Raw genomic sequence first — 144,179 nt, 5'->3', positions numbered from 1 at the left:
TATGATCTGGGCGTTAATAGATTTATTCCCTAACCGGCACTACATGGTGAATTCGGATACAGACACTATAAACTTTATGATTCTGGAATCAAATAGGATTTTCAAAAAATCCAGGACATCAGACCATTTATTTGTAGTTAAATGTTTAATTGACAAATACATTAACACTGGCAATAAATGACTCTATGCATGTTTTGTAGACTTTCACAAGGCATTTGATACCGTCATTCATGAAGGCATTAAACTAAAACTCCTACAATTAAATATCAATGGTTTATTCTACAACATATTATGTAGTATGTATAGGCACAACAATATTTTCATAAAAGTAGGGAACAAGTTAACCCTTCCATATACACCAGAGATAGGAGTCCGACAAGGTGAAGTCCAAATATTTTAAAACTATTTTTGAACGATTTTTCTAAATTACTGGATGAAGAAACCATTGGCTCTGTCAATCTTTCTGGAAAGAAAATCACCTCTTCTCTATATGCGGACAATCTTGTACTGCTTTCAGAAAACCAGAATGGACTACAAAACAAACTAAACTTACTTGAAAAATATTGCAACGATTAGTGCTTAGAAATTAATACCAATAAGACAAAAGTAGTCATTTTTAATAAAAGCGGACACCTAATTAAAGAAAATTTTGTGTTCGGTAACTTATGTATGAATGCATCTTGCGTCTTTGGAGTGTGTCGACCAAAAAGTAGGTCACTGGGGCCTTCTTTTGGAATTTGACGGCTATATTTGAATACTATTTGACTTGTCAGTTGATGCATCTTGAGTCTTCAGGGTGTCGACCAAAAGTAGGTCACCGAGACCTATTTTTGGACAGTTACATTTAATTTTTCAGGTACTATTTGACTTAACATCATCAAACTTTGTTAATTGATGAATCTTGGTTAGTGAGAATTTTGAATTTTTGCCTGTTCTGCAATGTATCAGAAGAGCCTCTTGTATGATTTTACTTCCACTTTTCATAAAGCAGTTTACTATATAAGAAAAAAATCATGCATGAAAAAAATGTATAAATGTATATCAAATTTTACAAATTCAGTACAGGAATCCTTGCTTATCATGATATATAATACACAGTATAATTAATTGGCTTGATGTTCCCAAGTAAGGAAGATTTTTAAAGATTGCATCATTATAAAAGGTTTTGATCTCAGGCCCCAAGGGTACAGTGACCATGAAATTCACGTTCCATACAAAATTAGACGAAAAATTGCCATGTACTTTCAGAATTGAAGTCAATTAATTCAATACTCTAAATTCCTTATTTTATGCGAGTACTAAATATTGCGAAAGGACTTGTAGACATCAAATTGCAAAAACGTAAATTCACGAGTGCTCTGTTGATCAAGAGTTTTTACATGTATTTTAGCAATATAAAAATAAAAGCGAAATATGATTTTATTTCATGAGTGATTCTTCTCACAAAATTACAGGATAATAAATTTCACTTGTATATTTAGGAATTTACAGTACTGTAGTTAACACCTGACTGGACAACTACTGATCACAATTGGTCACCTACATAAAACAATTATTTACATGCAATTTATAGTCTACCAGTACCCTACAAGAAGTTACGGATCACTCAATATTCTCTTTATGGTATGAAGGCCAATATATTAGTATTGAGGTACCGTTTTCAAAACATGCATAACAAACTTACCATATCCATAGCATACAATCTTCATCAAATAAATTTCCAAAATGGTTTACAAAATTACAAAAAACTTCTTTATAACAATTACATCCTTAGGGTATTTGCCCTACGAAATGAATTCCCCAGTATCATAATCCTTTATTCTTAACCTTGCATCTACATTGTACAATACATGTCAAAATGATTTCACAGTCTTCACTCAAGCATTCACTTCCTGTAAGACTAACACAGGAAAGCTATTATGTGGGATTATTAAAAATGGAGGGTTTGATAACTTTAAGCACTCTTTTACTGCATCGCAGGTACTAACCATGACTTAATGCTAGTTAAACCAGATTGAATTTTTGTGTAGGTGACACGCCCCCTTAATTCTAATATCTAAAACTGCTGCTTGGCATCTACTAGTATTCATTACTATCTACCAACCAAATGGACCCAATACTTCTCTGTAGCAATGTGTAGAAGATAACATTTATTCTTCACTGCAGTGTAGCAGCCTTGATGATGCAAGAATGCTATTTCTGTGGTAAGGTTGAATGACAATCTCAATGCACCTTTACATTGGAGCAATAACGTGGGACTGGCCATCTTCCCTAGACGAGGGTTTACGATTCCCTCCACTTCTCTACAAACAGAGACTGGCAGAAAACTATACATCCATCAAGGGACAAACAGACTCTAGATAACATAAGAGGAACACATATATTAGTTTCACCTTCCATGTAGTTAAACCATTCTAAACATTAAAAATGAGAAAATAAAATTTGAAACTTTTCAGCTCAAATTGTGTCCATGCCCCTTTAAAACCATCTTACCAGATATTCTGTACCCATAGTCAAAATTTGAGATCCCTAAAGGAAAAGGTACAAAGGAGTATATTTCTGTGTCATTACATTACATTTTTAACAGAGGGTCACCTGAGTACCAAATGACACCAGGAGGCAATGCTTGAAATGATTTGACATTAAAATTTAAAAAAGAAAAACTTTGAAAATTACGTTTAAATTGCAAGAGATATATTCATTATTTCTTTTTTCATGTTCAGTGGATATGCAAAAATATCTTAAATTCATTTACAATTTTACAATGCTTGACCAATTTTCACAATAATCATTTTGGTCTACCCTGGAACCAAAACTAATTCCTGGGATACTGAAATTTACAATTTTAGTGATAGACTACCTGCTCCTTAATTTTAGTATAGTGTCAATAGCACTAAAGAAGATTCAAGATGTTATCCAAATGTTTTGCACATAAACACAATATGTCAAGTTTGGCCCTGGAGTCAGAACCCCTACTCCTGGGATCATAAAATTTACAGTTTGTAGAGGCCTTCCTGCTCTACAAGACCATATGCATTTATTTTTTTCTTGCAGTTTTGCAGTTGTAGAGAACATTTTGAAAATTGGTCAGGTTTTTTTTCTTGATTTTTTTTTTTTTTAAAATACAGTTTTTGCCCCAACCCTAAGGCTCCAGGGGTGCAGGAACCCTGAAATTTACAATTTATTTTTTTCTTACAGTTTTGCAGTTGTAGAGAACATTTTGAATATTGGTCAATTTTTCAGTTTTTGCCCAAACCCCAAGTCCCTGAGGGTGCAGGAGCCCTGACATTTACAACTTATGCCTCCTCTTCCCTGTCCCAAACATGCTTCATACCAAATTTGAACAGAATTGGAAAAGTACTTTTCAAGAAGTTAAAAAAATTTCAATTATTAAATTAATGCACACATCTAATACCTATGACCATTTTGGCCCCACCCTGGTACCAAAATCCCTACCCTGAACAATGGGATCATGAAATTTGCTATCTTGGTAAAGAAATAGCATTATAAACAACATTAAAGAAGTCCCAATCTCTACCCCGTGGATCATGAAATTTACTATTTTAATGTAAGCCTTCCTATTCTACATGACTATGCATTTAGTTTTACTTTCAGATGTGCAGTTGTAGAGAATAAGATTTTTGAAAATTGGACAATTTTTGCCCTGCCCTTGAAGTACAGCTGGAGTCCTGAAATTTACAATTTATGTTCCCATTGTCCCAAAGATGCTTCATACCAAACATGAAAAAAAAATTGGGATGTTATCATATTAAGTTATCAAGATGTTAAAAATGTTCAATTGTTAATGCTTGATGAACAACGATGGATGAAGATCAATAGCAATAGGTCACCTGAGTGACTTAGGTGACCTAAAAATGCAGGACACTGCTGCAATTTACTACAATCGTTAAAAAGTTTAACAGATCTTAGTAAGGCCAAGTAAAATTAATTTGTAGATTATCATTCAAACCTCACCAAAAAATGGGGCGGATGGGAGGATTTTATTTTTTATTTTTCGGCATGGTATTCTTGACCTCGAAAATGCCTTCTCTCATTGAGAAAAGGCTTTATAAATCATAATTACATGTGTATTTGGGTTTCTAAAAGGCAAAGTGAAACAAAGTACGTTTACGATACCGGACCGGACATAAAAATATCTGGAAATCGTAATTTTGAAAAATAAAAAAAAATCGGGGCAGGGCGATTTTCGAGGGGCGGGCGGGAATGATAACCTACTAATTAATTTTACTTGGCCTAAACTTGGGTGTTACTAAAATTGACATCATCAGCAAAGGAGGATAAGCTGGGTAGCTCTAAATCCTATTTTAAAAGTACTCTTGCTCTCTGTGTAGGAAAAATACATTCATTATGTATGTGCTTGTTTTATTTAAATGTTGTATATCCCCTGAAGTTAGCCTGAACACACAATCAATTCAACACAATCTCTTTTAAACACCACACTGCAGTCTGTGCATCCGGTGAGGTCCAGAGTGGAGCGTAAAACACTCTTAATTAACCCAATAGTGGGTATATTCTGTCCAATTTGGGGTGTTTTTTTTGTATGTATAAAGTACATATTGGCCAAGTTCAGGGTGATTATGTTTACTTCTATCTGTATTTACATTATTGAGAGTTGTTTTCAACCACCATACATTTACCTGTTTAAAGATATGTATTGGGAAAATAGTGTTCGAAAATATTTTACTTCTATGCTATTGAACTTCATTGACACAATAAATGATTGGACTTTAGAAATGTTTGTACAATTTGTATGTTATTTAATTCACGTTATTTGGCAGGGGATGACGGAGTTTATGTAAATTGATGCATCTATGGTAGAGCTGCTAACAGTCATATTCAGGACAGTTGTGGGACTACTGGACACACATTCACCAAATTTAACATTTATTTCTGCTGTGTGGGGTGATGTGTGTTTGTGATATCTGAGAAAAATTATGATAATGTCCTTTTTATTGGTGTCAACCTGGGGGCTCTACCATATAGCAAAGGACAAAAGTATCTGGAGGTCTTAAAAATCATACAACCAAGTGGAAATTAAGGTAAAGTTTTCACTGAAATTGGTTGTTTGGTTGGTTTACATCCCTTTGAGAATTTTTAACTCATATTGTGATGTCACCAACTGTCAGTGAAGTACCACAAATTTAGACCTAAGTGTATATCCTAGCGCTCGGGGTAGTAGCAGTGAGGGTTCTTTAAAGTGTTCATGCCTGCTGTGACATGGGACCTCCGTTTTTAAGGTCGTATCTGAAAGATCCGTGATTCTAACTTCTAAATACAGAGTGTTTGACAAAGGAGAAATCACTATCTATGTTCATGTCTTGGGTTAACACAGCCATGGTACGAGCGGGACTCAAACTCATGGCCCCCTGGTTATGAAGCAAACTCTCTACCACTAAGCTACCACAGTGACATGGTTACTGAAATAGAATTTGATTTCAAATTGTACATATTTTTAGTGAAGTTATTGACAAGTGCTACTCTGAAATGTTATATTTTTCTCTAGTAAGTATTGTAATATGTTTCATTTATAGGTCAGACTCAACTAGGAAAGTTTTTCAATTATTTTTGTCTTCTTGTTTTCTATTTTGTAAATATTCTTTCTCATAATTAAATTTGGGGGGGGGGGGGGAGGAGTCATCAGTGTTTTGTTGTTTCTTATTAGTCTGGCAAACTGACAGATGCCAGTAAGCAGGTTGTAGCACTTAAAAATGACTAAGTAAAATGTAACAATCTGAGCAAAGGTATGAACATTTTCATTCAGTTTTAAAAGTAAAAGAAGACATCATTTTTCTGTGACATGCAGTAGAGGAAATTCCAGCATAGGAGTTATTGCCCTTGACAACATTTTTAAAATTATAAATAATTGATTATCTATGGAAAATAAAACCTTTTTAAGAATCAAAAGTTTACCTTTTTTTTTTTAATTTATTCAGTGAATAAAATTCCTCTGAGAGATATATTTCTATCATGCACAAAATTTAATTAAATAAAGATTTTGCAAAAACCTATGACATCATATGAGGATTGATCAACCTTTAAGTGAAGAGACACAAATATTTACCTGTGCGTGGCATTTACAGCCATATTTAACAGTATAAACTGCTCTTTACAAAAAATACTAGTGAAAATGATGAGAAATTAGAAACATTGATTAATAGCTGATGTCCATACTGGGCTTCAGAAATTTCTAGAAAATGTGTAAGAGCTTATAAGTTCCGAACAAGGTAATTATGTACCAGGGAAAGTACATCATCAATGGACTATTAACTAAATAGAGTGGAAGGAGACCTGTCCAAGCAGTAATGGATAGGTTATACATTGCTCTAATGTAGTTTACATATACACTATATAAAAAAGAAACACTCTGATGGCATGTACTGTATAGATCTGCATTTTACCATGATAGCTACTAGTAAGTAACCAAAAAATTTAGTTCATTCTCTGTACAATATTATAAGATAACGAAGGTTGCATACATCTACAATGCAATCGACATTATATAAATATTGCATGTAGTTGAGGGTAACATTGAAAATTTTCACCCTGAGAAAACCATTGTCAACCGAGGCATAGCCTCGGTTGACAATTGGTTTCTCGAGGGGTGAAAATTTCAATGTTACCCTCAACTACATGCAATATTTGTCTTATTATACTGAATGTTAAGTAAACAGGAAAGCAGAAAAAGTTACATCTGTTGACAAGCTTTGATCAATCACTGTCGTGCGATATTTCGTATATCGATGCGGGTATTCCCATTTATTACAAACGCTCAAATGACGTCGTCTAACAATCTACGGTGAACCGTATGCGCATAAATTTGACGCATGTGATAATTTTTTATAATATCAACCGTTGTCAAGTACTGTTACCCGTTGCTAGATATTATCACCCTGGGGCGCGTGCTTTCTGTTCTCAGAGGGTAACAATGTTTTTTCAAATGCTTCTCGACCAATCAGATTTGAGTATTTTAAATAAAAGTATAATAATATAAAATATCAACTACATGTAATTACAATTAATGTAACAATTGTAAAAAGCATGTAACTCAGGTCTATTAGCTTAATGTGGCAATTGAGATACATGTAGCTAGTTTGAATCCCTATGTGGTCACTTATGTTGCATGTTGTTGTGTCATTGGAACATTGTACTGTATTCACATTGTCATAAGTCTACTCAAACTGGAGGCTCTCATCCTCTTAATAACACTAGGTACTGGGTAATTTCACCAGGGAAGGATTTAACATCAACTTTATATTGCATAATAGCAATACTTCAGCTCAAGATCAAAACGAAAGGCCTCTTCTTTATTTGCATATTGTATCTCGAAAGTTGGGGTTTTGACAGAGAGTCACAGCATCATAATAGCAAACTCTTCTACTTTAAGTGGATAAAAACTTAGTTCACTTAATCTCCTGCCCAACTTGCAAGAATACACTCTTAGCCTAGGATATTAGATACACAAAGATTACGGATAAGTGTTAATCCTCCAGTACTTACCACCTCCTCCTCTACTAGATTATAGATACACAAAGATTACGGATGAGTGTTAATCCTCCAGTACTATAGATACACAAAGATTACGGATGAGTGTTAATCCTCCAGTACTTACCACCTCCTCCTCTGCTAGGATGCGGACTTTATCTTCATTCCTGTTGACACTGCCATATCCATCATAAGCCCTTACCACTCCATTCAATCCTTTTGTCTCACTCATGATGCATGAAGTCTCAGAGTCATCCTACTGCACAAAGAAATCAATGTGTCACAAATTCAGAGAGAATTTGCCAGAAAACAATGAAGAGACAATTCAGTATTCATGAATTTCTGTATCTTGTAGGTCTAATTATTACCAAATAAAATGGATTGGTCCTGCTACTAGTTCATATACAGATGACATTCACAGATGAGATATTACTATAATCTCGGAGCAAGTAATTGTTGCTGTATAGGTTTGCACTAATCATGTTAGCTGAATGTTAAACTGAATACAATTACTCCATTGTGTACATATGTAGACTGAATGCATTAAAGTATTCAGCTGCTGAACAATCAACGTCATTTTTAAACCTCACATGCACACTCCCGTTGTAGATAAGATACATTCTCTCAATAAAAAATATATGAGGAAGCATTTGCCATGAATATATCCTCCATAAAGTAAATATCCAATCGGAAGCACATACTGTTACATCTCTTTAAATTAACAGCGCTCAATCAATTTTTAATAACAGATGTACTATTCATTGATTCAAAGCTGATATTCAGGCATTACAGCCATGTTATAATCTTCATCTTTCCAACACATTCAGCATTTCCATGCTTAGAAAAATTGTCCAAAATGCAAACTTTCCAATTAAATACATGTATTATATATAATACTTTAAGCAACATCCTGTCCACTACCATTTCTTTTTCCCTATCCTGAATTTTACCCTAAATTTCATAAACAGACTTATAATATGAATAATATATCCATAGAAAATAGTGATTATATAGTTGTTTTGGGAGTCCAGCACTGCCTGTAACCAAAATTATTGGCTATCAGTTATGTGCATGGTTTCCACCTGAGCTTTTTTAGTCAGTAATGAGTATGATCTGATAATTATGCATAATGTGCAGACAATTTTTCTACTTTATGAATTATTAATTTAATACAGATGTAATAAACTAATATGTTGTTACAGCACATACTTTAAAATTGTTAAAAGGGAATGAACTTCAATAAAATAAATTATATACTTGTTCAAACTATTTTGTACAATTTACAGGATCGAAATCTGAAAGCAAAAACAATTTGAGTATTACTTCAGCAGTTGGAAAAACATGATCAAAATGAATAGTTCTTTTGATAGTCAACCATATGCTGCCCATAGTTCTCTGCATTTCCGCACACACACTTTGTAATGTCTATATGATATATACAAACTTCTGTAATACATGAGAGCCGATTTTACAAGCAAACTCTGGTGGTAGTTTGGGGAGTCCACCTAAAAATGTAATATACCACAAAGCACCAAGTACTTAGTTTACTTTATATCTGGAAAATGATGCAGGGATTAAAGTAGAAAAATTCTATATATAAATAAATGTTTGTTTCCTGTTACCAAGGCAAAAAATCCAGGTAGGCAAGTTTTTTTCAATTTATTATTTTCAGGGGGTTGCAGTTTACCTAACTTCAAGAAATTAACATACACTAAGAACTAAATTACAAGAGTTGATTACGCATTAAGTCGCAGTGTCATACCTAAATTTAAGAAATCGGACCCTGCACCTCAGGTGTATAGTATCCTTGCAGTTGATAGACTGCAGGGTTTGCTTCTTAACTGGGAGGTTGTGCGTTTGAGCCCTGCTTGTGCCACGGCCACGCAAGTCCCAAGATGTAAACACAAGCAGTGACCGCTCGACCTTCTCGAAATGCTTGGCATTAGATGTAAGAATCATGGGTGTTTTGGAATATATGACCTTAAAAAACGGAGGTCCAGCTTTGTGCTGTTGGCCATGAGTACATGTATCTAACTCTAAGACAAAGGGGCTAAGCCCGTTTGGGCCCAAACTCTGTGATACTCTGTGATACCATAAATATATATTTATGGTATCACTGAGTTCGGGCCCAAGCGGGCTTAGCCCCTGTGATCTAAGAGAGTACTCGAGTTACAAAATCATATAATCACGATGATCTCACTGTGATAACTGCATTCTTTGAATACCAGGCTGGCTCCCATGCCACTGGGAGCTACCATTTTGTTTTATATACTTGGATCGGATTTATCTAAAACAAATTCTGATCAGACTCTGGAAATGATTTTTTATTTTTGGAAATTTGGTTAGAAAATCCAGGTCGGCAGCTGTTCAAGAGTATATAGGTAGGTCGGGTAACAGGAAACGAACATTTTTTATGGCCTTACCCAAGTCCAAGGACCACTTCTAAGTGCTGACTTTCTTACCCAAGTCCAAGGACCACTTCTAAGTGCTGACTTTACATTTTTACTTACAACAACCAGGAACTGTCAAAAATATGCTATCTCTAAAACAAACTGGGTGAGATTTTTTGTAGAAATGATTGATTGATTGTATATTGTTTAACATCCACCTTGAATTTTTTTCATTCATATGGAGACGTCACGATTGTCAGTAAAAGGCCTGCAAAACTTAAGCCTATGCTCGGTGCTTAAATGGCCTTTGAACAGGGAGGGATCTTAAATTCTTTATCATGCCACACATGCGATCTCATCCAAAGGATAAGTACACATGTATGGGGTATTGAGAACTTATTCCAACCCGGATCCACACAGGTATAAATGAGATAGAATGCAAGTGAATTATATGCGAAATGTCAAAGTTAAAAATTATACATTATTGAGAAATGTTGCGTCCATTCCTACTGGTTTGACAGATTTTGATGCTTATAATTAATAATAATTAGCTATGCTGCTCCAATAACATCAGTTCTGGAACTTTGGATCACCATATTTCCAATCCCTATAATAAGATTATTTAGCTGCAGAGTAAGCTAATTACCACTACGTTTCTGTGTGAATAATTCTATCTACATACATTTCCATATCCTAAAAGGTCATTTGGTACTTAAATCAGATTTTTCCCAATAAGCATGCACTGGTTAAATTAGAGGGGAGAATCTTAATTGCAATTTTATGTTGCATTCATCATTCCTTACATCAAACTCGGCAATATTCAGTAACTGTAAAATGTCAATCCCTACATGTACACTATATTGTAATGCTCGTTAGTGATCTTGTCCTGTCTGACAAATCTGTATAGGCTACTGCAGTACAGAGTTCCCAAGTATAATCAAGTAAATGTGCAAGCATCACAGTAATCAGAATTAAAATCAAATCTACTAGTAACTATAAACACCTAATACCAGTATACCATTTCTTAACATATGAGTGTATCATCCTATATATATCATATTCTTAAGGTCGACCTGGCCTGTAGGTTATAAAACTTCTTGACCAGTAGGTTTTCATACTCAAATTCAAAACTCTGTGTTCTAAATCGTACTCATAATTAAAAGTGAAGGTTATAAAACTTTCATAAAATCATATTCTTACACTCAAATGCTCAAGATTTTCCGAGTATGTTTGGAGTTTATATACTCAGCGTTGTACCCAAAACAAACATGGCCGAGTTTGAGTATGAGTACGGTAAAAATGTTATAACCTTCAGGCCTGGTTCCATCTCAATGCCAAGATAGCTCAGTAGGCAGATATTTGGGGGTGGGTTCCAATTATATCCCAGTCCGGGTTGTGAATCTTTTACAGCAAAGGGAAGATCATAAATGTTTAGGTTGTAATCATGCAGCCAGGTTTGATTTAGTGGCCAAATAGCTCATGTAGTGCAGCATCTTACAAGAGATTCAGGACAACCAAATCCCTGTCTAATACTGGTAATGCATTTTCTCCCTTACAAGGAGAAATTTGTTGGAAAACAAAATCATATATATGTTAGTGACCCCTCTAGAATTCATGCCTCAAGCCTAAATTAAATGAGCTGCGAATACCTATTTGAGTTCCAACTACGGTAAGTGCCTTAACCCTATTATTCACAATGAATACCAACATCATCACATGTAGTGCATTTTGACATATTTGGTAAAAAAAAAAGAAAAAAAGAAAGATCTAACACATATGGTATAACACACCAAAGAAAACTTTAAGTATATATTGGATGAAAATTGGAAGATATCCAGAGTTATATTTCGAAATAGAAGAATTTAAAATCAGCCTTATCTATTGAAAATGTGTTTATAGTTTTGATCAAATCACAGACCTGGGAAAATATTAAAACCCCAGTGAGACTCAAACTCGATGTACAGATCAACAGCAATGTGTTAACCTACTGAGCTATAACTCTTCTGACAAAGGACATATGATATATCAGTCATATTTATGCAATTGTGTTTCCAAAAAGCTAGCCATTATGACATGTTATTCATCCTGTAATAGCACTAGCTATCTTTCTCATCGTAGCTCTAGAGCATGCAACACATTCCTTAATAATGATTCTGACACTGATGCTTTATAATTCCTGTGACACCAGCATTGATGGCAATTTATAGAAATCAAATCAATAGACTTTCTTGTAATCATTCTAATCTATCTTTAGTGCCACCATCCAGAGTTTGGGGCACCTCTACCACTCTGTTATTCAATTATCTCACAAGTGTCATGCATCTTTTTTGTGTGTTTTTCAAATTATTAATATTTCTTCTCTCATTTTTTAAGTTCATGATAGTGTACATAATGTTTAGCTCAATTTGTTATGGCCCTTGGGGAGTTTAAGATCATTAAAACCTTTACAGCTGGGGCCCTTTTATAATAACACCCCCCCCCCCCCCTTCCCTGACTGCAGAACAGTTCAAGTACAGTATTGTCATATTTTCTATTAGGCTTGTTGAATGTGGATTTCACATATCACTAATGATAATTGTAATAATATCAATTAAATTTCATAGATCCATGGCCACGACCACAACATAGCAATATTTCATGCAGCCTTCTGAATGATTTTAAAAATGAACTTACCTTACAGTTTTAGTGTCGAATTATTAATTCCATACTCTGACTTGATAAGTATCTCGTTTTCATTATCAAAGTTATCCTAACAAAGTCTGAGTGACAAAGAATTTAAAGGTTTACACGTAAACTAAGCCGAGGACTCCATTTTTTTCCACAAAACGTCTGCTAAGAGATTCCGAATGGCATATCATTCGGGTGGCAATTTCACATAAAGTGTACCCCACGAAAAAGCGCCAATGGCCAATGAAGAAGAATGACAGTCAGTAAACTAGGGCCTACCTGAAATAAGCAATGCAGATTAATCGATAAGCTTGCGACGAATATACTGTATGAAAATCGATCGAGGTATAGACAGGGATGAAATAATTCATTTCATCCTGCTTCGCCATGGATAATCCGATCGTTTGATGGCACATGTGGCGGATCTACCTGTATTTAATAAATATATTGTCTCGTTTAGCTTCAAGCACGCTATTGGATAGATCTACAGGGGAAATCCTGTTAAATACAATATTAAGAGATTCTTAAGTGCTGTCCCCTGGTGCCCTATGCAGTTTTGTGATTATTATTTTTCTTCTTAGTGCTTGATTTTTTTCATATTTATTTTATAAAATTATAGCTTTCAAATACATAGGCCTATATATTACTATTTTTTTCTTAATGTTTTTAATGATATTTTCTTACTTTTGATGAGCATGCTAGTTTAAGTTACTCTATACATCTATGCAGCTTTTAATTATGTTTTAAATTTGCAGCTAAAAGTAATATTTATTTGACATTGCTTTAATTAGTCCTTCTGTTTTCTGATTATATATATTTTGTTAGCATGAACTTCTTATCGTTACATATCTCCTTTATTTTGTGTTGTATAAATTTGTGTCTCAGATTAGTTATGTTGGCATGCACTGTACTTGTAGTTTTCGTGTCTGTAATATGTAATAAGCCTAGTCCTCAATCTGATTAAAATTAAGATCGGTAAAGTTGGCTACTAGTAACCAGCTACTAGTAACTGGCTACTTAAAAAGAGAAAAGTTGGCTACTAGTAGCCAGCTACTTGAACCAGGAAAAGTTAGCTACTAGTAGCCAGTTACTAGTAGCCAGCTACTAAAAGTATGAAAAGTTAGCTACTCGTAGCCAGCTACTACAAAATATAAAAGTTATAATTACTGAGTGATAGCTCGCTACCAGATAAAAGTTAATGAGTTTGAAAATTATTATCTATCAGATTTATTTCTAAAGAGGACGAGGAGTCGTATGAAATTTCATGCTCAGTTATCCCCAATTACATAACATTGCAATGCAAAATACGAATAAACTTTTTCAACTGAGTGTTTACTTTAAAAGTGATACGGATTGAATTCAGACATTCAATCATTTGATATACCATCCATTTTGAGATATCTGCTACTTTTACAATTTGATTCGAGTTACCCTGAAATTTCAACATAAGTGTGAATACCGTAAGAAACTTTATGTTTGTATTAGATATCTGACGAATTTACGACTATACATATGGCAAGAAGTGATAGATGGTGTTTTGGTACTCCACGAATTTTCAGATATCGCTCTTTAGGAAATCAGTTACTTATACATTTTGATTATCGGTACAATGAAATTTCAAGATCCGTGTGAATACCTTAAGGAACTCCGTATTTATATCATAAATTTAACTAACTTACAACGATACGTATGGCAAGTAGTGATATTGGGTATCGTGATATGTCATCAATTTTCAGATATCACGCTTAAGGAAGTCAGCTACATATACCTTTTGATGGCAGGTAAACTGAAATTTCAAGTTTTTCGCAAATATCTTGAGGAACTCTGAGTTTGTATTAGATATCTGACGAATTTACAATTATCAAAGTGAAGAAGAGTGATATTAGGTATCTTGACATGCCATCAATTTCCAGATATCACGCTTAAGGAAGTCAGATACTTATACCTTTTGATTCCTGGTATCCTGAAATTTCAAGTTTTTCATAAATATCTTAAAGAACTCTGTGCTTGCATTAGATATCTGACGAGTTTACAACTATCCATGTGAAGTGGAGTGGTACTAGGTATCTTGATATGCCTTTAATTTTGAGATACCACGCTTAAGGAAGTCAACTACTTATACCTTTTGATTGCAGGTAACCTGAAAATTAAACTTTTTAGAAAATATATTAAGGAACTCCGTCTTTGTTTGAAATATCTGATTAATTTACCAATGCACATATGACAAAATCTGATACTAGGTATTTTGATATGCCATCATTTTTCAGATATCACTCTTAAGGAAGTCAGCTACATATACCTTTTGATGGCAGGTAAACTGAAATTTCAAGTTTTTCGCAAATATCTTAAGGAACTCTGTATTTGTATTAGATATCTGACTAATTTAAAACTACCCACGTGAAGTGGTGTGATATTAGATATCTTGATATGCCAACAATTTTCGGATATCATACTTAACGAAGTCAGCTACTTATACCTTTTGATTCCAGGTAACCTGAAAGTTCAAGTTTTCCGTAGATATCTTAAAGAACGCCTTGTTTGTATTAGATATCTGACTAATTTATAACTATCCATGTGAAGTGGAATGGTATTAGGTATCTTGACATGCCATAAATTTTCAGATATCACCCTTAAGGAAGTCAGCTACTTATACCTTTTGATTGCAGGTAACATGAAATTTCAAGTTTTCTACCAATATTTTAAGGAACTCTGGGTTTGTATTAGATATCTGACGAATTTACAATTATCAAAGTGAAGAAGAGTGATATTAGGTATCTTGACATGCCATCAATTTCCAGATATCACGCTTTAGGAAGTCAGCTACTTATACCTTTTGATTCCTGGTATCCTGAAATTTCACGTTTTTCATAAATATCTTAAAGAACTCTGTGTTTGTTTTAGATATCTGACTAGTTTACAACTATCCATATGAAGTGGAGTGGTACTAGGTATCTTGATATGCCATAAATTTCTAGATATCACGCTTAAGGAAGTCAGCTACTTATACCTTTTGATTCCTGGTAACCTGAAATTTCAAGTTTTTCATAAATATCTTAAAGAACTCCTTGTTTGTATTAGATATCTGACAAATTTACAACTATCCATGTGAAGTGGAATGGTATTAGATATCTTGATATGCCATCAATTTTGAGATATCACCCTTAAGGAAGTCAGCTACTTATACCTTTTGATTACAGGTAACCTGAAATTTCAAGTTTTCAACAATATTTTAAGGAACTCTGAGTTTGTATTAGATATCTGACTAATTTACAATTATCAAAGTGAAGAAGAGTGATATTAGGTATCTTGACATGCCATCAATTTCCAGATATCACGCTTAAGGAAGTCAGCTACTTATACCTTTTGATTCCTGGTATCCTGAAATTTCACGTTTTTCATCAATATCTTATAGAACTATCTGCTTGTATTAGATATCTGACTAGTTTACAACTGTCCATGTGAAGCGGAGTGGTACTAGGTATCTTGATATGCCATAAATTTCCAGATATCACGCTTAAGGAAGTCAGCTACTTATACCTTTTGATTCCTGGTATCCTGAAATTTCACGTTTTTCATAAATATCTTAAAGAACTCTGTGTTTGTATTAGATATCTGACTAGTTTACAACTGTCCATGTGAAGTGGAGTGGTACTAGGTATCTTGATATGCCATAAATTTCTAGATATCACGCTTAAGGAAGTCAGCTACTTATACCTTTTGATTCCTGGTAACCTGAAATTTCAAGTTTTTCATAAATATCTTAAAGAACTCCTTGTTTGTATTAGATATCTGACAAATTTACAACTATCCATGTGAAGTGGAATGGTATTAGATATCTTGATATGCCATCAATTTTGAGATATCACCCTTAAGGAAGTCAGCTACTTATACCTTTTGATTACAGGTAACCTGAAATTTCAAGTTTTTCATAAATATCTTAAAGAACGCCTTGTTTGTATTAGATATCTGACTAATTTACAACTATCCATATGAAGTGGAGTGGTATTAGGTATCTTGATATGCCATCAATTTTCAAATATCACCCTTGAGGAAGTTAGCTACTTATACTTTTTGATTCTAAGTAACCTGAAATTTGAAGTTTTCCGTAAATATCTTGAGGATCTCTGCGTTTGTATTAGATATCTGACTAACTTACAACCACCCACGTGAAGAAGAGTGATATTAGGTATCTTGATACCTATTATCATACCTCTTCACGTGGATAGTAGTTTACAATTCATATAAAGCTCTGTAATATCGGCAAAGATAAATTAGTCAAGTATCTAACATATCTATCTGACAATTGATTGCATTTCAAGATACCTAATACCACTCCTCTTCAGGTTGAAAGTAGATAATTAGTCTGATATCTAATACAAACACAAAGTTCCTTAAAAGATATCTACAAAACATTTGAAATTTCAGGTAACCAGGAATCAAAAGGTCTAAGTAGCTAACTTCCTTAAGCGTGATATCTGAAAATTGATATCATAATAAGATACTTAATATCACTCCTTGTCATATGTGAGATGGTAAATTAGTGATATATCTAATATAAACGCAGAGTTCCTTAAGATATGACGGAAAACTTGAAATTTCAGTCTACCTAGAATCAAATGGTATAAGTAGCTGACTTCCTTAAACGTGATATTAGAAAATTGATGGCATATCAAAATACCTAATATCACATCTTGTCATGTGTGCATTGGTAAATTAATCAAATATCTAAAACAAACACGGAGCTCCTTAAAATATTTTCTAAAAACTTGAAATTTCAGGTTACGTGCAATCAAAATGTACAAGTAGCTGACTTCATTAAGCGTGATATCTCAAAATTGAAGGCATATCAAGATACTTAATATAACTCCCTGTCATATGTGCATTGGTAAATTAATCAGATATCTAAAACAAAAACGGAAATCCTCAAAATATTTACTAAACACTTGAAATTTCAGTTTACCTGCAATCAAAATGTACAAGTAGCTGACTTCCTTAAGGGTGATATCTGAAAATTAATTGTATATCAAGATACCTAATATCACTCCTCTTCATGTGCATAGTTGTAAGTTAGTCAGATATCTAATACAAAAGCAGAGTTACTTAAGATATTTATGAAAAAGTTGAAATTTTAGGTGTCGAGGAGTCAAAAGGTATAAGTAGCTGACTTCCTTAAGGGTGATATCTGAAAATTGATGGCATATCAAGATCCCTAATATCACTCCTCTTCACGTGGATAGTTGGAACTTGGTCAGATATCGAATATAAACGCAGAGTTCCTTAAGATATCTACGGAAAACTTGAAATTTTAGGTTACCTGCAATCAAAAAGTATAAGTAGCCGACTTCCTTAAGCGTGATATCTCAAAATTGTTGGCATATGAATATACCTAATATCACACCTCTTCACGTGTATAGTTGTAAATTAGTCAGATATCTAATACAAATACAGAGTTCTTTAAGATATTTATGAAAAACTTGAAATTTGAGTTTACCTGCAATCAAAAGGTATAAGTAGCTGACTTCCTTAAGCGTGATATCTAAAAATTGATGGTATATCAAGACACCTAATATCAGTCTTCTTCACGTGGTTAATTGTAAATTAGTCAGATTTCTAGTACAAACACAGAGTTCTTTGAGAAATTTATGAAAAACTTGAAATTTCAGGTTACCTGCAATCAAAAGGTATAAGTAGCTGACTTCCTTAAGGGTGATATCTGAAAATTGATGGCATATCAAGATACCTAGTACCACTCCACTTCACATGGATAGTTGTAAACTCGTCAGATATCTAATACAAGCACAGGGTTCTTTAAGATATTTAGGAAAAACGTGAAATTTCAGGATACCAGGAATCAAAAGGTATAAGTAGCTGACTTCCTTAAGGGTGATATCTGAAAATTGATGGCATATCAAGATACCTAATACCATTCCACTTCACATGGATAGTTATAAATTAGTCAGATATCTAATACAAACAAGGCGTTCTTGAAGATATCTACGGAAAACTTGAAATTTCAGGTTACCTGGAATCAAAAGGTGTAAGTAACTGACTTCGTTAAGTATGATATCCGAAAATTGTTGGCATATCAAGATATCTAATATCACACCACTTCACGTGGGTAGTTTTAAATTAGTCAGATATCTAATACAAATACAGAGTTCCTTAAGATATTTGCGAAAAACTTGAAATTTCAGTTTACCTGCCATCAAAAGGTATATGTAGCTGACTTCCTTAAGAGTGATATCTGAAAAATGATGGCATATCAAGATACCTAGTATCAGATTTTGTCATATGTGCATTGGTAAATTAATCAGATATTTCAAACAAAGACGGAGTTCCTTAATATATTTTCTAAAAAGTTTAATTTTCAGGTTACCTGCAATCAAAAGGTATAAGTAGTTGACTTCCTTAAGCGTGGTATCTCAAAATTAATGGCATATCAAGATACCTAGTACCACTCCACTTCACATGGATAGTTGTAAACTCGTCAGATATCTAATACAAGCACAGGGTTCTTTAAGATATTTATGAAAAACGTGAAATTTCAGGATACCAGGAATCAAAAGGTATAAGTAGATGACTTCCTTAAGCGTGATATCTGAAAATTGATGGCATGTCAAGATACCTAATATCACTCTTCTTCACTTTGATAATTGTAAATTCGTTAGATATCTAATACAAACTCAGAGTTCCTCAAGATATTTGCGAAAAACTTTAAATTTCAGTTTACCTGCCATCAAAAGGTACATGTAGCTGACTTCCTTAAGCGTGATATCTGAAAATTGATGACATATCACGATACCCAATATCACTACTTGCCATACGTATCGTTGTAAGTTAGTTAAATTTATGATATAAACACGGAGTTCCTTAAGGTATTCACACGGATCTTGAAATTTCATTGTACCGATAATCAAAATGTATAAGTAACTGATTTCCTAAAGAGCGATATCTGAAAATTCGTGGAGTACCAAAACACCATCTATCACTTCTTGCCATATGTATAGTCGTAAATTCGTCAGATATCTAATACAAACATAAAGTCAAACATAAAGTTTCTTACGGTATTCACACTTATGTTGAAATTTCAGGGTAACTCGAATCAAATTGTAAAAGTAGCAGATATCTCAAAATGGATGGTATATCAAATGATTGAATGTCTGAATTCAATCCGTATCACTTTTAAAGTAAACACTCAGTTGAAAAAGTTTATTCGTATTTTGCATTGCAATGTTATGTAATTGGGGATAATTGAGCATGAAATTTCATACGACTCCTCGTCCTCTTTAGAAATAAATCTGATAGATAATAATTTTCAAACTCATTAACTTTTATCTGGTAGCGAGCTATCACTCAGTAATTATAACTTTTATATTTTGTAGTAGCTGGCTACGAGTAGCTAACTTTTCATACTTTTAGTAGCTGGCTACTAGTAACTGGCTACTAGTAGCTAACTTTTCCTGGTTCAAGTAGCTGGCTACTAGTAGCCAACTTTTCTCTTTTTAAGTAGCCAGTTACTAGTAGCTGGTTACTAGTAGCCAACTTTACCGATCTTTAAAATTAGATGTTTGATCCGCTCGCGTACTCGCATACATAACGCGAGCGGATCAAACATCTAATTTTAATTAGATTGTATCTAATCCGACCAATTTTATCTAATTTCATTATACATCTTATCGCACTAGTGTTACAACGTATCTTCTCATTTGTTATTTGCAACCATTAATGCTGATTTAACGGTGGCAAACTGAGTTTTACTGTCCAAAAATCGTTTTAATTAATTTAAAAAAAAAAAAAAGATAAACGTATGTTTTTCAAGCAATTAAACAATACATGTTTAATTTTTTGCTCAGTCATCCAAAAAACTTTGTTAAACACCACTCTGATTCCACGCACAAGTACAAGTACTCTGAAGACGATATTAAAAAGATGCTGGGGTCCATCATTGACAAATTTACCAAAGTCTTTTGGTGATCAGGTCCTTCAGCAGTCTGTTGGAATTCCTATGGGCACGAATGGTGCTTCTTTATCAGCCGACTTGTTTATATATTTTTACGAGGCAGAATTTACTCAAAAACTTCTACATGAGAAGAGGAAATCTCTTGCTATGGCCTTCAACTCGACATTTAGATATATCGACAACGTTTTGTCCATGAACAATACTCATTTTCATTCATATGTCGATTCAAATTGAACTCGAAATAAAAGTCACCAAAGTCTTCCATACCAGCTTCATATTTGGATAGTTCATTAAATATGCATCTGGTGCATCAAAATTGGTACCGTATAAGTTTTACATAGAGATGTTAAAGGCAAAGTAACAACACAACTTTGTGACAAACGAGATGACTTCATCTTCTCCATCGTCAACTTCCAGTATTTGTGTAGCAATATCCCATTATCACCTGTATTGTGTTTATATCTTTTAACTGATTCGATACGCAAGAGCATATTTTGAGTATGATAAATTCTACGACAAATAAGTTGATATTAGTTACAAGGGTTCCAACTGTCTCGTTTAAACTCAGCATTTCGCAGATATAAGCTTTCCCTGGGTCGAATGCTTCCTGACTTATTGTTAGGCCGTTCTTTACATACTGATTTTGACTGAATTACTCCGCTTTCCTGGTAAAGATCTACGGCTCATGATGGGTGTGACCGTCAATGCAAGCTCTACCCAGAGTTATCATCCCCGCTACGCTCTACTAATACATCTAAAAAGTATCAAATGTACTAAAACTAACTTATCATATCAAACTGTAATGATGATATCTAAGCAAATCAAACACTTGTCTGAATTTTTTAAAAGCAGAAGATGGTAAATGTGAGACACCTGAGCGAATTAAAAAGTTTGATATAGATATCCATTCCTTCAATAATACTAGAATAATCATGGAATTCGTTGTTTTTGTGAACCTATTTTAAGATTTAAAGCTGGAAACTTGTAAAATTATTATTTATGATGCAATAAGTAAAAGTAAGTTTTGCCAAGAATCTTGACATTTAGACGGTGACAGAGGTGTTGCAGCGTAGCGCAGTAGCCATCTGGTGAGAGATTGCGGTCAATAGAGGATGCTTACTCCTCCTAGGTACCTGATCCTACCTACCTCTGGTATGCCCAGAGGTCTGTGTTTGGTCTACAAATTTGCCGTACAAATTTCATACTAATGTATGTACAGTATAAAACCAAACCAACGTAGATTTTCCCCCGGTAGTAACCGTTTAGGTAAAGATGTACTACACATATTTGTAGGTTTGTCACATTAGCCATCATTGTTTTTACTTGATCGGACATACGATGAGACCCCATCGCTACTGTCTCCGTATCAACATCAAATACACGTCATGTGCTCACGACGCCCAGGTCATCACGAATTTAACTGTAATGAATAACATGCGTAAATATTGCCTAATATATTGGATTGATTGACCTGATATCGATTGATATGCACTCAATGTAGAAGTGGATTTGTACAGAAAAGTATTTAATTGAATATTGATTTAATATCATACTTATTCATTAGGGTTTACTAGCTGATATTAAAAATACAGGCAAAGAATTTTAATGAATCAAAATTAAATTTAGATTTAAAAAATAAATTATCAAAAATAGTGTAGAATTTGTTCTGTACTGTAACGTGCAATATCAGAACCTACGATATACGAACAGTATTATATATAACAATTTAAATGACTACCTCAATATAATGTGTTGTCCCTTGCATCAAACACACACCTAAGCAGGTCATGTGCGTTCCCTAAAGCATGATACCTGTATACTAATATATCGCTCGTTTTCTTTCTTTTCATTTGGTCCCGAGTATAGAGCGATCATTTCACATTTGATGCAGTGGGTGACCTTTAGTGGTATTAAATTTAAACTTGACAGCAGTACGAAACATTTCAGTTCAGCAATAGCTAAAGGTCTCCGCGATCAGTACATCGTGATTGAGTTTATTTATCTTTCCGTATATAATGTGTATTTGTTGTTTTTATGTGCCTCGTTTGATGATTTCAAACGTATAGTTTGGTTAAGGGAGAGTGGACAAGCCATTTTCTAAAAAAGATTCTCACGCGACCATTGGTGTGGAAAGTTGCCCACAGTATAGAGACACCCGCTGATGTGGCAATGAACCAGGCAATGACAAATACATGTGGTCGAGCTGATTTTGATTTACTACATTTAATTGAAGAAGCGCATTTTAATCTCCCGGTCCAAACATTAAACAAACAACAAACAGACGGAAACTATGAAGATGACGGAAAGGATAATCCCCCATATAGACACAGTATCTATCAAATGATTGCTTACAGAATACACCTAAAATGAGACTGCATCTTTATCTAAACAACAACGAGGAATACGTACAACTGCATGTATATACTCAGTGAAGAGCTATTGATATACTGCAGGCGGATGTACATTAATCTTCTATCCTGGAGGTCTTTTTATTAGAGAGTATTAAAATCCCTGTGACATGAAAACGTATCAGTCTGGAAACTTTCAGATATAACTTGAGATAGGAAGTTTTACAAGAACTGTCACAATAATTCATTTTCTATTTATCTTTGCAGTTTGTGCATATTTTTTGCTATTATGATTTTTCTTCAAGTTATCTCGCTTTATTTATGAAAGATCTACTTACTGTTCCTAAGCATTCACTCCATCCATGTGGTCAGGATAAAGAAGATTTTTTTTATTATCTATAAATCTCCTGCACACATAAGTTAGAGCAGGTTGACTACTATACATACAAAGACCCCAGGATGTCGGTTACAACACATTACATATACCGGGTGCCGCATCCGTAATTCCAAATAGTAACATATCCAAGTACAATGACGAAACGTTTAAATAATGTATACATGTATAATTATACTTACTATATATAATTAACAAAACTAGACCTGTCATAACGGGACAAGGGCTCATCCATATTGGGGTGAAATGTGTTATAGCTGAAAATAAAAAAGGACATGAGGTTCAACATTATCCACGTTTTATTTGATTACAAGTTACATCCTGCACTGTTAAATCCCTTTCACCTCAATTCTTATCATTCATTATGCAAAAAGAGGGAAATGACAAGCCGACATAAAGATCTGACAAGTCGATGACATGTTCTAACAAGTCAACATAATGATCTTTTTGTCGACTTTTCAGATTGTGATGTCGACTTGTCAGATAATTATGTCGACTTGTCAGATTGTGATGTCGACTTGTCAGATAATTATGTCGACTTGTCAGATTGTGATGTCGACTTGTCAGATAATGATGTTGACTTGTCAGATGTTGACTTGTCAGATTGTGATGTCGACTTGTCAGATGATTATGTCGACTTGTCAGATATGAAGACGGGAAGTAAATATCAGCAAATGATATTCAGTATATATTAGAATTAAAAGATAATAAGAAAATACGGGGTGAAAGAGGAAATTTTGTGACAACTGACAAGTCGACATAAACATCTGACAAATAATGACAGAAACATGCCACCATACTCCCTCTCGTTGTTCTCCACCCTGGTCAGAGTAACAATTCATTTCCCATAGACCTCATTACCAACCTTTGGCCCTCTCACAATTAACTATATTGATTTTAAACAAATGACCCTCAACACTTCAAAGTTCATTCCAAGTGCTAATAAAAACCGACAAAATTTGCGTTGCTTTTACAGGTCATATTTGTAATTTTTTACAACACATAACGATCTGCAGTGAATTACACCCTTCATTTCAAACACCCCTACCATGTCAATCTCTGTCATTTCTCAATTTTGCGTAATAAATTTTCATCCTGACAATTAATTTAAATTTCTATAACATTTCTTTCAATTCCAAATAATTTCACTCTTGATATTAGCCAACCACGCAACGCCTAGACAAACTACGACCGGGTTACGCATCCTGGGGGTACTCTAATTCCATATCGTGGCCAGACCATTAGCTCTTTCGCGTTTAGGACGAATGTGCCTAGGAGCGAAACTGCGAGAGCAAATGAAGCGAAAGTGCGAAGTCGAAGTAGCAAAAACGCAAAGGCGAAGGAGCGATACTAAAATTCAAACTTTGTGTTTTCCCCTGTGTACTACAACCCTTTGTCCCTTTGCCATCGCAAAGGAAGGTGTTGATACGCATGCGTAAAATTAGAATTAGAAAAATGGAGTTTGTTGATGCTAATAGGGTCTGGTATATATATATAATTAATCTGTTACAACATGTATAGAATTATTATTATGTGAAATGTATATACGTATGGTGAATATTATACAATTGTTGAACCTTTTCAACAATGAAATGTGGCACTTCTCAGGTAGTAAGGCATCATTCTCACCGATAGAATATTGATAAATGTTTTATTATATGAATGAATAATTTAAAACATCAAAACTGTCTACTAGAATCTACGAAACGATACCTGATCAGCTATCTTTGCACACAGCTAGAACCCAGACCAACTCTACAGTGATCAAACATTCAAGTTTTTGTTAGACAATTAAAGAAAAACATCGAAACTGGTTACTAGAACATGTAGAACTCACAAAGTTAACACGATCTGATCAGTCATCTGCTGTTACATGTACTATATTTTATTGTTACTCCAGTACGTGATAGATTTTGTTTTACATTCCTTCGAGAATTTTCCATTCATATTTAGACATCACCAGCTAGTATTTCGGAGTACTTCGAATGTAATGTCGGTGTTAGAGAAGGGGAAAATTTATCCCCATTTTTATTTTCATTATATATTGATGATCTAGTTAAATGTTATTAGCAAAGGAAATAGCTGTGCTATATCATATTGAGCAATTGAAGCTGAATTTATGTGAACAAGCGCAAAAATCTATGTTTGTAATGTAAATAGTGTTATTAAATTTGAATTTGGCGCCATTAGTTGGCATGTGACCTTGACTTCCGCTATAAGGGTATATAAACGTCATCCCGCTAGCGTCAGCACTTTCAGTGTTAGTTTGGCTTTCGAAGTGTAAAGTTGCTGCGAGAAGATTTTAGGTAAGCCGACAGTTTCCCATAAGAGAACGTGGATAAAGTATCCTTACTCTCGCGGGAATAGCTCGACTAGTCCTTAGTGGACATATATAGTGTTTATCGTTATAAAATAAAAGTGCTGAGTAGCTGAGTACTCATTTGTTGAGCACTCATTTCACCTTTTAAGGCAGGAGGTTTTGCTCATCCGTTGAGTAATATTTTTTTTAAGTAACATTTTGTATATAGTTGGTTGATTTTAGTTGATTATTTTGATAGTGATTTTTATTAGTGATTAGTTAGTTAAGTAATTAAGGGTAATCATTTTATTTTCACGAGAGGAACTCGTTTCGCCGTATTTGTATATTTTGGCAGGCGATTATTAGTTTTATATATAAGTAAACATCATTATAGAGTCTCGGTCTCAGTTTAGTAACTGAGGGATCCCGTAAACGGAAGAGAACACGTTACATGTTCATTAAAATGACTCTTCCAAGGGTCAGGTTTACAATCCTTTTAAGCATTGCTTTGGCTAGGAGAAATATGTTTTTACTTTGCCTGTAAAATTAAGAGTTGTTTTGAATGAAATTTCGCACTTCAAATCACCACTTACATATAGAGACAAGAAGATGGCTTATATACATATGTAGTCTTCCTTAGAATGAAAGACAGTGTATCAAAGGAGAAATGGGTGATGATTTTCACTTCATTGTACAGTGTTCAGCCTTTTTACAATTAAGGAAAAATACTTAGATTTAAAAAAGATATGAAAAACGAAATGTTCTGAAGTTTTCTGAACTTTTGTCAAGCCCACAGATGAAAACATTAAGAAATCTTTGTGTACTTATTTCACTTTTTTTTTTAGATTGTTTATTCCTCGCAATTGTTCTTCTGCCACCTCTCAAATGCATTACTACCATATTTATACATAAATCCTATACCTTTCTGTCACCCAAGCATGATGCATTGTTCCATATATGAACCTCCGACAATTTTTCTTGCATTTATCATATTCATTTCTTGAACCTCAAGTACCATCTAACATGGTTTGAGTGAATGAATTGAATTCAATTGACTTCCTGTGTTTGACGCGATCATGGCACGCACAGGGCTCGAAATTACTAACTCCCGGTTACAAAACGATTAAAGGGATATGGACACGATTTGAGCTGAAAATTTTCAATTTTTTTATATTTTCAATGTTTACTTTAGAATGCTTAACTCTGGTATTACTAATCATCAGCAAAAATTTGAATGTCAGAAGTCAAGGCACACGGGAGATACAAAGGCCACAAGTCCTTGTTATGTAAACAAGGCTTGTGCCATGTTTTTGTTTACAAAGGTTATATAAATATATTATTAAAAGTTTCGTTTAAAGCAGATTATTTCAATTCATAAGTGAATTCTGAACACAATTAAATATTTTCTAGTGTTTGGCACATCTTACTTTGTTTTAAACATGCTATTTTCTATTAAGCAATCTAATGTAAACAAAAACATGGCATGAGCCTTGTTTACATAGCAAAGAATTGTGAGTGCTGTATCTCACTTGTAACTCAACAACTGATAATAAAAGTTTGGTTGGCCATTAGAAATACATGTACTTTAATTAGGCATTAAAAATGGAAAAATAAATTTGAAAATTTTCAGCTCAAATCGTGTCCATGCCCCTTTAAGCTACGCGACCGGAAATTTGTGATAGAAGTTACCTTTTCTTTACAACAGAGAGGGGTAACATACCAACGCGTGCTGAGTAATGCAAGATCGTACAAATTGAGTAGAGATGCGAGTTATTAGTATAATTGATTAATTTTTATGATTTTGAAATTGACAAAGAAAGACATTTTGTATTTGTATGCATTGTTTTAGAATATAAACTACAATTAGGTACTAAAATATCATATGGTTGACCCATTCGCTATGTTAAACGGAATAGCCAATGCACCCTTTGACCTTGATGGCGCTACATCTTTGGTAATGATTATTCAGACAGGTGGTACTAAAAACCGAATCGAACTAGTTTTGCAACAAACATGCATTCATTGTCGCAGACAGAAGCAATGTCAATTTCAAAAGAAATATTAGAGAAAAGATTCAGTGAATGTAAATATAATCAGTTATCACGTATGGAGGTATATCGCAGAATAATGACCGCGGCATTCCTTTGATCTTTGCAAAAACCGTGGTAGAATCCCCCTTTAAGAATTTACATGGTGGTATGCAGTAATATTTATCATAATGTAGGGTATAGTTTTAATAGCAGTTGTAATTGATCCATTCCATATTTCATTTGTCGAAGTAGAAAACGCCATTCATATCTCATGAAGTCCTAACTGGTGGGGGAATATGAAAACCATTATATTTTCTCAGTGGATATGAATTCAGAGGAGGAATGTAACACAATATTTTGTAAAATAAAGTAAGTATGTACACTTTTCTTTAATTTGATCGAATTTAACCCAGCCCAATTTATCATTCATACAGTACTGAAATGGAATAATTTCTCCTTGTTCCAGTGAATATTCTTGATGCAAAAACTTGAATATCCTTCAATAGGTTGTACAGTTCATTGTCATATTCAATAACAGGGAAATGAAGGGAAAATACATTGCTATCATGGATTCACGGTTTAAAGTTCAGCACACACAATCAATATGTTTTATCCATGCGTGCACTATTCACAACTACAGCGCATTGATGAGAAAATGCCTATCACTACATTTTGTAAAAGGATCAAAGGCAAAAACATTTATGGAAACCCACAAACACGCACGTACACACACACACACACACACACAAGCACGCGTGCTTACGCACACAAACCTGGGTTCATGACAATTTGAAGGATGAGTGGGTACATGTATGTTGAGCTATTGTTCATATCAGTGTAATGCACATGTTGCAATCGACACAAATTGCTTCTCACTGGTTACAACTGGATATTGCAGCTTTCTGCAAGGAAAAATCCCAAACAACTTTGCCATTGCTGATTTCGATCTTCTAGCGATATTGCATGCTATGAAAATCTGGTGGATAGAACATGGTGTGTGGTGTAGTCATTCATGTGGGTATGCAGTCAGCCTCCCAGAAGATGAAATAATGGTTCCTGCAGAACTGGGTTTGTATCGATCGCGAGTTGCAGAAGTTCCACCTGTACAAAGAAGTTCTTAATAAAAACAAATGGAGTAAAAGTATTTACTGTATATCAATATGTTACACCTGTCTCTCTAACAATTTTCATTTTATCAAAGGAAATTGATCTACAATATGACTACTATAAAGTATATTTAAATATATTTTGTATGCCATTTGATAATGTATTCACAAAAAAAGGACTTTGCTCAGTACGTGTACCAAGTAGCCCCAGAACTGTACATTATGTAGCTCTCTGGGGACTTTGCTCAGTAACCGTAGCCCCAGAACTGTACATTATATAGCTCTCTGGGGGACTTTGCTCAGTAACCGTAGCCCCAGAACTGTACATTATGTAGCTCTCTGGGGGACTTTGCTCAGTAACCGTAGCCCCAGAACTGTACATTATGTAGCTCTCTGGGGGACTTTGCTCAGTAACCGTAGCCCCAGAACTGTACATTATGTAGCTCTATGGGGACTTTGCTCAGTAACCGTAGCCCCAGAACTGTAGGTCTCTAGAGAAAAATGAGACATACCAAGCATGTCCCAAACTTTTCCCCGTTCCGTCGCTAAATAACAATTAGATGCGTTATGCTCTCGACTAGCGAGGTTTATAGGCATGCAAATGTCACATATCTATAATCGTGTTTATCGTTAACGATCTGTAAACTGTGGCTTTCATATGTCAAAGTTTTGTTCATGATGCAAGTGCGGATCAAGAGGTGGCATTTTATCCATACCACATTTAGTTTACAACTGAAACTGCATAAAAATAGAGAAAAATCCTGCATTTTCACAGCTTTCACACGAGTTATGAATCTTAATCTATTTATGAAATTAAGAATACACTTACTTAAAATTCCTTAATTGTGAATACTTATTAGATAAACAAGGTTTGACATCCATTTGTGTATTATGGCTGTCCGGTGTAAACTATCATATGAGTGCAATCGATTCTCTTCTTGAAAGCAATTATCCACACATTTCATTGCTCACGGCTACTTTCCCCTCACATATTGCTGCTGGAGATGTGGAGTAATGGGATACTGAGATGACCTTGTACATTTATCGGTAAAACTTCGCTGTAGCAGATCCCACACTCCATCCGTTCTTTACCTCCCCCAGTCACAAAACGACAACAAAAACTGTTTCCCAGTATAAAAAAACCCATCCATTTTCATAAAGATAGTTCCTCGTTTTTTCATAATATAAAATGCCAAAAGCAATATTCTTTGAAAAATTATTTGATGAATCGGTGAAATTTCACTTTGCAAAATGGTTAAAATAGTGAAATATAACAGATTAAGCCTAGCTTATGCGGGGGTTTACCGCTCCAGACCGGAGTGTGATGTCGGCGAACAGCCTACCTTTTCCCTCTGCCAGAGTCTAGGACTGAGGCTGGTCTGAGAACGCCCGCTACTTCTATGCGTCCAAGCCCCTGGCGGGAGGGATATGCTGTAGGTCTCGTAGTGAGATCCTTTTCAATGAGACACGGGGGAATGGACTCGTAACGCTGGAGTAGTTTGCCTATTGAGTCGGGGAAGGTGGTGCCACCGTGGGGAGTATATTGAAGTTCCTACTAGGGGGCTTAACCTAGATACCTCTATCACCTCTGTGAAAGGTGGGGATAGTATGCCTGAGGCTTTGGGGGGCCTGTTAGGACTGGGGAGCCTGCTTCTCCAGCTAGGATTGAAACTGAGTTAGGGGTTGGAATGTTTCTATACCCAAAGTCCCGTCCATGACCGGGAGGGCTCTGATGTTACCCATGCACTACCCTCAGGGGATGGCGATAACCAGTCTACTTGTGTTTCTTCGTGGATTCACATGGCAAGTGAGACCCAAACGCTCCTACCAGGTGGGAGATATTAGGTACCCTGAATAGGGGTGTGGTTGGAACATGCTCCCATGCCCAGTGCCTCTAAAGGGGGCACTGCCGAGATGTTTCACCCTATGTCCACCCTCTTATCCTCAGTTTCCCATAGAGAGACATCACTTGTCTATGGTTTAGGTCGGGTTTATACACTGACCCCTCTCAGAGTTCAGGAAATAGAACTCGATTTTCATACGGATTCGTTTGATGCCGTGATACCCATCCATAGGGGCGCTGAAGGTCAGCCCCCTGTCAACCCTGACTGGGCCACTCTCATGAGGGAGTCGATTCAATCCCCACCACTCGAGACGCTCCATGCACATAATGCTGCGCCGGTCTGTCACAAATCCCCTGTATTGCAGCCACAAGCGCTACGGCTCGCAACTCTTGATGTAGCTATCTAGAGCAACCGTGCATCTATTCACCAGTCAAGCAACAATACACAGCCAGGACCCTTGGACGCCGCACCCATAGTGTTGGGTTCTAGGGGCTTACCCCCCCCTCAGGTGTGGTGGACCATTGATGTCTACAGCAACCCCCAACTCAGAGGTATGGTGGACCATTGATGTCAACAACATCCCCAACACAGAGGTATGGTGGACTATTGATGTCAACAGCTGCCCTAACTCAGAGGTATGGTGGACCATTGATGTCAACAACACCCCCAACTCAGAGGTATTGTAGACCATTGATATCAACAACACCCCCAACTCAGAGGTATGATGGACTATTGATGTCAACAGCTGCCCTAACTCAGAGGTATGGTGGGCCATTGTTGTTACAGCACCCCCAACTTAGAGGTATAGTGGACCATTGATGTCAACAGCATCCCCAACTCAGAGGTATGGTGGACCATTGATGTCAACAGCATCCCCAACTCAGAGGTATGGTGGACCATTGATGTCAACAGCTGCCCCAACAGTACAGTGGACCCCAAATGTTACCAGCGGCGGTCCTGTTACCTCAATATGCCCAGCCAGTCCAACCCGGGAGGGATGGAAAAGCACGATGCAGGGATTTCTTGAAGCCCAAAGGTCAGCAGCGCTTGAACAGATTCATTGGACAGCTGCTGTCCCTTAATAATATGTCTCGCCAGCCCCAGTTCACTCCACACAGGCAGCGTCATCAGCCAACGCCTATGTCCCTTAGACCCGCAGTAAGGCTAGATACAAGGATCTGTGTTATGATGGCAAGGTGAGTTGGAAATCATTTTTGATGAAGTTTGTGAGGCTGGCTCGCAGTCAACAGTGGGCGGAAAATGAACAACACGATCACTTCTGCTTTTCTCTAGAGGGAGCAGCTAGTGACTACCATACTCTGCTGCAGTAGACCTCACCCAACTTCAGTCTCAGAGACATCCTGTGTAAGTTTGACAAGAGGTTTGGGTCTTCAGCACCAGACATCACTTACCAGCTGATTTCCAGTCACCACCAAGTCAAATGGCAAGACTTTTAAACAATAGGCGGAATGCATACTCGAATTGGCAACCCGTGCCAACCTCTACCCAGAGTTGTCGTTCTTTGCTCTCACATACACCTCTGTCAACGTCTCGAGGGTTTTACAAGATAAAGGTGTATGTGAGTGTAGGGAACGATAACTCTGAGTAGAGATTGAACCCGTGCGTTCCCGACTCTGGCTGATTTCATCCCCAAGCAGTGACGCAGCTATGCTATGGAGCAGAGAACCGTGATGTAGATCTCTACGCTTTAGATGGACAACCTAAAACGGTGGAGAAAGTTGTGGATCAAATGCAGTATTTCCAGCAATCTCGCAATAGTTACCCCCGAAGCGAAAGTACGTCAACTGGAAGCAAGGTCAAGGTACACTTTTTTGAGGGAGCATTATCGGATAATTATTGAGCCGAATGCAGCGCATGGAAGACGCTTTGATGACAAGCAATCAGTTTCATGGGCCTTCATCGGCACCTCGACCAAACACTTCCAGGCCTAGCGATGCAATCCCAGAACGGGCTTCCCTGACATGTTTTAAGTGCGACAAAGTCGGACATTTTCGTAGGGAGTGCCCAGGTACTATTTACCAGTTGTCATGAGGTACACAAGAAATTGTCAGTATTAGGAACGACAACAGGTGCCAGCTTCGCTCTGGAGCCCCTAGGGGGAAGGGTGGTCCTCAGCTATCGGCTAAAGCCGCTAATAGGTCTGACAGCTACCGAGCGCCAACTAGTGAGGAGAAGCCTTCATATCGCCAAGAATCATCTGGTCGCTACATGTAACTATGAAGTATATTCGTGTATTGTTCCCAGGAGGTACAGAGACGGGTAGTCACACGTCCCAGGGACCAGATGCCCCTGATATGAAAAGATATGTTTCTATGTGAAACAAGGACGCCAGAGAAATACAGGCATGTGTATTTTAGGGTGCCAGAGAGATCACTCACCTTGTATTCCTAGAACTATAGGGAGGAGAAAACGAATCGTCGTTGCAACCCGGAGGAACCGGAGACGAATGGACTCGGGGATTCCACTCCCAGAGATAAAGATCCCAGGGGATGGCAATCGGTGCATTACCATTGGCCCAATGGGATGCGCAGTGCAACTGTTGGTTCAGGACTTGCCTGTGGAGGCCGTGGCGGATACTGGGGCAGAGGTGCTGGAGACGGAGCAGTACAACTCACTGGGATGTAAGCCCCGATCAATCGACATGACACTCTGATGCAAGCTGGCGCAGATTGACTGAGATGATTCATTACCGGTCCATTCTCCATCCACGTGGGGGAGAATGTTTACAAGGTGGACCTATATGTGGCACCATTGAAGGACCCTATGTTGCTTGGAATTTTGCAAGGACGCAAGGCGCAATTGGACCTAAGCATAGTACGCTCTCAATGGCGGGAGATATACAGATGACCTTCGGCGGAACTCCAGGAAGAGGTCAGGGTGTTGTTGGCTCAGAAGGTGTGTGTCCTCGCCAGTGCTGTAGCCATATACTGTGGAATCATTAGAATTCGTGGTGGCTCAATTTTCGTGGAATTCGTGAGTACCCCTCACCCACGAATTTACATCCTCAACGAATAAAAACAACTAGTATACAAGAATCTTACAAATATATAAATCCACGAAATTGCGTCCCCACGAACCTGTAAAAAATCGGCAATTCACGAAAATTGGCCCCCACGAATTTAAATGATTCTACAGTACCCTTTCCACCTTGATAGTGGGAGTTGGCAGACTATATAATGGTACCTAGCATCGAGAGGCTGTCGGATGTTCTACTGATGCCTCACATTTACCGTGCTAGTGGGAATTCCTCCCAGATCTGCTTGGTGAACCTCTCGGATCGAGATGTGACGTTGCAGGAAGGGTGAGTACTGGAAGCGGCAGTGGAACTCCATGTTCCTGTGCCTTATCTGAACAGGAATGTTTGTTACCTGGCAGATGAGCCCGGAGGGGAATTGGGAGGCACGGGAAGTGCAAGAATACTTACAAGATTGTCTGGAACGCTCTCCAAGGGAGCTGAGTTAGGACAGAGAGCTCAACTAGCTGACTTGTTGAATGATTTCCAGGATGTGTTCGCCCGTAGCGAGTTTGATTTTGGTAACTTTACGACGCTGGATCACAAGGTCGACACTGTGGATGTGGCCCCCATTAAGGAGAGGATGCGGAGGACCCCCTATTATTTGTCGATGAAGAGTAGGACCACCTGAAGAAAATGCCGGATGTCTTAGTGATTCAACCCTCTGTGTCTGAAGGGGCATCGGATTCAGTCCTGATACGGAAGAAGGATGGGAACGTTAGGTGGTGTCTGAATTATCGGCGGCTTAACAACGTCAAGAGGAAGGATGCTGATAAACGAGTGCATACCTTAACTGGGAATGTCTGGGATCAAGGAGAAACCTTACGGGTCTGGGCACTGCAGGACGTTGATGGGGAGATCCAGACTCTATCAGCAGAGGGCCAATCCACAGGACACCCAACAGACTACATGGTGGAGTGGGCCGGATTCGTGGAATACTAAGCATCCCTTGGGATGTACTTGGTGGTAGGTAGATGTTGCTGTGTTGCCCTGGACTCTTTCCCCATCTAGATATTAACTGAACTGTCTCCCCAATCTTATATAGACGGTGGCTTGCGCCCTGTTACCCTTTTCTGGCGGACTTTGTTCCTACTTACCTAGTTTTACCCCGAGCAGTGTATCCGGGGTGGGTGTTAGGCGCCCATTTATAAATGTCATTCCCACGTTCATGCCAACGTAGGCTGTGGACCCCGTCCTTTCGGAGAAAACAAAGCGAGTGTAGTAGAAGGGGCCAAGTGGTCCTGGGAACGAGTCGCCTAATCACCGGGATAACGTAGGCCGTGCGCGGGATTAGCACACGGCCTGGATGCATGGGACAGTTTGATTGCAGCAGGCGCAGGAGACAGACGCTATCATTGGAGTACTGGGATTATCACAGACTTATAGTGCATACGAGGATCATATGAGGTGAGCCTCCCTCAGGGGAACTTGTGTAAATTTACATCTAATAAAGACGATAGTACCATACGTATTTATCAAAATTAATAGGCGCATTGTTTAGAACAACAACGCGTTCAAGAGGAAATGACTTCCGTTACAATTGTAGAGATATCTTACGTAAAAATGTATATATAGTCTTCAATATGTTTACGGGATTACGATAATCGAAACATTGTAGAGGACATGAATTTCATGAGCCTGTCATCGCACGGAGGCTGCATGGGAAGGTAGATTCGGAAAGATTACGGTTTCCATAGGAGGGTCGCAGGCTAAATGTAAATTAGGATATAGTGTTTCGCACAAATCTGTGCAATTCTTATACATCATTAGGGGTTCATTGTTCAGAGATAACTCATTTAAAAATGTGTTGGTATGATTTCTTCTATTTGTCTTCTCGTTATTAGATATCGTAACAAATGTTAGAATTTCAGTGATGTACAAGAAAGTTTTCGCTTTGCAAACAAATGGATTTTTTTTCACCTGATAAACTTGGTTTTTTCTTCATTTCGTTTTTGTAAAATCAATACGTCGTCCCCATGGGTTCCTCAATCCCGTTTATTTACAGTGTTGTCAGTGAGTGAATCAAGTACAAGAATATAGAAAAACAAGTATTACTTTATTCAATGATGCCTTTGGGAAAAATCAGTAAACATCTCAAAAGAATATGCCGTTAATCACAGAATCACGTCCCTGTATTTGTAAATAACATTATCAAAAGTGAAAGTTAATAAATGATTGACTACTCATATTTTTGGCACTAGTGGAATATTTGTTTTTGCTTGACAAAATATCAACCAAGATAAATACTAGTAGTGCAGATATTTACACAATAATAAAAACTTTGTGTGCCACCATGACAATTCAACTACACATGGTTCTTATAAAGGAAGAAAAGAAACGAAGTACTGCGGACCAAAGACGCCAAACAGGCTTACAAACCACCCGCACTCTGGGCAAAAAATAAAAATTAAATCATAACATAAAGAGACGCTCTAATGTTTAAGACTGAACGCTTTGAGCATCTTCGACTTTATTCCAGCTGGCACTTGAACGCCTGAGCGCCGATCCCTTGGCGGCCGGTTTGCCTTTCTGTTTGGAGTCCTTGGCGCTACCTACTTGTCGCTTGGTGTGGATGACCAGTCCCAAGGCCACTAGAGATAGTATGAACGTGGTTAGCAGCAGGGCGTAGTTAACGATGTCCAAAATTGTCATACAAATGCTCCCAACAACAAATCCTGTAAATAACAGCCAACGGTGGTTTCAGGACACAGGAAAAATAGTGAAACGACTAAATACCAAGCAGTGTCTTCTCTTAAAAATTCTTATATGCGATCGTGAATTTTATATCAATCATAATAGGAATTATATTCGAAGATTAAGACTCAATATGTGCATATCGCTGTAATACTGTGGTATCATCATTGTTCTTGGGGGATTGATGTTTCTTGGGTCACTCTTACCCACGAATTTACGTGTCCTCGAACATTTTTTTTAAACCAAGTAAAGTTATCTTTCCAAGTGACATCGTATCGCTTACCCACGAAATTACGTCCCCACGAACCAGCAAAAGTTTGCTTAACCACGAACATTGGCCCCCACGAATTAAAATGATTCCACAGTATTTGTTGTAAACTATGTTAAAGATACCTGTTTGTCCAGCTTTCGCACAGGCGTCATCTTGCGGACATTGTTCCTTCTCATAATAGGACATTTTTACATCTGAAAATAGGTATATACCAAATATGTAAATATGACAGTTTATGGTCTATGTTTGTTGAATTTGTCGAAGAATGAACACAGAAATCTTACTTTCGTAGGCAGTTGGGGACCCACAGACGGCATCTCCGTTCATCGTGATGTTGTTGCTTGCTAACCACTCTGGGGGCCAAATGTTGGTACAAGTACATGCCCAGGATATGCCATAAAGTTCCACAGTTGTCAGTGAGTTGATTCCTTTGAATAGGTCCGTTGGAAGGTATGTAAATGGGTTGTTACTCAAAGACAAGTAAGTCATCTTCTGAAGAGCGTAAAACATATCAGTCTGGACCGACTTTAGATTGGCGTTTTCAATGATGATGCGCGTAGCATTAGCCTGCGAGAAAAGAGCGCCAAAAGCAAATCCTCCGGACACCAGGCGGCTGTTCTTGACCACAAACTCTCCTCGAGGGTCAGGGACCGTACTCATTTTATCAACATTCATTCCTGTGAAACTGTCTCCAACCATGGCATCGACAGACCCACCAATGATGGAAAATCGGTTCAAGTCCCCAAAGTTTTTGAATACTTGAACAGGAAGTGAGAGAATATCACAGTCTTCAATGGTCAGTTCCTCTACCCATCCCATGTCAGCAAAAGCAGCTTGGGTGATGATAAGTTGTCCGTTGGAAGTGCATCTAATGATGAGTTCTGGGGCGTAATTAGAATCAAAACTTGCCGTATTTATGGAGGAGAATCCAGAGAACGTAGGCCCGCTTGGAGTGCCATTCGGAAGCTCTCCATCCACTTCCCTCAATAGGATCCTTTGAGGCTGAGGTGTGAATGTACCAAAGGCCAGTGGAAGGGACCAAGCTCTGGCATTGCACGTGTGCAGGAGCTGTGAAGAATCGTAGGTACACCCTTGGGGATTTCCGTACACTGTCGAACACACAGCCAAGACTACGATCGCAAAAGGAAGAGACATGTTGTCCGCTTTAATGTCACTACTTCTCAAAAATTACATCGGAGATATTTTTATCCTCAACACCCTGTGGAAGGAAAATGGTCTTGGATTTTAGAGGAGGTATTTCAATATTAATATGAAATGCTCGTATGTCCAGTGATCCGTGAAATCCTTAAATAACACGACTGTAGAATACACTGAAAAGTTTATAATTCTTATTGATTTAAGTTCTTAAATATTGAACACGAATTTTATGGATAAAGCCTAAGACGATTGAAAAATAAAAAGACATTTAACCTCTTTTCTTCGATGATTAAGACAATTGTTGGCACATAAACACTGTCAATTCTAGGTATAAATTCGCGAAAATCTGAAGCCATTATTACATGCATGGAATTTCTTAATGGCACACTGTACATACTCATTAAATTAGAATAAAAATGTGTACATTTAGCTTGATTGTTTAATTAATTCAGCCTCCCTGCAAAAATGGAGAAAAGTGTCTTTAAAATATTTTTCCAAAGTTACGTAAAAGAGGAAACGACAAAGTTAAAAAAACGGGAAAAAAAATATTTGTTCATAAAAAATTATTATTAAACAAACAATAGAGTGTTGTTGCACGTGCCCCAAGTTATTCGTATCGAAATATGTAAATTACGTCCTCATGGGGGAAATTTAGGGTGTGAGGTCTTTGACATTCCGTCGGAATTAGTCTCCATGAAAGTAAGAAAACATAAGCTAACGCCGACCTAATGAGTTGACCTACATTGCGACTTAAGGTTTCTTTGCGATGTTGCGAACTTTAAACAGGGTTAATCCGTAATCGGGGAATATCTTTTAATAATGGATTATGGACCGTGGGTAACCTCACGGTGTGGAACTCAAAACAACTGACAAAGGCTAGACAAAACAAAATGATGCTATTTATACAAGTTTACTTGTATTCCAAAGACAGTTACATTATTCTTGTTCTTTTTATGTTGCTGTGTTATTTTAGAACTTTCTATCATTTACAAAGAGTAGTTACATCATAAAAAAAGAATCAACCATACAAATTAAACATCAATCTGATTAAAACCAGATCATGAGATCCGCTCACTTAGATCGCTACACTAGTGTAGCGATCTAAGTGAGCGGATCTCAGGATGTGGTTTTAATCAGATTGATTAAACATTTTCCTAATATTTTCTGATATATTTTGTACAGATTATTTAAATTTATCAACACAAAAAATATCTGTGCTACAGATATTAAGACTTTTATTTATATCCAAGATTAAACGTTCAGTTTTAGCTCACTTGAATTTAAAGCTCAGGTGAACTTTTCTAATCACCTGTTGTCCGTGATCTGTCCATCTGCTTGTGAACTTTTCACATTTTCGACGTCTTCTCCAGAAGCACTAGGCCAATTTCGACCAAACTTCGTACAAATCATTCTTGGGTGAAGGGGATTCAATTTTGTTCAATGAATTACCATTCCCTTTTCAAAGGGGGAGATAATCACAAAAATGCAAATATAGGGTGAGGTTATTTAAAAATCTTCTGAAGAACCACTGGGCCAGAAAAGCTTAAATTCACATGAAAGCTTACTGACATAGTGCAGATTTAAGTTTGTTAAAATCATGACCCCCGGGATAGGGTGTAGGCTACAATAGGGAGTTTTGCATGCAAATATATAGGGAATTTTAAAAAAAAAATATTCCTCTCAAGAACCACTGAACCATAATAGTGGAGATTTACCCGAAAGCTTCCTGATATAAAATAGATTCAAGTTTGTTCAGATCATGACCCCCTTGGGAGGGTGGGGCTACAATGGGGGGTCAAAGTTTTACAGCTGATATATATAGGAAAATCATCTGCTCCAAAACCAATGAGCAAATTTCAACCAAACTTAGTACAATTCACTCTTGGGTAAAGGGGATTCAAGTTTGTTCAAATGAACGGCCATGTCTCATTTAAAGGGGGAATAATCACGAAAATGCAAAAATCGAGTGGAGTCATTTAAAAATATTCTCAAGAACTACTGGGCCAGAAAAGCTGAAATTAACACGAAAGCTTCCTGACACAGGGCAGATTCAACTTTGTTAAAATCATTACCCCAGTGGTAGGGTGGGTTCACAATAGGGGATCAAAGTTTTGCATGCAAATATAATATAGGGAAAATCTTTAAACATTTTCCTCTCAAGAACCACTGAGTCATTAGCTGCAATAATGTAGCCCTCTCTGATTTTTTTTTTTTTTTTTTTTTTTTTTTTTTTTTTTTTAGGGAGAGGGCTACAACTCCTTAGGATCTCCGTAATGGTGCAAATGCGGGAGTGATTCACTCCCGCAACATTTGCGCTCATTCTAAACATTTCCTGACTTTCTTTACGTAAATAAAATGATATTCTATGTTTCTTAGTCAATATATAAATTTACAACCAGCAACTTTAGATTTGTGAGGCTCTATTCTACCGTTTTCAACAATTTCGATAAATTCCAATTTCTCGATTCATATTTGTGCGCCATGTTTGATGTACTGAAGTTTCAACTTTCGGTTGTCAAGTCATTTGCATATGCCATATAAGGTAGTATTTACATCAATGGACAAGTATGGAGGCGAAAGCTATTTCGTCGGTATTGAAAAGGTTTGAATTTAATATCAATTTAAAAACCGAACAGCAGAGTGTAAATTCTTTCTGCAACAATATGATTTTCCTTTCTTTGTCGAAGTGGCTCGAGTAACTACATTTTCGCGCTGATTGTCAATGTTTAGGCTTTTCATTAGATCCACCTACGAGATCTCGCGATAACAAGCATGGCGGAGCAGACGAAGAATTTTGCATGCTGTACATTATATTTAATGAAAAACACCTTTATTAGACATGCCCGAGCACAAAGTTGGTACTCCTTTTGGTGTAAACAACATTTGGGACTAATACAGAGAGTTTATTATCGGTTATTCATAAAATTATTTTGCACCATTACGGAGATCCTATGGAATTGTAGCCCTATCCCGAAAACGTCAGAATAAAAAAAAAATTTGGATAGGGCTACATTATTGCAGCTACTGAGTCATAAGAGTGGAGATTTACCGGAAAGCTTTCTGGTTTTAAGTAGATTCAAGTTTGTTCAGATCATACCCCCGGAGGGTAGGGTAGGGCCACAATAGGGAATCAAAGTTTTACATATGCTGCTAGATAGGAAAAAATCTTTAGAAATATCTCTTGTACTATATATTCTATGGCGTGTATATCTTGTATATACATTCTTTACAGAAGGACCTTCCATGTATTGCAATGTTGTGTGTTCTTGTAACCTTGATCTGGAAGTTTGGCCTACTTTAAAAAAGATAACCTATTCAATATTTTCTGAAGTATTCAAGGTAGATCTTTCATATTTTGTATGTAAACTTCATATGGCAAAACATTTCATTTTTCATTATGTATTTTGACTTTGTGACCTTGAACTCTAAGTTTGACCTACTTTTAGGAAAACTTAACCTATTTAATATATTTGGAACTATTTAAGTAGAGCTTTCACATTTTGTATATAGATTCATTATGACAAGACCTTGATATTCCTTGAAGTTAGAACTTGTGACCTTGCCCTTGGAGTTTGACCTACTTTTTAAAAACTCTGACCTATTCAATAGCTCCTGAACTATCTAAGGCAGGGTTTTCATATTTTGTATATAAATTTCTTGTGGCTAGATCTTTTTATTCCGTGAAGTTTGAACTTGTGACCTTGACCTTGGAGTTGGCCTACTTTTAAAAAATAACTGATCTTTTCAATATCTCCTGAACTATTTAATGTAGATATTTCATATTGTGTATAGAGATTTCTCATGGGAAGACCTTTTATTTCTTGCGTGATATTTGACTTTGTCCTTATACTTTAACCTACTAATTAGAAAATATAATCAATCAAAATATTTGGAACTATTGAAGATAGGACTTTTATATTTTGTATATAGATGTTTTATGACATGACCTTGTGATACAATTATGTTTGATCTTGTGACCTTGACATACTTTTAAAAAAATCTGACCTAATCAATATCTCCTGAACTATGTAAAACTTATACGGTACTAATTTTGATGCACTAGATTCGCATTCGACAAATTATGTCTCTTCAGTGATGCTCAACCGAAATGTTTGAAATCCGAAATAACAATGAAGTTTTAGAGCTATTATAGGGAAAAACAGTGTGCCAAAAACGTGGAGTCAAATTCGTCGAAGGATAAGAGCTATGCGTGAGGGAGATAATCCTTAATTTTGAAATGAATTTCTAAATTTTATAACAGCAATTAAATATACATCCGTATTTTCAAGCTAGTAACGAAGTACTTAGTTACTGGGCTGTAGAGACCCTCGGGGACTAACAGTCCACCAGCAGAGGCCTCGACCCAGGGGTCATAATATAAAACTTATACGGTACCAATTTTGATGCACCAGAACTATTTAAGATGGAGCTTTCATATTTTGTATATAGATTTCTTATGGCAAGATAATTCATTTCACATTATGACCTTGTCATCTTTGTGTAAACCAGAACAGGAAGGTCATATTTGTGTTGAGGCACATTCGTGTTTTGTGAAATCATTTTCAGTTATGTCGTTATCCTTTGGGGCTAGGTTGGGGCCACAATATGGTGTCAAAAATTTTCATGGGAACAAAACTTGACTGACATGCTGAACAACGGTAGAGCCAAGGTTACTCAGGCGAGCGATGTGGCCCTTGGGCATCTTGGGTTTTTTTTTTCTCTTTAAAATTTATGATATATCGGAATATGACGTCACATTTATACCATCAGAACATGGCATTCAATTGACATCAACGTAAGGTTGAAATGTCCTTTGATCTATACATGAAAGGTGGAGATAACGAACAGTGATCAATCTCATAACTCCTATAAGCAATACAAAATAGAGAGTTGGGCAAACACGGACTTCTGGATATACCAGACGTGGGATCAGGTGCCTCTAGGAGGAGTAAGCATTCCCTATCGACCGGTCACACCCGTCGTGAGCCCTATATATTGATCAAGTAAACAGAGTAATCCGCAGTTAAAAATCAGTGTGCCAAGAATGTGACCCTGATCTGTGACATTTTCACCCCGAAATAAATAAGAATATTTCTCTTTCTGTATTAAGTATGAGACAAAAACAAGACGTCTTGAAATTTACAGCGTCTTAAAACATTTTCAGTCAGTTCTCATTGTAACGGGGACCGTTAAAGCTGATCACCAAACTTCATCTCATTTACCAAGTGGTGCCATTAATATTGAATCGTTCAACAGACACATTACATACAGTAAAAATTTAACTTTATATCCTTCATTTATTAGAGAGTCATATTAGATAAAGTATTATCCAATCAAAATCAATTTAATGTGAATGCACTTCTTAGACTGTAAATCCGTCAAGCGTCTCAGCAGTGGTGGATCCAAAATTTATTAAAAGAGACAGGGACTCTCGGCTGAGGGTCGAGGGTGGGGGTAGGGGTTCCAGGGTTTTGAAGCTTTTTATGTTACTTTTATGGGTCATTCTAGCTATACTTTATACATAATAAAATCAAGTAACAACTGTTTATCTTTATGCACTTGTTTTTATGTAAAATGTCAAGTCTTATACGTTTTAAATTTTTGGTCACAAAAGGAGTCGGACCCCCTCTAAATACATTCATTTTTATTAATGCCACTCCAGACATTTTCCTCACTACCACTACCTGCTTTTTTCTTCTGAATACCACTACGTCCCTTTTTCTGAATACCACAATGCATCCTTTTTTCTGAATACCAATACATACATTTTTCTCAATACTATCACATACATTTTACTGAATATGATTATATAGATTTTTCTGAATACCATGTACCTATGCATGTATTTAAAAAATAACTACTATACGCCTGGACTGTGTCGTGTCCGTAGTTAACTTTTCTTAATTAATTATTATATATTAATTATATATTCATCAGTTATTATATGATATGTACTTTTTTGCACAATATTTTGCCATTTTGTGATGCAAGTTTGATCGGATAAGAATGAAAACAATATACCAAACAGCAACCAAGCTCTTGAATGAAGTACTCTAGAAGGACATTAGACCATTGTATAAATGATATCAGTTTCCATTCATTATTCAGACTAAATTAATGGTTTAGAATCTACAGCTGGTTATGGCCTCAAGAGACAGCGAAATCTGAAAGTCAACGGCCAAGTGAGATAACATGTTAACAACAAAACAAATAAGCATAGATAGAGATTTACAAGGTGTAAATTACACTAACAAGACCGAAATGTATTTCAATGGATTTATTGAGCAATGATGTAACATATAACACTGTGTACGAGGAATGCTATTAATGTATAATTATGAAACAAAAATAGTTCCTCTGTGTTAGATCATTTTAGCATGGCATGCAAATTAAGATGAAAACATTAACATATGCCATTTACTAAATGATCTCATATATATCATTGTTATACACTGTGTGAATATATATAAAAAAAAGATTTATACTTGACGGCGGATATATAATTCCACAATCATTATATAAGATATATTTTTAAAAATAAATCTTATCAAAGTGAAAATCCTCATCTCAAAAACGGAAAAGGGTAAACAGGTCCGGATAACGTCCACTTCGGAAAGGGGTGAGTGAGTCTGGATAACGTCTACTTCGGAAAAGGGTGAGCGATTCCGGATAACGTCCACTTCTTTGATAGAAAAACATTAAAATCAATTCAAACATAGAATAGCAATAACTCATTTTTCCCAGCCTGCTTTGGGAGGAAATGGCGGTTTCTGTGACGCCCCTCCATTTGCCTCTTTCTTCTTCATCATCTCCTGCACACGGCCCCACGAAGTGGCCCTCTTGTTTTTCAATCTGTCTTGTACACCCCTCAGATCGCGACGTACCTTACAAATGATGATTAGGGCGATGGTAGCAATGATGATTGTAATCACCACAATACCATAACTAACCAAATCCGCCATTACAACACAAGTACCTGGACCCATAGCATAACCTAGAAGGGAAAAGGATAATCACGATATAGTGTGTCCTATATGATTTTAATTGTACCTTTACTCTGTTTATGTGGTAAGATTAAAGTATAAAGCTGTATCAAATCGTTCGTTATAAGTGTCCCTCCCGTTTGACCTTCTTACCTAGACTGTATTCGCAAGCATCCATCTTAGGACAGACTTCATCCCAATATTTTGTTGCACGCTTATCTACAATTCAAGGATGAATGAGGAGGGAAAAAACATAAAACACGACATAGACATATTCATAAAATCTAATTGTAATATTTTCTCAAGATTTAAAAAAACCCTCTTACAATTATATTCTGTAGGTGTGTCACATAAAGGCCCACCGCTAAGCCTGAGGTCTTGCTGAAGGCTGTAATCCAGAAACCAGAGATCATCGCAAGTACAGGCCCAATTGTTACCCTCCATGTTGACTTCAGTAAGCGCTCGTAGTTCATCGAAGATCCCCCATGATATATTTGTCAGTCTGTTATTGGCCAAGCTCAGGTAGTGGAGACTTGTCAAGTTGGTGAATGTAGTAGTTGCAATGTAGTCCAGATTAGTTCCCTCCAGGATGAGAAATTCCACTGACGTCAGAGATTCAAAAAGACCTACTGGAAGCGTATTTGTGATTGGACAATCCCTGATGATGAGTCCGCTTTCCTCTGATGTGATATTCATTTTTGTTATGGTCAGTCCCGTGAATGTTCCCGCGTCTATTGTTGTTATTTTCCCACCCTGAATGGTTAGCTTACTTAAAGTCAGTCCGTTGAATACTGAGGCTGGAAACGATGTTATGGGACAATTTATGATCGTCACTTCCTGTGCGCTTGTAAACTGCGAAAACGCATTGGCGGCAAAGGAAAAAGTTGAAATTCCAGATTTGCATTTTATGGTAACCGTAATAGGAAAATCTGGACTAAACGTGGATGTTGAAGCTCCTGAAAATCCGGTGAAATGACTGGATGTGAAAGAACTCTGATACTCGACAAATTCCAGTCTCTGCCAAGACAAGGTTGTAAAAGAGGAGCGGGACAGAGGTGTTGAGAATGACCCAGACGTACACTGAGTCGGTATGACGGAATCCAGATTCCCGGGCTTGGCCACACAGCCCGCAGGGTTTGCACTTACCCAGGGAACTAACGATATACAAACAGCAATTAACAGGGTGTCCGCCATTTTGACGGATATATCTTGTTCGTGCTGGCTGTTTCTTACATGGTATGAAAGTTGACCTTCACATTGATCTTAAACATGGACCAACTTTACTCTTAACCAGCTTAATTTATGTTCTTATTAAAACACAAGTAAAACGAACTTTTCTTAAGGTGTATGTAGGATTAAGTTTTTGAAGAGATTACTGATATAAATTATAATTTGGAGTACTCAGTAGGTCAATCGTGATCGTGTAAAGGATTATAACAAATCCTCGGATAATGTCGGTCAAAATACGAGACCAATATAATATGCCAGTAATACTATATGAGATTATCTCTATTTGGAGGTTGATGATATATAAATAATATTTTTTAAAAATATGAATTTACTACCTTGCACAGTATACTGATTATCGAATTCTATGCGCAAAATAGTTATCTGCAGTAAGTTAATTGAAAACAACGAGTGATTTTATAGCAAGCTTAATATATATCTTCAAAACGATATCTAGGCTATTTCATAGTTACCAGCGGCGGATTTAAGGGAGGTGGCGCACCCCACTTAAAATTTCCAAATAGTCTCTTGAATAAACGATAAAAGAAGCAATTTTTTCCCACTATCAAAGAAATAAATGGCAGGATATTTTGATTTATTGTTACTTTTACTGGGAGAACGTACGTTTTTTCCCCAAAAACCCCTTAATTTGTGTCATTTAATTAATTTCACCTTATTAAAAATGACAGAAAACAGTAAAAACGACAACATAAAAGACATATTTCAAGCCCTATAAACTCTTTGGGCCCCCACTACACCCACTGGTGGCTTAAGACCCCCCCCCCCACACACACCCCGACCCCCTGCATCATGAAGTTGCGCCCCTAACTTCAATTCCTGGATCTGCCCCTGGTTACTCTTAGCACAGCTTCAGCAACTGTCTCCGACTGTCCTTCCTCTAGCTGTTGAAAACGATGCTAGATGCCTGGGGCCCGTTTTACGAAACAACTTACGATAAAATCGCAAGACTTAAATTGTATTACACAGTTATCAGTGTAAATGAATGAATTAAAACAATTCTGAGATAATTTTCAACATTATTTTTTTCACTATTTTACATTGAAGTGAATGATCTTACAATAATCGAGAAAATTTCAGTATGTGAAGTTGGTCGTAAGTTCTTTTGTAAAACGCACCCCTGATCCATATATCCATACACGAATCTGGTCCATTGTAAATATTCAGACAATGTAGTGATGTGAGGTAGTCACACGCACTGTATAAGAGTTAGGTGTTTGCCATTCACTTCGAATAAAACTCCCTTGATAAAGTCTTTAGAAACTGGGTGCAAGTCTACTGAAAGGGTGTCATGATGAAATCCCAGTGCTTCTATCGCCAGTTCATAAAATATTGCAAATGTGTACCCTCTTTTTGATACGCAGAGATTTACTTAACTTTTTAAAAAAAAATGTGGGGGAGCGCCTAATTTTAATTCTGTGGTGAGGATATGGCGTCGGCTGGTATGTATCGGTGGCAAATATTATAAACTATGTAGTTCCTGGGGGAAAATACTAGGTTTTCATGATTGTAATGGTAGACGTTTAATCTTTGTCTTCATGTAATCGGTCATACCACAAAATAAAACTATATTGTAGAACTTCAAAACAATTAATGATAAATTGAGCGCCACCATGACTGAGCTTCATCGGAAGTTCCACTAGTAAAGGCTCCATATCTACCAAAACGTAACAAGTCACGGACAATTCGTCGTCAAACGAAATGTCAAAAACACTACTAGTCTATCGCATACTTATCGACAAAAAATTATCTGTGAATCATTTAGAACATGATTTCAGGTCGTAGAATATTTCTATTGTATCATGACAATTATTTGAATTATGTATTGCATGCAATCAAAGAAAGGAAAAAAATCCATCTGCCCTAAATCAAGGTAATTGGTGGCGGATTCGAAATTACCATATCTATTCGCAGGAGAATACATTTTATTTGCAGTAAATTATCACAGCGGTTATATATTAATGATCTTTTTCCATGTATTGACAAAACCTCTGCAGTGAATAAAAGGATCGCAAGAAAATCACGAAATCTCCATACAATAAAACGAGAGATACAGTCAGAAAATGTTCGTGTGATGGTCCTATGGCATGGAAACCATCGACCCTCCAGGGAATAACCTAAAATGATAGCTCGATCCAAGCTTGGGGAAGTTTATTGAATACCGTAAAGACAATGTTAAGCAAAGTTAACAAGAATCCCCTGGCTTTGCCCTGTAGACAAAGGCATACACATGTAGTTGTAACAATTTATTAAAATGAAGCAAAGCATGGAAACGCACGACCAAGCTAGTGGTCGCCCGACAATCAACAAAGAAATTCACATCATGTCAATGCTTTACAGGCAGTAACAAGGAGAAACAATTGGTATTCGATAAGAATCAATTCGTGAAATGTCTCAAAATAATATATTGAATTGAAATTGACGTGATCAACGATCACACCCATCCATTTTTTCCGACTGGTGGTTTTTGTTTCGCACCGCTCCTCTGTTTCATGGCTTCCTGTACCCTATTCCAAGAACTAGCCCGTTTGTTCTTCATCCTCCTCTGTACCCTTGTGAGCTCTTTACGGGTCTTACAGATACAGCCCAGTGCCACACACGAGAGGATCAGGATGATGAGAAGCAGCAGGTAACTCGCTAACTGGTACAGCGGCATACAACTGCCGCCCATGGCCAGTCCTATAAAATACTCAGAATAACACATTTTCGTACCATTGATTTTTCTTTCCATTCGTACAGTTCAAGTTAGGTTCAATCTATCTATCTAATTAACGGATTAGAGTATGAAATTGGGATTAATATTGCTTGCAATAAAACGTCCACAGCTTCTTTGCTAGAGATGGAGGAGATTCAAGAAGAAGGGGACATAACTTTTAATAAAATATTTGACCTTTTTTAAAAAGTTATCAATATGGAGCGATCTATCTTTGAATTTATTGGACACCAATTTGAAAATTTACGTACCAGCTGTACCACCACATACATCGTCCACAGCGCAGACTTCGTCGTCGTACACGGTCACCCTCTTGGCTGAAACATACAAAGATGTGATAAATCCTAGTTCTTCAATCAACGTACTCCTTAAAATCTTCATTGTAAAGTGAATTAAAAAACAACTTACTGTTGTGAGAAGCTGGGGTTTCACACAGTGGTCCTCCAAGCAAATGGATATGGTTTTCAGCTGTGTATTTAAGGAACCATAGATCGGTACAGGTGCATGTAAACTTATTACCCTCAAAGTCAAGGTAAGATAAACTCTTCATATTGGTGAAAATACCGTCTGTGATGTTAGTGATGAGGTTATTTCGTAAATTCAAATATCGGAGATTAGTGAGGTTTCCAACCATGCCCACAGTGATGGTGCTGACTTTCGCTTCATCTATAGCTAGATATTCCATGGACTGCAGCGAATCGAAGACTTTTTCTGGAAGACCTGAGGTTAGCTCGCTGTTTATGGTTATGCCACCAACAGCTCCTGGAATGGAGAGCTTGCTAATATTCAGACCACTGAATGCATTAGCGTCAATTGAGCCTATTTTACCACCAGTGAAAATTAAGTGATCCAAGTAGTGCCCCGGGAAAGCGTTGGCGGGAATCGACGTGATGGGACAATTCAGAAACTCTAATACTTGGACGTTAGGAAACTGGGAGAACGCATTGGCAGCCACGGTGAAGGACGTAATACCAGGCTTACAGACTATGGTGAGGGAATGGGGATATGAAGAGTCGAAACTGGTTGTTGATGCCGATGAAAATCCAGAGAAATCACCCGCTGACACCCCAGTTTGGTACTCTGTTACCTCAAGCCTTTGCCAGGAGAAGGTGCTAAATGTGTTCGAAAGAGTTCCAGACTTCGTACATCTCACGGGTCGGACGCTGTCATAGTTCCCCGCCTTTTCCGAGCAGCCGGCGGGATTCCCAAAAGTAGAATCAAATATTGAGGACACAAGAAAAAGGCAGAACCACTTACCAGCCGCCATTTTAGCTGGTCTGCGCTCTCCACACTTTATTTCTCGGTGTAAGTTTCCTTTAACCTCAATCTGGGATCACAAACCAGTGCCAATATTTCACTTTACATGAGGGTAATCGTTCAATAATCCCCGTGATCGAACACAACACCAAACGATTAAAATGATCTCAATATTTTCATAAGAAATTTGGGAGTGCATTTAAACCCGAGAGTTTACATGGTGGCATGTATTGAATACCGATTTATATATGTACTAATATTGAGATGTATTGAAACATTTGTCATATTTAAAGTTGTTTTGTCAATCAAAACTGAAATTAGGACTTCAGATGATGAAATTCGACAGATTTCCTTATGAATCAAATGTATGTCTTTTGGCATCCGCTGTGCTGATAATTAACATACTTGCAGATAAACTGAATAAAACGCGTGCTTCATTGACAATAATATTGCATTACCAAGTTCCTAGAACTCTCTGTGCTCGTTAAACAAGATATTGCAACAGCTATGGAATAGTCATGACCGGCTTTCTTTCACATAATGAGATGGATTGACATTGCTAACGTTATTATTTTATTTGTCATTGCGATGTCAACGTTTATGCCAATAGTGTTTTAGCCTTTAACATTTTAGAGTACTTTTTAGATACTAAGCATAGTGTTCTACCCAAAAAATAAACTATCGATCTTGATAACAATGTTTTATTTTGATAATTCTATAGATGTAAGATTTTATGTCATACTGTCTTTTAATTTCATTTAATTGTGTTTTTTATTGTTGCATTCCTCACCGCTACCCTTGTAAAGCGCCTTAGAGTAATTTGTTTTATATAAGGCGCAATATAAATTTTATTTATTTATAGGTAAAGTACCACAAATTTAGACCTATGCTTAGCGCTCAGGGCCGTAACAGTGAGGGTTCTTTATCGTGCCAACGCCTATCGCGACACGGGACCTCCGTTTTTAAGGTCATATCCGAAAGACCCGTGATTCTCACTTCTAAATCCGAGCGTTTGGCGAAGGAGCAATCACTCCTTATTCTAACGTCTTAGTTTTTGACGCGGCCATGGCACGAGCGGGGCTCGAACTCACGACCTTCCGGTTACGAAGCGAACGCTCTACCACCTACCGCGACTGGTGAAATCACATTGTCACATTGCTATAGATTCATATTACACAGATTCCATCAGGGCTATCCCATATTCTTCTTAGAAGGTTGATATTTCAAATTCTACAAGCATGTGCAACTTCAGCTTCTCGGTGTCGGATTGCACAGCATCTCATAATTAAACTTTAAACTAAGATACAGTTTATTGAACTTTAAACTAAGATGCAGTTTATTGAACTTTAAACTAAGATGCAGTTTATTGAACTTTAAACTAAGATGCAGTTTATTAAACTTTAAACTAAGATACAGTTTATTGGTATTCTGTCTAGCCGGCTTATAGAAGAGGTGGTGACTTCATTAGTAATATATGTAGATCAGTATTTCAAAATCATTAGGCGATACAAGTTGATGGTGCAGGGGTTCCAACAGTCTCGTTTAAAATCAGCATTTCGCAAATTTTATAGTCGTTTTAACGATCTAGGTTGCCAATACAACCTATCATTGGATCAAATGCTGTCTGACGTGTTTCATGCAGATTGTTAGGCCGTTCTTGGCACACTGATTTTGGGCTCGCGGCGGGTGTGACCGGTCGACAGGGGACGCTTACTCCCCCTAAGCACACGATCCCACCTCTGGTATATCCAGGGGTCCGTGTTTGGCCAACTCTCTATTTTGTATTGCTTATAGGAGTTATGAGATTGATCACTGTTCGTTATCTTCACCTTTCATGAAGGTAAAGTAAAACTTATCTACGCTTTAAATGGTCAATAGATGAAAGATACCTTCTGTTGGTCGGTGTCCATTACTATTTCACAAATAAAAATGATATTTACAAAATCAAATGATTTTTTTATGCCTATCATCAAAGCCTTATTTGATTTTCTAAGTGCGTTGAGCTTATCATAATTATAAATTTCAACTCGCTCTGAATTTTTTTTCAAAGCGTCTTATTAGAGCTTGCTTTTTTCAAATATAAGATATATAAATAATTACATGTCGATGTGGGAGTGTAGAAGAACACGAGAGGGCGATGTAAATGGTTTGGTCGACTATTAAGAACCAGTGTCATAAAAAGGATACACATTCAATTTTTTTTACGGTAAATAAGCTTATATATCCGACTGAAGAACCAATACGCGAACTAATTTGAAAGTTCTGTTAAGAGCTCTTTAATGAAACATTATTCTATTGTGAAATAAGTTTATGGACCTTTGGGAAAGAAATGACCATATGTTACCTTAAAGAAATACAGTCAAATTGATCTGCTTTATCATTTTCTGTTGGAAGGTTTCACCTTCTTGTCACCCTCTGGCGTGCACCCGACTAGAATTTAAAACAAGACTAGCTAACCAGTTGCCTACGCATTGAAAATTACACCATTAGCTTTTTCATTTTCTGTCAGTGAGTTCGTTAATGAAGAAGTACCATCATGTGTACTTATAATGCCCCCCACCTAATACTTGATTATGTATGTTCCACACCCCTACACTTTTTCTTACTGTGCAATTCCAGATTCGAATACTGGAATATTAGGTACATTATGTCTAACACCGCAATACTCAAACGTTTTTACATTGTTGGCGATAAAGATCTCATTGTCAAGCATCTTGCAGAGATTTATTTTTCTAAAATGGGGTAGACAAAGGTGGATCCAAATGGGGGTGGGTTATGAGGATTGCAACTCCCCCTTTGGATGAAGATTTTTAACAGAAAAATATGCAATTTTTTGCCATACTGGGGACTTCACACACACCCTCCCACCTTTTGGTGCGGAAAACTTAACACATTTGGGTCGCAACCCCCCCCCCCCCCCCCCCCGAAAATTTTCTGGATCTGCCGCTGAATAGACATTGGGAGATTTTATTTGAACCAGAAGCATAAACAGTGGCGGAATTAAGGGGGGCGAAGCCGCCGCCCCCCCCCCCTCCCGTAAAATTTCCGAATTTAAGGTAAATCGTGGTATCTTGTTTAGAAAAATGTACTAAATAACAAAAGAAGCAATAATTTCTTCCACTCCCGGAGAAGTAAATGACAAAATCTTATGATTTCTTGAATTAAATTATTGGGAGGACTTATTTTTTTCCCAAAAACCCTTAAAATGTGCGTCATTTCATTAATTTCATTAAAAATGATAGAAAATAGTACAAATGAATAAATAGGAGGCATATTTTAAAACCTATAAAATCCAGGGGCTTCGCCCCTTGGGGACCTTAAGGCAGTCCTCAGACCCCCTGCCTCATAAACTGACACCCCCTCCCGTAACCGCAATTCCTGGATCCGCCCCTGATAAATAAAATGCTCCATTATGTGAACTGTGGTCTTCCTGTATTCTGAAATTCTCTTCTGAAATAAGTTTATATATCTTGGATATTTCATCACAAGAGTAAATAGAGAGTGTGTAAAAGTCTAAGAATTTATTGAACTTTAGACGACAGTGTTAAAATCAAAAGCAATCTAAATCACGTGTTTATTGAAAACAAAAACACCAATGGAGAAAAGATGATCACAGACATATTTGGCATAGCAGGGACCTTTATTCGATCATTCTTCATTTTTCATTGTTGAAAGTTACATGGGAAATTTACACCCATCCGCTTCCTCTTCGTTTCTTTTCGCCACCGCCGCCACTGCCGCCTTTACCTTTTTTGGCACCGGGCGGAGGAGGCCCTCTTCGTGTCTTTTTGACTGGACCAGCCAGAGCATTCTTTCTCAAGTGACAGATGCAGGCAAGTGCTACGATACATATGATGAGCATTACAAATATAAGACCAAACCCGACCAAATATCCCATCGGAAGACATGTGGAACTGATAGCAACACCTGCAAAAACAACTCACATATGTTAAAAATGGAAAAATTGCGCAAAATGTAATGAGTATTGTTAAAGACGATTGTCAATTCAATTTTTGTTGGTATTGATAATTGATAGAGTATAAATTTGATTGACTGTTATACCCTTGGTATCTGAAAAAGACCAAGTGAAACTCCTGGGTTTTATTCTAACTTATTTACCATTTGAATTGTACAAATTCTGGTTCTTAACTAATAACAATGAAACATGATTCATTTCGAGTTCCTATCAAGAAATCTTACCTATATTATCGCCACATACACTGGTTGTTACGCAGTTCGTGTCATAGTACTTTCCTACAACCATTCCTGAAACAAGCACACAACAATTTTGCTGCAAAACATAGCAGTTACAAAGACAAAGAAATAACAGAAAAGAAATGAAAGAAAGGACTATTTCATTGAAAAAAGACTCTTACCCGCAACGTCGGCAGGGCCACTGCAGATAGCCGGTCCTTGAATCGTGATATTTTTCACGATGGATTTAGGCCACCACCAGACGTTATCACACGTACAGGTCCATTGGAATGATGTCTGATCGAAATTCGCCAAGCCATCAAGTCCAGTAAAGAAGGTAGTGGGGATGGTGTCTAGAATCAGATTGTCCTTCAAAGAGAGCGTGTGAAGTCCGGAGTTGGCTGAAAACACAGTGTCATTGATTGATGTCAGTCCAACGTTTTCTATACGGATGGTCTTGGTTTTGTTTAGGGGCTTCAAAACATCGGTCGGGAACCCTCCACTAATGGTAAGATCTTTTATTATTAGTGCCCCTGCTGGGTCGGTGTATTGATCTATTGGTTCGATCGTCAGTCCCTCAAATGTGGCAGAATTTAAGGTCAGGGTACCTCCCCTGATCGTCAGCTTGTTTAATGTCCCAAACGGTGAAAAGACGTTGGCAGGTAAATTGACGTTACAGTTTGAAATTTCGACTTCTTGTATGTATCCAAGAGTGTTGAACGATGTAGCCTGTAAATTTAAGGATCCCCCGGTCGTACAGAAAAGCTGAAGAGTAGGGTTTTTGTCGTGGCTCAGTTTGGTCGTGTCATAAGAATCGAATCCGGTGAAGGAACCCGCATTGATGTTACCGTTGATTTTTGCGATTTGAATCCACTGTGGTAGAGGATCACTGAAAGTACTGTATGTCAGAGGTAAAGAAACTGTACCAAATGTGCATTTATATAGATGAGTGGAATCCATTTCATCGTAGTATGAACACCCGCTAGGAAAGTTAGCGCCATTCACAAAACTCAGCAGAGACAAAAAGAAAAACAGAGCGCAATTTCCAAAAGCCATTCTGAAAAATCTCACTCTTCACTGATCTTATCTTTTAACTTTCAATTTTACTTTCTATTACATATTATCTGTAAAGTTTTGTCATATATATAAATATGACTGCTCCACAGTGTATGCTCGTGACTGACCTCGATCGTTCCTCTCTCAAATCCAGCTTTTGCAATAATCGTATTACTTCACATAAAACACAATAGGTGCAGGAAAATGAGGCACGGATTTTTCTATAATCTGGTTTAAATTTGGGCCAACACTTACACCGTAACATATGAACGTATGATTTCTAATCCTTTGAGAGCTGTCCAACTTTACTGCTCACAAAAATCCTAAATTTAAAAAGAATGGGCAAGATGAAAAATATTATTAAAAGTGAGAAAATGGTACACGTCTTTTCATATTACTTTAAATGCCTTCCTATTTTTCTATGCTTACAACTTATCTACATTGTGTCTAAACGTAAATCGTAAAAGCAATATTGATACATTGCATTTCCTTTATGTATGTTTAAATATTTCGAATTCAGTGTAAGACCATACAATTGTTAATCAAAGAACAGTATGTACTAGTTTTTGTGAAGGATTATCATTGTCTACAGTTACATAATTAGAGTCCACCTGTTACAAGAGACGAGAGAAGATCTAGAAAAAGTGATCAATTTCTTTTGCTGATGATTTTTTGATTTGTTCATTATAAGTACCCGCAATTGTACATATAGCTACAACTTGTTAACTAATCTTGATTTGCTGTATCTAGATTTCGGAGAAAAAGAAGGCCCTGAAAATTTCCGTTTCCTTAAGATATCTCGTTAAACTGAGTTAGCTCATTCTAACGAGATAATTATCTCGTTATAATGAATGAGTCAACTCGTTATAACATTCAGTGATGTCGTTACTAAGAGATACTAACTCGTTATAACGAGCTAACTTACTCGTTATTACGAGATACTAAAGTAAGATTGTCGAAATTCCTACTAAAACCCGCTTGTAATAAATATCCAAAACCCTCTTGACGTCCAAGACCGTAAAATGACCCTTAATCTGGGGTAGGCAATAAATCAGAAGCGTGGGGTCTCCAGACGCTGAGCAGGTCCTTGATTCCAGGGCATTGCAAACACATGGTTTTCTAAGTGTTTACAGAGTTTTAGATGAATCTAGATCTGTAAGAGTTACAGTGTTTTAGATGAATCTAGATCTGTAAGAGGATTCAAAAAGTGTTTGAGCTATCATAATGTCCTGGGTCCAATTTTAATGAAAATGTAACGGTATTTTTTTTTATTTTTGGTTTCTTTGAGGAGGAAACTGCCTCCTCCGCCTCTATGGAATTCGTCAGCAGACCATCGTTGCATCGTTCAAGTTCTACGTTTTATATGTACACGTTACTAGGACCACCATAGTAACATAGAGGGTTGTTCGATATGTAATGTGTATTGTACCACATCGTGATAACGCTTTGCACGATTTCCTGGATGATGATACTCTTGGATAGCTCTATTCAATAATTTTCCAACGGTATAAATACTAGTCTTCGGCTCCATATAATTTTAAACTTATAGTCATTTCAATAGAGCCAGTCGTTGACCACTGTTGTAAAAATGGTTGGGAAACGGGATGATAATATTGAAGAAATTGGAGCTTATATAAAAGTTCGCACAAACCTCGGTCATTCGGTAATGCAAATTTTTACTGAATTGGGGGAAGTTTATGGGTCTGATAAGGTATCTTATGAGACAGTTCGTAGGTGGATATAGACATTTCTGACTGGCACAGAGTCCGTCAAAGATGCAGTAAAATCTGGCCGACCTGTGACTATAAACAGGCAAGGCAAATGTCTCAAAAGTTAGGGAAATAATTTAAAGTGATGACAGATACACGATTCGTGATATTGCCAAAGCTGTTGGCATATCGCTATCGCGGATGCATTTCATTTTGAAGCGTATTTTGAAAGTACGAAAGATTTCTGCCAGATGGATACCGCATATATTGACAGATGACCAAAAACGGGTACGAGTACAAACCGCTAAGCAATACAAAAACGGGTACGAGTACAAACCGCTAAGCAATAGCTCAAAATGTTTCCCAAATTGAATCAAAGACAATTTGCAAACGTTACGAAACATGGGTTTACTATTTCGAACCAGTAAGAAAAATTGGAAACAAAATATGGCTAACTAAACACGGTAGAAGACCTGTAGTTGCCAAAGAACCATAAGCACAAAGAAGGTTCTTTATTGCATATTCTTCTCATGTGATGGTATAGCCGTACAAATTCCGGTGCTGAAGGGCCAAAGTGTTACAGGTCGGTATTACCGAGATGTTATACTAAAAAGCCCAAGAAATATTATCATAAACGACGTCCTGTGTCAGGATTTAGGCATGTTCGTCTACTTCATGATAATTCTCCATCACATACATCTGAGCTTGTGAAGCAATTTTTGAAGTCGGAGATTACCGTCTTGCCACACCTACCATACTCTCCAGATCTAGCCCCATGTGACTTTTTCCTTTTTCCAAAACTTAAAACGTTCATATCTGGTCGTCGTTATATATCCCGACAAGCCCTTGGCTCAGCCATCAGTCAGTGACTCAGAGGTCTGCCTAAATCAGCGTACATTGAAGCATTTCAGAAATGGATTCAGAGATTGAAATTATGTATTTCAAACCGTGGAGAATACTTTAAAGGCATGTAATATTCATTTCACTATTCGAATGCTTTTGAGATATCGTACAATACACATTACATATCGAACAGCCCTCGTATACATACCTGGGCTGCGTTCAAGATCGTAGCGGCTAGTCTGGGGCTAAGCATGGTGGCTGATTTGTGCCATTTTGCAATTTGTCGTATTTTCGTTATTTTAAGACGAAAAGTAGCTAATGTTATAGTTTTCTTGTCTATTCGTTATCGTTTTGTCTTTTCGACTCAAAATAACAAACAAACAAAAATGCACAAATCGTCCACCATACCTAGCCCCTAGGCTAGCCACTACGATCTTGAACGCCGGCCTGGTATTACAACGGCGTATCTGTAAAATGCGAAACGAAAAAGAAGATAAATGAAACAAAAAGAAACCTACCGACACGAAATATAAGTAAACATAACGAAACAAAACAGAATGTATATAATCGACCTAATAAAAATGGTATTGGGCGAACATCCCAGGCCCCTGTAAGAGTTGTCACATATGAATAAAATCTGCCTCCTCATTGATGTGATCTTTAAGGTTCACTGACCCATGGCAATCCATTTTACTATTTATTTGAAAAAGGTGAAAGGTGAAAATAACGAATAGTGATCAATCTCATAACTCCTATAAGCAATACAAAATAAAGTGAGCCCTATATCCTGTTCAGGTAAACGGAGTTATCCGTAGTAAAAATCAGTGTGTCAAGAACGGCCTAACAATTTGCATGAAACACGTCAGACAGCAGTTGACCCAATAATAGGTTGTATTGGCAAACTAGATCGTTAGTTCGCAAATTCTATGGTCGTTATAACGATCTAGTTTGCCAATACAGCCTTCCATCGAGTCAAATGCTGTCCGACATGTTTCATGTCGACATGAAATGACAGAAATCGTTTCTTGAAACTCAAAATGAAAACCGTCCTATTACTCCCCCCACCCCCCACCCCCCACCCTCGGTCACAACTGAATAACGTACTGTGAAATTTCTTTTCTTAGTGCTAGAAAACCTGATAGTTCACATTATAAACCAAACAAACTCAGGTCTTTTATCACATATTTACCCCTTTATCTAACTGATGTCAACTTTCCTACTTTACTTGAGATACGCCACGTTCAACTGGCATCTTAAAACAATTCTAACACTGGATGTTCCACAGGAGGCATACAAAATTTCCTTAATGACGGTGTACATGGTGGAAAATTCATCGTCAACATTTCACACATGCAACAACAACAACTCAACAAAAACAAAAAAACAACAACAACAACAAAACAAAAAACCGCGCATCATCTATAACAGAGAATTCGAAAACTGACATTTTTCATGATTAATCCCACAATTTTAATGTAAAACGACTTAAAAGGTAAAAAACTTTCTCAATTAAAAATGATCTTTTATGAAATAGATATTGTGATGATCAATATTTATTTTTATTTATATATTCCAACGAACTATTTCTTGCGGCGTAATGTTTCGAATTGATGTACTTCGGGTTAAAGTGAACTACATGTAAAGGGAATATATTGAAATGCAAATTAAATAGGATAAAATATGTAATAAAAAGAATGTCCCATGGTTTGCGGTTGTATATGATTATTATCCAATATTTTGATATCTAATACGTTCAATGAGATCCAAGCTCTTAAAAGCTCAGGATTATTCTAATACGCTACAACTCCAATAAAGTAGTCCCGTATAATCGACACTGCACGGAGTTTGAACGAGATCACGTTTTCTGCGTAAACGATGTAGACACAAACCACGTCTAGTATGTTCCATTTTTAAAAGAAGAAACGTAGAAAAGCTTTAACATAAATTGCAGTAATCGGTACAATATGTTTAACAGCTTTTAAGTTAGAAGTCAAGTCCATCTTTTTAGTTTCCTTGACAGTGAAATAGATGGAATATATAAAACATCGATTCTTACTCTTTGGGGCCACATATGAAGAAAGGGTTTTTGTAATGTGGAACTTACCCTAGCAAATAATGGGTACACTAAGATCTTAACCTAAAGATGAAGGCATCTTCCTTTCCCTACCTACTCTCTCTTTAGCATGTACGTGTATCGTTAAGAATGAAAAACAGAATATCACTCCTGAATATTACCTCATTGGGACTCAATCAGTCTTGAAAAAGTGAGAAGAACGAACAGTAATCAATCTCATAATTCCCATAAAGAATACAAAATTGAGGGTAAGGCAAACAAGGACCCCAGGAAACATCAGAGGTGGGATCAGGTACGTATGAGGATTAACCACGCCATGTTGACCGGTCACACTCACCGTGAGTTCTATATCTTGATCAGGTAAACGGAGTCATGTTTTCAAAATCAGCTAACAATCGGTATGAAACACACCAGACATCATTCGACCTAATGAAAGTTGTATTTGCAAATTAGATCATTATAATGACCAAAGAATTCGCGAAATTTTGACTTTAAACGAGACAGTTGAACCCATTTAACATCAACTTATTCGTCAGCAGTCTGTCGCGATTGAAAATTGATCGTACGCAAAACATGCTCTTGCGTATCGAATCAGTTGAGATACATTAAAACCATATGCAGGTGATGTAGCGACTTGAATATAGAAAGCTGACGAATGGGAAGCTGAACTCATCTCGATTGTCATAAAGTAGAGTTTGCCGTTAACGCCCATGTTCAAAATATCCAAATATGAAGCAGATATGGAAGACTCTGTGGTATCTTTTATTTCGAGTTTAATGGGATATACCGAATCGACGAATGAATGAAGGTGAGTGTTGTAGATAAAACGTCGTGGATGTATCTAAGTGTCAAATTGAAGGCAACAGCAAGAGATTTTTTCTTCTCATTTAGATGTTTGGACTAAATTCTGTTTCATAAGAAAAAACAAACATGTCAGCTAATACAGGAACACAGTTCATGCCCATGGCAATACTAACAGAATGCCCCTTTACCACCAACCGATTTATTTTCATAAGATAATCAGATCGATTTCGTGTTCTTTTATTTTATAGAAAGTAAAAGATTCATTGACATATAAACATATACACACTACGCAAATTAACCTCATGTGTTCACCAGCAGCATAGAATGTGTAAAGCGGTGCTAAACGTTTCATGTCACGTGATCGGCGATTGTAAAGTAATCTGTGGTGATCACCAATTGGCAGCCTTCGGTGGTAAAGTGGCGGCAGGCGGTTTCTGTTTGCTGACAGTCTGAGAGTTAAGGACCTGTTGGATTTTAGACCACTTTTCTGTCTGTTTGGCTCTGAGTTTATCGTGCTGCGACATCAGTTTCTTCCGGGTATGACAAAGGAGAACGAATACCAAGATAACGAGGATTATAGCAAGGATAAGTAAGAGGACAAAGATAATCCTAAACCAGTGGTAGCAGGTGTCTCCAACGATGAGACCTAGAAGTAACAGAACAAAATGCACATACTGTAATAATGATACATTGTAGTAGCACGGAAGACGTTTGGGTGTTGTGATCCCCTTTACATATACATTAAAAGTTTTACATTTTGTAATTATGACGTGTAATGTTGATGTACATCTGTAATGAGTATTCTTGATCATTCGACTCATTTACCTGGTATTCCATCGCAGATATCATATGTCACACAGTTTTCATAATAATATTTCTCGGCATTTTTCACTAGAATGGAAAAGGGAAAAAATCTTTAGATTACCTGATATTTGGATTTCTTTCTTTAAAAAAAATCAAAAAAAACAATTGATGAGCTTCATTGCAGTTATGATAATCAAAATCTTCGATCTATCTTTGTTGTAGTTGCAACTCTCTGAGCTACATATACAAGCTTTATCAAAACCTTACATTTGCAACGGACCCTTTTCTGCCCACGATCTAAGTCTTTTATCGCTGAATTTAGATATGCTGACCGAAAACTCGAAGCTTCAATGAATTTTGCTTGTAACTATGTTAACCCCTGGGATTTAATGAATGTTTGATGGTTTGACTTGACTAAACTGTAGTGGGGGAAATATGTTTTGATATCAAAACAAATGAGGCTACGATTGAAGGATACAGCGATATCCCACCTCAATCGTACGCAGAAAAAGTTGCGCTGTAAATCGGAAGGTTTTTGTAGCGGAAGGGTCTGTAGCTCTCTGGTATATATTACATTTCCCCCAGAGAACTACAGTTCCACAGCTCACTCAGTTCCCCAGAGAACTAGTTCCACAGCTAACCCAATTCCCTAGAGAATTACAGTTCCGCAGCTAACCCAATTCCCCAGAGAATTACAGTTCCGCAGCTAGCTAACCCTCTTGAGTCTACGATGAAGCTCATATATAATTTCTTATTCAATGAAGAAAGATGAAAAGTGTACTTGTATTCTAGAAAATAATGAACAGTCAATATCCTCATCTACTCTGTTCAAGGTTCTAAAGATTACCATTTGTACTCATTGAACACAGAGCTCCGTCTCCAAGAGTGATGTTGTTGTCGTTGAAGTGCTTGATGAACCAGACATTTTCACAGGAACATGTTAGACTCATTCCACTCAGTTCCACGAACGTCAAGGCGTCCAAACCCGAAAACATATTGTTTGGGATAGAGGTGATAGGGTTGTTTCTGATAAAGAGTTGTCGAAGCCGAGTGTTCTGAGAGAACATGGAGGTGTCTACGGTGGTGAGACCGTTATTGTCCAGGATGATGGTGTCCACAGTGGTCAAGGGGTAGAAAAAGCCACTGGTTATCGCTCCTCCAGTTAAGGCCACATTTGTGAAGTTTAAAACGCCTCTGGAATTGATTAACGCCGAAGATACGGTGATGTTGAAGTCGGCCATACTGTTTCCGGACGTTGCTGCGATAGAACCTCCCTCAATTGTTAATATGTGCAAACTTTTGATGTCAGCAAATACATATTCAGGCAGACCATTTGTTAACCTACAGTTTTTAATATGCAGTTCTTCAAGGTAAGTCATCTGCCAAAACGTTCCTGATGAAATTATGACCTGTCCCCCAGGATTTCCGGTTGAGCATTCAAGCTGCACATAGGAGGTGAAGTCTGAGTCATGGCTGGCTGTTGAATAGCTTCCGAATCCGTTAAAAGACTTCGTCGGAGATGACACTGGAAAGTTACCGTTGATATTCCTGATCTTAATACGCTGGGGTATTGGGTTGGTGAAGGCACTGTAGGTAACGGGAAGGGACATAACCGCGAAGTCACAGGTATACAGACCACGTGACCCAGTTTCTGTGCTGTAACTACATCCTGTCGGCTGTGCAGCTTTGATCCGCCATGAATAAAATGTCAGACACAACATAAAGCACATCAAACCCCTCATGTTTGATGGTAAGTTGTCCTCAGATACTCACATGGTTTTCAACCTGCAATTGCGATCGCTCCAGTTTCATTTGTTATACTTTAAGGTCCAACAGAAATAACAATGGCAAATTATTTATTCGTCTATCAAGTAATCCTCTTCTAACCAGAGACCAGATTAACGATTTAATATTCAGAGTGTTTATATGCCAGAGAACTTTTAATTCAACATTAAGGTTAATCATAGATCATTAAATTTCTCCTGAACTACATACACGAATTGTATTAATTAAATTAATAGATATTTTGTGATATTAAAGGTGTTTTGGACCTTTGAAAATCTTGTTTTAACACAGTGTTTAAAAACACCAAAACAAAAGGTTTCAGATCAATATTTGGTGTGTGTGGCATTTTCTAAACTACTAAATTCAAAATAACTAACTAGATAAAGTTTGTACTCTAAACACCAATGAATGCATATAGAAAATGGGTAAGTATCAAGCTCTTGTACATTTTGTTACGGAAGTAAGGACCCCTTCCCTTCAAGAGAGAGAGAGAGAGAGAGAGAGAGAGAGAGAGAGAGAGAGAGAGAATGAGAGGGGGAGGGTGAAAAACAACTTTAGAAATCATGTAATTGAAAATATGCATTTGATTTTAATTGTATTAGGGTATAAATCAAAACAATACATGTGATATACAGTATTTGAACACTAAATTAATATTCCGCATCACATATTCATACTCCAGTCTTATTTATAGACATATCACACATTCATACCCCAGTCTTATTTATATACACACCACACATTCATACTCCAGTCTTATTCATATAGACACATCACATATTCATACTCCAGTCTTATTGATAGACACATTACACATTCATACTCCAGTCTTATTTATATAGACACATCACACATTCATACTCCAGTCTTATTGATAGACACATTACACATTCATACTCCAGTCTTATTCATATAGACACATCACATATTCATACTCCAGTCTTATTGATAGACACATTACACATTCATACTCCAGTCTTATTTATATAGACACATCACACATTCATACTCCAGTCTTATTGATAGACACATTACACATTCATACTCCAGTCTTATTGATAGACACATTACACATTCATACTCCAGTCTTATTCATATAGACACATCACATATTCATACTCCAGTCTTATTGATAGACACATTACACATTCATACTCCAGTCTTATTTATATAGACACATCACACATTCATACTCCAGTCTTATTCATAGACAAATCTCACATTCATACTCCAGTTGTATTTATATAGACACATCACATATTCATACTCCAGTCTTATTTATATAAACACATCACATATTCATACTCCAGTCTTATTGATAGACACATTACACATTCATACTCCAGTCTTATTTATATAGACACATCACACATTCATACTCCAGTCTTATTCATAGACAAATCTCACATTCATACTCCAGTCTTATTTATATAGACACATCACATATTCATACTCCAGTCTTATTTATATAAACACATCACATATTCATATTCCAGTCTTATTTATATAAACACACCACACATTCATACTCCAGTCTTATTTATATAGACACATCACACATTCATACTTCAGTCTCATTTATATAGACACACCACACATTCATATTCCGGTCTTATTGATGTAGACACATCACACATTCATACTCCAGTCTTATTTGTATAAATATTCATACTCCAACCTAACTTGACTCCAAGGTGCTCCTCCATCAATGTTATCAAAGGTCTTAGGATTTAAGATAGTGATGTGATTCATCGCTAACGTGATGTTGAAATCTTTGGTATTTTGAATGTACGATGATTAGAATTATTTCTTGCAATGACCTCCTACGGCTTTATTACTAAAAGAGAGACAACTCAATACTATTGATAGAGAAGTTAAGATTGCTTTAAAATCTATATACAAAGTGTTTCAGATTTTAATCATTACAAAGAACCAACTCCAAGACCTTCAGGTGTAACAAGAACGTAACATAATTGTGAACAAGTATGCTACGGGATTTTGTATCTAAATTTTGTGCCATGGAACTTACTTTTGATTTTTGTTAATTTTAAGAGAGAAATAAGGAATCTGTCAATACGCAGAGCACGATTAACTCTCCATGCTTGCTAATCAAATTGACGTTGTTGTTTTCTTCAACATAACTGACTGCAGTGAACGTTATTATGTAATGACACTATATAATGTTTATTCAGTACATAAATCACATGATTTTTAAGTTTTCCCATGAGTTATATATTGGAATGTCATAATAAAACTGTGCTTCAGACAACGTCATGAAATCAGCATACCATAAATGTCCTCCCACGCACTGGGATTGGTTTTGAATAATAAAGCGGATGTTTGATAGTAATATTCTTCAAGAGACAAAAATGTGTCATTTCAAAACTACAGTTATTGATATTTTTTTCAAAGAAAACAATTTCAAATAATGACAAGACATCTCCTCAGGGAAAGACTTTACACACACAAGTTTGAAAATAATGATATGACGAAGCGTCGTAATTTTCAATTAACTTTTTTATGTTAATTTCCAAATGGAGAACTTCTTTGTTCAATGAAAAAGTGAAGATAACGAACAGTGATCAATCTCATAACTCCTATGAGGAATATATAATTATGAATTGGGGAATCACGGACCCCTGGATATACCAGAGGCTGGATCAGGGCCTAGGAGGAGTAAGCATCCCCTGTCGACCGGTCACACCCGCTGTGTAAACGGAAGTAATCAGTAGTCAAAATCATCGTTTAAAGAACGGCCTAACAATTTGTATGAAACACGTCAGACAGCATTTGACCCAATGACAGGTTGTATTGACGAACTAGATCGTTATAACGACCATAGAATTTGCGAAATGCTGACTTCGATCGAGACTGTTGAAACTACTGTAACAACAACTTTTTTTTGCAGTAGCCTGTCAATTCAAAAAGTGACTACACGCAGAACAAATATTACGAAGCAGATGTAGAAGACTGTGGTGTCTTTTATTTCGAGTTCACTGGGATATATCGAATCGACATATGAGAGAAAATTATTATTGTTAATAAATAAAACATCGTCGATACATCTAAATGTCGAGTTGAAGGCCACAGCAGGAGATTTTTCCTTCTCATGTAGAAGCCTTTGAATAAATTCTACCTCGTAAAAAGATAAAAACAAGTCAACCATCAAAGGAGAACAATCAATACCCATGGAAGTTCCAAACGATTATTGAATTGATTGATTATATATCGTTTAACGTCCATCTCGAAATTCTTTCACTGATATGGAGACGTCACCATTACCGGTGAAGGGCTGCAAAATTTAGGCCTATATTCGGCACTTACGGAACCGCCGTGGTGGGCATTCGCCCCGCATGCGGAAGGCCGGGGTTCGAATCCTGGCCGCGACAGACCTACGTCATTAAAACAGGTAGTGACAGCTCCAGTGCCAAACGCTCGGTAACAGGTGTGAATGTCACGGGTCCTCGGAGATGACCTTAAAAACGGATGTCCCGTGTCACACGTTTTTTTTACCTGTTTTAACGACTTAGGTCAGGTATTTGAACCCCGGCCTTCCACATGCGGGGCGAACGCTCTAACCTATAGACCACCGCGGCGGTTAAAATTTAATTAAAGGTCATTTACGATTACATGTACTAATTTCTTTGATCAGATAATTCATTTTGATGTGCAGCCTCACGTGAAACTATTCCTTTACATTTTACAAATATTCTATTGTATAACAACGCTTTATTCAATTCCAAAAATATAATATGTACATTTGAAGTCATTTGCAAAACATAAAGACTCAAAGTGCCTTTTTGACCTCCGTGCTCTCCGCTTGATCTGTGATTGCCCATGAGAGATTGGCCTTAGGAGGTGCCTTTTGGCCTCCCCCACCACCTCGTTTCAGGGCCTCTAAGACTCGTATTGCCTTTTCTCTCTTCCTGATTTCGATTTCCTTCTCGTTCTTGTACATAGCGCTGCGGTACGCAACGACTACTACAAAAGCGATCCAGGCCAGGACAAATGACACGGCGGTGAAAGTGTAAGAAATTATTTGGTACCACTCAAAACAGTCTATTCCGATGGCGATGCCTAGATAAAAACAAAATAAAACAGTAAAAACCATATAATTCAAGTGAAATACAATAAAAGACAAAGAGCCAAATGCACCATTTTAAATCAATTGTTTACCAGTGATTGTGTGTTCGTGACGATGTTGCATTCTTTATATCAACTTCTCTGACATCGTATCAGCCTGATTAAGCCATGTAATAAAGACTTAGTGGGGACACACCCTCTTCTATAGTGTCACTTTTTCTTTATTCTCCTGGATGGGGTCTTACCTGGTATGCTGTAGCAATTGTCGGTGCTTCTGCACTGTTCACCGAAGTATTGCGCAGCTCTTTGTCCGCCGCTACAGAGAATGCCACCTTTGATGCGCATGGAGTACGCAGAAAAGTGGTCCAGAAACCAGAGATTGTCACACGAGCAATCCCAGGCAATTCCGGAGACATCAACTTCTGTCAATGAAGTCATGTTTTGTAGAAATGTCCTTGGAAGGGTTGTGAAATTGTTGTTCGCCAAATTGAGTAAAGTGACTTTGTTGTTGTACAAAAACGTATTAGAATCGACAGTGGTGATCCCACACCCACTAATGTCAATGGCGGAAACCATGGAAAGCGGGTCGAAGAACCCAGAAGAGAAATTGGACCCTACTTTGACGTTCTTAATCGTAAGTTTTCCTTGTGGACTGGGAACACTAGAAAGCTTTGTGATGTTCAATCCAGAAAAAGTATCCGATTGTGTTGATGATATTATACCGCCCTCGATTGTCAAGGAATCCAGATTTTCGAATGTAGAAAAGGCATTACTTGGTATACCACTCGTGAAATTGCAGCCAGTCATTTTGACTTCATTGATGAAATTTAGATCTGTAAACGTAGTGTTGGAGATTTGTACGGAGCCTCCTGATTTACACCCAATTTCTAAATAATTTGTATAGTCTGCATTCACTGCTGAATAGTTGAAGACACTGAAACCAAGGAATAGCTGTGATGCTGAAATATCCCCAGTGACGTCATGAATAACCAAACGCTGAGGTTCGGGGTCGCTGAAATTGTTGTACTCAAGTGGAAGCGTAATTGAAGCAAAATCACAGATGTAGAGCCCCATTGAAGATGTAGAGGTATCATAAGTACATCCGCTAGGGGCAGTGGTAGACGATACTATTCCGATCAAAAGTCCAAGCAAAAAACTTATCAAGGAAGACATTTTGATGGCAGTCAGTTTATCGTGAATAGATTCCTTATAGTTAAACGTCCAACTCACATAATTTGGTGGTCTTTTGAATAACCATTTAATTTAATACTTACATTTCAGGTGTATAAATAATCTCTATTTGTCAATGAGATATAGTCCGTGTGCTGAATGTTTTCTTAAGGAATTAGATCAAGGTATGCTAAGAAAATATATTAGATACAATAAAAAGTTAGTTTTGGGTTTATAAAGGTTGCATTTAATCTTACGATTAATGTATCCCTGTGAACATTGAAAACATTCATTTTTGTTTACTTAAAAAAAAAACCCACCTCAGTATTTGTAACTACATTGTAGTACTGCCATCAAAGGGCAGGTACCTAAAATCATCAAAATGTTGATACAATCTAATTATGCAAATCCATGCCCTATTGCAAATCTGAATGGGGCATTATCTGTAATTTTGTCACCAAAAATTGAATTCAATGAAAATTGCTCTTTATCATATATTTCAGTAATAACACCAGTATTTAATTATTTCAAACACTTTTTAACCTCAAAACAGGCACACAAATGTGCGATTTTGACGATTAAATAATTATTGTCTTGCAAGATAATAATTCTTCCTTATATATTTCTTTACACTAGAAGTGGTTATCAAACGTAGTTTTTGTACAAATAAATGACTTTTTTAGTCATTAAGATATATTCCTATACCATTGAGAAATTTTGAGAAAGAAATGGTTGTCATTACTTTCACAGCTAATGCCTCTTTAAATGTAAATACAAAATTAACAACGAATGAAAATATGGTAAGGTTTGTATTTTACAGTATGGCATAAAATTGTAGGTTTCAATTCAATATGCGTAGAATTACTTATGACAACGTTAATTTGATTTTTTTTCTTTAATGATCATTAATTGAATTAATTTCATATGATATCCAGGGCCATTTACACATACAGTATTAACCCATTTCCGATTGTACATACGAAGTCGAACAACTCGTCACCTTAAAGTCACGTGCAGTGTAAGTCTTCTGTCATGTCCGCTATCTTTTGTATCAACAACTATTATTGCGAATTCATAAATGAAGTCCAAAAGTAAATACTGATCTGAAACATTCATTAAAGAATGTCAAAGATCGATTTAGTCCTCTGACAATACACAGTAATAAGGGAGGTGTTTATTCTTCCTTCAAATAGACAGCGAAATTTAAACCGCTTTGGAAAGGCATGTTCCTCACCAAAGTTTGCTAGAGCGCTTCGTCAAACTGAAACGAAAATGATTCTGAAAATAATAGTCATCCTGGCATTTCAGTCTCTGTGTCACGGAGCAACATTCCCTAGTGGTTGTACCTACGAGGAATATACAAAAGCAATAGGTGTTTATTCTTGTGACTTTACAAATGCAACATTTCCCGTCGCGCTTGGATCATTTTCGAGTCCAAACCCACAACGACTGAAAATCACATTTTTCACGGGTAACTTGGTAAGTGCCAGCGTCTTCTCGGGATTCAATGCCTACGATGTCTCCACGTTTGATACAAACTACAAAGCCTCGCTTGAAATTTCCTGCGCCACTTCGGGTACACTTGGGCTTGCTACAACCTCCTTTTCCGACATGACCTATATCCAGGAATTACGACTCGTGGGTTGCAATCTTAACAACGGGATCCCAGCCAACACATTCAATGGGATGCAGTTAGATTACCTAGAAATCGACAGGGGGATCATCGCCTCAACGGATGCATCAAGTCTTGCTGGCTTGACCATTCAGAGACTTGCCAGCGTTCCCAACCCTATCGGAGGCTTCACGATAAAGAATGCCCAACTGACCGCCGGAGAGCTGGCCACCAATTTCTTTTCTCCTATCACTAGTGTGGTATCAATCACCGTGGACAATGCAAATCTCGTCAATTTGACCACCGGAATGTTTTCTTCAAATACTGCTGTACAAACCATCAACTTGTCCCGGAATAAATTCACCAAGGTCTCCTTCGATCTTTTCAATGGTTTGACGTCCCTCACCTCCATTAACATGACGTACATCGACTGGGAGTGTACCTGCACAAATTTATGGTTCCAGCATTCACTCTCGTCAAATTATATAGACTTACATGGAAATATTTTGTGTATGTCACCTACAAGTTTTCAGTGTAAGTGAATATTCAATGAATCAATCAAAAGTGAAGACAACAGCGATGAATTTCGTTAATCCCACAATAAAATCATTCAAAATATCTTGAGAGAATGTTTTAAAAGTATCATAATATAGTTGAATTGTTAAAAAAAACCACCATAATTTCTGTACTTGCCATTCCAGATATGAAATGGACCCAATATTATTTCAATGAGTGTGAAAAGAAAGATTTTTGCTTTGGAGTTCCAGGTAAGATATCGAATGAATATGTAATCTGCCTTTAAATACAAAACATTCTTCCACATCTTGTCAAGTCAGTGGAATAGTTGAAACATTTTAACATCAATCAAAATTAACTCGAGTACCTTGATTCTGTCGTATGAAAGGTGAAGATAATGAACAGTGATCAATCTCATAACTCCTATAAGCAATACAAAATATATTGTTGGGCAAACACGGACCCCTGGACACACCAGAGATATCCTTCTTAAAATTGCAAAGAATTGTTTTTCTGTGTCTATTCAAAGGTTCAGAACACTTTCTACATTTACAGGCGTCGTGTCCGGAATCTTCTGTTATCAGTGGCATCAGATTTTATTCTACTTTCTCCTGATGATTGCTTTCGTTGTATCCGCAATTGCTGTGTTCATCGTGGTGAATGTTCGACGAAAGATGATGCAGATTATCCGCGAAATCGAGGCTAAGAAAAGGAAAGCTTACCGCAAGGTCAAAGAGGCGCTTGTTCGAGGAAGAGATGGCCAGCACGCGCCCGCATCGACCACCATGGGTGGCATGAAGGAACGAAAGTGGATAGAAACCATCGTGCCATAGAACAAGTGTAATGGAGTCCAAGAAAAGTTTAATTTAAACGTTATGTGTAATAGTTTTATTGTCTTATTTTGTATCAATGCTATTTATCATATCTTAAATATTTAGAATCAGATTAATATTCTCAGTGAAATGAGACAATGCCACACCAAACCTCATTTCTATCCTCTCAGATTGCAGCTGATGTCATAGGGGATAAACTTATTTTTAGGTATCCTCCCAACAGGCAATACCTATAGATTCACCGATGTTATTTCAGTAATAAACTTTTGTTATTGTTTGTACATGTAATTCTTGATATAAAGAAAACCCAACGCTGTGACAGGTAGTTGCCTTTTCAACTTGAAATAAAAAGAGATCATGAGAAAAATGGTGAAACTATGATATTAAAATATGATTAAATGATATATTTCTAGTTTGTTTGCATTATAAAGATATAAAAAAAACATGAAATCATTGAGTGAGTTGCAAATTACTCCTTACAATCACTGTGTTTATGCTTAATAAATTTTGTCATTCATCCCATGCTCCCATTATTTTTTATATTGCCAAAATACAGACACTTTCTCCTCATACAAACGGTTGTAGCTCTGTTGGCATGCATCCTTTCAATACGTTGAAAATCAATTCTCACGAGAGAAGTAAAATTCTTGCACCTATTCATGCTGATTTTATCCCTGTTCTTGATTAGGATGTTGGAGTGCATTTCAGGAACTTCATCGAGGATGCAACGAAAATGGTTCGTGTCGTTGGGTAATTTAATGTATAAAGCGCAGAGAAATTCTCTGCTTATGAATACCCACCTCCGCACCAGACTGGGGTTGAACCAAACCTCTCAGCAATGCGTGAACAGCGTGCTAGATGGCAGGTTCTAAGTGTTGACTTTTAAGACGATGAAGTTATACACGCACGCACGCACACGCGCGTGATCATGGATTAGCTCATAGGACGAATATATATTTTCATCAGTTTAGGATTGTTTTAATTGTTTGCTGGTAAATTTTTTGCTCTAATTTTCAAAGGACTGAGCTACATTTTATGACAAAAAATATTTTTCATTTGTGATGTTAAGCATTAAAATATAACTCATTTAAAGTTGACATCTACAATTTGGACCTTAATGCAAGGATAAATGCAATATTTTAGCCTTAACTCTGTGTTACGCAAACGAGACTTGCGCCTTGTTTTTATTTACAAACAAACCAGCGAAATGATAATTTTGTAATTTAAAGCATCGTTTGCACAGACACAAATTTAACTTTTTAAAGAATACTTGAAATGTGATATATAACAAACTTAATTAGATCGATAAACATACATTTTCAAAACTTCGTAAACAATAACACATCTCAATCTTTGTTTACATAACTAATTATGAACTCTTTATAAGGAGCTTCTGTCATGATGTATAACCTTAATTTTTTTGTGAAACCTTTTAAAACACAAGACAGTAGATTTTGATCATTAAAAGTGAAAAAAGAAAATTTTGGGGGAAATAATGAATCAGTCCCTTTAATCTGTGTTGCGGATAAATATAGGGTAATGAATAAATCAATTACTTTGATTCTCGACTCGTTACATTCGCTAAAAACTAAAGATAAGATTTCCTAATTTCAAAGTCTACCTTTATCACAGTTACATACGATTTATTTGAAATTCGTGTATGCAAGCACAGATTCATACGATTGTCATAATGTTTTGTCAGCAATATGTATAAACACACTGTCACCCGTGGTTACATAAATATTTACGGATGAAAAATTACCGGGTTATGATAAAATGTAAATTACAAATAAACGTGTTTTGATTTTACCAGAGCTTTAAAACAATTTGTTCTCAACTGCCACAGCTACTTTGTGAAACTGGGACTACTCTTTCGAGATCGAGTTCACGGTTAGAAGTGTAATCTGATCGACATGAGTTGACGGTTAGAAGAAGCATCCGTGCAGACGTACTTAAAGGATCTGTATTGAGGCCCCTTTTATTTCTAATTCATTTTAATGATGTTACAAACAATACTTGAAATGTAGCCTAAAAGTTTGGGGTGGTTTTGGGGTGTGTTTTTTTTACAAAGAGATAGATAAAAGATTTTTTTTCAAGAATGGTAATTTGAATATACACATACCCCGATATATAAATTCGTCACTATCTTGGTTTACCCTTTTCCCAAGATTTGTATTGAATACATCAGTGCTATTGTAAGCAGCGCATTTTTGTTAAGAAACTCAAATTCACATTCGGTAAAAATAATCTATCTAAAATGTACACGACATTTATTAGACCTGTCTTTGAGTATGCGTCGGGGTTTCCTTATCATAGCGTCCAAAAGAATCTCCGTATTAACAAACTGGATGAGGACCATTCATAATACGGCGACATATTGCTAAATCAAGGACTATGTTCGCAACATTTACAAAAATAAATATCCGTATTTCTAAGTAATATCGTGACCCCCAAAATAGAAAAAAAAATTGCATCCAGTCATCACTCTAGAAATAGTTAAAATTACCTGATGTTCTGAATAAATTGAATTCGCGAAGTTTGAAAACAAAAGAAGCAAGCGCCTTAAAAATCAATTCAGGAAACCCATACTACATGGAAATTCTATATCGTAACCATTTAAACACTTTTGAGTTGACAAACGAGCAGTTAATATAATTCACACAAAATGATGATACAACTGCTTTGGGATTTATACAGACAAAGTTTCATTGTTTTTCTTAATGTTGCCCTAGTGGAATGCATGAAGCCGTGATATTTTTCTTTTGGCAAAATACACGAAACAATCTCTTTGATAGACTTTTCAGGCAGGTCGATGCTTGTCTCACTGATATACATCTTACGCTCTGTAGAATTTTTACCCATAATGAAAACTTTCATTTTTTTTTTTAACAATCCATAAATTTATAAATGAATCTGGTTGATGCAATGTATCAATGCTTTTCGTGTAAAACATACTTCTACTTTCATTACTTACGTCTGTCACATCCATTCTATAATTTCAAGTGTCATAATGTACATTCGGAAGAAATAACAACAACTTGTAAATCGTCAGAACTTGTATTCACATATGAAATATGTTCATTAAAGAAATTGATTTTAAACTTTAAATGAATCGCGTGCACGTGGTGCAAGTAATATATACATATCTGTATATATGTATACGGTTTCCAAAGCAACGACTAGAAAGTCTGCACACAAATCGATAGCTGTGAAGGTTTGAATTATTGATGATAACATATCAACGAACAGCTAATATTCTGAGTCGATTCCAAAATAAAAAAATATTCCATTAGGTTCCATTCAGTGCGAACATTATTTTAAACAGTTTAAGTGAAAGAAGAAATATACGAGATACCGCATACTACGGCCAAATTATATAACTAATAAGCTGGACAGTTCGTAAGTAATATTTCGCATTATTTTTATTTACCCCCGATATCAAAGATCAAAGACATATTGTTTTTGTCCTGTCTACTATCATTCTTTCACTCTGCCCAAAACTTTAAACTTCCTCAAAACTTTTGAATGGTGAAGGATAGGGATTTCATATGTGCCTTTCTTGTGACAAAAACTTCCCTCTTTTGTTCCAAAGTTTTTCACTTTGTGATCTTGACAATGGAGTTTGACATTTAACATAAGTAATATCTCCTGAACTATTTAAGGAAGGACTTATTGACCTTGGAGTTTGACATTTAACATAGGTAATATCTCGTGAACTATGTAAGGAAGGACTTCTTGACCTTGGAGTTTGACATTTAACATAGGTAATATCTCGTGAACTATTTAAGGAAGGACTTCTTGACCTTGGAGTTTGACATTTAACATAGATAATATCTCGTGAACTATTTAAGGAAGGACTTCTTGACCTTGGAGTTTGACATTTAACAAAGGTAATATCTCCTGAACTATTTAAGGAAGGACTTCACATTATGTATATAAATGTCATATGACATGACGTTTCATTTGATACTATGACCGTTGACCTATAGCTTTGGCCCAAATTTCAAACCTTTAACCTTGCTCATAACTTTTGCATGGTAAGTGATAGGGCTCTCACTTTCTAGTACAAGACCTTTCTATTAGTACCAAAGTTTTTGACCTTGTTACCTTGATCTTGGAATTTGGCTTACTTTTATGAAAAGTTAGTTTAGCAAATATATCCTGTATATAGATAGCTTACAAGACCTTTCATTTTTTTCTTTGTTGCCATCGGTCAAACACATCTTGTTCATTGGTAAAAAGCTTATCAACAGGCCTTTGGGCTATATCGTTTACAACAGTCACCTCGTTCTTATAGATATATACAAGGTGGAAGAAATTTGTCAAAATTCGGAGCATACAACTTTAAGTTGTCATTTTCCAAAAAAAAAGGGGGGGGGGAGTTTAGATCTGCCAAACCGTGTCCACCACTTTACTCTCATTTTTGCTATTTCAGGGTAGTTATCGAAAAACGAAAGTAGGTTTTAAATTAATTTTACAATATTTACTAATCAAATAAGTTTATATTATAGGTCACGGACTTCACCTCACATATGAAACAATATTAAAGGCATAAGCAGTTACTCTGAAGCAAGCTTTTCGGAGTTAATTGGCAAAATTTATTAATTTCTAAGTATAGATTCAACATGGCGGAAACTTTGGATTACTCATCGTAGTGCAATACTACACCAAGGCCCTAAGTTTCGAAATCCCTGTTACGACCTTGTTCTTCAGTTAACAATTCTATAGGGTTTCCTACTATCGAACGTGCCCAACACTGCCACAGGAGAGTGGGCAATGACACTGCCACAGGAGAGTGGGCAATGACACTGCCACAGGAGAGTGGGCAATGACACTGCCACAGGAGAGTGGGCAATGATTCTAAGATTGAAGTTTCCACAGGACGTTTTATCACTTCTGACCTGTTAGACTTACAAAAGATTCGTGTTTGTCCAAACCATGCTAATTCTTTTGGATATTTACATTATTCACATTGTCATAAATATGAGACAAATGTAGCTAGAAACAAAAAAAGTTTTATCTTTAAAACTTTCCTCAAATCCAAAAGTAACCCTTCCTTGGTACTGTAATTATAAAAAGTATAAATATAAAGTTGTTCAGTAATAGCCCTTCAGTGAATAAAGATTAAGCTTGAGGTTCAACTTTTAACAGAGGAAGTGCACAAAACAACGGGGCTATAGATTAATTGCCAAACTTATGAATATATCTACATATAGAGTGGAAATCACCAGCCCCATAGTCGATTCAATGCACACTAAGGTAAGTCAGGTGCGCAGTTTGCTTCATAGGCATCGCTATATAGTGGCTTTCTAGGATGTCTTTTATTTATTTACAACAGATCCAAGTTTTATTTCTAGAATACTTTAATTTGGAACGCTGAACAATACATGTACACGTATATTTTGAAACATCTATCTAGGGTAGTGTTATTTTATGAGATGACACAGTTTAGTGAAATTTGCTATGTGAAGTCATTGCTATTTACGAGACAAGCGCACTGACAGCACATTCTCAGTATGTGTCTTTGTAATAAGCGTAGGTACCTCCTTTTTGGCATGTGGGCATTGCCTGCTAACAGGGGATTCCCCTCGTCTAACTCTGCCGCTCGATCTAAAATGCATTTAACATGCAGTAATTATGTTGTACGTGCATTGTTTCATGAAAGACTAAATAACTCATTTTATCATCAGAGATGAAGATAACGAACAGTGATCAATCCCCATAACCCCTGTAAGGAATGCAGAATAAAGAATTGGGCAAACACGGCCCCTGGACATACCAGAGGTGGGATCATACCAGGTGACTGAGAGGAGTGAGCATCCGCTGCCGACCGGTCACATGACCCGTGAACCCGATAAGTAGTACGTTGAATATTATTATTAGAACAATCATTTTTCCAATGAATGGAAAGCATTTGTATTAGAAAAACGGATATTATACAGTACTGGTCAGGGGAGTGGACTTAGAATATTGACTGTTTTAACTTACTGGTTCTGGCCGGACCGTGGTCGCCCTGGTATCTGTTGTCGTCTGAGGAGTGGCGCTGATACGTCTGGTTATCGTTAATCTGATGAACAATAAAACAAGTCTTTTACTTCAATAAGAGGAATTATATTCCGTGTTTTCATTCACATCATTTGGATGGATACCATTTTGACTTAAAGTCGACAGATAGATCTTTACTTTCGCTACGGAGTTTGTCTTTTCGGTACTCTTTGCGCATGTGCTGTCTTTGAGTGTGTATTTGTACGTATGTGTTAATATTTTGGAAAATATTCTGTAACAACAGATATAATTGATGAATTTGTGACTATATTGTTTATACAGTATACAGTGTCCTAATAAGAAAAGCATCATAATCAATCTTCAAGTATTTCAAATACATAGATGATGAATCCCGCGAGGATCCGGGTTAGAATATGTCCTCAGTACCCTACCCCCGGGATCCGGGTTAGAATATGTCCTCAGTACCCCTTGCTTGTCGTAAGTCCTTCGAATGAGACGGCAAAAACCGAGGCCCCGTGTTACAGCAGGTGTGGCACGATAAAGAACCCCCCCCCTAATAAAAAAAGGCCGTAAGTGCCAAGAATAGGCCTAAATTTTGCGGTTCTTCCCCTGCAGTGGTGACGTCTCCATATGAGTGAAAAATTCTGGAGAGGGAGGTTCAACAATATACTATCAATCAATCATAGACGATGAGGAAAATTACAAATCCAAGATAAGAATAACATTGCGCCTGGAGGACTTTACCACCAAAGATCTGTGTAATCAATGATACCTTTCTCTCATATATCACCGTCCGAGACGTAATTGCCATAATATTGAATTGTTAATGATGAAGACTGCTTCCGTGAACGGATAGATGAACCTTTGATGGAAAATTGCTTAATCGACTCACGATGGAAGGAAAAAATTTAATAAGCTAATCGATAAAATCGTGGCTGATTGTGTCTCAAGAAATCGGTCATTTGAAGAAAGTGTTAACAATTTCCCCAGAGTTATTACTCCGCAACAGTTGCTTCAGAAGAATACCAGATTCGATCGCTGTGGCTCATCCTTCCCAAATTTTTAGAAATAGTTTTGTGATGGAGTAGAATTAGAAGGTAACCTTTGGCACATATTTACCTATGACTGGACAGCGTGTCGTGATTCTGAATCCTGGTCAATAGTTATTGTCCAAAAAATAAGGAGGATTTGTCTGGGTCACACCAACGTAACGCAGTAACCTGTTTCTTATGACCGGGAAAATCATGTATTCAGGTAGAACAATTACTTGTCTGGGCTATATAACTTCAAAATGGAGTGATAATTTGATACTTGTGCTTGGCATAAGCGTTGCTTAATGGTGGGTCATAACCCTAAACTAATGCTATTTGTTTATGGTCAACGTCATTGACTTACAATTTTCCTCCGGTTCATGACTTTATAATGACGAGACATACTGGTAATAAAGTGTAATAGAATCAACCAATATCGTTACAGATTTTCTACTGCTTTACTTTAAAATCATTATGATCGGGTTGGGTTTATTTTCCTAAATCATACTTGTTACTTTCATTTCTATTGGCTAGATGTTCTATATGTAGTATCTTCGATTTGATTGGTTACACCATTCGTATATATACCATGTCTCCGTATGGGTGAAACATTCTTGAGTGGGACGTTAAACAATATACAACCAATCGTATATTTACTCGAACACTGTCGTTAATCGGTGATTCGGTGGCAAAGTTCGGAAGAACTAGACATTTTCTTCTAACCTTTCCTAGGTTAGTTTAAATTCTTTTTCTTTTATTAGGTCAAGGTTTAAATTTTTCTCTTAAATATTTGAACAAGTATTCGACTTCATCTTCTTTTTTTTACCCTTAATTCAACGTCAAAGTCCACTACACCTTTTTACACATTTATAGGTCATTACATCCTTTCCTCCATTAAGCAGTTGTTAATATTGTTAAGAAATTTATGAAACCTAAACTGTCATGTGAGATTCATGATGAGTTGAGGTAACGGAACCTCGCATTCAACTGAACTGGTTAAAAAGGGAGTTAAATTTATAGATCTGCTATCACACAAAGTTTGCTTAAACCTTGATGATGTAATGATCCTCACCGGTAATTGAGAAAACAGTTAAGTATGCCCAGTTTGGACAGGCCCCGTGGGGTGTCCCATTAGAACGTACGTGTATGCACAGTGAAGATAAAGAATGTCGCCACATACTGTTATACCTTGCTACAATGTGACTCAATTTCACAATAAACAAGCTGGAATTTGACCTATTTCACTATACTAGACAATTCTTTGTACTACTGCCTTCGATGCTCCTATTATTGTAAATTCAGGAACATAACATCGTTTTTCAAAGTGGTGGAGGTATATATAAAGGGGCGGCAGTCACCCAGTATCTCTTCGTACTTTGTATATAAAATAACTAAGTTTGCACGGACAAATAACGGAAAAGGGTGGTTACAACTGTCAATAGAAAGTGTTTCCCCCTGATTCTATGTGTCTGAAAATAAAGGAATCTTCTATATCTTTCTTCCCTTACTCATGGCAAAAATCAACCAAACTTATCAGAATAGACTCTGTACAGACACTCAACCAAACTCTCTGTGCAAAAAAATCTTCAAACTTAACGTTTATTCCTTAATTTGTAACAATCTTAACACTGTTTAGCAATAATTTGCTAAAACGCCATCCTTGACGACTTGAAAAGGTCTACAATTTCTTGTTTCTTATCGGCTGAAACTGAAATGACAGCCCTATATATCTCCACATACATGTATTAACATTTTTGTTTGAATGTTTTATTCTTATAGAGCAATCATCAGTAAAGAGCATTGATTCATAACGTACCACAAATCATTAAGACCAACTGCCTAACACAAAACTGTCCACACGTTGTAGATCCAATAACAGCCTGTTAAGAGACGTTCGTCTTTTGGGGAAATGAAATTTTCTCTCACAAGTTATTTTTTTTCACTATAGTTTTTGGCAATGATATTGAATAATGCAATGTGAAGAGAAAAAAACCCGATATTTCACTTTCAACTACAATGTGGTTGAATTCCCTATGCTGGATTCACTCTATAGTGCCAAAATTGTGAACCCGACTCTCGGTACTACATATATTTTATTATTTGTATCACAATTTTAATGTTTCAAACAATAGAAAAAACGAAAACGCAATAACTGCGATATAATATGTACTTTTCATCACACGTATTCCACATGTAATACAGCACGATTGTCTATATCTAATATAACGCAATAGCTCAGTGGGAGAGCGTTCGCTTCGTATAACCGGGAGGTCGTGAGTTCGAGCTCCGTTCGTGCCATGGCCACGTAAAACTTAAAAGACGTTAACAAACGTAGTGATTGCTCCTTCACCAAACGCTCGGCATTTAAAAATGAGATCCACGGGTCTTTCGGATCCCGCGGGGATCCGGGTTAGATTAGGTCCTTAGTACCTCTTGCTTGTCGTGAGAGGCAACTAAATGGGGCGGTCCTTCGGATGAGACCACAAAAACCGAGGTCCCGTGTCACAACAGCTGAGGCACGTTAAAGATCCCTCCCTGCGAGTTAATGGCCATAAGCGCCGAGCATAGGCCTAAATTTTGCGGCCCTTCACTGGCAATGGTGACGTCTCCATATGAGTGAAAGATTCTCGAGAGGGACGTTAAACAATATAAAATCAATCAATCAATAATACAACACGATATTCTATGTGTAATACAACACGATATTCTATGTGTAATACAACACAACACGATAGTCTATGTGTAATACAACACGATATTCTATGTGTAATACAACACGATATTCTATGTGTAATACAACACGATAGTCTATGTGTAATACAACACGATATTCTATGTGTAATACAACACAACACGATATTCTATGTGTAATACAACACGATATTCTATATGTAATACAACACGATATTCTATGTGTAATACAACACGATATTCTATATGTAATACAACACGATATTCTATATGTAATACAACACGATATTCTATGTGTAATACAACACGATATTCTATGTGTAATACAACACGATATTCTATGTGTAATACAACACGATATTCTATGTGTAATACAACACGATATTCTATATGTAATACAACACGATATTCTATGTGTAATACAACAAGGTCAAAATTTTGGTCGAAAAGAAAGGTCTTTTTATGTGAAGTATGAAAGCCCTGTCACAATTCATTGTAAAGCTATAACCAAGGTTAAAGTTCTTGAGAACTATAATGACCCCGAATCTCCGATTACATGGGGGCATAAAACGGTTTCTCTTCGAGTCTCATGAAATGTCAAACTTGCAATCTCTCGGTCTTTTAAAGAATAGTGATCGTAATGAAAAAAAAAACATTTCTTTATCAACAGAGAAAGTAAACTAATGTTCCATACAAAGATAGTACAATTTCACTTGTATCAAATCAATGTCTTTCATTTCAAAGTGGTATGCAATTTAATCTAAAATCTGGAAAAAAGACTGACAATAACGCTCGTAATGTAAAACGACTCTCTTTGATCATCATCAAATATGATCCCACCAGGATAGACATTAATGACGAGCCAGCGAGTCTTTTAATGAACCTTTAAGTGATAAAACCAACTCTAGAGAAACATCATATTGTGATAGCTAAACACGGACTACAGCAATCGCACGGTTAGCCATAAAACAGTCGCGCGTTTGAATAATGTTGGATTACTATCATATAACTGTAGCAACCAATCCCACCGTCCTTCGTTGGAAATAAAATCCAATGCAATTTTAAGTCTCCGCTTAATGTATTGTAAGAAACATACTGTAGAATATCATTTAGATTTTGCTATCGCGTTTTCTAAAATTCCATTTTAATTGTATTGATTGTATAGAGGAAAACAATATTGCCTGCATGTCCACTATAACATTAACGATGATTCATCTATCACAAGATTATATCCATTATAGAAATGGAAGCATTTTCACTAAAACTATGGGAATATGTCTACTATAACAATACATATCTAATAAGGGTAGCCCCTCTATAACAAGTCTACTATCTCAATGGGATATGTCTATTATAACAATACACAGCTAATAGGGGGAGGGGGTATGCCCACTAAAACAATGGGGATATGTCTACTATCTCAATGGGATATGTCCACTATAACGATATAGGGAGGATATGTTTACTATCACTAGGGGGTATGTCAACTATAAGAATGGGGCATGTGGACTAAAGCAATGGGGGCAGGTGGACTATAACAATCGAGGCGTGTTGACTATAACAACCGAGGCGTGTTGACTATAACAATGGAGGCGTGTTGACTATAACAATGGAGACTATAACAATGGAGGCGTGTTGACTATAACAATGGAGGCGTGTTGACTATAACAATGGAGGCGTGTTGACTATAACAATGGAGGCGTGTTGATGGAGGCGTGTTGACTGTAACAATGGAGGCGTGTTGACTATAACAATGGAGGCGTGTTGACTATAACAATGGAGGCGTGTTGACTAAAACAATGGAGGCGTGTTGATGGAGGCGTGTTGACTGTAACAATCGAGGCGTGTTGACTATAACAATCGAGGCGTGTTGACTATAACAATCGAGGCGTGTTGACTATAACAATGGAGGCGTGTTGACTAAAACAATGGAGGCGTGTTGACTATAACAATCGAGGCGTGTTGACTATAACAATGGAGGCATGTTGACTATAATAATGGAGGCGTGTTGACTAAAACAATCGAGGCGTGTTGACTATAACAATGGAGGCATGTTGACTATAATAATGGAGGCGTGTTGACTATAACAAAAGGGATTTACTCTCTATAACAATGGGAACTTTGCTCCTAACATCGGAGTCATAATGGTAAAAAACATTGTCTATAACAATTATAACATGTCACTGTAATAATAAGAACATGTCCCACATACCACTGTAAGAATATAAGGACATGCCCCTATAACAATGGGAACATGCCCCCTATAACAATAAGGGCATACCTCTATAACAACATGCCCCCATAATAATAAGGACATGCCCCTATAACAACATGTCCTATAACAATAAGGACATGCCCCCTGTAACAACATGAACATGTCCACAATATCAATGGGTAAATCGTTTTTCATATGAGAATGTATTCAACAACAAGTAAATCTAATTCAACCCTAGCTGGGGAACAGTGCTAGTTCTTTTACAAACAGTTAAATCAATTAGAATGATTACATACAGCGTAAGAGATCTTCTACTTCAATTATTGAAAGATTGTAATTCAATTTTTTTGTTGTTGAAACGACAGTAATCTAAACTACGTGCAATACAAGACCAGCATAATTTTTCTTTACAACTGTTAATTAGAAATTGTCCATCTACTCTGCCAAATGTGAACTACTCATTTAGAATTAATTAATCTGAATAATATTTCCAATGTCTTTAATTAAGTGTCGGGATTGTTTGCAGTTAATATTGGATTATCCATTCGTTTGACAATTATTGTTTGGTGGTATTGGTCGATATGATACGAATTTGGAATGAATGCTTAAGAACAATGCCATAAGATTTCTCTAGTGATATTTTAATGCTCAAAAAGGATTCGAAATGTTGAGAAAAAATGTTGCGGCATTGGCAATTGTAATGAAACATCAAAAACTCTTTGCTCATAAAAATATTGATTTTTTTGTCATAGAGCATAATGAAAAGGTAAAGATAACACGGAAATATAATAATATTAAGGAGACATTAATATCTACATGGATTTCTCGTGCCGTAGTCGTCTGCTGCGATTCGAGATCGAGCAGACCAACACAAAACTGCATTAATTTTTATATAAGATGTTCAAGTACGTTCTTGTTAGGGAAGGGAACATTAATAAGAGGTTCGAGTACTTTCTTGTTAGGGAAGGGAACATTAACAAGAGGTTCTATTACATTCATGTTAGGGAAGGGAACATTTATAAGAGATTCGAGTGCATTCCTGTTAGAAAAGGGAACATTTATAAGAGGTTCGAGTGCATTCCTGTTAGAGAAGGGAACATTTATAAGAGGTTCGATTACAATCATGTTAGGGAAGGGAACATTTATAAGAGGTTCGAGTGCATTCCTGTTAGAGAAGGGAACATTTATAAGAGGTTCGAGTGCATTCCTGTTAGAGAAAGGAACATTTATAAGAGGTTCGATTACAATCATGTTAGGGAAGGGAACATTTATAAGAGGTTCGAGTGCATCCAAGTTAGGGATTAAAGCATTTATATGCATCAATTGCCACCATTTATTCCCATTAGAATCTGAGAATCCGGTTGTCATTTGATCCGCAATTCTGTCGCTAGAATCCATTTCAGAGGAGAGCGACATACATGTATGGTCAACACGAGAACTCTATTAATATTCTCATTGATTAAAGACTCGGGTCGCTGAAAACCAATTATCTCCGGAAACCACAGAAATACAGCAATGGATTTATATATCTTGGGAGGTTATTTAGTATTCTGTTAGTATCATGCAGAACATCTACAGACTTTTCCTTTAATCAGATATGCAGATGCTATTTCATATTAGCAACAAAATGATACATGTATAAAGTTTGTTTTCATGTAACGCAGTACATGGAAGGTCCCATTGGTAAATCTTAGACACTGTCTTTTGCAAGGTTTTTCTGTGGGATTGATCTTGAATCAAGTCATTCTCCAACGCCGAAGATAATTTGCATGTACTAGTAACCTATTTAGCACTTGTAATGTGTGCTTTTACTGTAAGATATTGATATTCACGGAATCTTTAATATTTCCATTGAAATTAACTCTGCTTTCATCCTGTACATGTATGTTTGTTGCAAACTAGTTCGATCCGGCTTTTAGTGCCACCTGTTTGTGTAATCATTACCAAATATGGAAGGTCATCAACTCGGTTGTTGCGCAGAAGACCTCGCAAGCCAGGTCCGCTTTGTCTCGCGCAACAGCCATTTCTCAATATTCCAATCAATAACCTATGAATAACAAACAAGAGAGTTCAGAGACAGCACCCCCCCCCCCCCCCCCCGCCAAGACTCCCTAACCTTTTTTCCAGCTGTACTCATGAACAGAGGACTCCAGAATTTTAACCAGCTGTTGTTACTCGTTATATCACACCTATCCTTTGTGAAAATCTGAATGAAATTCAGTGTGTACTTTTTATGTACTTTGGTCCGCGGATATATACATCCAGAAACATGACCGAAACCATAAAGTCCTAACAACAAATATAATTTCATTTGTTGAATAGCTCAAAATTTACCGATTTAATCACATTTTTCAAATGACAAAACTTACATTATAGTCATCTATGTCTTCGTGGCTGTCTGTAATTTCTCTTGTTGTCAGTTCTATCATCTCTTCCTTCAAGTCGTGATTGAGGTATATTCCGCAGTGTCCTATTATACACAATGAAGATTTTGAACAGTTAATATGATTAAATTTTAATAAAATTCACTCTGTCCACGAAAAGGAGGGTTGTCTAACCAAGTATTTTGAATTTGAACGTTAAAGAAGGATATTCTTCAGATTTTAGGATGTATATCAGAAATTTACTTTAACGCAACAGATATATTTCGTACCTATCACTTTACATTTCCAAAACAAACAAGAGGCGCGTGGGCCTCATCGATCACGTGATGGGCCTCATCGATCACGTGATGGGCCTCATGTATCACTTGATGGGCCTCATGGATCACGTGATGGGCCTTATCGATCACTTGAGCAAGTTCACTACTTCATGATAATATCAAAACCCCTATCCCTGATGTGGCTCCAAACTTGCTACAAGGGACTGGGTGGGGTGAGCAAAGTTGAATTTACACTACAGAACGATGGTTGCATATCAAAATGTAATTTTGACAATTTGTATATCACTCTAAGAAATGTGGGATCACAAAGCCATGATTTCAAGAAGGTTATAGATTTTTCATTATTCAAGAAAGCATTAATACAAGCTCTAGTGCTAGATTTTGAGGAAGATTTTATTTAAACACCCTTTTTTATTTTTTGATCATCTTCCCTTGGAATTGAACATGGTCCTTCACATGAACAAATATGAATTTCCTGACGGTTTAGTTCTGGAGAAGTTTACAAAGTGAAAAATTAACTACGGGAAAAGAAATATACAGACTGACAAAAAACAAATTCTGTTAAGAAAATGGCCTTGGGATCTGGTAGGCTAAAAACTGAACGAATTGTAATATGTACACACAGTTTCTGAAATTTAACGGAGAGTATCTGTTGTCGGTGATATTAACGGCGAGTATCTGTTGTCGGTGATATTAACGGCGAGTATCTGTTGTCGGTGATATTAACGGCGAGTATCTGTTGTCGGTGATATTAACGGCGGGTATCTGTTGTCGGTGAAAGACCTCTTCACTTTGTTCTGTAGTTTTTAAGATCTTTTTTACAAAAATTTCCGTTCTATTGAATCCATATTGCAAGATCCTCGGTCATGTATTATTTATTAAGCGAAAAACATCTATATTCGGGAAGGGGTTCTGTTTGTACTGAAGAATTATTGAAATTATCGTTTTAGATATCATAAAATTGACTCCATTTACAGCTCGCTTTTTGAATAATTTCCACGATGTTGAATTCCTCTTTTATTTGTGATATTCAAATTTCTGGTTATAATAGAATGAGAATTTAATATAAAACTAAGTAAAAGAGAGAGAGAGAGAGAGAGAGAGAGAGAGAGAGAGAGAGAGAGAGTATCCATTGGTACGGTATTAAACGCTATATGGTTAGGGTTGCTTATACATGTATTTTCGTGTATGACAATCAGGAGTGAAAAATATATTTTAAAAAATACATATTGATATTATCCAACTTTATCTAGAATGTTGCATTTTTGCTTATCAAATTTTCCCACCTTTTAAAATAAAATGCAAACATACGTATCATCTATCAAAGAAAGATTAATATTACCATTTAAGCTGTTTGGGCGCTCTTGCTCAAGGTATTCCTGTTTGGCGCTCTCGATAACCTCGCCTATGAACTGATCAATTTGATGTGCAATTCGCTCCTCATTTGTGGGTGTGTCCCAGGAAAGTTTCAATTTGGTCTTGTTTTTTCGTCGTGTTGGCTTTGAGTCTGTGAGAACATTCTTTGACATCACTGAATGTAAGCAACAACAAAAAAGTTAATATTTACATTAAATTTACCAATGTTTTCCATATAACATTAAAAAAATTATGCCGTTTCAATGTATTTACTTTCCCGCTAAAACACTAGTACTGACCTTTTAATTTGACATAAAAACCTAGATATCACAAGATGAATATGTAAGTGATAATAATGTATAGATATTACAAGACAAATATGTAAGTGATAATAATGTCTAGATATAACAAGATAAATGTATAAATGATAATAATAATAATATTGTCTAGATATTACAAGATAAATGTGTAAGTGATAATGATAATAATAATGTCTAGATATTACAAGATAAATATGTAAGTGATAATGATAATAATAATGTCTAGATATTACAAGATAAATATGTAAGTGATAATGATAATGTCTAGATATAACAAGGCAAATAAGTAAGTGATAATAATATTGTTTAGATATTACAAGACAAATGTGTAAGTGATAATGATAATGTCTAGATATTACAAAATAAATGTGTAAGTAATAATGATAATAATATTGTCTAGATATTACAAGATAAATATGTAAGTGATAATGATAATGATAATGTCTAGATATTACAAGATAAATATGTAAGTGATAATGATAATGATAATGTCTAGATATTACAAGATAAATATGTAAGTGATAATGATAATGATAATGTCTAGATATTACAAGACAAATATGTAGGTGATAATAATATTGTTTAGATATTACAAGACAAATGTGTAAGTGATAAAGATAACAATAATGTCTAGATATTACAAGATAAATATGTAAGTGATAATGATAATGTTTAGATATTACAAGACAAATGTGTAAGTGATAATATTAAAGTCTAGATATTACAAGATAAATGTGTAAGTGATAATAATAATGATGTCTAGATATTACAAGACAAATATGTAAGTGATAATAATAATAATGTCTAGATATTACAAGATTAATGTGTAAGTGATAATAATAATGCCTAGATATTACAAGATAAATGTGTAAGTGATAATGATAATAATAATGTCTAGATATTACAAGACAGATGTGTAAGTGATAATGATAATGTCTAGATATTACAAGATAAATATGTAAGTGATAATGATAATAATAATGTCTAGATATTACAAGATAAATATGTAAGTGTTAATAAAAAAAAATGTCTAGATATTACAAGACAAATGTGTAAGTGATAATAATATTGTCTAGATATTACAAGATAAATGTGTAAGTGATGATAATAATGTCTAGATATTACAAGATAAATATGTAAGTGTTAATAAAAAAAATGTCTAGATATTACAAGACAAATGTGTAAGTGATAATAATATTGTCTAGATATTACAAGATAAATGTGTAAATGATGATAATAATGTCTAGATATTACAAGACAAATATGTAAGTGATAATGATAATGTCTAGATATTACAAGATAAGTATGTAAGTGATAATTATAATAATAATGTCTAGATATTACAAAATAAATGTGTAAGTGATAATGATACTAATAATGTCTAGATATTACAAGACAATATGTAAGTGATGATAATAATGTCTAGATATTACAAGATAAATGTGTAAGAGATAATGATAATAATAATGTCTAGATATTACAAGACAATATGTAAGTGATAATAATGTCTAGATATTACAAGACAATATGTAAGTGATAATGATAATGTCTAGATATTACAAGATAAGTATGTAAGTGATAATTATAATAATGTCTAGATATTACAAGACAAATGTGTAAGTGATAATGATAATGTCTAGATATTACAAGATAAATATGTAAGTGATAATAATAATGTCTAGATATGACAAGATAAATATGTAAGTGATAATAATGTATAGATATGACAAGATAAATATGTAAGTGATAATAATATTGTCTAGATATTACAAGATAAATGTGTAACTGATAATGATAATAATGATGTCTAGATATAACAAGATAAATGTGTATGTGATAATAATATTGTCTAGATATTACAAGACAAATGTGTAAGTGATAATGATGATAATAATGTCTAGATATAACAAGATAAATATGTAAGTGATAATGATAATGTCTAGATATTACAAGACAAATGTGTAAGTGATAATAATAATGTCTAGATATTACAAGACAAATGTGTAAGTGATAATAATAATGTCTAGATATTACAAAATACATGTGTAAGTGATAATAATGATAATGTCTAGATATTACAAAATACATGTGTAAGTGATAATAATAATGATGTCTAGATATTACAAAATACATGTGTAAGTGATAATAATAATGATGTCTAGATTGTTTGCATCATGGGGATATAACATAAATGTAAGCATGTGATAATTATTGCATATCGTCTTCGTTGATTGCACAATTTGCAAATTTCTAGTACCCCATGTTTCTTCAATGAATGTTTAACATGATTTAATGCGTAACCTTAATTTAAACTATCCTTTCTATTTTCTATTGAAAGTTATAAACTCATGAAATAACATTATAAGTATATATTTCATGTTTGATAGCTCAATTTTGTAACGTCACAAACATGAGCATTCCCGTCCCCACGGACCAATTTTACTGTGACTTTAAGAAGTCTGTATCATACAAGTATCAGAAATTTCCATTCAAATTACACGTTATACTGAAAACCTCCTGGTTGATTTCGTGCGGATCATATTTGGCATTTGAAAGTTACAAAAACATTTTTGTGACGTCATATTCCTTAATTTTCAAAAGCCTACAGTGCCCTTGAATTTTGAAGCCAGTATTGAGTAAAAGCCTGAAGCGACTCTACTTTACCATAACGTTTAAGTAACTCATCCCCCAATACAGCATCTATCAAACCGGGACAAATTCTGATATCCACAAGAGGAATGGGGTGATTGTCCTAATGTTGAAAATAAATGTAATAGTAACAACATTGTAGAAAGCAATAGGTTATTCATGATGTGTCTGTGATTAAAATGTAGATGAAATGTTTTAGGAATTCAAATCAAATTCCTGGAATTAAGTGCTAAAACATAAGAATTTGCTCAATCAAAATCCCTTAGCTTATAAGGGGGGGGGGGGGGGGGGGTCGAGCGACCCATACGTCCAAGGTAGCTGGCCTTAACTGTAAAGTTGTCATTTTATATTTCATTTAAATTGGGAAATAATCATCAAAATGTTATGTGTTTAAATGCTGAAACTACATACTCTCTGAAAAGAGGAATAACATTGATAAACGAATGAAATGAATGCTATCGGCTGTCTTGGCAACTTCTGCAAAAATTGAATTCTTGGACTTGATAAAGCGTTTCAACCAAAGAAAGTGAAATACAAACATTCATATTTCACTAGCCTTTCGCCTTGATAAATCAACGTATTTTAAAAGCATTGCCTGAACTGATCACAAGTAGGGCCGAATTCGAGATAAAGTGTTTTTAATGAACGTAAATGTCGTGTTTTAATACGGCTGATTACCACGGAGGCTAGCAGAATTCTGGTTATTCCAGTAGAGTAGTGCATCCGTGATAACCTTTGCTGACTTCAAACAAATATGGATTTTCTGTGCCATCAACCGACGTAGTGTAAAAATGATTACACGAATGTGACATGATTTTCAAGCACGCATTTTATATGCACTTTGGAAAAAGCAATTCAATCCAAATCGAGTGGACATAAAGTTTGGTTGTTCTTTCAGAATCTGCAGACTGTGTTTTTTCAATACCAATTTTCTTAGCTCGCCTTAGGCGTTGGAGGTGGGGTGGGGAGGTTGGTGTTTGGTGGGGCAGAAGGTAGAAAAAAAAGAAAGAAAAAGTCGTAATTGTGTTAAATATTTATGGCGATGAAATATTTATAACGTAATCTACTGAAGATAAGGAATTTTAAAGCAGCATGGTCTGATGTAATCTCAGCGAGATTCGTCGAGGCTAGATATTTGGACTGACGCCTCTTCCGAATTTCAGACCAGTGTCACATGAAGTGATTCGGGAAATCTTGCCTGAACTTCGGCCGCTTGTTGCGATTAAAATGGGTTAAACTGAATTTCTTGTCCGCTTCAACTTTTCGCCTTAGACATCCTATTAACTCCCTATCACAATGAAACATGCATTTCTTACCTTTACAAGGTATAAATCCCACAGTAATTCAAGTTGGCTATTTTCGAAGCCATTGCAAACGGCCACCATTTCATATTTTACCTTCTCAACACTGGAGAGTTCCGATATACTATTTCATGACAATTTGTACTATGATTGAAAATACAGAACTTACTGGTTGACAATTACTTTGTACAAAGCATTTAAGCATAAAAATTAAAAGCAATAAAAAGAAAACTGTGTAATATTTAATCAATCCATTTGAAGGCGTCCAAAACTATCGGAACTCTTCAGTGTTGAGAAGGTAAAATATGAAATGGTGGCCGTTTGCAATGGCTTCGAAAATAGCCAACTTGAATTACTGTGGGATTTACACCTTGTAAAGGTAAGAAATGCATGTTTCATTGTGATAGGGAGTTAATAGGATGTCTAAGGCGAAAAGTTGAAGCGGACAAGAAATTCAATTTAACCCATTTTAATCGCAACAAGCGGCCGAAGTTCAGGTAAGATTTCCCGAATCACTTTATGTGACACTGGTCTGAGATTCGGAAGAGGCGTCAGTCCAAATATCCAGCCTCGACGAATCTCGCTGAGATTAGGTCTGATGTTCATCTATTATTTTTGTATAAAATTACTTTCAAGCAGATGATTTAGTTTTAAAAGTTATTAACTTTCCCTTAATTATATGCATGTAAAAGAAACCAATGAGAAGATTATTTACAAGGTAAATGTACATGTGTAGAAGGTAAACATAAATACAAGTCTGTTAGGCGTCTATAAATAGCCCCACGCGCATCAAGTGAATCCCAACATGATGTATATAACTCAGAGGCAACTGTCTAAATCTAAAAGAGCGTAAACCACCAATTACTAAGATGTATTTGATATTCTTATTTCAGTTAAACTTATGGCACAGTACTGTAGTAACAAAATACACAGCTTTACAAAGACAGACCACCAATGATCTTACCTCGGAAAGTCTTAGTTGGACACGCGACTGTCATTTGATTCGTGCATAAGGCCGAGGGACAGTTGATTCGGGAAGTTTGTACGAGATTTGCCGATATTTATATTGATCAATCAAATTAAAGCACGTCTTTGACGTTTGTAAACATGTGAAATGGCGGACGACAGGTTCGGGTAAGTATAAAAGTTTCGGTCAATCAATGCCTGTCACGTTCGTACATGTATGTTCAGGAGTAGACTTAATCAAAAGTCAATAATTGTATAGAATATCGTCCTTCAGTTATTAGTGAGCCTGCTCTGAATAATTTGAAATTTAAAAAATGGATATGCTATAACTCAGGAGCTTACGGGGCTTTGCCCTAGTGCCGTAATGAGGTCACGCAATTTGAACTTAAGAGGAGATTGCCCCTTGGTCCTCACCAAGGTGTTGCCCAGACAATCGCTTTATTTTCCTGATTTACTACCCTTTTCCCTTGACCGTAGAACATCTTAAATTATTTTAATCGCTTTGCATTGATGGCCTGTCTTTTTGTCCATTAGCAATTATTCACCCCTCTTTCCTAACCACGGGTTTTCGAACCATTACTCTCATCTTTACCCTTGGCTATGGTGTCCGGATTGGACCATGTACAAAAGCGTAATAGCGCGTTTCTTAAAACGCTCTATCACACTACACGCCGTCACGCTAATACTCAACACGCCGCCGCGCTATTACGCTAACACACAACACGCCATCGCGCTATCACGCTAATACACAATAAGCCATCGCGCTGTCACGCAAACACGCCGTCGCGCTATTACGCTAACTCACAACACGCCGTCGCACTATCACACAACACGCTGTTACGCTAATACACAACATGCCGTTGCGCTATCCAATCTCTACCCAGAGTTATCGGTCCCGCTACGCTCCACTAATACCTCTGTCAACGTCTAAAAATCATATCAAAACGTACTAAAACTAACTTGGCATATCAAACTGTAATGATCATATCTAAGCAAATCAAACACTTGTCTGAATTTTATAAATGCAGAAGCTGGTAAATATGAGACACCTGAGCGAATTAAAAGGTTTTATATAAATATTCATTCATCCAATAATACTAGAATAATCCCGTAAGATTTTAAGCTTAACACTAAATCTTGTAAAATCATACTTTATAATGCAATAGGTAGAAATAAGTTTTGCCAAGAATCTTGACATTTAGACGTTGACAGAGGTATTGTAGCGCAGCGTAATACGCCCTCTGGTGAGAGAGTGTGCGCTATCATGCTAACACACAAGACGCCGTCGCGCTACCACGCTAATACACAACACGCCGTCGCGCTATCAGACAACACGCTGTTGCGTTAATATACAACACGCCGTTGCGCTGTCAAGCTAACACGCTGTCGCGCTATTGCGCTGATACACAATCGAACGCGATTGACTGTGCAAAATCGCGACGGCGTGTTGTGTATTAGCTTGACAGCGCGACGGCGTGTTAGCGTGACCAGCACAATGGCGTGTTAAAATATTTCTTAAAACGTGCTATCACGCTTTTGCAAATGGCCCTATCCGGCAGTTTTTGTAAATTTCTTAGTTACCATGCAGCCCCTCAGTAAAGGTTGTACAAGACACAGTTCAATGGCTGCACTATACATTTACACAAGATTAAGCGAAACATATTGGTATAGGTTATAAAAGGCACAGTTTGATGACTGCGCAATACTTTTACACAAAATAAACGAAACATCTACTGGCACAAGATCGCGCTCCAAGGGGAGTATCACTAACTTATGAAAGCTGTCCTGTTGTAAGAATCAAGTCCAATTTTTTTTTCGTGGTAGCTCTACTGTTCTGCTGATCGGTGACACAACTTATAGGTTTTAGTCACTATAGTGATTGTTTATTTTCTTCGTACACGTGGTAGTGTATTAGACACGTTTGATTGGACTAGTAGTTATGAAATTAAGGCTGAATCTGGAAAGAGTAAAGATTTGAATAACAGGTCGGAACCCTTGGCAATCGAAGATGCTAGTTACCAGTTTCCGTGACAAATGTTCATTTGATAGATCCGTCATACTTGGTACATGTATAGGTATGCTAGAAAATGGTCCTCTTGTGGTGTTAGAGAAACGGTAATTTACAGGGTGAATCCGATTCAAATATGGCGCATAGAGACAAAATCAACCCTTTTCAGATCCATTGCATGTCAAATCTCCATACCTGATATCGGGGTTCCACTTGTGGTCAATTGGAAATGTCACATTTCTAAGCTATCGGAATTTCAATGTAGCCCGCGTGGCTTTGGTTAACTGAGAAGATGATTCCTCTTGTAGTGCCAACACGAAAGAAGTCTTGCTTCGTTTTTGAGCAAAGAGTGTCACAGTATGGACACCATTGCTTTTGATTGACTGACAGAAAACCGGTTCTCTGTGAGAATGGTTAACTGCTTAGCCACTAACGTGGCAGAGATACTCATTTTCATTGTCCAAAGACGAGTTCTTCCTTTTCAGAGCAGTCATATTTCCAGTGTGGCCAACAAGTTTTCCTCCAAATTTTGATTTACCAGTGCATTAATAATCCACTTGTTATACATATACCTATTAAAAATCAACACACACACACACACACACACACACACACACACACACACACACACACAAATATATATATATATATATATATATATATATATTGATCTCCTTTAAATATATCCCGTCTGTACAGGAATGCTGGCTACTTTAAGAATAAGAAATGGACCCGTTTGTTCATATTCATCCACTAAGCTACACATTGTAAATAGAATGATCTAATGCAATACCTGTAATTTGTTTTATAACTAGTCCCGAGTATGTGTCACCTCATCCCTCATAAACAATCGGAACTCCTCGATTATCTCACACGCTTAGCGTTAATGATGATCATCGTGCAAGATGCCTGAAGAGTTCCTATTGCTCATAAACATTTGATCAACTTGTACCTTGATTCCAGAGTACGAACTGACTTGTTGGTACGACTTGACCGTTTGGTACGAAAAGACATAGGTAGGAGTTTGTTTGGAGAAAAAAGTTGAGGAGAAATCATGACAGGATGAAGATAGTCACATGTCTGTTTTATATTGATGGTTGATGAATATCTAGGGTCTAAGAATGGGTAGTAAATTACTTTTAACAGTAACATAGTAGTTTACATAGTCATCTATTGTAATATTTGGTTTGGGTTTGGGTGTTTTTAGTTGCGGCTCATGAAGTGACTGAAGATAACAACTTTTCTACATGTAAAACAAAATTGCACCATGTCCACATACTTTGCTAAACTTAACACATTGTGTGATATGCGGAAGCTTTGATATGACGCAGTGCAATTCACTGGCTTGCAAAGGATCCAGTATTTTCAGAACGCAGAATTTCACTCCATCAGAGAAAATGTTTGGAAAGTTATGTTTGATAAAAATAATTTCATTAACGGGTGATAAACGTAAGTCTTACCTATCTTTGGTAACAAATCCTACCTAGATATCATTCCTTCCTTAACCCGGGAAAACAAGCCAGGTGTGGCGTGTGAGTATCCGATATATGATAAGTAATCGATCGCTCGAAGTCAACACTCGAGTACTGCACAATTGGCAAAAGCATTCATACGACAATAATACAACTTCTCCAGTAGCGTTACGTAGCGACCGTCAATTAGAAGGTCTGCTGTCCGTTAAATCGTTGTCCTCTTAAGAACGAGTTCCATTCCTCGCTTCGATACACCAATATCGAAAAAATATGTATTTTCTGAAAATCCATCGGCAATAAAATCAAGTAAATGGCTTTAAAAATCGCCAGAGTGACTATATGGAATGCGGTATATTGATTAGCCCTTTTTCTGATGACATCTTTCAGGGAGGATAGTTTTTGACGGTCACGGATTCGTTGTTCCTAATCCTATTTGATGCGGCAGTTAATGAAGATGTAGTACCAGCATTCAGATAGACCCAAGTAAATTAGGCTCTTAATATTCCGCGGTGTTATCCCATTTACAAACACACAGCCAGAAGGTTTGATTGGTATTAAGTACCGGTACTTTGTGCCCAGGAACAGCCGGTATTTCAATATTTGGTCAATGATCGGACGCTGAAATATTTGGACAAAACTCAACAGGTGAGTGAGGATAGCACAGCCAGACTAACCGAGGGTGTCTAACGATGATACCTGTGTATTCAAAATAAACTGCATGTAAAAGAAAAAACTTCAAAAGATTATAATCTGAGCTGAAGGTATAAATAATCTTAAAGAGGCATAGACACAATTTTGGTTAAAAAAAACTTCGATATTTGATTCATGATGTGAAAGTACCAGGGTACTTGATAAGTGAAAGGCGAAGATAACGAACAGTGATCAATCCCATAAATCTCACAAAGAATACAAGATAAAGAGTTGGGCAAACACGGACCCCTGGACACACCAGAGGTGGGGTCGGATGCCTAGAAGGAGTAAGCCTCCCCTGTCGACAGGTCACACCCGCCATGAGTTCTATGTCTTGATCAAGTAAACAGAGTAATCCGTAGTCAAGATCAATGTGTCAAGAACGGCCTAACAATCGATATGGAACACGTCAAACAGCATATGACCCAATGATAGGTTATGTGGGCAAACTAGATCAATATAACGACCGTAAAAATTGCGAAATTGCTGACTTTAAACGAGACTGTTCAAACCCCTGTAAAATCAACTTGTTTGTCAATAGTCTGCCTCGATGTGAAACATGGCAACAAACCTAAACAAAAACTGACACAAAGATGTACATGTATTTGATACATCAAACTTTTTATTGTCAAAATGAGGCACGAGCCCAGTTTATGTTTACAAATTTCGTGACTACCAGTGGCGGATTTAGAAAGGGGTGCAGCCGGCGCCCCCCCCCCCCCCCCTAAAATTTTCAAATTTAAGGTAAATTGCGGTATCTTGTTTCGGAAAATGTTCTAAACGATAAAAGAAGCAATAATTTCTTCCACTCCAGAAGAATTAAATGACAAAATCCTTTGATTTCTTGAATTACTTTATTGGGAGAACCTAATTTTTTCCCCAAACCCCTTAAAATTTGGGTCATTTTATTAATTTCACCTTATTAAAATGATAGAAAATAGTACAAATGACTTTATAGGAGAAATATTTCAAGCCCCATAAAATCTGTAAAATCCAGGAGCTTCCGGGGGCTTCGCCCCCTGGACCCCCACTAGAGCTTCGCCCTGGAGCCACTGCCTCATAAAGTGGCGCCCCCCGTAACCACAATTCCTGGATCCGCCCCTGACAAAACTATGAACATGGCGCTAAAGTTGACGGTCTTGGTAACGTTTACAACGAAAATTTTCTTTGTACATGCATTCCAAATTGATTTCACACTAGTCAGTCAGTGTTGAATGTTTTTGACATACTAGTATGTTTTTAGAAATATTAGTGTTCTTACCTCCGCGCGCGTGTGTGTCAATCGTAACTACTCGGCCATTTCCGTTACACTTAAAAATAACCGAAGATAGAAATGCCGAGTAGTTCGATTGGCGCGTGCGTGCGTGCGCGCGCGTGTGATGATGATGACGAAGGGTATAGATTGTGCGTGCAATCATCTTTCAAACATTGTGTCTACAAATAAGATTTTGAGAGCAGGGTTTTATGTTATTACGAAGTGTTGTAATATTTTGATCCACTTATTTTATGAAAGATTTATATTTCTTTAACAAAACATTAATTAGTTAAATTTCAAACGATCAAAAATTGTGCCCATGTCAAATTCTTAGCAAAGTTTAACCATCGTCAGTTTGAATGCTCGTCAGTTAGCTTTCTAGTACCTTTTTATCTTCTCTAAACTCCCCGATTCATTTTCATTCAAAATCGGCACGCACAATTAAGTGTCCTTGGGTTTTCCGTAAACAATAGAAACAAAATAGATCGCTTACAGTAGAAAATTGACTGACGACTCGTTGCATGTAATATCAACAAATGATGAATAAAGAAAACATTACCATTGTGATGTCTAAATCATGTGATGTATTTATTGCAATAGCAGGAATAAAAACATGTGAATGTGAACTTTGAGAAAAACCGACCATGGGTGAAAATATCTAACGGAAATTATCACTACTTGAGCAGGCCTGAACATCAATTTAACATAATTCTGGTTAATGAAAAGAATTTTAATAACTTTTCCTATTTATTTCTTGGTAAATCTTGAATATCCTCCTGTGGTCCCGCCCTAAATCCAGGACTCGTGATCTGAACATAAATCCACACTAAATGGGGACGCTTATCTATCAGTTTTACATATTGCATCCTGGTGATTCCTGATAAAAAGATTTTCATAGAATATTCCCATATGAATGGTGAACAGTTTGTAAAACTATGTGAAACTGTTAACCCCTATTATGGCCTTGTTCCGACTCCGAGCTCAAGGCTTAATTACGATTTGATCATTGTTAAATGTTATGTGTCGGTCTAAAAGATCCCTGGCGCTTATGTTTCTTTGTTGTATTGACTTAAAATAAAGCCTATCTTATCTTATCTTATCTTCATGGCGATTATCTTCTCTTCATTTGAATTCTTTCAATCGAGATATGCTTTGTGCAACAAATTGGTTCTGTGGGTCTTGAGATGATACAAATTCGAAAAGATCACATCACCCGTTAAAGCATTAGTTGATTTTTTTATTTCCAACACAGAAGATGGCAAAATATACGACATTTATGATTTCTTCCACTAGTAATTTCAAGCTCAACTGCTTTAGTTTCAACACATGATAAAAGATAATCGTAAGTTTTTACGAGACACTGGAATACAAACGTCAATGGTCAATGAATCAGTAAGACGGTGGCATTAAAATGGCTGGGGGGGGGGGGGGGGGGGGGTGATTAAACGTCATTCTCAGGTACGGATCTCCAAAATTTGTGTTGACTTATGTTCTAATTTTCAATTTAGATCATGATTTTTATACGCCTTCCTATTCAGTAAATGCTATCTCACAAAGAGAATCAATGTGTGTTCGAAGAATATGATGGAACCTTTAAACGACTTATGTAGAACTTGATGAATTATGGAACATACTCTTCAGCGATGAGGAATATCTTAATGAGATGCAAAAAATTTACAGAACGATTGAGAAGCGAAGCTGATATGCACATGTACTAGGGAAGTTGTACCATAGGGGCCAAGGGGATTTATACAATAGGAGCCAGGGGGAGTTATACAATAGGGGCCAAGGGGAGTTATACAATAGGGACCAAGGGGAGTTATACCATAGGGGTTAAGGTGAGTTATACCATAGGGACCATGGAGAGTTATATCATAGGGGCTAACGGAAATTATAATATAGGGACCATGAGAAGTTATACCCTAGGGGCCAACGGAAGTTATACCATAGGGGTCAACAGAAGTTATAACATAGGGGTCATGGTAAGTTATACCATAGGGGTCATGGTAAGTTATACCATAGGGGCCAAAGGAAGTTATACCATAGGGGCCTACAGAAGTTCTACCATAGGGGCCAACGGAAGTTATACCATAGGGGCCAACGGAAGTTATACCATAGCGTCCAAAGGGAGTTATACCATAGGGGCTATGGGAAGTTATACCATAGGGCCCAACAAAAGTTATATCATAGGGGCCAAGGGAAATTATACCATAGGGGCCAACGGAAGTTATACCATAGGGATCAACGGAAGTTATACCATAAGGACCAATGGAAGTTACACCTTAGGGGCCAACGGAAGTTATACCTTAGGGGCCAAGGGACGTTACACCATAGGGGTCATGAAATTCACTATTTGTAAAGACGTCTTCAAGATTGCCATCATTATACCTATGCAGCCAGTTAATCTTTCTTCAGGAGTACTGTCACGCTAATGGTCTAGCGCTATGTATTAGAGTGTCTACATTCATCACGCTATGTATTAGAGTACCCACATTAATTACGCTATGCATTAGAGTGCCTACATTAATTACGCTATATATTAGAATGCCTACATTAATTACGCTATATATTAGAGTACCCACATTCATCTCGCTATATATTAGAGTACCCACATTCATCATGCTATATATTAGAGTGCCTACATTCATCATGCTATATATTAGAGTACCCACATTAGTCACGCTATGTATTAGAGTACCCACATTAATTACGCTATACATTAGAGTACCCACATTAATCACGCTATGTATTAGAGTACCCACATTAATCACGCTATACATTAGAGTGTCTACATTCATCACGCTATACATTAGAGTACCCACATTAATCACGCTATATATTAGAGTGCCTACATTCATCACGCTATACATTAGAGTGTCTACATTCATCTCGCTATGTATTAGAGTACCCACATTAATCACGCTATATATTAGAGTACCCACATTAATCACGCTATACATTAGAGTGTCTACATTCATCACGCTATGTATTAGAGTACCCACATTAATCACGCTATACATTAGAGTGCCTACATTCATCACGCTATACATTAGAGTGTCTACATTAATTACGCTATACATTAGAGTACCCACATTAATCACGCTATATATTAGAGTGCCTACATTCATCACGCTATACATTAGAGTGTCTACATTCATCACGCTATTCATTAGAGTGCCTACATTAATCACGCTATATATTAGAGTGCCTACATTCATCACGCTATGTATTAGAGTACCCACATTAATCACGCTATACATCAGAGTACCCACATTAATCACGCTATATATTAGAGTGCCTACATTCATCACGCTATGCACTAGAGTGTCTACATTCATCACGCTAGGTAAGCAACAAGCGTAGCTAGTTCTTAGGTGGATGACATTTATGACATGAGTAGTATTTTTTTTTTTTTTATAGTTCAGATCATATTTCAAAAACAATGTGTTCAGAATATGGACTAAAATAGTCTGTGACGTCAACAATGCAGTATAACCGCAGTTAACTACAGCTAATCATTAATTTTTACTTAAGTTTCATAAGGCCAGATAACAAAAAGCCCGCAGGCCTTATCAATCACCTGAGAATTAGTGAAAAGAATCAATAGCCCCAAGGGCTATGGTTGTTTGTTTGAAGTCCCCTCAAGATTTTTTTTTCACTCTTATTGAGGTGTCATCAACCGTAGGTGGTACCATAAATTCAGATATATGCTTAGCGCTCAGGGCCGTAGCAGTGAGGGTGCCTTATCGTGCCAACGCCTGTCGCGACACGGGATCTCAGTTTTTAAGATCATATCCGAAAAACTCTAAATTCGGGCGTTTGGCGAAGGATCTTTGTCTTAGGTACAATGTATGACGGGCACCACTGAGCTACAGGTCATCCTTGGAATTAGCTGCAGAACTGTAGCTCTCTGAAAAAATATCGTGACGAACAGAGAGCTACAGATCCACCCCTTATAAAAACCTTCGATTTACGGCGCACAAAAAGCTGCGCACGGTTGACGCCTGATATCGTTGTATTCTTGTGTTGCTGTCACATAAATTTAATATAAAAAAATTCTTAACATATTTTCCTACTATTCTTGCACAATAACGTCTAGATGTAAACTAAAATCTCCATAAATATTTTAGTTAATTATTTTCAATAATATATCATCCCAGTTCTGTTAAATGATAATTATTCAAATAGGTAAACTCACGGCAATGTGGCTTTCATTAATTTGGTCCGGTCTCCATCCCTGCCACTGGAGTGTTAAGGACCATAATGGGCTTTTGTAGCATTTTCATTTGTCAAGAGCTTATTTTACCTTTAGAAAAACTATATTTTTTAATTTCTGTTAATAATTCGTGTTGATAACAAATGAAGAGTGAATACATGACTTATAACGAATCTTATGAATAGATACCAATAGGAACAGGGTTCGAATTGACCGGCTACCTAACATGGCTACGTCAACAAACGAAATCATTTGAAGCTGTGAATTTTCGGGTCGTATGGGGCTTTAATGAATATTTGAAGGTATGTTTGGACACAAGAATAGTAGGAAAATATGTTTAAAAAAAATTTATATTAAATTTATGTGACAGCAACACAAGAATACAACGATATCAGGCCTAAACCGTGCACAGCTTTTTGTGCGCCGTAAGTCGAAGGTTTTTATAAGGGGTGGATCTGTAGCTCTCTGTCCGTCACAATATTTTTTTCAGAGAGCTACAGTTTTGCAGCTACCTTGGAATCTATAATGATTTTCCTGTTTTGCATATTTAAGCTAAATTCTAATATTCAGCTGTAGTATAAAGCAAGATGTGTTCTTAAAACATATATATACCCCCGAATGTGCCCACCTGACCTGTCAACAGTTGATGCTTACTCCTCCTAGGCACCTGCTCCCACTTCTGGTATAAACAGGGGTCCGTGTTCGCCTAACTTTTTATTTGTATTGCTTATAGAAGTTATGAGATTGATCATTGTTCGTTATCTTCACCTTTCATAACAACATTGTATGATTATTTGGACCCGCCCTAGAGTCAGACCCTAGGGTTGCCTTCTTAATCTTTATTTAAGTTTCAATTTCCTATCAATAACATTACAGAGGATGTTATTTAAATGCTTTATACATAAACACTCATTTACATCTTGAGCGTTTGGCAAAGGAGCAATCAATACTTGGGTTTGACGCGGTCATTTTTTTTTTACAATTAAGTGGTGGTTTTTTTTTTAATTTAAGAATTTAGAGTTTGTTTTCTGGTTTGTGTCAGCATAAATGTTTAGAAATATCATTACAATTACTGAATGTTTTTCTAACTGAAACTTAGATAAAGAATCAAATTTACATTCTTAATTATTTTCCGAATTTGTAAAATTGTATCTGTTATTAAAGAGGCGAAGACATTTAGTAAACCAGTGTGTTTGTAAGTGTACGGGGATTTTCCTCATAAATATGTGTATATCATCTGGATTTTGCTGTCTGCAATATTTGATGTGTTGTCATTTATACATGTAGGACGGCTAGTATATTGATAAGGTGTAGTTTACATTTAATTATTAAACAGCATGCATTCGTTTTACTTTTTAGTATCTAATTCTTACATCAATGCCGACATCATTTTGATATGAATTTTAATTTTACGATTGCAGCAGTATACTCGTATAAATGTTGCATACAGTTTTTAAAAAAAAACATTTTACCAATACTTGTACGTTTAGTGGCTACAGGTGACAAACAAAAGATCAGGTGTATATGCAAATTAGTATAGTTGTATGCTTAATCGGAGTAATCCATTGTCAAAATCAGTATATAAAGAACAGCCTAGCTAAAAATTATAGTACGGGTTTTTTTTTCAACAGTTCACCACAAGGATACACGGTGCACTACATGTACCATACTTGTGCTTTTAAAACAAAGTGAAATAAGTTTTTTCAAAACACAAACTTTGTACTTGAAAAAGGTGAAAATAACAAGTTTTTTTTCCAACCACATATTTCCTATAAAGAATACAAAATCGAGAACAGGTCAAACACGGACCCCTGGACACACCAGAGGTGGTCTCAGGTGCTTAGAAGGAGTAAGCATCCCCTACTGACCAGTCACACCGCCGTTATTCCGCTATCTTGATCAGGTAAACTATTTCCGTTGTCAAAATTTGTATGAAAAGAACGGCTTAACAATTAGTATGAAACACGACAAACACAATTCCACTTAATGGCAGGTTGTATTGGCAAATTAGATTGTTGTAACGACCATAGAATTTACGAAATGCTGACTTTAAAACGAGACTGTTGAAACCCCTGTAACATCAACTTGTTTGTCAGTAGCCTGTCTTGGTTTAGAAGTTGACCATTCATAGAATATGTTCTTGCGTATGAAATCAATTGGGAGACATAACATCATATGCAGGGGATAATGGAATATTGCTACATAGATATGGGAAGTTGACCATGTACGAAATTAACGCAGATTCGTTTTTCACGATTCGGAAAGGGTTACGGATAGATAGGAATTGAGATATACCCCCGGTACGCGTAAAATTCCTCATATATATGTTGTTGCAATAACTTTACTCCAAGTTTGCATGATCGATTCAATATTAGTGCGTCTCCATTTATCAGGACCACCCCCCCCCCAAAAAAAAGAACTCGAAAATTTTGCATTTTTAATCCTTTCGAAGTTAAAACACGGTTAACATGTACTAAAATCTTTCGAAAACATGGGATTTTTATCGTGAATGTATATAGGCAGACGACGGACAAACTTTGTATAAAAAGAAACTCAATTGCACTTTGGCTAAGCAAAGCGATAAAGCATTGAAAGTCACGGAGCTTAGTACCATGTTTTTAGAAGTCGTATATGTGTGAAAATGTCTTCCAAATTACCCACAGGGGCTAAGCCCGTTTTGGGCCAGAACTCTGTGATACCATATATTTAGAAAGGGGTCTAACTCTGACGCAGATAAAAAACAAACAAACAAACAACCAACTACCCACTCGCTTCAAATGCCTAAAAAATATCAGAAACTAGGTCCGATATGCGTAATTTTCCGTTCTCCTTGAATAGATTAATGTTTTAACTACTTGCATGCTAAACTTCAAGCCACAGGTTCTTAAATTAACAGAGATATATGTCATTGTTATGCAGCTGGTAAAAGGGAGGTAACTTGCAAAGCACAATTTTCGGAAATCTGTTACACAGACATTGATTTTCATTGATAACTCATGTCATAAATGATTCATTTTAAAAATAGCAAATAGAAATAAATGGGGTACTCGCTTCACAATCCGGGAGCCTCTCGATCCCGGCGCCGCGACACCTCTCTGAGCGCCCGGGATTAAAAGTAAAAAGCAGAGGTCATTTAGTCCTAAAATAAACAATTTATGTCCCCCCTTGTCCCAGATATACTTCATACCAAATTTGAAAAGAATTGGAAGGGTAGTTATCAAGAAGTTAAGCATGTTTTGATCAATTGTTAACGGACGACGACCAATTGTAAATATGAAGGTGTCTAAATGGTTTGCTTCACGTAAGTGTGATCGTTAACTGGGGGTGTTTATTCCCAGGCACCTGATCCCATTTCTGATATTTCCAAGGACCCGTGTTTGCCCTACTCTCAATTTCGTAATATGTATGATATCACTGTTCATTATCTTCAAGTTTTCACTATACAAATGTACATGAATTTGATTATTGCCAATAGTTGTAGCCGAATTTTCTTAAGTATAAGAAAGTAATGATGCATGTATTTCTGCTGTATATACCATTTATCGGATTGAATTATGCCTTTTCGGGAATGTCATATTTGAATTCATCAATGGGTGAATTTCGCTATATATTACCATATGAATATTAAAACAAAATCAGGAAATTGTACTTACCGCAAAATATTCATTACAGACAATTGTTGAAAAAATAGCAATCTATTTTCTTTCAACAACTACAATTTTGCAACTGAATTTATCTAGATTTTTCTAAAATGATAAACTTGCGGGTCAACCTAGGTTAATTCACCCGTTACGTATGCATATGGAGGACACAAGATTGCAGTACACATGTACTCAGTATGTACCGCGATCAGCATACAATCCATGTATATGCCAATTTATTGTGAATATTCATGCATTTTTCTATGACATATTTATTGACTTGTAAGAAGAAAGGATTTAATCGAATATATATGTACGAATAATTATAATTGAATCGAAATGTAGACCAATTAGGTCCTAAATATGACATATACGAACGTATCTCTCTCAAATAGGCATACATGTATGAGACAACACACTGATATTTCCACATACACACGCAAGAAATTTCAATTTATTTGTCGCAGTTTTATATTAAAATAAAAACATGGGGGGGGGGGGGGGGATATCTACGGTTTTTAGCTCTTTTGAGCCGAAGGCTCAAAGAGCTAATCATATGGCTATATATGTCTGGCGTGCGGTGTGCGTCAACTTTTTGGGAAAAGGGTTATATCTCAAGAACCCCTTGGCCAATTTTTGTCAAATTTGTCACAGGGTATCCTTGGCCCAAGGGCTTTCATTTGTACTAAAACTAGGGTTGTGACCCTTTAAAAAGGGGAGATAATTAGGACAATGCAAACAAAAGTAGCGGTTGCTAAAAAATCTTCTTCTCAAGAACCACTGGGCAAATTATCACCAAACTTATGCATAAGGATGAGGATAGGTTGTAGATAAAAAAAATTGTTCAAGGCATCATCCTGGGGCAAAGGATGTGGTCTCAAGGTCACTTCAAAGTTGACCTTAAATTTTGTTTTGTTAAAACTGATATTTTGCTTAGTATAAGGTCCTAAGTATTAGGTCCTAAGATGCATCAACTGACAAAATTTGATGATCCTCATCAAATTTTGTCAGTTGATGCATCTTAGGACCTAATATCATGTTGTCTCAAAAGTAGGTCATGATGACAGATGACCTACTTTTTGAATTTCGCAGGTAATTATTATTAAATGGATTTTGATACATATCTTGGACACTTTTGAGCCTATGATCATCAAAGGTTGTCAGTTGATGGATCATGGGACCTTAAACTACGTCATGTAAAAAGTATGTCACCATGACCTAATTTCTGAATTTTATGGCTAATCATTTATGAATACATTTTAGGTTGTTATTTCAGATACCGAGAGGTTTAGAATCATCAAACCTTGTAAGTTGATGCATCTAGAGGCCTCAAAACATATTAATTTTTTTAAAAAGTAGGTCACAGTGACCTACTTTTTGAATTTTGCAGACATTCAAATTTCACATTTTCAATTTTAGATGCATATTTTGGACACTATGAAAGCTAGGATCATCAAACTTTGTCAGTAGATGCATCTTGAGTCTTCATAATTTGTTGACCAAAAAGTAGGTCACCGTGACCATTCTATTGGAATTTAACGGTTATATTTTAATGTTTCAGATACTATTTGACTTACAATTATCAAATTTCGTCAGTTGATGCATGTTGAGTCTTCAAAGTGTGTCGACCAAAAAGTAGGTCACTGTGACCTACTTTTGGAATTTGACGTTTATATCTGAATATTTCAGATACTATTTGACTTCAATTACCAAACTTTGTCAGTTGATGCATCTTGAGTCTTTGGAGTGTGTCGACCAAAAAGTAGATAACTGTGGCCTTCTTTGGAATTTGACGGCTATATTTGAATACTATTTGACTTGTCAGTTGATGCATCTTGCGTCTTCAGTGTGTCGACCAAAAGTAGGTCAACGTGACCTACTTTTGGACAGTTACATTTAAATTTTCAGGTACTATTTGACTTAGCATCATCAAACTTTGTTAATTGATGAATCTTGGTTAGTGAGAATTTTTGCCTGTTCTACAATGTATCAGAAAAGCGATTCTAGGCCCATGGGCTTCTTGGTTTATTTAAATACATGTATTGTCTGTAAAAGAAAACTACATGTATATGCTGATAGTTCTTGACAAAGAAATTATTTATTTGTTTTAAAAAAAACATTGGTTGGGGGAATTCTATTTCCACGTTTTAAAAAAGTAATTTGACTTCTATGATACTACAAAGAACAAAACACAAGACCTGCCTTTCAGGGATAGCTAGTGGATAATCTAGGGACAACTAGTCCCACTTCTAAATTACTGTACGAACAAGTCTTTCAGGGATCGCTAGTGGATAATCTAGGGACAACTAGTCCCACTTCTAAATTACTGTACTAACAAGTCTTTCTGGGACAGCGAGTGGATAATCTAGGGACAACTAGTCCCACTTCTAAATTACTGTACGAACAAGTCTTTCAGGGACAGCGAGTGGATAGTCTAGGGACAACTAGTCCCACTTCTAAATTAAATTACTGTACTAACAAGTCTTTGATGGATACCAACTAAGCTTTTCTACACAAAGAGCAGTAAATCAGATCTGCCATACTGAGTTAATTATCAATGCCTAACTAGTACGATTTCTTGGCTACTATACTAACCTGCCTTTGAAGGATACCAACTAAATTTTTCTACACAAAAAGCAATTCATAAGACCTTCCTTTCAGGGATGCCGAGTTAATAATAACCTAGGGACTAGTGCGATGTCAAGGCTACAGTGCTAACCTGTCCTTGAGGGATATTAAATAAGTTTTTCTAAACAATTAGCAATATACACTTACCATACCTCCGTTTCAGGGATACCGAGTTAGTTATCAATGCATCACTACTCCGATTTCTAGGCTTCCGTACTAACCTGCCTTTGAGGGATACCAGCTAAGATTTCGTACACAAGACCCGCCTTTCAGGGATACCGAGTTCGTAATCTAGGGACAACTAGTCCAATTTCTAGGCTACTTTACTAAGCTGTCTTTGAGGGATATCAAACAAACGAAGCTATTAAATCCCACTGTGTGCGATGAAAAATGCATCAATGTTTCATGGGGAGTATTACATTGCGGCAATGTTCCTGATATAATTCATAATTTGACAAAATGACGTTCAGTTAGTATTATGACGTGATATTAAAAATGTAATTGAGTTTTTTATGCGCTAAAAAAGTGCAATAAATCAAAACATACTTATTTATATGAAACGTGGAAAAAAACATCCTCCGTGAAGCCCATTGTCAAGTATCTAACTGACTGTATAATTCGTCGAAAAACATTAAATATTAACACATATGTATTGAAATCTACCAACTATTTCAGCTTGCAAAATTTCATTGGCTTTAGGCGTTTAATGCGATCTCTTCGGAACCTTTCGAACAGCCCTCGTACCAGCAATTTATTGAATGAAGTATAATTTAAGTTTTAATACAAACTCTCACAATGGAAATTCTAGGGGCGTAAGAAATGCTGTAACACACATGCAGCGAGTCTCTAATTTCACGTATTACTAATTTCTCCATTGTATTTTCTAGGTATTTGGATTTTGGATCATTAGACACTGCAGTATTTGATTCCTCCAGTGATTAAGAAACAACAAAACACCCAAGGATATTGTCATTCAAAATCATGTCACTTAATTGATTGTCTCTGTACATGTATCAAGTCATGTGATGAATAGTAAAATTTTACCGTTTTTTGTTCATTCGATCTGCAGACCGACAGAAACTGAAATGGCTGGACCACAAAATCTCTGGTACCAAAAAGAAAGGTCTTGTCACAAGGAATGCATATAACAGTCTAACATCAAATGAAGTTTCTTGACAAAATGTATCCTTGTACAAAATATGAAAGCCCTACCTTAAATTTAAGTTCAGGAGTTATTGCCTACGTTAGATTTTCTTAAAAGTAGGTCAAACTCAAAGATCACAAGGTCAAATACTTTGAAACCTAAATAAAGTCTTGTCACAAGGAATACACATATGAAACATGAGAGCTGTATCATTCACCATTCAAAAACTAGGTTCAAGTTTGAGACAGAAATGACAAAAACATTTTTTTTTAAAGAGATGTCTCTTTAATTTTAAAAAGATAACTTATTTTTCGAATTAACAGTAAAAGGGCTTGCCTTTGGACTCAAAACCGTCGTCTATCTGGTTTTTAGCAAAAAAAACTACAAGGAAATTGAACTCTGCAAATTCATATGCAAACTGTGTACCAATACGTGCTCAATGGACCAATTCCAAAATTGTTCTCTTTGTGGAAGGTCTTTCTCTAATGTGTTTCAACATTCCTCTTGCGCATGTCCTGCAACTGCAATTATTCGGTTGGTGGAACGTGATCACAAACTGTTTCGGCATACGCCTATGTGCAGAGTTATGCGGATTGACAGAAAATGAAATGTTTCTTGTTCTTCTGGGGCGGTATACAATACACGAAACCAATAATCAAACCTTCCGCTTACTGAACTTCAATCTTGTTCGAAGCGCAGCTGTGCATTACCAGAGAGCTCTGGCTCAGTTACAGGTATCGCCTCCCTAGCTGTCAGACACCATGCCGTTATCTGCCCCTATCCATCACATATTTTAAGGGTAGTGTATATATGTTTATTCTTCTATATTCTTTTTGTTTGTGTATATATATATATATATATATATATATGTCTGTTCAAAATGTAATATTCATGTATATGTAATCGTATATTAACTTATGTTGCAATATCTCCACATGAAGGAAATAAAGAATGAATGAATGGGTAAATCATTTCTCATTACCTTATACTAGTGTGTCGTTCCCTTGTAATTTTGTAACAACTTTGTTTTCAATCAGACAGTAACATGTAACAAAGCATTGCAATTATTTTTCTAGTCAGCACATTCATGCACAATACATTGAATATTACTTATAACCAACTTTCAGACAAATTGGCACATGTCCTAATCTCAAGATATGACGTCACATTGATGACCGTATGACTCCTTCCTGTGCCATGGACACTGCTAAGACGCCGTCTCTTCTCCACATCCGACCAAGAGCTAGGGCTTTGCCTTTACCTGATATAGGAAGAAAAATATGAGCCGAAATTAATTTCATTTATTTACTACAGTATTCTATAATGTCTGTAATTACTTACTTTATCGATTGTGATATTCAGCACTACATCGTTGGTTGCTACATAACATGAAGTTCATAATGAATTGTATATATAGGTTATTGAATGAATATCGGGAAATACATGTATGCTCGTCCGAGGTTGTTGCGCGGTAAAGCAAGGTCCGCTTGCGCGCAACGACCGAGGGTGGTCATATTTTCCGATGTTCAGTCAATAACATTTTTATTGCATATTATTCAAATTTTATGCACTAAAATCTAATTTTAGAAATGCAGATTTGTTTACATTTGCGGTAGGAGAAAGTGTTTTCCCCAATATCAACTGTGCAAATTGATACATGTAAGTAGTCACAATAATCGTGTTTGCCTGTTCAGTAGAGTGAGCGCTCATGGTGATAAGGTTAGGAGGTAAGGTTTTTAATCAAATGGAAAAATGAAGAAGGAAAAATCACTTTTAGTCTCTTTGTAACATTTTTAGAATCAATAGTTAAAAAGAAGTGGCCCATCTATCATATATTTTATTGTCTACTTCCATCGTTAAAAATGGCCTCTTCGAACGAGCGATCCAGTTTCAGATCCACGACTTCCAAGATGTATACTTTACTGCTACAATCTGCATATGGAGTCATCAATGCACACTAAAGAAAAGCGAACAAAAAAGCAGCTTCCTTTATTATTAAAGCATACTATGCGGGATGATGTAGTGTGAAAGACCTAGAGTACGAAAGACTGTGAAAATGTACAAAAATGTTTAATATGCTTTTTTCATTATGGCCATTGAATGTCATTAGAACGTAAAAAAAAAAATATATATTTTATAAAAACGTCCCAGGTTGTAATAATTTAAAACTGGAACCACTATCAATCATAAATTCCGGAAAATAATTGCAAAATGATAAATCTTTAAAAGTCTCAAATTAAATCTTCATTTTCATAATATCAGTCCAAATGTCCACCATATTGAATAAAAGCGCGCGCAATTAGGGAAATTCCGATTGATTGGAAGGCGAGCACTCACTCTGTTGAACGGGCCTCAGGTGTGACACTTGAGTTAAGGTAATAGGATGCCCAAGATTTGGATGCATCCAATGAAGTGGGTTCTGCAGTGTTCATGTGGGATTTTCAAAAATTATCAACAAGAATTTTATTGACTCATAAATATTGATATTTTGTGGATTAGATTTATTTAAAAATTTGAATTAAGACATTTGCAGTTTAATTGAAGTCTTGGAATCTGAAGTCTTACGACATTGAGCAAAAACCCATGCAACAAAAAATATTTTTTTAAAAACCACATGGTATGCCTTGCGTGTTTTCTGAGTTTAAATCCTACAGGTTTCTGAGTGCTTTGTAGGCAACAAAATGATTTAATATCTGAACACAACAATAAAACTGGTACGATCAAAATCAAAACTTAAATATCACAAAAACCTACCACATTGCGGACTCTCAATTTCACATAACATCCACTCTTGCGCTCTGAAGGGATTGTGAAACCACATACTATGGTCTAACGATGAAATGAACCCTATTTTGTGCTCAACAGGAGCTGGCTGACGTGCAGACAACACCATTCCAAAGTCGGAAAGAAACCCTCCCAAACACTGCTGAATATGGGCGTTATCTCCTGTGTAAACAAAACCACTGGTTGTATTTTATGTAATAAGTGTATAACTACACCAGTCATCAAACTTTTGAAATAAATCTATTACATAATTAAATTGGCTATAAAATATAATAGCAGTTGTATACAGATTTTTCAAAAGCTAGAAATCATGATTCTATATGTACTCGTATATCAAATTTCATTACTTACAGACAATGTATGTATTTTTCAATTTTAATGTCCCGATTGTTTTACGCTATAAACAATTTTACATTTATATGTTCATTATTTACATTACAACTAAACCTACTTCTAAGTTTGTCACCATTATCTGTACCTTCCATGGCTCTGACACAGATATAATGATGTTTATTTATTGTTTGTCGCCATTACCTATATCTTCCATGGCTCTGACACAGATATAATGATGTTTATTTATTGTTTGTCGCCATTACCTATATCTTCCATGGCTCTGACACAGATATAATGATGTTTATTTCTTGTTTGTCGCCACCACCTATATCTTCCATGGCTCTGACACAGATATAATGATGTTTATTTATTGTTTGTCGCCATTACCTATATCTTCCATGGCTCTGACACAGATATAATGATGTTTATTTATTGTTTGTCGCCACCACCTATACCTTCCATGGCTCTAACACAGATATAATGATGTTTATTTATTGTTTGTCGCCATTACCTATACCTTCCATGGCTCTGACACAGATATAATGATGTTTATTTATTGTTTGTCGCCACCACCTATATCTTCCATGGCTCTGACACAGATATAATGATGTTTATTTATTGTTTGTCGCCATTACCTATATCTTCCATGGCTCTAACACAGATATAATGATGTTTATTTATTGTTTGTCGCCATTACTTATACCTTCCATGGCTCTGACACAGATATAATGATGTTTATTTATTGTTTGTCGCCATTACCTATACCTTCCATGGCTCTGACACAGATATAATGATGTTTATTTATTGTTTGTCGCCACCACCTATACCTTCCATGGCTCTGACACAGATATAATGATGTTTATTTATTGTTTGTCGCCATTACCTATACCTTCCATGGCTCTGACACAGATATAATGATGTTTATTTATTGTTTGTCGCCATTACCTATATCTTCCATGGCTCTAACACAGATATAATGATGTTTATTTATTGTTTGTCGCCATTACCTATACCTTCCATGGCTCTGACACAGATATAATGATGTTTATTTATTGTTTGTCGCCATTACCTATACCTTCCATGGCTCTGACACAGATATAATGATGTTTATTTATTGTTTGTCGCCACCACCTATACCTTCCATGGCTCTGACACAGATATAATGATGTTTATTTATTGTTTGTCGCCATTACCTATATCTTCCATGGCTCTGACACAGATATAATGATTTTTATTTATTGTTTGTCGCCACCACCTATATCTTCCATGGCTCTGACACAGATATAATGATGTTTATTTATTGTTTGTCGCCATTACCTATACCTTCCATGGCTCTGACACAGATATAATGATGTTTATTTATTGTTTGTCGCCATTATCTGTACCTTCCATGGCTCTGACCCAGATATAATGATGTTTATTTATTGTTTGTCGCCATTACCTATATCTTCCATGGCTCTGACACAGATATAATGATGTTTATTTATTGTTTGTCGCCATTACCTATATCTTCCATGGCTCTGACCCAGATATAGCTTCGAGGTTCTCCTTGTTTCAGTCGAAAATATAGCTCCGGGTCTACCGGGCGTGTTTCGATGTAGAAGGGTTGATTTACGTAATCAGTCAATCGCCTTCTCTCAACGTCTGTCAATTCCTCAGTTCTAGAAATTTGGGAGTTTTGATCATGTACATACGTGTATACAGTGTACATGTATGTGGGTAGAAAATAAAACAAATCTCATTTTAGTACTTCGTGAAATCATGCTACAGTATTCTAACAACCTAATTTCTATAAATTCACGTAAGACAAATACATGTATCATTTCACTAGCATGCTACACGTAATAAGATTTCTTGCTCTCTAATCTGTCGCGCTTTTGCAAATATGACCACAGGTGCTTGGGTTCAGGACCCCCTTCCTTCCAAATAATCTACACAAGTTGGTTAAATTCCTATTGGTTGAAAAAATCTCTAATGTATGACAATGTCTTACATACCTTTAAGTCGCACATAACTCAAAATAAACCCTTTTAAAAATGCCTTCACTGGTTATTAAAACAGTTCTATAGATTATTTAGAGAGAGGGGGTCCTGAACCCAAGCACCTGTGAATATGACGCCATTTAGTACACACAGGAACATATCAAAAAGCAAAGATGTCAGAAAGTGTAGAAGTGACGATATCGGAGAACCTGTGGAAGAAATGATATCAGAAAGTCCGTGGAAGCGAAAACAGCAGAGTCTTTGAAAGCGATGAGATATTTTGTGGAAGAAATTCTATCAGAGGGCCTATGGAAGCAATGAAATCAGAGATCTTGTGAAAGTGACGATATCAGAGAACCTGTGGAAGTGATGACATCAGAGAGCCTATGGAAGCGATGATATCAGAGAGCCTGTGGAAGTGATGACATCAGAGAGCCTGTGGAAGTGATGACATCAGAGAGCCTGTGGAAGTGGTGACATCAGAGAGCCTGTGGAAGTGATGACATCAGAGAGCCTGTGGAAGTGGTGACATCAGAGAGCCTATGGAAGCGATGATATCAGAGAGCCTGTGGAAGAGCCTATGGAAGCGATGATATCAGAGAGCCTGTGGAAGTTATGATATAGCCTGGGGAAGCGATGGTATGGAGTTGTGTCGTAATGAAATATTGAAATGTCTGGGGATAGAAAAATTGGAAATTGAATTGGCAATAAAAATTTACTCAGTAAAGCTGCACAAGAACAAAAAGGATAATCTATGATGATTCTTCGAAATCAGCCATTGTTGAGTATGCAGCTATGTCTTAATTTAGCCTAGTATATGTATAAAGTTTAGACAATGCTTACCGAAAGAAAAATAAAATGGTGGTTTATGACTGAGGCCTTGTGTTTATATATATTCTTTAATTTATTGAGGTTGCTCCCTTTGAAGCTAAGTTTAGCGAAGTTCATTTCAAAACCACGTCCGGAACAAATAATCTTTTCTTAAAACTTGAGGTCTATCTACTCGTACTTGTTATCATTCCGAAAGAAAACATCCAACAAAAATTCATACAATATGATTGAGCTTTAGATGGTGAAATCATACTCCATGAGACGCTTTACCAAGTCTTTCAATAAAATGTTGGTGAAACGATCAACTTTGACATTAAATTCGAATTACATAAATAAAAAATGTAAGGTACTTAATCCAAATTTCATCAATAAGCAATATACTAAATTAAAATTACACCAATCCTAAATCCAAATTAAATAAATAAACAATATACTATATCAAAATTACATTAATCCTAAATCCAAATTAGATAGGCCCTAATAAACAACATAATAAACAATATACTAAATCCGATTAATTTAAATTACATCATTAAACAATTTAATCATCGTTGGATATCACGGCTGATCTCATCTTCTACTCATGTGTGAAGGCGAGATCAGCCGTGGGTATCCGACGAAGCAATTTGATATACATATGTACTAAATCCAAATATGTAGTACTTACTTCAATCTGTTTCTCATATAATCTCTGGAACTAATTAAATCTTCTGGCTCAGTGACCACAGGCATCGTGAATTGATGTTCCAGTGGGTCTGTCTCATCTATTTTGAAAGAGGCCTGCATGGAGAATATGGGAACACCATCTTGTGTGGCCTTGATATTCCGATTGGAATAGGTCTTGCCATCACGTGTCCGATCCACGTAGTACAAAATGGCATTTTCTTGATTACCTAAATTGGTACAGTATTATTTCTGTGTCTTTCTATGGATTATATTAGATTCTATTCTTCAATGTGAGCATGTATATATACAGCACTTACTACATGTTAATTAATATGTAGTAATATAGACATTAAGGTTCCGCCCACATCCAAACCGGATCGATTTCTTCTACAATGTTCCAGCCCAATTTCCAATTCTAATGCCAGTGTCATATGTTTTATATGAAACTGTTTGTCATTATTTTATTAACACACTGTAGCCTCTTCATAATAAAATTCATATTTACAAACGAAAGATAAATATGTGAAAGTAAAAATTGCTACTTTAAACTTGCAACAAAGTAAATTTTATATATATATATATATATATATATATATGTGTGTGTGTGTGTGTGTGTGTGTGTGTGTGTGTGTGTGTGTAGGGCTCACGGTGGATGTGACTGGTCGACACGGGATGCTTACTTATTTATGAACACTGTTCGTCGTCTTCACCTTTCATAGGCTTCTTTAATTGATGGTCACATTTGCATTAAGAAAATAAAGAAAAATATTTTTATGTACACAACATACGAAACTGACATGTCGCAGAGGATCGGAAACTGGACATCGCAGAAGAAATCAGCCTAGTTTGGTATTTCTGGACGGAACTTTGATAGCAACCGTTCACAATGACAATTATTCAACGTCTCACCTCCCTTTAAGAAATAGCAATGAAGACTGTGTAATGAAAAATGCTCTTGCACGGTATTGAAGGCTGTCAATAATGCTTGGGCAATTAATTGTCCACCATAGACGAACCTACTGCCCACTGGTTTCCAGAGACTCTTGTCTGAAGCTCTAGCAAAGATATAACGCAACGTTTTTGTACAAATTGATACAAAAAGATGTTAGATTTCGTTTGGGTTTTTTTTTTTTTTTTTTTATCCTTGTGAAACTTGCATATCAATATGAATATTTGCAAAATGTCTAACAAGCTTCCATACCTATATATATTGTTATCAATTTTCTCCAACGTCAGAAAAGATTTTGTTTGCTCCGCACCATCCTTGAACATGGCCATCACAAAAGAACAACCTCGACCTATTTCATGAACTCAGTAGTAGTAACACACCTCTCGCAATGATGTAGATCTATACGCGTACACCGGTGTGGAGCACAAAAATTAATGCTTGTCTGAAATAATGTCATTACAGGCAACGAAATTGTGGGAAAATATTTGCTAAATGTGAGTTAAAAATTTTAATTGCAAGTGAAAAATCACAAGTGATCGCAATTTTATCCGGATTTCCTCGGTTTGTAGGCTGTACTTTGAAGTTTACAATAATTTTGTCTTGATAAAAATATTGAAAAAGTAAACATGGATCGAATAAATAACTAAGGCCAAGGTCATCTTAGTCAGTGATGTCGAAGTACTTCATGCATACTTTGGGCGTCTGATTTAAATAGCAAGCATGTTGATCTCATCGGTGTTTACTCAAAACATGAAAGTGTTAGTATCACCGCTTCAGGCGGTGTCCTGCTGTAGTCTATAGTCAACAGGTTGGGAACACTTCCCCTATAGCGAGATATTCTCGCTAAAACTTTAGCGAGAAATAAACATTACCATAAACAGGTGTTTTGGCGTCTTTATTGAAAATAATGGCAAATCCCGTGCAACGCTGAATAAGTGCGACACGCACTCAACATGATGTGAATTGTTTCTATGAAATTGACAACATAATCATGAAGTTGATGCGTAAGAGGGAAGCAGTATGAAATCCAATACACATCGTGAGTGTTTTTGTTTTGATTCATATATTTGCAGAAGTATCAGACATTTTAGCATTTTTTCTTCTTTTCACGTGAATCACGAAAAGATATACTCCGCGGGTGTTTTTCTCGGTTGTACAGGATATATTTATTCTCACTAGAGAGGGATAATCGCGTTAAAAAGCGAGAATATCGCGCTACAGGGGAAGTGTTCCCAACCTGGTCAAGTGTAGGGTCCGGGGTCACCCGAAAGTAGTTCTATCTCGAAATTTTTATCTGTTAGATGATACTCTCTGTATGATTTTGTCATTGTCGAAGCACAAATCTTTCGGCAGGTAGACATGTTCCAATTTACCAGTTACATTCTGTGATGAATCCTTTCATTAATTAATAGGTCTTTCCACATTTTTTTTTGTGTTTATTACTATTATTATCATCAATCTATATTTCTTTTCCTGACGGAGTGATTTTTTTTATTTCAATACTTAATACAGATGAAATAAACATCATTGTATACAATTCCTAAAAATATGCTTTAGTAGGACCATATCAATATAGGGGAATTGTTCCCAACCTGTTTATAATAGTTCTACAAAGGTTACCCGTGGTCATCATCATAATATAATGGTTTGACAAAGCTGTTAAGGTTACTTGTGATCACCATTATAATGTAATGATCTTATAAGGGTCACCACTGGTCACCCATTGATATAGTAATCATATAAGGTTACCTGAAGTCACCCATTCATATAATGGCCATATAAGGGTTCCCTCTGGTCACCCCTTGATGTAATGGTCAAATAAAGGTTCCCTTTACATCAATGGGTGACCAAAGGTGGGTTACCTTTGGTCACCCATTGATGTAAAGGGAACCTTTATTTGACCATTACATCAAGGGGGTGATATTTACATCAATGGGTGTCCAGAGGTATACCCTTTTATAACATTGCTACTATGGATGACCAAAGGTAACCCTCTTATAACCACTGCTTCTATGGGTGATCAACAGTTACCCTTAAATGATTATTGTATATCTATGGTAACCAAAAGTAACCCTTTAATGACCATTACATCAATAGATGACTAAAAGGGACCTTATATGACATTTACATCAATGGATGATCAGAGGAAACCTTAATTTAGATGGCAATGACATCAATGGGTGACCAGAAGGAACCCTTATATAACATTTACATCAATAGGTGACCAGAGGTAAGTAAACTCGTATATGATCAATTGTCAGAATGACGGACCATTTAATAATTTTGAAGATTGGCTTATACACTTGGTTTCAAACAGTTGATTAATTTTTTTTTAAACTTCTAATAGTTAGGTTACTGTAAGCTCACAATTAATGATCAAAGATTGCACAACAATGCAGTTATAAAAACTCTTAAAAGTGTTTTCACAATGATTAATGAACACACTTTTACATTGATTGCAGTACAAACTTAAATAACGATGTTTTTACAATAATTAATGAGCAAAAATTATAAACCCTCATTTTGCGAAGATAATAAAGCCGAAGGGTTGTATAAACATTTTGTTTACATACCTAACTCTGACAGTTATTTAAATTTGATAATAAACTGCAATATGCATGCCAAAACATCCCTTTTTTCTTAAGTAATTAATCATTTATTATATCTTTAATAAAAAAAAATTTGGAGGGGCTGGATCGACTAAGCAAAATGGGCCGAATCAACCAGGGGACGGACCATTTAAGGACGGATCGACTAGGGACGGACCGACCGTGGGACGGATCGACCTAACACCATATGGATTACACGATTTGTAAACAAAGTAAAAAAAAAAACAAAAAAAAACGCCTTACTTTAGAAAAATTACTCTGCAAATCATCGTATGCTGTCCTAGAACTTATCTAGACTAGAATATTCCAAATATACCCAATGTAAAATGTTTTTATCCAAATAAAATCCCAGCTTGCTGCATAGTGTTTCACAAAAGATAACTTGACCTCAGACAACTTTCGTTTTTCGGAAACTCTCGGGACTTTCTATATCACGAGGTACAAAATCAAGAATCTAAGTAAAGAGGCGGTAAATTCTAAATAATGTCTGGAAAAATAAGTATGAAGTTGATATACTTTTGGTGTAATTCAACCAGCATGATTTATTGCACAGTTGCTGATAAACAGACAGATACATTGATTTTTTTTTTACTTTAGATTTTAAAAAACCCACAAATGTATATGAGAAAGGAAATAATTGACTTGATATTACTGGAAAAAATATTTGTCTTAGGGGACGACCATTTAATTTTGAGGGAGGAGGCTTGCCGATTTTTGAAATATATAATGTGTCCTCAATAATGATGAAAAATCTGTCCTCCTCAACTGTGAAGAAAATAAATAACCTGTCCCTGTCTGGTACTACTTCACCCCCACCCCACCACCTCTTTACACAAAATAGAGGTTCAGAGCTCGACAATTTTCCATTTTTTGTCAACCTTTTTCAGTGAAGATGAAAAAAGTAATCTGTCCCTTATCATCGTGGAAATAATAATCGGTCCTAGTTCAACTGGCATGAAAATAAATAAATAATCTAATTAAAAATATCTGAAAGATGAACTACGATATCTCCTATGCAAAAAGATTTTCCTGTACCTGGAAAACTTGTCGGTAATACTTTGTGGCCATCCTTCGCATTTTTAAAATGCTTCCATGTTTCGCGGTAATGATTTTATACCTCTCGTTGTAGAAAGTCTTGAAAGTTTCCGAAAAACGGAAGTTGTTGTTTGAGGTCGAGTTATCTTTTCTTGGCCTAGGAATTCAAAACTACTGGGAATTTATTTGGATAAAAACTATTTACACCGGGTATATTTTTAATATTTTAGTCTAGAAAAGTTCTCGAACATCATTTGCAACGCCCCGTTCATGCCATGGCCGCGTCAAACCTCTGATGTTAACATAAGTAGTGATTGCTCCTTCGCCAAACGCTCGGCATTTATTATATTGATCATTGGGACAAGGAATGAAATGCTGTGTGACTTGTTTTATACCGATTGTTAGGCCGTTCTTGGCACACTGATTTTGACTACGAATAACTCCGTTTACGGTTACCTGATCAAGAAATAGGGCTAACGGTGGGTGTGACCGGACGGCAGGGGATGTTTACTTCTCCTAGGCACCTGATCCCACCTCTGATATATCCAGGGGTCCGTGTTTGCCCAACTCTCTATTTTGTATTGCTAATAGGAGTTATGAGATTGATCACTGTTCGTTGTCTTCACCTTTCATCATTATGTGCATAAATCCTCTATCGGTCTCGAGGGGATCCGGATTAGAATAGGTCCTCAGTACCCCTTGCTTGTCGTAAGAGGCGGTTAAATAGGCCGGTCCTTCGGATGAGACCGCAGAAACCGAGGACCCGTGTCACAGCAGGTGTGGCACGATAAAGATCCCTCCCTGCTCAAAGGCAGTAAGCGCCGAGCAGCCCTTCACCGGCAATGGTGACGTGTCCATATGAGTGAAAAATTCTTGACTGATAAGTTAAACAATATACAACCAACCAACCAATTGTCTTTCAAATTCGTGTATAAAAAAGCATGGTCACAGATGCTCAAATGTCAGTAGATATGTGAATATTGGTGTCTAATCAAGGGGTTTGTTTAAGTTCATACATATATTATGATATTTACATTTACAATGTTTCTGCCTTCGATATAGTAACCAATTGTAATGATGGCCGTGAATGCAGTTGGGAACAATACGCGTCTGAATCTTGATAAATATGGTACATATATTTCAATGACTGGGAATTCCGACAGAAATCACGGCCGTAAATTACATGGAGGCGGAGGAGGCAGCTGCCTCCTCCAACTTTTGAGCCAAAAAAAATTAAAATTTAAAGTTCATTAGAATTTATGTTGTTTCCAATAACTAAGAACATGATACCTCCCTTAAAAAGCATTCCAAATCTTTCTTTTAGAATGAGTTAGTCAAGTAACATCTTAGAAGGCCCTAGAATCAAGGATTTTGCACGAAACGTGTTCAGTGTGCACAAAATGTGCTCAGCGTCTAATTTCCTGCCTCCTCCAAATTGAAGGTTAATTTACGGCCCTGGAAATATAGTAAAATGTAAATATAAGGGGGAAAATCATTTTGAAAATACATTTTAGTACAGGGCATGAATTGCAACACTTCTCGCCGGCATATTTATGAAGCGCTAACGCTTGAATTGGCTGGAACATAGTATGGTCATTACTTTAGTATATACGCAATTACAAAACGATTGTTTTTATGACCAGATATTTAGTCTTGTTGGTCTCACAAATGGGAAAATTTTCCGTTGCACTGCAGTCAAATCTTTGTTCTGAGTAGTCCTTCTTGTGCCATCGACACTGCTAAAACTCCATCGTTCCTCCACATACGACCAAAAGCAATGGCTTTGCCTTTACCTGACATAGAAAGAAACAGTATGAAAGTGATCTGTGTACAGAGTTTATTGAACATCATTAATTGTAAGTAAAAATGCTTAAAATGATAGCAAATCTTTTAATTTTCAGTACTATCAAACTCTCTCTCTCTCTCTCTCTCTCTCTCTCTCTCTCTCTCTCTCTCTCTCTCATTAGAAAACATACCACACACAGGACTTTCAAACTCATACAGCATCCACTCGTCAGTTTTGAAGGGATTGTGAAACCACATACTGTGGTCTATCGATGTAGAGAACCCTAACTGATGCCCGACTGGGACCGTTTGTCTTGCTGCGCCTAACGTGTCCACGTCTGATATACATCCTGCAACAGACTGCTGAAGCTGCACGTGATCCCCTGCAAGAAAAGACAAGACCGGAACATGTACTTTTTTTTTTTTTGTCATAGTGTTTTAGGCATTCTATAGTTTCGAGTTAAATTTCACCAACAAATAAGGGGATTCCAAACTTAGAAGAATTTTAACCCTTTTAAAACTATGCATTTCAAGGAATTTTAAAACGGAGTGCATAATTTAGCTTGTGTATCTGTAAACCTGTCTATAAATTTACAGCAATGTCTATTTGACTTCTTGTTTCCAGTACCTATTTGTTCCATGACTCTGACCCAGACATAGCGCCGAGGTTCTCCTTGTTGCTGACCGTGATAGACCTGTGGGTCTAATGGACGAAATTCTATGTAGCTGGAATGTGTCAGGTATTCGCTCAGCTGCAATCTCTGAGATTCTGTCAATTTCTTGGTTCTAGGTACATGTATATATTTGAAGAAGATATTAAAATACCAAAGTTTTTCAACATATCTGTCTTCTTAGAAATACATTTATGACAACATTTATTGCTCTATCGTTATAATGTAAAATGTCAGCCATACATGTCTATTAAATCATGTCGAAGATATGAAACTAATACATCGCGTATAGTTATAAATATTTGATATAATATATGCAATATTAAACGTATTTTCCCCCACCCATAATGTTGAACGTGGAAAAATGCGTACTTAACCCCCGGCGTAAATACTAAATAACCACTTTTACAGTAATGAATGCCACATTAATCGGTATATATTGGAGAATAATGGACACCACATTAATCGGTGTATATTGGAGAATAATGGACACCACATTAATCGGTATATATTGGAGAATAATGGACACCACATTAATCGGTATATATTGGAGAATAATGGACGCCGCATTAATCAGTATACATTGGAGAATAATATCATTTCCTTGATATTTGCAATAATCGTGGTAGAATTTGGGATATATAGACGCCAAAAAACCCCAACCCAACCTTTAGAGGATACATATTTTACATATACATGTATAGGCAGGTCGCTGTGTTTAAGATGTTTTAAGATAACTAATGTGATATCGAAACATTGTTTCAAAAATTATTTGATTAAATAACGTTTAAAGAGGTCCATTTATGCTACACCAGGGAAATTTGATATGGATGAGAAGTGGAGGATATGTACAACAATATTTTAAAATTGAAAACTTTCAAATTTACTTTATTTAGTAAAAAATGCAGTTTTAGTAGAAAGCAATCTGAAAAATTTAAATCCCCTACTGGACTCCAACCCGCGATATACAGTTCAGCAGACCTACTGAGCTACTCGGTTAGGCAGCGGTTTTTGAAATGAATAGACTAATATTACTGATATTTATATTTTCATCCATGTTTTAAAAGGAAGTCAGCCATTATGACGTTGTTTTCACCTCCGCACGTGGTTTCCTAAACTATGACAAGCGTGATGAGAAACACAAATTCAAAACAAAATTCTTCCTCTCTCTCTTTCTCCCAAGAAATGTGTTGTTTTAACAATTATCACAGAAGATTTTCAATTTTATTATCAGCCAGATTGTTGACATAGTGCGTGAATGGCCTATCATTGCTAGACATAAAGGCGTGCACGGACATGAATGATGCCTAATTTATTGCTTTGAGGATAGTTGTTTACATGGCATACAGTTGTAATATTACGTTGATCTTGTAGGTTTACGTGTTAAACCGGGGAACCGAGAATAGCAGGTTATATCCCTTTAGTTGTATGGTACTCACTCCAATATCTTTTTCAAATAATCTTTGGAACTAATCAATTCTTCTGGATTGGGAACTACGGGCATCTTGAATTGATGTTCCAGTGGGTCTGTCTCTTCTACTTTAAAAGAGGCCTGCATGGTGAAAATTGGAACACCATCTTGTGTGGCCTTAATACTTCGACTGGAATAGGTCTTGCCATCACGTGTCCGATCAACATTGTACAGAATTGGTTTTTCATTACTGCCTGAAATAGTGACGTTATATTTCTTTTCAAAATTAAATGCATAGCCTTGATAACAAAAACCAAAATACACAGTATACATATTATGTACATAGCATTTGTGAGTTAGTTACAGGGTTTTCTCCAACTTGGGTTCATAATTTACAATATACACAAAGCATGTCGAACTTGAATACCCTTTTATGAATTAAAAAATATTAAAATCAAGAGTTTGAGAAAACAGATACTTAACGAGGATCCCCATCACATTCTCTAGATTTTAGACAGTATTGATGCAGGGTCAAAAGTCAGAGATAGAAGTCACAATCTGGAGCGCAATAAAATTATATGTGTCTCTATAAAAATAGTTGCGGTCTCCAAGGCTTTGGTTTTATTTCTTACCTCCCCTTAAAAAGTAACAGTGAAGACTGTGTAGTAAAAGTGGCTCTTGTACTGTATTGAACGCTGCTGTCAATGCTTGACCAACCACCTGTCCACCAAAGACAAACCTGGAACCCACTGGTCGCCAAAGACTCTTGGCTGAAGCTCTGATTAAAAGATACTTAGTTAATGAAATGTTTGTAAAATTGATTTGAAAATATAAGTAACAATTATACTGAAAACACACAAATCTAACTTCAGCCTCATACATGCTGTAAGGTTCCTCTGAAGTCGAGCTAACCTGATTTTATCACATGTTGTATCACGGGAAAGAAATGCTCTAGGACACGCGTAATGCTCTTAAACACCAATGAAGGACATGTTGATGCGAATACGTGATGATACTGAATATGAAAGAAGAAAATTACTAATACTATTAGATTACATTTTCACTTCAATTAATTCAATTTTGCTGCACTTTATTGATGCTTATAAAATGTTAGCAAGCAATACAGTAGATTCCTTATTTTACACGAGTACTTATTATCGTGGACGTCAAATCGCGAGAAAATAAATTCGCGAATGTTCTGTTGACCAAGTGTTTTAGCATGCATTTTAGCAATATAAAGATAAAAGCGAGAAATATTTTTTCGCGAGTGATGTTTCTTGCGAAATTACGCGATAATAAATTACTCGCGTATATTTAGGAATTTACAGTATTTTCATCTTGAAACATCTTTCTATACTTACTTCTGGATGTGTGTGTGTGTATATAATGAATGGCAGATAGTGTCGCTCTCCAAACGACGTCTTCTAAGTACTCTCCCTCCCCACCCCTTGAAGTACATGTATAGAATTGATATAGTATTAGTAGTATCAACTCCTACAGACATCAATATTATACATTAATAAAGAGAAACACTCAGTCACTGCCCTCTCGAGGATTGCTATCCCCTGTCGAATACTATCAGCCCTCATCTAATGTTTGTCACTCCCCTTAGATAAAAGAACATTTCATATATACATATAAATAAGCATGCAAATCTGTGCCCTGTCAAAGAATTTGAAGTAATCTTTACAACACCTGTAATTGTTGGTATCGACACAGTCCAACGTTAAAGATTTAAACAGGTGCGTGTTCGCTTTGTCACTCCCGGAAATGGACACTGTAGTTCTGGCCACTATCCTCCGAAGATCTCTGCTGACAATTTGAAGAGATAGCTGTTGATATTTACTTGTAGTAACCCGAAACATGGTATCATAATAGTTCGTGTTTGATTATCAAATCGAGGACTGACAGATTTTGAATGCAATCACTGAAAGGAAAGTATCCGGATACATAACGAATCCCTGTATAATTACCACAATGGCCATCATCAAGATACATGTATGTGATAAGAAATGTTTATATATAACCTTGTATCCTTGTTCCTTTTACTAAGGAAGTCATTATTGGGCAATAAATGTGTAATAAAATAATGAAATAAAATAAATGAAACAAAATGCAGGTATAATTTTGTCATGGATTTTTGTCCGCTAATCGGTATCAATTTCCTATGACCATACATTTTTTCTTCTTCCTCAAAACGGTTCTCCGAATATATCTACTATAAAAGAACCCTGTTCTTTTAGCATTAATTTGAAAGGAAGCTCAGTTTCGATATTCAATATGAACGTTTCATCTTTTTTAAAAGTACAGTCTTGCAAAGGACAAGAAAACAACTTGACGCAAATGTCAAAGATATTAGGCCGCTTAGGACGAAAGAAATTTTATATTTTGTTTAGGATGGGCCACACTGACGATAAGTATTTTGTACATCTCTTCAGGACGAAGATTATAAATACACTATGTATATGTAGCGTTCTGGGTACAATTGTTGAAGACAAAAGTTATCAAGATAATATTTTTCTTCAACAATTGTACCCAGAACGCAAAATGTAGTCATAATCCAGGTTCCAGGTTACTAAAACTGCAGTTTATTGTCTTCAAATATTAGTAATAACTCTATTGTTAAGATCTTTTTTCAGCTAATGTACCCGGAATGTTAAATATGGACATAGTTTGGATTCCGGGTTACTGAAACTGCAATTTATTGTCTGCAAATGGTAGTAATTACTCTGTTGTTCACGTTTCTTTAGCTACTGTAACCGGAACGTTAAATATGGCTATAATTTAGGTTCCGGTTTGTTAAAACTTAGATACCGAGTATACATGTATATAGTCATCAATCAAATAATAATTATTCTGTCTATAACATTCTAGAAGAGCTATAGGCATTTTCGTCAGCGAATCATTTGCAGACAGCCCCTTTGTCAATGATCCATATTGCCCCAGATAAAATTTTGGAAGTTGTAAAAATGATAAATCACCTGACCCAGATATGGTCATCAATGAATATATTAAGTCATCTATCAATGTTAATGTATCGATATCACTGTAATGAAATTGTTTAACCTAGTACTTGATACTGGCACCTTACCAGAGCATGTTTAGTTGAGAATTTAAAACCAATTAATATAAAAAAGGGTATTAAGTTATGTCGATCCACATAATTATCGCCCAATCCCACTATTAAGTTGTCTTGGAAAAGTGTTTACATCTGTTTAGTATAGATTGACAGCGTAAGCTGTAATATTCATCTTCTAAAGGAAAATCAAACTGGTTTTTAGAGCACTCTACTGTTGATAACATGTCTGTACTGCACTCCGTGATGGATTTGAAATTAAAAAAGAACTTGTAGTGTGATTTTATCAGCTACATAAATAGAAGAATGCCTGAATGCTAATATTAACATGTATATGGTTGTAGATCTAGAATGTTGCCCAATAATTATTCTGAATATTTTCCTTGTCAAAATGGCATTTGACGGGGTGAATATTTGTCTGCTCTTCTCTTTGAATCATATCTTGATGAGTTAAAAGATCTTCTGATACAGGGAGATGTGATTGGGTTGAACATATCTGATGAAATTGAACAATTCCAGTAAATTGGTTTGATTTTTAAAAGAATTATAATAATATTTTATGCAGATGACTGTTAGTCCCCGAGGGTCTCTACAGCCCAGTAGCTTAGTACTTCGTTTTATGCAGATGATACAGGACTATACTGTCGTTATTGCTTTATAATATCTCATTACATAATTCTGTCCTCCAGTGCTTTACTAGTGTGTCAGCTAAAAATGTCATTCTTGTATTAAATGCAATGATCTTCGAAAACAGCAAATATCAGAAGTACAATGGAAACATTAGATTTTGTGGGGTCTAAATTTAAGCGAGTACTCCTATTCCAAAAATTTAAAACCACAACGAAAAACACAATTCATACAGATATTGTTTCAATGTACAGATGCCATTCCAACAAAATTATATCCCCCCCCCCCAAAAACCCCAAACTACACAATACACGAAAATTGCTCCCCATAAATTTTAATGATTCCACAGTAAGCAGCTCAGACAATTCTAACACATATCAAGTGTAACTTTGAAAATGATACAAATAAATATATCGACACCCGGAAGTAGTTTCTCAAATCAGTACGAATTGATTTAATTATAAAAGATATGATGATATACAATAAGTATATCTGCCAAAAAGGCAAAAGATATACAAATTTTGATAAAAACACCATTTTCAAAAAAATTATTTCAACACATATGAACAAAAGATTCTGGGGGATTTGAACTCGAGATCTGCGGTTCACCAGCCCAATGCTTTAACCACTGAGCTACGATACTAGACAAACAAATCGATCGATACAAATAATTTCACAAAACATTTAAATCGCCATCTTGTGACGTGATGCCATACAGAGTATAATCTTTAGTGTAGTGAGCTACCTTAAGTTATGAATGTATATCATTTCAAACTTTAATGGAGACAGAAAGATCTAGAGTAGGATTCACCAATCTTCACAATAAAGAAACTAACACAGAAAACCTACTTCCAGGACTGTGTGTGTGAATCCATTCAGCTGTAGGATAATAACACTGCATTTAGACACATCACTAAAACACTGTCTACCACAACAAGAATATTTGTCCACAATAAATATTAAAGCGCTGGTTCTACAGTTTTCTTTCACTGTTCAAATCTTTGATCTCATGACTCCCTCCTGTGCCATTGACAATGCTAAGGTGCCATCTCTCTTCCACATCCGGCCGGTAGCAAAGGCTTTGCCTTTACCTGACACAGGAAAAAAAATAGTATGTGAGCCCAAACTGAGTTTTAGCTTATAGAGTTTGTGAAAAAGCATGAATACTCTGTTGGATAAAATCTTGAACAATGTAGCAAAATTTTTTTCAATTAACAATATTAATCTAAACTCTCTCTCTCACACACACAAAGTAGACACTTACCACAATGAGGACTTTCAATTTCATACAACATCCACTCGTCTGCTCGGAAGGGATTGTGAAACCACATACTGTGGTCTAATGATGTAATGAAACCTATTTTATGTCCAACTGGAGCCGGTTGCCTAGCAGCCCCCAGCAAGGCCAAGTCTGATATGAATCCTGCAACACACTGCTGAAGTTGCATGTCATTCCCTGTAAAGATGAGCAAGTAAGAAACAGAATTGAAGTACATGTATCACCAAATAAATATTTCATATTTCATTCCATGCTACATGCATATTTCAACAAAACTGAAGCCCATTTTAACATGTGAATTCTTAATGATGACAAGATCTTTTTCAATATATTCAATTTAATAATATAAAGTTATATTAGTTACATAAAGTTGTAAAATTAAACAAGAGATCAAAGAGGTGGGGCAAATTCCTTCGCAATGAGTGCCTACAAGCTTAATCTACCACTTCAATAGTGACCTTGACCTTTTGATCCCAAACTCAGTAGTTCTCCCTCTTTGATTACAAAGAAGCATGTCAATCAACAGAGCAACAAATGTGGCCTGTAGAGTGTTTACAAGCTTAATCTATGAAGTCCTGTAGTGACCGTGAACTTTGACCTTTTGATCCCAAAATCAATAGAGTTCAGCTTCCTCTCATGAAACATAACTACCTGTTAAGTATCAAGTCAATAAAGTAAAAAATGTTACACACACACTCACCCACACATGATTGGTCCTGTGACTTTATTCCCTCTCGCAAGGGATGACAAGTTATACTAAAAACATATAAAACTGAGCTTATCGATGCTGTCGACTTTATTCCGGGTGTTATATTTTTCATACCTATATCTTCCATGGCTCTGACCCAGACATAACGTCGAGGCTCTCCTTGTTCTTGGCGATGATAAACCTTTGGGTCTATTGGACGGGATTCTATATGGATGGACTGTGTCAGGTATTCACTTATCCGCATTCTCTGAGAGTCTGTCAATTTCTCTGTTCTAAACAAATGTTTTATGAACCATTCATTCTAATTATACCTATATATTTACATTTCAAATGCTTTTGCCCATGATATCTTTACAAAATTGTAATGATAGCCATTTCCTCATGAATGTGCTACAGTTGTAAACATTGCGTGTATGAATCTTGATGAATATAGTACGTACAATGTATATTTTAACAGCTAGGAATTTTGACAGAAATGAAAGTAGAATGTATAAAAAAATGTATTCCATTTTTGAAAATATCTGAGGGTAAGAACCTCAATACTTCACGCCTGCGTACTTCATTAAGTGCTGAAGCGTAAACACACTTCATGAAAAGTATGTCAGAGTGATGCATCACATTTCATACCCTCATGTATTTTTAACTTATCTTGCAGGACTTTTGTCATCTTACATGTACAAATACAAATCAGTTTATAATGCTGATATAACATCATCAATTCATCATTATACCACAGTTTGGTATAATGCTTCAACTTCCAACATTGATAGGATTCACACGAAAGTCAAGAACAGACAACTCCTAATATGATCAGTAATCTGATCAACACCATTATTCGAAGTGTGTATACAAGAAAAATACATTTTACTTTCACTTAATTTTCCACATAAATTTTCACTGATCATTTTTCATTTATATATAATGATAATATCACACTAAATGAAAAAAAAAATCCTGACTTTTCAAAATTCTAAACAAACTTTATTTGAATTGAACTCACTCTAATCTGTTTTTCATATATTCTTTGGAACTGATTAAATCTTCTGGATTGGGGACTACAGGCATTGTGAACTGATGTTCCAGTGGGTCTGTCTCATCTATTTTAAAAGAGGCCTGCATGGAGAATATGGGAACACCATCTTGTGTGGCCTTGATATTTCGGCTAGAAAACGTCCTGCCATCGCGAGTACGATCCACGTGGTACAGAATGGGCTTTTCATTGCTTCCTAAAATAGTAATACCGTATCTTACAAGAACTTGAGAGTGACAGCCTTTCTTTACAGGTCCATAATGCACATTTATTACTTGAAACTTGCTCTTGTTAATCCTGCAAAATTTGAACTCTTTTAATATCATATATTATAATAGAATTCTAAGACTTGAAATGATTAGTTTCTATCATAATAGTGGTGATTATTACCAATTTTCGTTTCATTTCCTTACCTCCCTTTAAAAAGTAACAGTGAAGACTGTGTAATAAAAGTGGTTCTTGCACGGTACTAAAGGCTGCTGTTAATGCTTGACCAATCACCTGTCCCCCAAAAACAAACCTGGAATCCACTGGTCGCCAAAGACTTTTGGGTGAAGCTCTGATAAAGATATAATTATACTGATATAATTATATATGACGTGATATCCATCAATTCAGCCATGTTACACAGTTATGTAAGCCATTAACACCAGGGTTGGTAAGACAAGTATTTACCCTCCCCCTAAAAAAAATTAATAATAATATAATAATAATAATTCAAATATATCTTACAGACATACAATGCAATGGTATAAGATTACATTATTCATAAATTAAACATTCTGTCAAACGAAAATTTAGACTCGCCTATATATGTTGACATCGATAGTTTCTAACGTTAGAAAAGATTTTGACAAGTCCTCGTTGTCTTTACCACTCCTAAAACTGGCCTTTGAACTGGTCGCCATTGTTCTATATGCTGTTAATGTCCTTTGAAGTTCTTCGGTGACTGTTTGAATATGACGTAACATTTGTTGGCCAGCCCGGAACATGGTTATATTTCAGGGCGTTGGCTATATTTCTTTTCAATTCAATATCACAATTATGACAGAGAAAATTTAATGTGTATCCTTGGTCACCTTGAGAAAGGGATGACAATACTTGTAGGTGACCCACTAGTACGATATGTGAGGGTTAGGTAAGCAGCTAAGCCTTTTGTAAATAACAAAATGAAACTGAAAGTAGCATGATATATATTCCGAACCCGATGTATTTTAAGGAGGAACCCCCCCCCCCCCCCCCCCTATTAAACTACATAGCAAGTTTTGTGTCTTATTATGCAACTATCTATTTTGTATTACTTATATAGCAGTTATGAGATTGATGGCTGTTCATTATCTTCGCCTTTTATAGAGGCTTTACAAACAAGTAAAAAATCCGCTTTTTGGGGGGTTACAACTCTAACAGAAACGTGATTATTACTACCCCCCTTTTTTTGATTTTTTTTTTTGGTGGCAATAATTTCTCTGAAATGTGTGCATTCCCTGTCTATCTCATCCCTCTTTCGATTTATGTAGGCCTAATCGTTTCACACTTTTTGTAAGCTTTAGAGATTGGCCTTCTACCGGTATAACAAAATGACCAATACAGTATTTTATTATACCGGTAGAAGGCCAATCTCTAAAGCTTACAAAAAGCGTGAAACGATTACATGAATCGAAAGAGGGATGAGATAGACAGGGAATTCACAAATTTCAGAGAAATTATTGCCACAATAAAACTTATCCAAAAAGGGAGGGGGGGGGGGGGTCATATCCATACTTCAGGTGCCTGTGTGATCTACTCAATAAAGAATGAGAATTGATTATCAGATTTGTCAATATTTACTCTATCTATAGAAAATTTCAAATATGACTGACCTTCAAATTTACTATAAAGAGAACAGCAAAAAGATTTTATCCTTTTACTTTTAAATTATTTATTTGCAAAAGAAGTTCCGTACAAAATTCTATGTATCGTTGCCAACTTTCTCCCCACTTGAAAGATCATATAAGGTCAGTGGTCGAGCTGTACACCGAGAGTAAGGTTAAAGGAAGAAAGGTCGGAACACGGACTTGGCGAAACTGTAGTTTAGTGAATTTTAGCTGCAGAAGGACCCGACCAAGAACAAAGATGGCTTGTCCACTGTACAAAGGAGAGCATGAAGAAATGAGTGTGTATACCAATGGTGTTTGGGTCGAACACTCTTGGCTTGTAAAGATGATGTAAATTTATTACAGCCTTATCGGAGTCAAGTTAGAGCTCATCGGGATCAGCTTTCATGATTTAATGTTTTAGAATATAATTACAAAACCCAGAACAGCAAACTAACTATGAGTATGACAGAAATCAAACCATCTCAAAAGAGTGAGAACACTTTATACCGATAGCTCTCCAGACTGACTGCCCAACAAACCCTATGCATCCGACTTCTACAGCAGAACCAGACCTTCCATCCATTCTGTTGACAGTCCTTCAGAAAATCTTGGCACTTCAGATTTTTCCGCTCGTATGCGTCCTCCATTTTGTTTTCCCACGGCACAGTCAGCTCCAAAAGAATTGGCTGTTTGTTGCCAGGTGACTATGTCGGGCCTTTTGTTCGTAGCTGCTATCTTTGGTGGAAATTCCGTTCTTGGTTTCAGGTCTACCCTCATCTGCCAATCTGTTGTTGTTCCTAACGGACCACTACTTTCTACACCAGTTTTCTGTCCTTTCTCACCTTCCTATACGAAGTTGACAATTTTCAAGCCTTTTCTGTTCTTTTTCGGTTTTTTGGCGTTTCCCTCCCATGTATCAGCCAACATAGCTCTATCGTATCTCCATGTGTACCTTCCATCTTTCAACGCCTCTGGACATGCAGATACTATATGATCTAAATTGGCTGGTTTACTACAAAGAACACATTGTGTGTCATCTGTCATACCACACGTTGCAAGGTTAGTTGGACTTGGTAAAACATCGTACACTGATTTTAGCTTAAACTATAGTCTATATGGTTCCATCTCCCAAATATCGTTCCATCCTAACTTCACCTGCCGTAAACCTTCCCAGTTCACCCAACTGCCCTGTTTCTTCACCCCACTGCTACCATTTTATTGGGTTCTTCCGTGGTTCGCACCTCGTCCTGTACCGGTTTCCATTTCTCTTCAGCTGAAGCAGTTTTCCATTTCGCTATTTGTGACATCAAGTCCCTGCCCTCCAACAGCTACTCTTCCAACTATCTCACTGTGCCTCATTTATGGTTTTCTTTGCTGACCACTTCCTCCCTGTCTTGATTTCTACTCGTACTGCCTGAACTTTAGCATCCTTACTCATAGCATCAGATGTTGTAGTTTTGTCACCTGGGATTCCTCCGTGTTAGAGGTAGGTAGTTGTAGATTCGACCCAGAACTATATATAGACCTACATTGTTAAAATTTCGTGGTACAGCAAGTCATCTCCGTCAGGTATCTCTTGCTGTTGTTTCCATTCTCTCTACCGTTGTCATTGGAACATCATAAACCAGCAGAGCTCCTTGCTTGTCGTAAAAGACGACTGAATGGGGTGGTCTTTGGATGAGACCGCAAAAACCGAGACTCCGTGCCACAGCAGGTGTGGCACGATAAAGATCCCTCCCTGCTCAATGGCCGTAAGCGCCGGGCATAGGCCTAAATTTTGCAGCCCTTCACCGGTAATGGTGACATCGCCATACAAGTGAAATATTCTCGAGTGAGACGTTAAACAACATAAAATCAATCAATCATAAACCACCAATGGCCAAAACAAAGGTGGCAACAGCCTATGTTGATTCATTGTATATTGTAAGGACTATCGGGAATTGTTCACTCATATGGAGACGTCACCATTGCCGGTGAAGGGCTGCAATTTAGGCCTATGCTCGGTGCTTATGGCCTTTGGGCAGGGAAGGATCTTTATCGTGCCACACCTGCTGTCATACGGGACCTCGGTTTTTAGGGTCTCATCTGAAGAACTGCCCCATTCAGTCGCCTTCTACGACAAGCAAGGGATACTGAGGACCTATTCTAACCACAGGGGCTCGGTTATCAGATATTGAAGTTTTGCATGATTTGTGTCCGAATAATAGATTATATAAATAAAATCCACCACCAAAATCCGCTTTTTCGAGGTATTAAAAAAGGTGTATCATGTGTACATTAAAAAAAGTACACACGATACACCTTTTTTAATACCTCGAAAAAAGGCGGATTTTGGTGGTGAATTTTATTTATATAATCTATTATTCGGACACAAATCATGCATAACTTCAATTTATTATTCGGGAACAAATAATACAAAACTTCAATATCCGACAACCGAGCCCCTGTGATTCTAACCGGATCCCCACGGAAATCTCATGTTGATAGCTCCATGCTTTGTACTTCCCCGGTACTCTACTTTTATCTACTCCATTCGTCCAACTGCTTGCACAGGTGCTTGTTTACATATTTTATCAAAAATACACTCGAAATACCCAAGGAATTGAACATTCAAAAATACAAGAAGGGGGGATACCAGAAGTTCTGTTCACAAGCACCTGTGGCTGCTTGCAGGCAAATAACCTATTGTCTTTGAAATCAAGCTGAAATATATTATATGGGTCTCGTACATACAGTGTGCATAATCTAGTTATTCGAGCAAATATCCCTTCTGTAAATGTAAATATCAAAACAGCGAGAGTAATGAACATTACATTTTGAGCTATGTCCAACGAATTTGGAAATAAACAAATTTCTTCAATCTTTACAATATTTTTTAAAGGCGCAGTACCAACTTTATATTACAATATGAATTCCAATTCTGCTAATTATTATGTTTGTATGGCAACATTAAATTGCACCCATTTATCGAGTCTGAGTGTAAGGCAAGTATCATATAATATGGAAAGCCAATCTATCAAAATTTATCCCAGCATGTAACTGTATTTCATTGTGTGACTACGCAATGCATCTTTCATTCAATGTAAATGTAGAAATATGTATATATGTAGAAATGTTAAACGTAAATGTAGATATGTTAAAGGTAACTTGACAATCCCAGTACTTATTATTAGTGCAGTGTCAATCCAATGGGTTGGAATGACTAAATATTGTTCCGTTCAATGTTTAAATAGAAATGCGTATTCGAAACTTATAACTTGTTAGTGTGTATTTTGCTCACTGAAAAGTATAAAAGCAAAACTTGTTTTGAGGCATAAGTAAATCCATCATTTGTTCTATCAACCGTTGAAAGCGATTTAAAACAATTAGAAAAGTGACATCATTTTCGTTCAAAGGAATTTCAACATTTGTTAATCTCGTTCAGCCAGACAATCGACTGTCTCCGTAAATCTCCGACAAGCACAGATGGGGTTGGAGATGTTCTGCGACAATAAATCAGTAAATGTTAAGTTACTGTAGTATATACGTCATATCTACAGCAGACACATAGAAGATTTTTGAATTAACAACACAACCCCTATTCTAATTATCTCCCTTTGCAAGATGTCAGGGATTCTGGTCAGTCAAGCGAGATAAATACGACAACAACAAAACCAGTAATATGAATGAAGTTTTCTATTTTCAATTTTTACTTAAGATCAACTACACAAAATTGAAACTCACCAAACTTAAAATAAAACTATATGCCCTGAGTAGACAAAACAATTCACCTGGACTGGTTTTTCTATGCAGATATGAAATGAGAAGTCTTACATTCCTCAATAAACATATTTATCTACATAAAATCATACAATATTTACTTGCATGCACAGCAATATAAGAATATTTCTTGTACATTTCACATTTTGAAAAAAATAATTCTCAGTTTTCTTTTGCTGTTCAAATCTTTGATCTCATGACTCCCTCCTGTGCAATGGACACTGCTAAGGTGCCATCTCTCCTCCACATCCGGCCGGTAGCAAAGGCTTTGCCTTTACCTAAAACAGGAAGAAAAATAGTATGTGAGCCCAAACTGAGTTCTAGCTTATAGAGTTTGTGAAAAATCATGAATTTATGTAAAATGTATTTTAAAAAGTGTTTTTGAGTCCACATTACTAATCTAAGTGGTCGTGAAAATTAATCTGTTTCTCTGCCTTACCACATTGCGGACTCTCAATTTCATACAGCATCCACTCGTCTGCTCGGAAGGGATTGTGAAACCACATACTGTGGTCTAATGATGTAACAAACCCCAATTGATACCCAACAGGGGCTGGCTGTCTTGCAGCTCCTAGTAGAGCCAAGTCTGATATGAATCCAGCAACACACTGCTGCAGCTGCATATTATCACCTGTTATAATGAGTACCATTTCAGTCAGTCATACATGTATTAGAGTTTCAATAGTAATCACCTATACAAAACTTTTAAAACACTTTATTCAGTATTCATATCAAGCCCTTCAATACACAGTGTATCCATACTACCGTACTGAGAATCGAATTGTGTAAAAGTGTAGCATATGTATTTTTTATGGAAATATTTAGATTTCAGAGTATGATCCACAGCATCTGTATTATCTTCATTAAATAGGTATGAGTTCATCATTTGTGATTAGTTTATTCACTGTTTATTATCAATACCTATATGTTCCATGGCTCTGACCCAGACATAGCGCCGAGGTTCTCCCTGTTTCTGACCGTGATAGACCAGTGGGTCTACAGGACGGGATTCTATATGGATGGACTGTGTCAGGTATTCGCTTATCCTCATTCTTTGGATGTCTGTCAATTCCTCTGTTCTAGACAAAGACTTGACAATGAAATAATAATTAAATGTGTAATGAGGAGGTTTACAATTCAAATGCAACTGTTTTGTAATCAGCATTTTGATTGGCTAATGCACTGGGGCTTGAGGCAGTTAAACGTGCATTAATGAAATGGAAAGCTTTCAATTTTGACAGCATAATACAATGGCACATAAACATAACATCAATCATGAAATATTCCATGACTTGTTTCATAAAACAAAAGGATGCTCAAAGGCCTTATCAGTCACCTCTGTTAGAAGTATCACTAGCCCAAAATGCTATACAATCTGTAGTAATTTTCCTGTTCCGCATATCCAAGCTAAACTCTCATATTCATCAGCAGTATAAAACAAGACATTTTCTTAAAACATAAATGCCTCTGAAAGTGCCCATACTAATGAAAGATTTTACGTAATATATGTCAACTCATATCAACACTACATGCCCGCCTTCGAGTCGAAACCCTGGGGTTGTGAAATTCACAATTTTGGTTCATCTCTTTCTGCTTTTCCTACGGTAATTAGGTATGTAGTTTTTTTCACATAATCAAATTCAAAATTACAGAAACCTTTCAAATTCAAGACAATAATCACTATGATAATTTTGGCCCCACCCTGAAACCTAAACTCTTGCCCCCGGGATCATAAAATTAAAAATTTTGATAAAGGGCAACCTGCTCCGGCCTTCTAATCTAAATATCTAATTAGTATTATTTGAGTATCCATACCATTAGAGAAGATGTTATCTAAATGTTTTATTTGTAAACACTATACCAAGTTTGGCCCTGCCCTGAAGACAGAACCTCAACCCTGGGGATAATGAAATTCATAATATTGGTAGAGGCCGTTCTGTTCTACATGACTACACATTTAGTTTTTCTAATAGATTTTTGAAAATTGGTCAATTTTTGGCAGTTTTTGCCCTGCCCCTAAGGCCCGGGGGTGCAGAAGTCCTGAAATTACAAATGATTTCTCCCTTGTCCCAAAGTTCCTTCATACCTAATTTGAAAGGAATTGGAATAGTAGTTATCAAAAAGTTGAATGCGTTTAATTGTTAACGCACGACAGACGATGCATGACGATGGATGCAGACCAGTAGTAGTAGGTCACCTGAGTCACTCATCTGAATCACTCAGGTGACCTAAATAAGCAAACTCAACAAAATACAAGGTAAACATCAAGAAAAATTGCATTTGAATGGGAAGAACTATTATTTGCCACTGTTACTACACATCTGTTTTACACGCTCCATTAGAGTGTCACTGGTATAACTCAGTTTGCAACCAGGAAACCAGCATTAATGGTCACAAATAACAAATAAAAAGATAATTATTCCTTAATTCTAAATAAGCATAAAAGATAATTATAGACTTGTAGTTGCAAATAGAAGTATGGACCAAAACCTCATGCTAAATTGAGAGGGAATTAGTAAATACTTTAATATAGAGGACACAATGAATATTTTAAACGAGGAGTGTTGTGTATATTGCAGCCTTTATGCCCTTGATAAAATATTTACTATATATTGTGGGTTTTTTTTTATTATACAGTAATGCACTCTGTCCCAGGAGCCAGTATAATGATCAGTTAAAAATGTAATATCTAATGCAAAAATTCATAGCATTACTTAGTAAACCTTGCAATAAAAACAATCACTATATAATTATATTTTTTATTATTAAGTGGCTTTCTACCATAAGCAGTTACTGCACAGCTGTCTCTGAAGGCAAATAGTGATATGCATTCAAATGTAAATGACAAAATGTATATTTTCTCATTGCATTTGAATCTATCTTCACATTTTCAAGGTGAACTGTTGGCTTAAACTTCTTTATCTTTCAGTCACTTAATATGATATTATATCAAAAGTGCGGAAACTGATTTTTTACAACCAAACACTTTTTAAAAACTTGTTCAACTTTTAAAAATAGTACTCACTCTAATCTGTTTTTCATATATTCTTTGGAACTGATTAAATCTTCTGGATTGGGGACTACAGGCATTGTGAACTGATGTTCCAGTGGGTCTGTCTCATCTATTTTAAAAGAGGCCTGCATGGAGAATATGGGAACACCATCTTGTGTGGCCTTGATATTTCGGCTGGTGTATGTCTTGCCATCACGAGTACGATCCACGTGGTACACAATGGGCTTTTCATTATTGCCTGAAATATTACAGAAATAAATTGTATATTTGCAATACAAGTGTTCAACACTCACTCACCCCATCCATCCCCATTCAAAAAAGCAAGGTGCAGTGTTTATAAAAACATAGTCCCAGTACATCCACAGGAGCCTCAAGTTTTATTACTTAAAATGAAATAAATATCAGGAAAAAAATAATCCACCATCATCTATTTAAAAAAACACACCAATAATTCCATTGCCATCCTGGTGGATATTTTTTTTTATTATAGAAGACTGGATAATTTTCCCCCGGATTTTTATTTCAATCTAACTTTACTTTAGATTCCTGCACTATGAACATCCTTATTTATTGAGAATGAAGTGTCACTAACAAAATACAGATCTCTGGGACTACATTTATTGCACTTATTGATTTTTACTATGCTACCTTGGCCCTAGGATCTTGGTTTGAAAGAATATAACTTCAATCTAAACTATATTCAAATGTGTGTACATTAATTTGACTGATAGTGATTTGTATATATATATTCACAAGTAAAAATGCAAATTCCTATTGTGGGCTGCTAGTTATAACAAATTTTGAGTATTCTTTAAGTAAACAAGAAAACCATGGACCACAATGCTCACCTGAGTAACCCTAGCCCTGCTGTTCTTCAGAAAATATTAAACGATTTTCCCCACTCTCTTTATATTCGCATGAAAAATTGTGGCCCCACCCTAACTCTATGGAGTCTCTGAATCCGCACAACATGGGGATTCTTAAATAGACAAACCCAAGGCTCCTGGGCACACATTTTAACCTGCACTATCTTAGGATGCTTGCACATCAAAACAACTAATCATGGCCTTGCTGTTCAATAAGAATTTACCTACTCTACCCAGGCCTGAGGGAGCCAAGATTTAAACATACCTTGGTACTTGAAATCTGCACAACATTAAGGACGCTTGCATTTTACTATGACTAATTAATGCAGGCCCTGCTGTTCTTAAGAAGCATTTTAAAGATTCTTCCAATATATTCCATTGTAAAAATTTGATCCCATATTCTGGTCCTATGGCTCGACCCTATCCCTGGGGGCATGATTTGAACAAATTCAAATCTGCAAATTTCATCTCTTTTTTTTTGGCCCAGTAGTTCTTGAGAAGATCTTTAAATGACCAAATTGTCACTATTTCTTATTTATCTTCCTTTAAAATAGGGCGTGTTTTTTTTTCTTCTTTCCTTTGAATCCCCATCACCTCAGTATGTTTTGTGGGAAGTTTCGTTGAAAATGGTCCATTGGTTTTGGAGAAAAAGACAAAATATGCCACATTTACAGATAGGTGACAGAAAAGCTCACTTGAGCTTATAGGTCAGATGAGTTAAAAAGCTTTCTTAGAATATCAAGTGGATAAAGATTAGTGGGTTTTATTTTATAAAAAAGACATTAGTATTGACATGACAAATCCATTAGCATAGTTTTGTTATGTTATATTAGTTTTGATTTCATCTTCTTACCTCCCCTTAAAAAGTAACAGTGAAGACTGTGTAGTAAAAGTGGCTCTTGTACTGTATTGAACGCTGCTGTCAATGCTTGACCAACCACCTGTCCACCAAAGACAAACCTGGAACCCACTGGTCGCCAAAGACTCTTGGCTGAAGCTCTGATAAAGAGATAATAAAATGTGATGATGTGTACACTTTATGCAGTATGCATGGGTCCAGAGGGGGGGGGGGGTCCATATGATAATACACACACCTTGAGATTTGTGAAAAATACATATTTTTACTATTTTAGACAGTTTCAGTTGCAAAACACAAAAGAATTAGAATCCTGATTCATGTTGACCCCCTTAAAGTGAAACTCCCTTAGAAATTTTCTTGGATCTTCATATGCCTCTAGCTGACAAGAATACTTCCAGTCTAAAACTTAAATACATCCATTATTTACATGTTACACACTTAATATTTTACCTCAGTCAAACTTACATGCTTCCTCTAGACCAATTTTCACTTTAAGATATATACTACCGGCTAGTATTCTACAAATATATCTATATACATGTATGTCAAAAATATACAAATTACACATCTATCTGATTCTGATGGCGGTGCATTCAATTAAGGAGCGCAATGCCAAAGTTCCCAAGAAAAAGAAACTTTCTTCCATATTATTTCATTGTCGCAATCCACGGTTTTGAGTCCACACATGCTCCCTCAGACCCTGATGGAGAGAATCGATTAGAAGCACCCATGGGTAACCGACGATGATATCAGTTAAGGAGGAAATAATGTTTGAAACATTTTCATTATATATATATGTCATTGGGACCATATCAGCCATGATTTGTCATTGCTATCTGCAACGGTCCAGTGTTAAATTTTGAACTATTTAGAACTTCTCAGAAACTACACAAGTAATCATGATTGATCTTCACTACTCAAGGGTTTTTGATACATGAAAATGCCACAGTGGACCAAAAACCCTTGGCTAGTAAAGAATCTTGACAATTTGTCATCAAAATCAGTGAATAGCATATTTAGGGGAATTTTATTCAATAAAATAAGATTTCAAATTCACTCCCATATTTGCCACATCACATTGAGAGTCGATCAACTGAACGCTGATGTTTGGTAATATCGTGGTCTGACCATCATCCACACGGACATGTGGGTTTCCTCTAAGTAATTTAGTTTCCTCTCACTGGAACAATGAGCATTTCGTGAAGAGAGTAATATAAGTTACAAGTGCAGAACTTAATGGTTTGGTGATTGTCGCAATGTTATGAATGAAGTTTGGTTTTTTTTAAAAAACAAAAAAATATTTATTACTGATCGTATCTAAAACAGTACAAGGTTTCAGAAAAATCATTCAAGGTGTACTTCCTGGAAATTCGAGCAATTTTGTTGCTAATATTTTCATTACAGTATTAGTGTTAAGGCGGGTGACAGATGATTTTTCCGTTCAAAAACTGAAAACAAACATTTTCGTGTACATCTATAACATAATTATAACCTAAATCATCTGACACGTCGCAGTGAGAGGAAATTGCAATGGAAATTGGACAATATGTGTAGAAGAAATCAAACCAGTTCGTAAAATTTACCATACCTGTAAATGTTGACATCAATACTTTCCAACGTTAAGAAAGATCCTGACGGGTCTTCATTTTGGTCAGTTTCTGACATGGTGATAGTCATCAACTGGACGCGATCGTTCTATCTAATGACCTCGAAATCTATCAGCTGACTCGCGTTAAATTTTGAGTCATTACGCTTTGAATTTTCGTCTGATGATTTAGATCTAGTCCTACTTGCAATGCAGAATCAAAATCGACGGATGACAGAATGTAGCCCATCTGCCTGGTAGTAGAAGATCGTTACAGTTTAGCTTAACCGAGAATGATTACAATTTATAGCGCACTACTCTACATTAAAATGAAAGTAAACATTTACTTTACGAATGCCGATCCCGATGTAGGCCAAGGGGATTACCCAATATTGTAGAAGGGGGGGGGGGGGGGGTCTAATCATGGACGCAGCCTTGATATACAATATACAATGTACTGCTTCGTTTTAAGGAGGAATAACACATCAGAGAAACATGGCACGCCGTTTTTACATTTACTCCTCTTTAACTCATTTTTGTAGGATATCTTATAAAAGTTATAAGATACCTTTTATCTAAAGTTTATGAGATATCTTATATCCTTTATAAGATATCTTATAAAAGATATGAGAAATCTTATATATTTTTATTTATAAGATATCTTATCAAACATATCAGATATCTTATAAATACCTTTTTAAAGATATATCATAAACTTTAAAAAGATATCTTATATATATATTAGGCCTATATAAGATATCTCATAAATGAATTTTTATAATATATCTCATCAACTTTATCAGATATCTTATTTAACTTTTATAAGATATTTTA

At 36.3% G+C, this 144,179-nt stretch overlaps 12 protein-coding genes and 1 long non-coding RNA gene across 27 annotated transcripts in view; 2 read left to right on the top strand and 11 right to left on the bottom strand.

Moving 5' to 3' along the window:
- LOC125678770 (anoctamin-7-like) overlaps positions 1-12,967 on the bottom strand; it is a 64,175-nt gene extending 51,208 nt beyond the window's left edge. For 2 of the 14 annotated variants that reach the window (XM_056162869.1, XM_056162883.1), the window contains exons 1-2: positions 12,567-12,961; positions 7,631-7,762 (exon numbers count right to left, since the gene is read on the bottom strand). In XM_056162869.1, coding sequence (XP_056018844.1) covers positions 7,631-7,735 — 105 coding nt within the window. In that variant the 5' untranslated portion in view covers positions 7,736-7,762; positions 12,567-12,961. Of the gene's footprint in view, positions 1-1,684; positions 1,883-7,518; positions 7,538-7,630; positions 7,763-7,871; positions 9,422-12,566 lie in introns of those variants that run through there. The other 12 variants (XM_056162838.1, XM_056162880.1, XM_056162846.1 and 9 more) reach the window with 9 other exon arrangements.
- Positions 12,968-35,907: 22,940 nt separating this feature from the next.
- LOC125672984 (leucine-rich repeat-containing protein 4C-like) lies at positions 35,908-37,695 on the bottom strand. The gene is made up of 3 exons (XM_048909214.2): positions 36,825-37,695; positions 36,663-36,734; positions 35,908-36,250 (listed from the first exon to the last, which is right to left on the bottom strand). Exons 1-3 carry the CDS (start codon positions 37,693-37,695, stop codon positions 36,015-36,017), a joined length of 1,179 nt encoding a protein of 392 aa, XP_048765171.1. The 3' UTR covers positions 35,908-36,014.
- Positions 37,696-44,429: 6,734 nt separating this feature from the next.
- LOC125671123 (uncharacterized) lies at positions 44,430-45,875 on the bottom strand. The gene is made up of 3 exons (XM_048906641.1): positions 45,008-45,875; positions 44,835-44,900; positions 44,430-44,692 (listed from the first exon to the last, which is right to left on the bottom strand). Exons 1-3 carry the CDS (start codon positions 45,873-45,875, stop codon positions 44,430-44,432), a joined length of 1,197 nt encoding a protein of 398 aa, XP_048762598.1.
- A 2,485-nt stretch (positions 45,876-48,360) lies between these two features.
- LOC125648749 (toll-like receptor 13) lies at positions 48,361-49,906 on the bottom strand. Its single transcript, XM_048875751.2, has 3 exons — positions 49,048-49,906; positions 48,891-48,956; positions 48,361-48,605 (listed from the first exon to the last, which is right to left on the bottom strand). Exons 1-3 carry the CDS (start codon positions 49,904-49,906, stop codon positions 48,361-48,363), a joined length of 1,170 nt encoding a protein of 389 aa, XP_048731708.2.
- Positions 49,907-53,584: 3,678 nt separating this feature from the next.
- Positions 53,585-55,146, bottom strand: LOC125659441 (uncharacterized). The gene is made up of 3 exons (XM_048891109.2): positions 54,273-55,146; positions 54,097-54,162; positions 53,585-53,823 (listed from the first exon to the last, which is right to left on the bottom strand). Exons 1-3 carry the CDS (start codon positions 55,144-55,146, stop codon positions 53,585-53,587), a joined length of 1,179 nt encoding a protein of 392 aa, XP_048747066.2.
- A 5,683-nt stretch (positions 55,147-60,829) lies between these two features.
- On the bottom strand, positions 60,830-63,122 carry LOC125671195 (uncharacterized). Its single transcript, XM_048906756.2, has 3 exons — positions 62,228-63,122; positions 61,402-61,467; positions 60,830-61,222 (listed from the first exon to the last, which is right to left on the bottom strand). The coding sequence occupies exons 1-3, from the start codon at positions 63,120-63,122 to the stop codon at positions 60,966-60,968; spliced, it is 1,218 nt and encodes a 405-aa protein (XP_048762713.1). The 3' UTR covers positions 60,830-60,965.
- A 3,830-nt stretch (positions 63,123-66,952) lies between these two features.
- On the bottom strand, positions 66,953-68,523 carry LOC125664953 (leucine-rich repeat-containing protein 4C-like). Its single transcript, XM_048897737.2, has 2 exons — positions 67,494-68,523; positions 66,953-67,242 (listed from the first exon to the last, which is right to left on the bottom strand). Exons 1-2 carry the CDS (start codon positions 68,419-68,421, stop codon positions 66,953-66,955), a joined length of 1,218 nt encoding a protein of 405 aa, XP_048753694.2. The 5' UTR covers positions 68,422-68,523.
- A 1,167-nt stretch (positions 68,524-69,690) lies between these two features.
- On the top strand, positions 69,691-71,379 carry LOC125671271 (uncharacterized). Its single transcript, XM_048906884.1, has 3 exons — positions 69,691-70,468; positions 70,732-70,797; positions 71,102-71,379. The coding sequence occupies exons 1-3, from the start codon at positions 69,691-69,693 to the stop codon at positions 71,377-71,379; spliced, it is 1,122 nt and encodes a 373-aa protein (XP_048762841.1).
- A 5,219-nt stretch (positions 71,380-76,598) lies between these two features.
- Positions 76,599-109,847, top strand: LOC125679088 (uncharacterized). The gene is made up of 3 exons (XR_007371701.2): positions 76,599-76,638; positions 77,070-77,240; positions 109,374-109,847. It is a non-coding gene; the product is annotated as an uncharacterized LOC125679088 (long non-coding RNA).
- Positions 76,725-96,654, bottom strand: LOC125679066 (uncharacterized). 2 transcript variants are annotated; one of them, XM_048917990.2, is made up of 5 exons: positions 96,045-96,654; positions 87,327-87,515; positions 85,692-85,792; positions 77,368-77,446; positions 76,725-76,989 (listed from the first exon to the last, which is right to left on the bottom strand). In XM_048917990.2, exons 2-5 carry the CDS (start codon positions 87,511-87,513, stop codon positions 76,841-76,843), a joined length of 516 nt encoding a protein of 171 aa, XP_048773947.1. In that variant the 5' UTR covers positions 87,514-87,515; positions 96,045-96,654; the 3' UTR covers positions 76,725-76,840. The 2 variants fall into 2 exon arrangements, with proteins under 2 accessions (XP_048773947.1, XP_048773938.1); XM_048917981.2 differs by lacking the exon at positions 96,045-96,654 and adding an exon at positions 92,575-92,639.
- An 834-nt stretch (positions 109,848-110,681) lies between the features above and the next one.
- On the bottom strand, positions 110,682-126,795 carry LOC125679082 (acyl-coenzyme A thioesterase 8-like). The gene is made up of 8 exons (XM_056162813.1): positions 126,382-126,795; positions 125,319-125,464; positions 124,715-124,940; positions 123,233-123,390; positions 116,228-116,453; positions 114,251-114,408; positions 112,385-112,576; positions 110,682-110,891 (listed from the first exon to the last, which is right to left on the bottom strand). The coding sequence occupies exons 1-8, from the start codon at positions 126,549-126,551 to the stop codon at positions 110,794-110,796; spliced, it is 1,374 nt and encodes a 457-aa protein (XP_056018788.1). The 5' UTR covers positions 126,552-126,795; the 3' UTR covers positions 110,682-110,793.
- Positions 126,796-128,707: 1,912 nt separating this feature from the next.
- On the bottom strand, positions 128,708-133,002 carry LOC125679030 (acyl-coenzyme A thioesterase 8-like). The gene is made up of 6 exons (XM_048917919.2): positions 132,215-133,002; positions 131,821-131,966; positions 131,378-131,603; positions 130,492-130,649; positions 129,654-129,845; positions 128,708-129,480 (listed from the first exon to the last, which is right to left on the bottom strand). Exons 1-6 carry the CDS (start codon positions 132,397-132,399, stop codon positions 129,383-129,385), a joined length of 1,005 nt encoding a protein of 334 aa, XP_048773876.2. The 5' UTR covers positions 132,400-133,002; the 3' UTR covers positions 128,708-129,382.
- A 4,075-nt stretch (positions 133,003-137,077) lies between these two features.
- LOC125679034 (acyl-coenzyme A thioesterase 8-like) lies at positions 137,078-143,696 on the bottom strand. The gene is made up of 6 exons (XM_048917934.2): positions 143,349-143,696; positions 141,755-141,900; positions 140,048-140,273; positions 137,944-138,101; positions 137,462-137,653; positions 137,078-137,300 (listed from the first exon to the last, which is right to left on the bottom strand). The coding sequence occupies exons 1-6, from the start codon at positions 143,435-143,437 to the stop codon at positions 137,203-137,205; spliced, it is 909 nt and encodes a 302-aa protein (XP_048773891.1). The 5' UTR covers positions 143,438-143,696; the 3' UTR covers positions 137,078-137,202.
- Positions 143,697-144,179: the final 483 nt, after the last annotated feature.

The sequence above is a fragment of the Ostrea edulis genome, chromosome 1, assembly GCF_947568905.1.
Source record: "Ostrea edulis chromosome 1, xbOstEdul1.1, whole genome shotgun sequence".
Lineage (NCBI taxonomy): Eukaryota > Metazoa > Mollusca > Bivalvia > Ostreida > Ostreidae > Ostrea > Ostrea edulis.
Note: the sequence above shows the minus strand (reverse complement) of the source record. Positions and strands in the feature narration are given on the sequence as shown.

What these genes read in the sequence shown, in the direction of transcription:
- LOC125672984 (XM_048909214.2), bottom strand. Translation starts at nt 37,695, where the DNA reads ATGTCTCTTCCTTTTGCGATCGTAGTCTTGGCTGTGTGTTCGACAGTG. An exon ending in GTCCCCAACTGCCTACGAAA is followed by an intron (nt 36,735 to 36,824) that starts GTAAGATTTCTG and finishes ACCTATTTTCAG; the next exon opens with ATGTAAAAATGTCCTATTAT. An exon ending in TGCGAAAGCTGGACAAACAG is followed by an intron (nt 36,251 to 36,662) that starts GTATCTTTAACA and finishes TGTTATTTACAG; the next exon opens with GATTTGTTGTTGGGAGCATT.
- LOC125671123 (XM_048906641.1), bottom strand. Translation starts at nt 45,875, where the DNA reads ATGGCGGACACCCTGTTAATTGCTGTTTGTATATCGTTAGTTCCCTGG. An exon ending in CACACCTACAGAATATAATT is followed by an intron (nt 44,901 to 45,007) that starts GTAAGAGGGTTT and finishes CTTGAATTGTAG; the next exon opens with ATAAGCGTGCAACAAAATAT. An exon ending in TGCTTGCGAATACAGTCTAG is followed by an intron (nt 44,693 to 44,834) that starts GTAAGAAGGTCA and finishes TTTCCCTTCTAG; the next exon opens with GTTATGCTATGGGTCCAGGT.
- LOC125648749 (XM_048875751.2), bottom strand. Translation starts at nt 49,906, where the DNA reads ATGGCGGCTGGTAAGTGGTTCTGCCTTTTTCTTGTGTCCTCAATATTT. An exon ending in AACCCCAGCTTCTCACAACA is followed by an intron (nt 48,957 to 49,047) that starts GTAAGTTGTTTT and finishes TGTATGTTTCAG; the next exon opens with CCAAGAGGGTGACCGTGTAC. An exon ending in TGTATGTGGTGGTACAGCTG is followed by an intron (nt 48,606 to 48,890) that starts GTACGTAAATTT and finishes AGTATTTTATAG; the next exon opens with GACTGGCCATGGGCGGCAGT.
- LOC125659441 (XM_048891109.2), bottom strand. Translation starts at nt 55,146, where the DNA reads ATGGCTTTTGGAAATTGCGCTCTGTTTTTCTTTTTGTCTCTGCTGAGT. An exon ending in TGGCCCTGCCGACGTTGCGG is followed by an intron (nt 54,163 to 54,272) that starts GTAAGAGTCTTT and finishes TGCTTGTTTCAG; the next exon opens with GAATGGTTGTAGGAAAGTAC. An exon ending in TGTATGTGGCGATAATATAG is followed by an intron (nt 53,824 to 54,096) that starts GTAAGATTTCTT and finishes TTGTTTTTGCAG; the next exon opens with GTGTTGCTATCAGTTCCACA.
- LOC125671195 (XM_048906756.2), bottom strand. Translation starts at nt 63,122, where the DNA reads ATGAGGGGTTTGATGTGCTTTATGTTGTGTCTGACATTTTATTCATGG. An exon ending in GTGTTCAATGAGTACAAATG is followed by an intron (nt 61,468 to 62,227) that starts GTAATCTTTAGA and finishes TTTCCATTCTAG; the next exon opens with TGAAAAATGCCGAGAAATAT. An exon ending in TATCTGCGATGGAATACCAG is followed by an intron (nt 61,223 to 61,401) that starts GTAAATGAGTCG and finishes TGTTACTTCTAG; the next exon opens with GTCTCATCGTTGGAGACACC.
- LOC125664953 (XM_048897737.2), bottom strand. Translation starts at nt 68,421, where the DNA reads ATGTCTTCCTTGATAAGTTTTTTGCTTGGACTTTTGATCGGAATAGTA. An exon ending in CAATTGCTACAGCATACCAG is followed by an intron (nt 67,243 to 67,493) that starts GTAAGACCCCAT and finishes GTTTTTATCTAG; the next exon opens with GCATCGCCATCGGAATAGAC.
- LOC125671271 (XM_048906884.1), top strand. Translation starts at nt 69,691, where the DNA reads ATGATTCTGAAAATAATAGTCATCCTGGCATTTCAGTCTCTGTGTCAC. An exon ending in GACGTACATCGACTGGGAGT is followed by an intron (nt 70,469 to 70,731) that starts GTACCTGCACAA and finishes TTGCCATTCCAG; the next exon opens with ATATGAAATGGACCCAATAT. An exon ending in TTTTTGCTTTGGAGTTCCAG is followed by an intron (nt 70,798 to 71,101) that starts GTAAGATATCGA and finishes CTACATTTACAG; the next exon opens with GCGTCGTGTCCGGAATCTTC.
- LOC125679066 (XM_048917981.2), bottom strand. Translation starts at nt 92,608, where the DNA reads ATGACAGTCGCGTGTCCAACTAAGACTTTCCGAG. An exon ending in AAGACATAGATGACTATAAT is followed by an intron (nt 77,447 to 85,691) that starts GTAAGTTTTGTC and finishes ATTGTTCATCAG; the next exon opens with ATTAACGATAACCAGACGTA. An exon ending in CCACGGTCCGGCCAGAACCA is followed by an intron (nt 76,990 to 77,367) that starts GTAAGTTAAAAC and finishes AATGCATTTTAG; the next exon opens with ATCGAGCGGCAGAGTTAGAC.
- LOC125679082 (XM_056162813.1), bottom strand. Translation starts at nt 126,551, where the DNA reads ATGTTTCGGGTTACTACAAGTAAATATCAACAGCTATCTCTTCAAATT. An exon ending in GTCGATACCAACAATTACAG is followed by an intron (nt 125,465 to 126,381) that starts GTGTTGTAAAGA and finishes TCTTTTAATCAG; the next exon opens with AGCTTCAGCCAAGAGTCTTT. An exon ending in TATATGAGAAACAGATTGAA is followed by an intron (nt 114,409 to 116,227) that starts GTAAGTACTACA and finishes CCAAATTTCTAG; the next exon opens with AACTGAGGAATTGACAGACG.
- LOC125679030 (XM_048917919.2), bottom strand. Translation starts at nt 132,399, where the DNA reads ATGTTCCGGGCTGGCCAACAAATGTTACGTCATATTCAAACAGTCACC. An exon ending in ATCGATGTCAACATATATAG is followed by an intron (nt 131,967 to 132,214) that starts GCGAGTCTAAAT and finishes TATCTTTATCAG; the next exon opens with AGCTTCACCCAAAAGTCTTT. An exon ending in TATATGAAAAACAGATTAGA is followed by an intron (nt 130,650 to 131,377) that starts GTGAGTTCAATT and finishes ACATTTGTTTAG; the next exon opens with AACAGAGAAATTGACAGACT.
- LOC125679034 (XM_048917934.2), bottom strand. Translation starts at nt 143,437, where the DNA reads ATGACTATCACCATGTCAGAAACTGACCAAAATGAAGACCCGTCAGGA. An exon ending in ATTGATGTCAACATTTACAG is followed by an intron (nt 141,901 to 143,348) that starts GTATGGTAAATT and finishes TCTCTTTATCAG; the next exon opens with AGCTTCAGCCAAGAGTCTTT. An exon ending in CAGAGCCATGGAACATATAG is followed by an intron (nt 137,654 to 137,943) that starts GTATTGATAATA and finishes TCATTATAACAG; the next exon opens with GTGATAATATGCAGCTGCAG.